At 39.4% G+C, this 108,658-nt stretch overlaps 6 protein-coding genes across 7 annotated transcripts; 5 read left to right on the forward strand and 1 right to left on the reverse strand.

Annotated features, from left to right (window-relative positions):
- Positions 1–1,225: 1,225 nt before the first annotated feature.
- Positions 1,226–34,495, forward strand: LOC119737349 (clusterin-associated protein 1-like). The gene is made up of 11 exons (XM_038211640.1): positions 1,226–1,337; positions 3,055–3,166; positions 3,621–3,705; positions 4,219–4,401; positions 22,567–22,662; positions 23,922–24,005; positions 29,384–29,517; positions 31,486–31,627; positions 32,397–32,625; positions 33,299–33,360; positions 33,864–34,495. The coding sequence occupies exons 1-11, from the start codon at positions 1,316–1,318 to the stop codon at positions 34,023–34,025; spliced, it is 1,311 nt and encodes a 436-aa protein (XP_038067568.1). The 5' UTR covers positions 1,226–1,315; the 3' UTR covers positions 34,026–34,495.
- A 499-nt stretch (positions 34,496–34,994) lies between these two features.
- LOC119737348 (WD repeat-containing protein on Y chromosome-like) lies at positions 34,995–63,197 on the reverse strand. Of its 2 annotated transcripts, XM_038211639.1 has the most exons (22): positions 62,532–63,197; positions 61,306–61,714; positions 56,481–56,724; positions 55,655–55,795; positions 55,123–55,185; positions 54,602–54,833; positions 54,181–54,227; positions 53,439–53,576; positions 52,765–52,953; positions 51,920–52,111; positions 50,944–51,198; positions 49,976–50,140; positions 49,011–49,163; positions 43,353–43,537; positions 42,206–42,379; positions 41,341–41,486; positions 41,061–41,212; positions 40,226–40,443; positions 39,473–39,537; positions 38,157–38,722; positions 37,007–37,153; positions 34,995–36,602 (listed from the first exon to the last, which is right to left on the reverse strand). In XM_038211639.1, the coding sequence occupies exons 2-22, from the start codon at positions 61,317–61,319 to the stop codon at positions 36,390–36,392; spliced, it is 3,699 nt and encodes a 1,232-aa protein (XP_038067567.1). In that variant the 5' UTR covers positions 61,320–61,714; positions 62,532–63,197; the 3' UTR covers positions 34,995–36,389. The 2 variants fall into 2 exon arrangements, with proteins under 2 accessions (XP_038067567.1, XP_038067566.1); XM_038211638.1 differs by lacking the exons at positions 61,306–61,714; positions 62,532–63,197 and adding an exon at positions 59,837–60,444.
- Positions 63,198–65,596: 2,399 nt separating this feature from the next.
- LOC119738878 (histamine N-methyltransferase A-like) lies at positions 65,597–68,909 on the forward strand. The gene is made up of 3 exons (XM_038213853.1): positions 65,597–66,009; positions 66,999–67,322; positions 67,912–68,909. The coding sequence occupies exons 1-3, from the start codon at positions 65,796–65,798 to the stop codon at positions 68,277–68,279; spliced, it is 906 nt and encodes a 301-aa protein (XP_038069781.1). The 5' UTR covers positions 65,597–65,795; the 3' UTR covers positions 68,280–68,909.
- A 13,395-nt stretch (positions 68,910–82,304) lies between these two features.
- Positions 82,305–82,859, forward strand: LOC119736843 (C-type lectin domain family 4 member M-like). The gene has a single exon (XM_038210853.1). The coding sequence runs from the start codon at positions 82,305–82,307 to the stop codon at positions 82,857–82,859; it is 555 nt and encodes a 184-aa protein (XP_038066781.1).
- Positions 82,860–94,777: 11,918 nt separating this feature from the next.
- LOC119736844 (perlucin-like protein) lies at positions 94,778–95,332 on the forward strand. Its single transcript, XM_038210854.1, has one exon. It carries the CDS (start codon positions 94,778–94,780, stop codon positions 95,330–95,332), a length of 555 nt encoding a protein of 184 aa, XP_038066782.1.
- Positions 95,333–97,044: 1,712 nt separating this feature from the next.
- LOC119736845 (C-type lectin mannose-binding isoform-like) lies at positions 97,045–101,326 on the forward strand. The gene is made up of 2 exons (XM_038210855.1): positions 97,045–97,405; positions 100,842–101,326. The coding sequence occupies exons 1-2, from the start codon at positions 97,045–97,047 to the stop codon at positions 101,324–101,326; spliced, it is 846 nt and encodes a 281-aa protein (XP_038066783.1).
- Positions 101,327–108,658: the final 7,332 nt, after the last annotated feature.

The following is a 108,658-nucleotide window of genomic DNA, read 5'->3' on the forward strand; positions in this document are numbered from 1 at the left end:
TCAAAACCGCCAAACTCACTGGTTTGACTGGAATCCTGCTGCTGCACAATTTTAACGTGTTTTTAGATTGGGTTATGGTCGAGAATAAGCTTTATGTGGCCTCTCTGGACTCCCATATATTTGCACTAAGTTTAGTCGGGGACCATTTGCAGTCATCAACTTACATTTGAAGCAAAAAAATCAGGTAAAAAAAAAAAGAAAAGAGCCGCGTCGCCGCACCACTTTTTGGGCAAGCTCCATACCAGAAACCGGAGACTTTTTTTTGTTGGGGGGGGGGGGGGGGGGGGCCCTAACTTGAATACGGCTGGAAATTTGCGGTACTATGGAAGCGGCTACAGCCAGTTCCATAGACCAGTGTTTCAAGCAGTCGTATCTATTAAAGTAACGGATGCGGCCTTACTGGTCGCTTCACTGACTGATTGACTGACTGACTGCCACTTGTGAGCTTGATGCATGGAAAGCCATATGTGTTGTCTGGTCTTTTTATACACACCCCTCCTCCTAAAAAAGTCTTAACGCGTAGCGACCGAAATTTTTTTTCCCCTTCAGTTTACTGGAAGAGATTTGCCATTAAAATGATGGTCATCTTTTAATATGAAATGAATATGTTTACTTTGAGAAGCGAATTTCGGTTAGACGGTGTTTAAACCTATGTTTAAAGATAATTATATAAAAAGAACCAAGCACAAATAAAGCGCAGAATTCGAACAACTGTCCGATAGGTATCTTGACCTTAAAAAAAAAAAATCGATTCTGAGAGACGGTTGTTCATATCTTCCTTGGATCTTTAACTTAGCCCTTGCCCCCGGTCCCCATCTCGACCCGGTTATCTAGGCCTATGGGGTTGCCAGGCAGCACATTTCCCAAGACGTGCACGCACGTACTACTGTCTTCACTGATGATATCTACTTGAGTTAATTAAGAGGATGCTTTCTTTCTGAGACGTGTGGGAGTTTATCACGTATGGACAACTAAAAAAAATGGCCTCTATGAAAATAATAATAATAATAATAATAATATCGATCGTTTGCAAAGAGCACATGTCTCAGGCTCAAATTAGTTTTTAGAGTACATCATTATCGGCACCGTGCACGTATTATCTGACCCTCATCTCCATGTAATGACACTACAACCAGTCTCTTGATAATTGATTATGAGAGGCGCGTGTTCCGCGAACAGACTATTTTCGTTGATCTGAATTAGACGGAAGAAGAGGCGGGGAACAGATCTGATCAGTGCAACAGCGAAATCTCTCGAGATTGTGCGAGAGTTGGCTGTTAATGACAACATTCTTGCGGTAGAAACAAAAATCAAAATGTCGTACAGGGATCTAAGAAGTAAGTAGTTGTTATTTTTTAGTTTTTGGACAGTTAATGCTCAAAGAATTACACAGTCGAATCTTTTACCGTTAAAGTAAAACCTTAGATCGATGTCAAAAAACAACAACATCTTTAAAATGTTTCATTTTATGACACCAAGCAGTGAAGCACCGTCGCGTTTCCACTCACATTCGTTTGCACATAAACTTACCTTAACCAGTTGAGCTATTACAAATTCTATTTCCGTTTTTATGTTTTTTTTGTAAACAGCTTCAGCCTTTTTTCCAGGTTTATCTGTACTGTTATAAGCCATCTAGTATAAGAAAAAGTTAATCATGTTTATGGCTAAAATAAATTACATGTATTTTTTTTTGAACGGGAAATTTCACTTTTCATCCAGATCGTAAGAAAACTTCAGTCATGTCAGTACAACTACAATCATCTTAATTATCGATGTCTACTTGTACCTCAGGTGGCGTATCTAGTAATTTGGAGGCTGTTTTGAGGGTGAAATCTGATTTTTTTTTTCGAAGTGGCTATCGTTACGGCAGTCGTTTTTTAGCGCCCTCTACGATACTTTTTTTGATACGCACACAGGTATATAATTATTTGTTTCCACACGTTTTAGCGAGCAGTGCGACAGCTCAGTCGATAGAGGGTAGGATTTTGCACAGCGAGGTTGCGGGTTCGAATCTCAGTTTTGCACTCGAATTTTTTTCCTTTTCTAACCTGAGGCTTTGGAGGATTTTTTTTAAAAGGGAAATAAAGTCCGAATTTCATAACGTTCAAATTCACTTTTTCCTTCTTATTTTATATTTTCTTGTCATGTTTTTATAAAAGTTGCAGTCTACCGTAACGATAGAAAATGGGAAATGCGTTACGGCTGCCGTAACAATAGCCACTGCGTTTTTTTTTGGGGGGGGGGGGGGGCAATGTTGGGTTTTTGGATCAATGACAGAATTGTGTTGCTTGGCATATAAGGATTAGCTTGGACCTAGCTTGAGTAACTCCAGCTGACATGCTCCATATTCATTCACATGTAACGCTGGAGGAAGGCCTGTGCATTTCCATGTGGTAGCAAGAGACCCTAAAAAAATGGCCTCTCCCAAAAATTGTTCATTTTCACCTCTAATATTCCACCCCAGAGTTCACCCACATACCTCATACATTCAGCAGTCATTTACGAAGCATAATGATCGACTTGAAACAAGACCACAAAAAAAACGTGAAAAATCTTGACGATTTCGGTGGCTTGTCCGTAAAAATATGCCAGTTCCAACGGCTGTCTTCCATTTTGTTTTGCTAATTATATTAATGTATGCATCACGTGATGACATCAAAAAATCTGCGCGCGCGATGTATGTGGGTACCACACTGCTTTCAGGCGCCGCAAATGAGTTCAATTTTCGTCTGGTGCGTTGTCGCGGAAAGCAAGACAACGAGAATGCTCGAAAAGGCGATAAGTTGGGTCCAAGATACTCGGACTAGCTCTACTGAGTGGAGCGCTGGAACTTCGGTAGGGCTTACCCTCAGTACAAGCACTCAATCGAATCGGCATACTTTGACTACGCATTTACATGTAACGGGTAAATCACTGACACTGGGGAAGCATTTTTGTGCATACCCTTGGGGAGAAAAGGCCCCAAAAATGGTAAAGAGAGTAGGCTACAAATGAGAAAAACAGTTACCCTGGACAGATCTACACATTTATGACATGCCATGATTTTTCTGCTAGATTTCACTGAGATGATGCGGGCGTTGGGCTACCCGCGCCTCATCTCCATGGAGAACTTCCGAACACCCAACTTTCCTCTGGTGGCTGAAGTCCTGATATGGCTGGTCAAACGGTAGGCCCTCATGTCAACCAGTTCCTCCCTTTGTTATCTCAACTCACATACCTCCTGGCTCCTAAAAAAAGGTGAAAAATGGAGGGGGAAGGAGGGGGGAGGGGGAGGGGAGACTGCGTCCCCCTCTGGCTCTGCTACTGTCACTGATGTTACTCTTAGGTAGCATATCCCCACTGGTCTTTTTCGCTAGAAAGCTTCATGACTCCATCAACATCCAACAGTTTTCAGTAAACCTGTGTTACATTCTTCGTATTTCACCACATCTTGAACGTCAATCCTCGTATTTTGTTGTGTGAAGTTTTTTTTTATCAAGTTTATGCTTCGCAAAACTTTACAGTACGTGTATGTATGTTATTCTCAATGTCTTGTTTGACATATAATTCTGACAAATGATTATTCAATCTAAATTTAGTACAGAAATAAATATTGTGATTTATTTTATTTTACTGTTCAGATATGACCCCAATGCTGACATACCAACAGACACGGATACTGAGCAGGACAGGGTTATATTCATCAAGTCCGTGGCCCAGTTCATGGTAAGTAGTCCACATTTTAAAATTTATTTATTTATTTATGTTTTAGGTTCTGCCATCTCAGTGTTGTGGTCTCATACTTTTTTGAGTACCAATTTTTCTTCCAGGTACGTGTATTGAGCTAGTGTGATGTAATTAAAGCTTTAGAAATCATTTTTTTTGTTAAATTTCTTAATTTCCCCCAAACTCGGCCCTGAAAAGACCGGTTTAGCAGGAATCAAGTCCTATTACATGTATCAAGAGAGTTTTGATAAGTGTTTTCAACGAGAATGAAGGTGAGTGTTTGGACACACAACCTAACACATGCAAGAATACTAATAATAATCACCCAAGTGATTTTTTTCTCACAATCACTCGGGACAACACTGAGTCTACAGTGTTTATAAAAATACGTCGGTGAATGACAAAACCCAATGTTGAATACATTTCTAAAATGCATGGGAGCCTTTGTGCAAATGCTATTAAAAAAATACATTTTTGGTATTGCTTTCATTTTTTTTGTCTGTGTATCTGCAGGCCACCAAAGCCCACATCAAGCTGAACACCAAGAAGCTCTATCAGGCGGATGGTTACGCTGTCAAGGAGCTACTGAAGGTGACCTCTGTGCTCTATGGAGCAATGAGAACAAACACAGGAGACGGGGATGAAGATGGAGAAAACAATGGAGCATCCTCGTTATCGTTTGACATCTCCTCAAAGGTAAGGACAGAAATCTCCTGAGATGCTGTTCTCCAGATTTGACTATTAGAGTTCTATTGATATTGCATTTCAAAAACATCGTTTCCATTTGTTTCAACCATAAAACTGATATATATGTTTCCTGATGTATCATGTGTTTTGTGTTGTGGATGTTCACTGAATAACGACAACAATGTTCTCTGTCAATTTAGGCCAAAAAAAAAATAGTTCTGCTTCCGATTACATGGCATTCGAAAATATGGTAGGTAGGTAGATAATTTGGGTTTTTTTGGCCAATTTTTTTTGTGTACGATCATATGAAGGCGTCTGTGTGTAGTCAAGGGTAAAAGGTAGAAATTGATGGTTTTGGTGTTTTTTTTCTCATTTTTCCCATAAAAATATTAGGGTAGGGGCTGTCAGAATAGGGAAGGTAGGGAAACCGGAAGCAGAACTAATAATTTTTTTGGCCTTAGCTACAGAATTTTAATGCACCAAACCTGCCCAAATGCCAAAGCTGTTCCGGTACATTATGCTTGAAATTGAAAATGTTTACAGAAATTATTTAATTTCCAACATTCAAGTTTTTCTTTTGTGCTCACACTATAGTGTTCTCCCAAACAGACAAATTGCATTCCAAAAACTAAATTCTGTTCATTCTGTTCCAGTTTCAGTGAAGTAGAAAATAGGTGACCATCAATTTCTTTAGGCCAAAAAAAAGTCTCCGGTTTCTGGTCTGGGCGTGCGTCGCCGTAGCCATGCGCGTCGGCACATAATTACCTTTTTTTTTTCAATGTACATGTAAAATGATGTTTCAAAACCACCAAACTCATTGGTTTGACTGGAATCCTGCTGCTGCACAATTTTAAGGTGTTTTAAGATTTGGTTAAGATCCAGTATAAGCTTTACGCGGCCTCTCTGGGCTCCCATATATTTTGCCCTAAATAGTCGGGTATCATTTGCAGACGGTGTTGTAAATTTGTAATTGTGCGTCTGGAAGCCAGACTGACAGAGAGATGGTCAGGTATCTGGAACCTGTAAACACTTTGTAATTAGCGCAATATGTAAAGGAGCAGACTAATGACCAGCTTGGCAGCTCATGTACGATGTTGATGCCGCTGTATGGTCTGACATTACTGTTTTCCCTGATTTTTTTCTTTACTCTCCAATTTCCCGAAGAATATTCGTGTTGATCGAGATTGTAAGTGGGTGCGGACTTGTCAGGCCTTATGGCCTAACTGAGGTCACCTCAAGCTGCACTCTGAAGGATACTTTTGAGAGTTTTTAGGGGTAACGAAGCGATGTTGATGTCGCTGTATGGTCTGACATTACTGTTTTCCCTGATTTTTTTCTTGACTATCCAATTTCCCGAAGAATGTTCGCGTTGATCGCGATTGTAAGTGGGTGCGGACTTGTCAGGCCTTATGGCCTAACCGAGGTCACCTCAAGCTGCACTCTGAAGGATAGTTTTGAGGGTTTTTAGGGGTAACGAAGCGTCATCTGCAACATCAGCTGACATTTGAGAAAAAAAAAGAAGTAGGGTAAATAAAAAAAACCGCATTGAGGCACCACTTTTGGCGCAAGCTCCATACCCGAAACTGGAGACTTTTTTGGGGGCCTGAGTTTAGTAGGATTTTCTGTGTATTTTCACCTTGCCTTGTCCACTCACTTCAAAAGTTTGCTATGTAACGTGTGTTCAATATGTTTTGACTGAGAAGATTATATTACATCGTGGTGCTATAAAACGCTCCATGATTACATGTTGGATTAGTTGCTGCGTCAAACTTATACAATTCGAGGAATGTGGTTAGAAATATTTATTCCATCAATTCCTGTAAAAATGCTGATGAAATCTTCAAAATGTGCCACTTCAAATCATAATATTTTGACTTGTGGTCAAAATGTTTGACAGAAAAGTTTGTGCATTTTCAGTTCGCATGCAATTCATGACTTTTATCATGTTTAATAAAAGATTAATCTTTGATTGTATTGTGATGATAGTGAATTTTTACATTAAAAAACCCTGTTTTTGAAGATTTTATTTCATCGGCTCAAGTGAACAGAAATGCTGCTTGGTTATCCAGTAACAGGCTTCATAATGCCTTTGCCAGATTGTTTGTTTTCATATGGTGTTAGGTCAACAGCACGCTTGAAAGAGAGAAACCGACTAGGAGCAAAATACCTTTGTAAAATTAGGAAATTCATTTCAGAGTAGTGATTACTTTTACTGAGCTACATAAAGGGCACATGTTATCTCAGATTTTATTGACAATTGGCTGATAAGTGAAGTGCATACACAACAGTATAATACGTCAGAGCTGGTTTTTCCTCCCATTTTTGACAATGTTTGAAGAGACAACTTTCAGCCCCAGGCGATAATGGAAAGTGACCCGCACTTGAAAATATTTGCACTTAAGCGTCAATGTCATTGCTGGTTCGTAGTAGCTGCCTGGTTGCATTGGCATTTTTGTCTCCGTTGTAAACATGTACTTGTAGTTGCCCACAAATTGCCAAATGGATGATGCACAACAAATACATCATCCAACTTTGCCGTGAGATCCACTGTTTGCATTTTGGTGACGCAGTTGTGTGCATTGAGTGTTTTGCAGACAAGACATGTGATATCGATTAGGTTGACGCCTGGTGTCATTAAAACACGCATCATGTACAAATGTACCGGTACTGTTGTGTGGTGTGCCGCATTTCAGAGCAAATATACTTATTTGAATGTACACATACATACAGTTGAACATGACTAATGACTGTTAGGCTGTGGGCCAAAGCCTGTAACGTGCAGTTTTGTCTTATCTTTTTAGTGGCAACTTAATTTCTCGGTTATACATGTTATAAGTAGTTTGGAACATGTTAATTGATATTTTACAATGTGCACATCACATCGTTGGCACAAATTAAAAAATACAAGGGGACTGTTTCCCAATGTAACTGTACCACATGAGGGGGATCGCGATGCATCGCTGCCATGGCATACCAGCCTCGCCTCCATGGGCGCGCGTGCGTTTCTCCATCAACCCCTGGCCGTGGGGAATATGTAAGCGGCGACACTGACTGGCTAAAACAGAGCGTACTGCGTGCGTACTTCGAAGTGTGCGCGCCCCCATATCTCCTACACGCCAAGTAACGTACACATTTTTTTCAAGACTGCGCGATGCCTGTTCCAGAAGCCCAGTTTTACACCCCCAAAAACATGTATTTTGGGTAAAGAAATGGAGAAAATAATAGTGTTTCACTTATTTACTTGAAACTGAATGACTTGTGATTTACTTGTGATTGATTTGTGTTGTAAAGGGACAACAGATGTACTTAAATTTAATATAAATCCTTATATCGCCACGTCGAAATCTCATCATGCTCATGTTTGAAGGATTGATTCTACACCAAAAAACCTTTAAGCACCGTGTGGAGTGTTCAATAATGACGTATATTATTCATGCCGACTTCCTATTCATCTGTTGTGTCAAATTTGAAAGCATTTAAATTTAAAACATAAAAGTTATGGCAAAAATACTGTTTTTGACCAAAAATGGGCAAAATAATGAGGAAAAAATGTCATCATAACTTTAATGTGCAATTTTGGCCAATGTGAACAGCCAGATTCAGATTCAGCACTATCGAATTAGTAAAGTTGACCTTATTGCAAGCTGACACCAAAAAGTTAAGACGAACCTCAACTTCTAGACCTGATACAGATTTTGGCCCGTGGCCTATAAGTTATTGAAGCACATTTACAAATTATGTACCTTATTACTACACTGTACCTCACTGAAGACATGCACATGGGGTTGGTTAGCTCAAACTTCTATTAAAAATGTGTGTAATTTGTTGCCAGTATAAAGGGCCATGGTATGCATTCAGTGTTGAAATTGAAATGAAATCATTTGAAACCAGAGGCCAAGACAGACATAACACGACTGTTTGCATGAGAATATCATGGGGGGCGCATATCGCAAACGTTTTATTTTAGTTTTTCCCAGTTGGGCCCCATAATGCCTCGCTATATCCATTGACATAAGAAATTGTATAAACGGTAAGCTTTTGGCTAAAAATACAACTTACAAAAACCTTCTTTAGGGGAAGGAAAAGGGGCATTAGCAGTATTTTGGTGTGGGGGGGGGGGCACCTGGGGGGGCACGGAAAATTAGGGGGGGGGGGAAGTGCCCTCCAGAACCCCCCCCCCCCCCCAAGTCTATACTGCTGTTCGTACCTGTGCCATCATATTCTCCAAATTCTCTAATCTGAAGTTCACATTTAGCGATGTTAAGTTTTAACACATACCGGTATGAAGGTATACAAATTATTTTTGTAATTGGGGGAAGCTGAATTCATAATTTTCTCATCGGAGGTCGTTCCACACATTTGAGGAGAAAAAATAAATCTACTCAAAATGCAATGACATTTTCCAACCCGGGTGTGTGCATATATATTCAGATAATTGCACAAAACCTGGACTGATATTTAACACCTTAGCGTTGCCACAAGATACCTTAGTACAAATTCATGAGCAAGGAATCCATAATTCCATAACTCAGATTGGCAGACTTATTTACTGTCAAAGCCCAAGTCCTGCAGCGTTTCTTTTAAAGCTGCCTGCTTCAAGCAAATGTACTTCCTGGGTTTCCTATAAAACTGTGATATTGTAGTACAACATGTAACTTGTCGAAAATACATTTATCAGTTCCATATCAATAAATCCTTTCCGAAGGCAATTTTGTAGAATTTGTAATCTTAGCTTAAAGCCTTGATGCTGGCAAGAACAAAGGCCAAACCAAAAATATGTTCATGGTATTAAACCCAACCATCCTGGATATTTTTGTGGGCAAATTTCCAACTAAGTTGTTTTTATATTCATATTTAGTCAAAAAAAAGTTAAATAATGAACAGTTTGAAAAAGAAAAAAATCTTCCCTATAAGCCGTTTTGCGGATACCACCATCTTTGAAATGGGGGGGGGGGGGGGGGGGGGGAGGAGGGGGATACAATGAAAAGACATCCCATCATGCTCAGCTACAGTTGCATGATGGGACGTATTTTTATTGCAATGGCCCCCCCAAAATTTCAAAGATGGGGGTAGACGCGAAACGGCTTATGCAGTTTTTTGTTTAATAACCTAAACTTAGGTATCCTAAAGTAAATGAAAGACTATAAACATTTCTAAATAAAATCATTTTCTTACCTACCATGCCTACCTACCTAATTTTTAGGACGTTACTATAAACACACAATTCCTTTTTGCGGCCTAAGCCTGTCCACCTATAAACCCATTAAAGGTTCATGTACATGTAGTGTCAGGGTTTTGACAATGGCAACTAGCTAACGATTAGAATCTAGACTTGGGATATTTCCTCCAGATCCAAGGTGAGACTGATATTCTTGTTCTGTGCTACGATCATAATCAAATGATGAATGCTTCCGTGATTTTATTTCTCTTGTGCCGACTGAAAACAGATCTAAGCCTCTGTTTAAGTCCTTACATCCTGGTTTATCTTTGTTTTCCAAAGCGTAAAATTTCTACCATTGTGACTGTGTTAATGTGTCTTCCCATCCATTAGTATCTTACAAATTATCCCAAAAGACAGTGCTGTGCAAAGGGACATTTTATCCCGTACTATACAATGATACATCATGGAATGACATTGAACTCCAAATTACAGGACTAGTTTCTTTGATAAAAGGTTAAAACCTTTAGAAATCATTCAGGAAACTGTTGTTAAGTTCTTGTAAAAGAAGAAGGATAGAATCTTAATCTTACCTCCTCTGAAATATAAAAAACAAGAAACACAAAACTAATGTAGCTCAATGTCATGAATTGTGAATCTGAGTGAGAATTTGCTATTGAAAAATACATGTAGATCAGTGTTGTAGGTCTCAAGACCGGTCTCGGTCTCGGTCTCGAGACCACTTTTTGCCGGTCTCGGTCTCGGTCTCGGGAGCTGTGGTCTCGGTCTTGGTCTCGGTCTCGGTCCCCTGTGGTCTCGATATTTTGGCTGGTCTCGAGTCTGTGGGCCAAAGCCTGTAACGTGCAGTTTTGTCTTATCTTTTTAGTGGCAACTTAATTTCTCGGTTATACATGTTATAAGTAGTTTGGAACATGTTAATTGATATTTTACAATGTGCACATCACATCGTTGGCACAAATTAAAAAATACAAGGGGACTGTTTCCCAATGTAACTGTACCACATGAGGGGGATCGCGATGCATCGCTGCCATGGCATACCAGCCTCGCCTCCATGGGCGCGCGTGCGTTTCTCCATCAACCCCTGGCCGTGGGGAATATGTAAGCGGCGACACTGACTGGCTAAAACAGAGCGTACTGCGTGCGTACTTCGAAGTGTGCGCGCCCCCATATCTCCTACACGCCAAGTAACGTACACATTTTTTTCAAGACTGCGCGATGCCTGTTCCAGAAGCCCAGTTTTACACCCCCAAAAACATGTATTTTGGGTAAAGAAATGGAGAAAATAATAGTGTTTCACTTATTTACTTGAAACTGAATGACTTGTGATTTACTTGTGATTGATTTGTGTTGTAAAGGGACAACAGATGTACTTAAATTTAATATAAATCCTTATATCGCCACGTCGAAATCTCATCATGCTCATGTTTGAAGGATTGATTCTACACCAAAAAACCTTTAAGCACCGTGTGGAGTGTTCAATAATGACGTATATTATTCATGCCGACTTCCTATTCATCTGTTGTGTCAAATTTGAAAGCATTTAAATTTAAAACATAAAAGTTATGGCAAAAATACTGTTTTTGACCAAAAATGGGCAAAATAATGAGGAAAAAATGTCATCATAACTTTAATGTGCAATTTTGGCCAATGTGAACAGCCAGATTCAGATTCAGCACTATCGAATTAGTAAAGTTGACCTTATTGCAAGCTGACACCAAAAAGTTAAGACGAACCTCAACTTCTAGACCTGATACAGATTTTGGCCCGTGGCCTATAAGTTATTGAAGCACATTTACAAATTATGTACCTTATTACTACACTGTACCTCACTGAAGACATGCACATGGGGTTGGTTAGCTCAAACTTCTATTAAAAATGTGTGTAATTTGTTGCCAGTATAAAGGGCCATTTTATTTCTCTTGTGCCGACTGAAAACAGATCTAAGCCTCTGTTTAAGTCCTTACATCCTGGTTTATCTTTGTTTTCCAAAGCGTAAAATTTCTACCATTGTGACTGTGTTAATGTGTCTTCCCATCCATTAGTATCTTACAAATTATCCCAAAAGACAGTGCTGTGCAAAGGGACATTTTATCCCGTACTATACAATGATACATCATGGAATGACATTGAACTCCAAATTACAGGACTAGTTTCTTTGATAAAAGGTTAAAACCTTTAGAAATCATTCAGGAAACTGTTGTTAAGTTCTTGTAAAAGAAGAAGGATAGAATCTTAATCTTACCTCCTCTGAAATATAAAAAACAAGAAACACAAAACTAATGTAGCTCAATGTCATGAATTGTGAATCTGAGTGAGAATTTGCTATTGAAAAATACATGTAGATCAGTGTTGTAGGTCTCAAGACCGGTCTCGGTCTCGGTCTCGAGACCACTTTTTGCCGGTCTCGGTCTCGGTCTCGGGAGCTGTGGTCTCGGTCTTGGTCTCGGTCTCGGTCCCCTGTGGTCTCGATATTTTGGCTGGTCTCGAGTCTGTGGGCCAAAGCCTGTAACGTGCAGTTTTGTCTTATCTTTTTAGTGGCAACTTAATTTCTCGGTTATACATGTTATAAGTAGTTTGGAACATGTTAATTGATATTTTACAATGTGCACATCACATCGTTGGCACAAATTAAAAAATACAAGGGGACTGTTTCCCAATGTAACTGTACCACATGAGGGGGATCGCGATGCATCGCTGCCATGGCATACCAGCCTCGCCTCCATGGGCGCGCGTGCGTTTCTCCATCAACCCCTGGCCGTGGGGAATATGTAAGCGGCGACACTGACTGGCTAAAACAGAGCGTACTGCGTGCGTACTTCGAAGTGTGCGCGCCCCCATATCTCCTACACGCCAAGTAACGTACACATTTTTTTCAAGACTGCGCGATGCCTGTTCCAGAAGCCCAGTTTTACACCCCCAAAAACATGTATTTTGGGTAAAGAAATGGAGAAAATAATAGTGTTTCACTTATTTACTTGAAACTGAATGACTTGTGATTTACTTGTGATTGATTTGTGTTGTAAAGGGACAACAGATGTACTTAAATTTAATATAAATCCTTATATCGCCACGTCGAAATCTCATCATGCTCATGTTTGAAGGATTGATTCTACACCAAAAAACCTTTAAGCACCGTGTGGAGTGTTCAATAATGACGTATATTATTCATGCCGACTTCCTATTCATCTGTTGTGTCAAATTTGAAAGCATTTAAATTTAAAACATAAAAGTTATGGCAAAAATACTGTTTTTGACCAAAAATGGGCAAAATAATGAGGAAAAAATGTCATCATAACTTTAATGTGCAATTTTGGCCAATGTGAACAGCCAGATTCAGATTCAGCACTATCGAATTAGTAAAGTTGACCTTATTGCAAGCTGACACCAAAAAGTTAAGACGAACCTCAACTTCTAGACCTGATACAGATTTTGGCCCGTGGCCTATAAGTTATTGAAGCACATTTACAAATTATGTACCTTATTACTACACTGTACCTCACTGAAGACATGCACATGGGGTTGGTTAGCTCAAACTTCTATTAAAAATGTGTGTAATTTGTTGCCAGTATAAAGGGCCATGGTATGCATTCAGTGTTGAAATTGAAATGAAATCATTTGAAACCAGAGGCCAAGACAGACATAACACGACTGTTTGCATGAGAATATCATGGGGGGCGCATATCGCAAACGTTTTATTTTAGTTTTTCCCAGTTGGGCCCCATAATGCCTCGCTATATCCATTGACATAAGAAATTGTATAAACGGTAAGCTTTTGGCTAAAAATACAACTTACAAAAACCTTCTTTAGGGGAAGGAAAAGGGGCATTAGCAGTATTTTGGTGTGGGGGGGGGGGGGGCACCTGGGGGGGCACGGAAAATTAGGGGGGGGGAAGTGCCCTCCAGAACCCCCCCCCCCCAAGTCTATACTGCTGTTCGTACCTGTGCCATCATATTCTCCAAATTCTCTAATCTGAAGTTCACATTTAGCGATGTTAAGTTTTAACACATACCGGTATGAAGGTATACAAATTATTTTTGTAATTGGGGGAAGCTGAATTCATAATTTTCTCATCGGAGGTCGTTCCACACATTTGAGGAGAAAAAATAAATCTACTCAAAATGCAATGACATTTTCCAACCCGGGTGTGTGCATATATATTCAGATAATTGCACAAAACCTGGACTGATATTTAACACCTTAGCGTTGCCACAAGATACCTTAGTACAAATTCATGAGCAAGGAATCCATAATTCCATAACTCAGATTGGCAGACTTATTTACTGTCAAAGCCCAGGTCCTGCAGCGTTTCTTTTAAAGCTGCCTGCTTCAAGCAAATGTACTTCCTGGGTTTCCTATAAAACTGTGATATTGTAGTACAACATGTAACTTGTCGAAAATACATTTATCAGTTCCATATCAATAAATCCTTTCCGAAGGCAATTTTGTAGAATTTGTAATCTTAGCTTAAAGCCTTGATGCTGGCAAGAACAAAGGCCAAACCAAAAATATGTTCATGGTATTAAACCCAACCATCCTGGATATTTTTGTGGGCAAATTTCCAACTAAGTTGTTTTTATATTCATATTTAGTCAAAAAAAAGTTAAATAATGAACAGTTTGAAAAAGAAAAAAATCTTCCCTATAAGCCGTTTTGCGGATACCACCATCTTTGAAATGGGGGGGGGGGGGGGGGGGGGGAGGAGGGGGATACAATGAAAAGACATCCCATCATGCTCAGCTACAGTTGCATGATGGGACGTATTTTTATTGCAATGGCCCCCCCAAAATTTCAAAGATGGGGGTAGACGCGAAACGGCTTATGCAGTTTTTTGTTTAATAACCTAAACTTAGGTATCCTAAAGTAAATGAAAGACTATAAACATTTCTAAATAAAATCATTTTCTTACCTACCATGCCTACCTACCTAATTTTTAGGACGTTACTATAAACACACAATTCCTTTTTGCGGCCTAAGCCTGTCCACCTATAAACCCATTAAAGGTTCATGTACATGTAGTGTCAGGGTTTTGACAATGGCAACTAGCTAACGATTAGAATCTAGACTTGGGATATTTCCTCCAGATCCAAGGTGAGACTGATATTCTTGTTCTGTGCTACGATCATAATCAAATGATGAATGCTTCCGTGATTTTATTTCTCTTGTGCCGACTGAAAACAGATCTAAGCCTCTGTTTAAGTCCTTACATCCTGGTTTATCTTTGTTTTCCAAAGCGTAAAATTTCTACCATTGTGACTGTGTTAATGTGTCTTCCCATCCATTAGTATCTTACAAATTATCCCAAAAGACAGTGCTGTGCAAAGGGACATTTTATCCCGTACTATACAATGATACATCATGGAATGACATTGAACTCCAAATTACAGGACTAGTTTCTTTGATAAAAGGTTAAAACCTTTAGAAATCATTCAGGAAACTGTTGTTAAGTTCTTGTAAAAGAAGAAGGATAGAATCTTAATCTTACCTCCTCTGAAATATAAAAAACAAGAAACACAAAACTAATGTAGCTCAATGTCATGAATTGTGAATCTGAGTGAGAATTTGCTATTGAAAAATACATGTAGATCAGTGTTGTAGGTCTCAAGACCGGTCTCGGTCTCGGTCTCGAGACCACTTTTTGCCGGTCTCGGTCTCGGTCTCGGGAGCTGTGGTCTCGGTCTTGGTCTCGGTCTCGGTCCCCTGTGGTCTCGATATTTTGGCTGGTCTCGAGTCTGTGGGCCAAAGCCTGTAACGTGCAGTTTTGTCTTATCTTTTTAGTGGCAACTTAATTTCTCGGTTATACATGTTATAAGTAGTTTGGAACATGTTAATTGATATTTTACAATGTGCACATCACATCGTTGGCACAAATTAAAAAATACAAGGGGACTGTTTCCCAATGTAACTGTACCACATGAGGGGGATCGCGATGCATCGCTGCCATGGCATACCAGCCTCGCCTCCATGGGCGCGCGTGCGTTTCTCCATCAACCCCTGGCCGTGGGGAATATGTAAGCGGCGACACTGACTGGCTAAAACAGAGCGTACTGCGTGCGTACTTCGAAGTGTGCGCGCCCCCATATCTCCTACACGCCAAGTAACGTACACATTTTTTTCAAGACTGCGCGATGCCTGTTCCAGAAGCCCAGTTTTACACCCCCAAAAACATGTATTTTGGGTAAAGAAATGGAGAAAATAATAGTGTTTCACTTATTTACTTGAAACTGAATGACTTGTGATTTACTTGTGATTGATTTGTGTTGTAAAGGGACAACAGATGTACTTAAATTTAATATAAATCCTTATATCGCCACGTCGAAATCTCATCATGCTCATGTTTGAAGGATTGATTCTACACCAAAAAACCTTTAAGCACCGTGTGGAGTGTTCAATAATGACGTATATTATTCATGCCGACTTCCTATTCATCTGTTGTGTCAAATTTGAAAGCATTTAAATTTAAAACATAAAAGTTATGGCAAAAATACTGTTTTTGACCAAAAATGGGCAAAATAATGAGGAAAAAATGTCATCATAACTTTAATGTGCAATTTTGGCCAATGTGAACAGCCAGATTCAGATTCAGCACTATCGAATTAGTAAAGTTGACCTTATTGCAAGCTGACACCAAAAAGTTAAGACGAACCTCAACTTCTAGACCTGATACAGATTTTGGCCCGTGGCCTATAAGTTATTGAAGCACATTTACAAATTATGTACCTTATTACTACACTGTACCTCACTGAAGACATGCACATGGGGTTGGTTAGCTCAAACTTCTATTAAAAATGTGTGTAATTTGTTGCCAGTATAAAGGGCCATGGTATGCATTCAGTGTTGAAATTGAAATGAAATCATTTGAAACCAGAGGCCAAGACAGACATAACACGACTGTTTGCATGAGAATATCATGGGGGGCGCATATCGCAAACGTTTTATTTTAGTTTTTCCCAGTTGGGCCCCATAATGCCTCGCTATATCCATTGACATAAGAAATTGTATAAACGGTAAGCTTTTGGCTAAAAATACAACTTACAAAAACCTTCTTTAGGGGAAGGAAAAGGGGCATTAGCAGTATTTTGGTGTGGGGGGGGGGGGCACCTGGGGGGGCACGGAAAATTAGGGGGGGGGGGAAGTGCCCTCCAGAACCCCCCCCCCCCCAAGTCTATACTGCTGTTCGTACCTGTGCCATCATATTCTCCAAATTCTCTAATCTGAAGTTCACATTTAGCGATGTTAAGTTTTAACACATACCGGTATGAAGGTATACAAATTATTTTTGTAATTGGGGGAAGCTGAATTCATAATTTTCTCATCGGAGGTCGTTCCACACATTTGAGGAGAAAAAATAAATCTACTCAAAATGCAATGACATTTTCCAACCCGGGTGTGTGCATATATATTCAGATAATTGCACAAAACCTGGACTGATATTTAACACCTTAGCGTTGCCACAAGATACCTTAGTACAAATTCATGAGCAAGGAATCCATAATTCCATAACTCAGATTGGCAGACTTATTTACTGTCAAAGCCCAGGTCCTGCAGCGTTTCTTTTAAAGCTGCCTGCTTCAAGCAAATGTACTTCCTGGGTTTCCTATAAAACTGTGATATTGTAGTACAACATGTAACTTGTCGAAAATACATTTATCAGTTCCATATCAATAAATCCTTTCCGAAGGCAATTTTGTAGAATTTGTAATCTTAGCTTAAAGCCTTGATGCTGGCAAGAACAAAGGCCAAACCAAAAATATGTTCATGGTATTAAACCCAACCATCCTGGATATTTTTGTGGGCAAATTTCCAACTAAGTTGTTTTTATATTCATATTTAGTCAAAAAAAAGTTAAATAATGAACAGTTTGAAAAAGAAAAAAATCTTCCCTATAAGCCGTTTTGCGGATACCACCATCTTTGAAATGGGGGGGGGGGGGGGGGGGGGGGGAGGAGGGGGATACAATGAAAAGACATCCCATCATGCTCAGCTACAGTTGCATGATGGGACGTATTTTTATTGCAATGGCCCCCCCAAAATTTCAAAGATGGGGGTAGACGCGAAACGGCTTATGCAGTTTTTTGTTTAATAACCTAAACTTAGGTATCCTAAAGTAAATGAAAGACTATAAACATTTCTAAATAAAATCATTTTCTTACCTACCATGCCTACCTACCTAATTTTTAGGACGTTACTATAAACACACAATTCCTTTTTGCGGCCTAAGCCTGTCCACCTATAAACCCATTAAAGGTTCATGTACATGTAGTGTCAGGGTTTTGACAATGGCAACTAGCTAACGATTAGAATCTAGACTTGGGATATTTCCTCCAGATCCAAGGTGAGACTGATATTCTTGTTCTGTGCTACGATCATAATCAAATGATGAATGCTTCCGTGATTTTATTTCTCTTGTGCCGACTGAAAACAGATCTAAGCCTCTGTTTAAGTCCTTACATCCTGGTTTATCTTTGTTTTCCAAAGCGTAAAATTTCTACCATTGTGACTGTGTTAATGTGTCTTCCCATCCATTAGTATCTTACAAATTATCCCAAAAGACAGTGCTGTGCAAAGGGACATTTTATCCCGTACTATACAATGATACATCATGGAATGACATTGAACTCCAAATTACAGGACTAGTTTCTTTGATAAAAGGTTAAAACCTTTAGAAATCATTCAGGAAACTGTTGTTAAGTTCTTGTAAAAGAAGAAGGATAGAATCTTAATCTTACCTCCTCTGAAATATAAAAAACAAGAAACACAAAACTAATGTAGCTCAATGTCATGAATTGTGAATCTGAGTGAGAATTTGCTATTGAAAAATACATGTAGATCAGTGTTGTAGGTCTCAAGACCGGTCTCGGTCTCGGTCTCGAGACCACTTTTTGCCGGTCTCGGTCTCGGTCTCGGGAGCTGTGGTCTCGGTCTTGGTCTCGGTCTCGGTCCCCTGTGGTCTCGATATTTTGGCTGGTCTCGAGTCGAGACCAGCCAAAAAGTGAGGGGCGCGGATTCCACCCCCGGCCCTTTTAGGGTTAAGTAAAGAATCAGTTTAGGGCAAATGTGACTGCAGTGTGATGCTAATAGACATGTCTCTCTTCACTTTCTAGTGAGTGAGGCATAGTCCAATAACCATTGCTCCTCTTCTTATTTCTCGTTTTTATTGTGGGATGATCCGTTGAAACAAGCACTTTATAGCCATCCTCATTGATTCCAAATACAACTGAGATTTAAATCTTATGAATCAAGACTGAAACATTATTTTTACCGTCAGATTTTGTGTTTTGAATATGGGGAACAATTCAACTCTTTTTCCCTAGAAATATTGGTGATTTCTTTTCTATTTTCCTTTTCAATTTTTCCTTTATTCGTGGAGGCGGGAAAACGTTTTTTTTCTCCATTATATTTATTAATGGATATTCATCAATTCGTAGACCGTCAAATTGGTATTAGTGGTGGACAGCTGAATTTTGTGATCTCTTTATTAAAATAGACAAGACTTGGGAATAGAGTATGCAAATTACGTGAAATGTTCACAGTTACTACTCAATAACATGTTCTTTATCCCAATTACATTTTTTACAAAATGGAGCGTGCCATTTTTTTTTTATCATACGGTCACTTTCTTTTTGACTCGCCATGTATTCATCTTTTCATCTGTGACACAAATTGAGCTACTGCCATAGTCACACAAAATAGAGTCTAATTGCCTGCATCGTCTCCTTCCTAAATGTCAATTGCATTTGCATGAGTCGAGAAGAATTGTGTTCCATTAATCGCTATATGCTGTTTACGGCCATCACAATAAACGATTAATATATTGGCAATATGTCATACTTGTTAATCACTAAAATATTCAAGTAAATCGCCCAGCAAAGTAGCCGATACGGGCGAAATGATGGCACGGTACAAAACACAGAGAGGCGTGGGCACTGAGCCATGAATCCTAAAAGTGCATCTCACCCACCACATTCAGTTTGTGACAGCGCCCTTCTATTGTGTCGGCCATATTCTCAAATAGGCTAATGATTTATTTATTTTACATCTTTAGACATTATATAAAATTGAATTAAAAGGAAATGTAAAACCACATGAACAGGGGCTGTCAAGGACAAACAAAAGCATAAAACACTGTCATCAAACGATGTGTTTGACCAGACAATGATGATGATGACAGCGGGCAGATTAACAGAAGATAGATCACGCAAATATGGTTCATCAATCTTCTATAGTATATATAACGTTATTGGCATTAAACAAAAATAAAGTGGCATTACATTTCAGCCTTAGCCAGGCCTTCTTCAGAGGTAAATGACAGAGGAACAACAAACAAACATGTAGGGGACACACAAACATGCAGGGTTGGAAGGAGAATCACACAGAGGGATGGGGGGGGGGGGGCAGACCAATCCATATCTGGCTACCATCTCTCATTTTTTTGGTCTACATGTACAAATCTATATTCCATGACTGAAATTTTAAAAAATAAATCAATATTTTCTTGCTCCAAACTTTTTTCAAATCAGGTTTACAAGGAGGTCCAATGTAAAATTAAAGTTGCATTTAAATATCCGTTAGTGGTCATTGCTGAAACCAAGGGGTGGCTGTGGAGTTTAGGGTCCGATATCGAGTTGCTATAACAGATGAAACATCGACCTTTAACTTTTTACTTTCGTCAAGTCTCAACATGTTCAAGTTTTGCAAAAACTAGTACAGATTGTCGTACTCCTAAGTTAGAGTTTCTTCATCAGATATACACTTTATAGTAGTTAAACAATATTTAAAAAATATATATATTTTTTAAAAAGTGGCAAAAATATATGGAGTTAATCAAATAAGGTTTTCCCCTTCTTTAAATTAGGTTGTTTCCAATTTTTTTAATTGATTGTGACAATAACAAATTCTTTTGCCATGTTGTAATTTATGGCATGAAGCAAACACGAAGAGCACTCGCATGACACAATTAAGCAGGTACAAGTGATTCCTAACTTTCAATCACTTCCTTCACATCCCCATGAACATCAACATATCAAGGACAGACTGTTCAGCTGTAATTAGTGTCTTGTTGTTTATTTAGATTATTGTTATTTATTATCCGCGGTCTCGGTCTCGGTCTCGGTCTTGGTCTCGGACCATTTCGGTATCGGTCTCGGTCCGCCTTGAAGGGGCTGGTCTCGGTCTCGGTCTCGGTTTCGCAACTTCAGGTCTCGGTCTTGGTCTCAGTCTCGGACTATCCGGTCTCGACTACAACACTGATGTAGATAGTGCAAAAATTGATCATGTGTGTTAGATTTCTTGCTGTTTTATCTTGACTGCACTTCGATAAATATTGTTAGTAAAATAAAGAAATTCAAAAGTGTTTAAAATTAGTTTTTTAAATCCAATAAATATTTAAAAAGACTAAGATAAAAGTACTGAATGTCTGCAGAAGTATACCGGTATTGTCCCTATTCTTCATGTACCACACAACGTTTTCCTCCTAGCTTTCGTCACATAAATGACCGGAACAATTCCTGAATTCCTCAGTAAATATCCCTTTATGATTATAACCATATGCTGGCATATTTTCCACTCAAGGTCCAGAACAAACAAACTTTGAATATATACACAGGCATGCCTTAAACATCAGTGAACCCGATTGGCTTGGCTAGTACCGTATTTTTTCATCACGTTATATTTTAAGTACCGGTATAAAAGTTTAGACAATAAAATATCCAGCACACCATGTTATTTAGCTAGTTTTGTTTAAGCTAGATTATGTATGTAAAGATCAAAATAATCCTATCTCAGAATTAATAGTTTTGTTGTTGTTAATAACTTGGCCCATAGAACAAGTAATTCTTTAATACCATGAATACAGTACATGTTGATATTTCCAATGTCCCATGCATTTTTACATTATAACTCTTGAACGATATTTAAGAAGAAGAATGAGCAGTAAAGGGAAGATTCCCAATGATTTCCTAGATTTCTTAAATAAAATTTCATGTGTCTGCAGTGTCATGAATTTTGCAGACAGAGGCAAATTTCTGCATTTTGCCTTTGATAAAGATCCTCTTAGAGTTGAAAGGTCAGGCCATACTGTTTTGCCTAGTATTAACCGTATCATAAATCTACAAGACTGAAAAATAGAATGAAATATCTTTCACATGTCCGGTTTTATTTTTCTTAACCAGACTGGCCTAAAAATATGTAAAGAAGACCTGCTGCCCCTGTAGCAAAACTTAAGCCAGGCAGCTCATAAAATGTCAGATCTCTAATCCCTTTGAACAAACTATAGTACATTAATTATTAAAAGGGATACCAGCTGAACTAGCCTTGCAGCTTGAGGAAAGTAGGTAGGGCCTACATACATGTACACAGCTTGTGTGTCAGTTTGAAGAAATTAGATTGATGAATCCGTGTGTTGTTTGTAAGGCCCCTGAGGAATGACTAGTAATAGCAATTTGTTTGATTAAAATCCCACTTCATAAATCTGTCAAGAAAAGGTCGGAATGATTTTGCTAGTTTTGTTTATTATGCTTTCTTGTGAGTATGCATCCGGTGTTGTGAAACTGTCGTTTGTTTTTCTTGCGGCAATGATCAAGAATGTGCATGTTGTACTTGAATGCAATTTTTAAGTTATTTGTTTCTAAGAGTCGGACTATCAAATTTATCCATGTATATGAAAGGATGACCGATTCAAATTGCTTTTAAAAAGCATTATCTCCTTCCGAATGCTTAATGTAATTCTTCTGTTATGAGAATGATATTGAATTTGCTTTTTACATTTTTTGTTTGAAGTTATGAGCTGAAATGAAAACTCAAGTTAAAACACTTTATGCTCAATTTCCTTTGAGAAATATATTTAGGAACCAAAAACTCAGTTGGCATGGTTGGAAGTGTCAATATGCTGTGATGTTTGTACGGAGTAGATGCAATCCTACTTCAAATTTATTTTGAAAGCGATAATGCAAGTTGTATGCATAATTCATAAACGTGTTTGTCTCCGTATTATTTTCAGGTTTCAGACCTGAAGGCCTGTCGTCTCCTAGCATCACAAATAACCACCAAGGGAGCAAGTCTGTATGATCTTCTTGGGAAGGAGGTTGAACTCAGGGTAAGTGATTAAAATCACCAACAACGATTCAGTCAGAAGAGAAAGGGGGAAAAAACTAAACATTTCAAAAGTACAAAACATGACATTTGTATCATAGTAAGGGTTTACATGTACATCGAAATGTAGTTGGTGTCAAGATGTTAACGCGCGATTTATTGAAATCATACAAGTAAACTACGATAGGAATTAAATCTATGTGTACAAGTCACTCTATTTTCTAACAGAAACTTGATTCCAAATTTTTCTGTGAAAAAAAAAATCCACTAATGTGTGTGCAACAACAAAGGAAAGACTCCGTTTTCTTTGGGAATGCTGCACAGACATAGGCCTATATGTTGAGTCAATATCTTATTTAACAGAAAAAAATACCTCTTAGACATGTTAGAGCAGAAATTACTGAAATCGCTGAAAACAAGTCAATGTGAAATGAAATGTTGAAATATATTTGATACAGCCATCAAGCGAAGAGTTATGAATTAGGTTATTGTATGCCATTTTCCACTTTATACCATTTTCTTCATTGACTTTGTACTGACCATTCATTTAGCAATTGCATTGTACAGCGAGTACCACTTAGAATCCAGACAATTAAGACTAAAATTGCCTGTTAATTCTATTAGGATTGAGTAATTTGCAATGCCATTTAGATGATGCAAACATTGTACTGGTATTCTTAGACAGCGGTGATTGAAATAGTAAAAGTGACATGAAAAGGACTACACTTCAGTTTGAAACCTTTTGGCAATTACCCAATTGTGATGGAGTTGTACATGTAGGTTAGAATTAAGGACTTTTTTTAGTGTCTTTGTCTTACAATGTAAAATATTAACTGGTTGAAAGAATGTTGATTTAGGGGAAAACGAAATGGAATTTTACAGTATTTTTACAAGTGCTTTATGCTCAGTTAAAAAAACACAAAACAAAAACAAACATATTCCTTTAGGTTTTAGTCATGCATAACATAACCCTCAGCTGAAGTTACAGTTTTCTACAAAAAAAACCAAGATAATTTTTAATCAAAGAATTTCTTGTTTGCTTTGTTGACAACTTACATGTAGGCATGAGAATGTTCCTGTTTAAACAGGAATTCCTGGGTTTTTTTGTTGCCCAAATTTCCGCGTTTTTATTTATTTTGAGCCTGTTTTGGAGCTTTTTCACCTGATTTCACAATTTCTTCCTGATTTGGCGCAAATTTCCTGTTTTTTTTTCTCATTGGAATTCATACTCATGCTTGTCAGTTGTTTTTCTTCTGTTGACAGGAACTAAGGACGATGGCCATCAACAAACCACTGGAGATAAACGAGATTGAAAAAGGTTTGCGCGCCAGCACCAAGGGAGTTGAGGTACGTCGGTAGACTATATTACAATTTCAGCAAGACGGTCGGAATTGTTAGTTGTTTTCATAAAAATTTATTGAGAAAGCTGTCACTTTCATTCCAAAAGATGCCTTGGATTTTTTATTTTTAAGAAAAACAGTGTTAAAGTCAGCAGACAGGCCTAAATCTTGTGCACTGTCGCCATCTTTTTAGTGGTGTGTGTTCGTGATGATTAGTAATAATAATATTAATAACAATGGGTGTTTATAAAGCGCACGTATCCACCATTATTGGTGCTCAAGGCGCTACATCATCATTACCCTGCTCATTGGGCAGATAGGAAACATTCCAAAGATCATCTCAGCTCCCTGGGGAGTATACAGCTCGATGCTGCTATTTGGGCGCAAAGCAGCTTAAATCAACCACAATGACCAACTCTGCCCTCACAGGTACCCATTTACTCCTGGGTGGGGAGAAGCAATGAGTGACAAAGTGCCTTGCCCAAGGGCACCATAACCGCAGGCTGGACTCACACCCACAACCTGCAGAATTACCCGCAGACCACAAATTCAATGCTCCAGACCACGAGGCCACGGCACTCCGCATAAGCATGAGAAGATACTTGTGTGTTCTTTTTTACTGAATTCAAAATAACAAAACACACCTCAAAGATGGCTGCTTGATGCAAACAGTCTACAAATGGAGAAAAAGAGGGGAAAATACCCCAATGAATAAGGAAACCTCATCATCAGAACCTTTTTAGGAAATGACAAACAATACAAGTCCAACAGCAAAATACTGGATATTATGTCTCAAAATAAAATGTTAAGAAAACTTGTCACTGCAAAGACATCTCCATAGGACTTCTGCTTCTACAAATAGTATTTAAACATTTGCCTTTTCTCCACAATGTAAACAAGTTCTCGCAGACAAAGTAGCTTTGGCAACTTCTAAATGTGTGTGGGTAAACCCTATTCTTTACATATATTTAATTTTTTTTAAATTTAGTTAATGTATCAATTACAAGAATTGTCTAAACAAACTACAAGAATTGTCTAAACATGAAGTTAAATTTATCCAAGTAGCCCAATAGCATCAAATGGCACCAGTTTTGTATCCTAGCTGTCACCGGCACTTGAGAGAGAAATTACTTTCCATTACACCCGAGGGACAAGACTCATTTTTATTAATGGCACAGATGCAGTTCCCAACATTTAATTCTGTACCAAGATAAATCTGAGCTTATGGTACAAATATAAACCATGCAATAAAATGACATGTTATAGCAGCAACCCACGCAACAAATTGACAGGTGACGACATTCTATCACGTTTAAATTTAATTAAAATGTGTGCTCAAAAGTCAAAAGTAAATATCTCGGTGACATCATTGTGCATGTACAGTCGCGACTAGCACAATGATTTCCTGGGAGTTGTTTGGTTAGTACCGGGTACATACGTTGTAGCAGAAGCTTTTTGATAATTGTTTGAGGTGTATGTTTGTACAGAGCGCAGATTCTTCCCTTCAGTATTGTAGAGATTTTGCCATAAAGGCCAAAGGAAATTTCACAAACTGTTGGAAAATCCTGTTTCTATTATATAGGCTACATGTGTGAAACGGCAGCAACGTTACATGAACATTGTATTTTGGCATTCATATTTCCAGCGATTAAATACCGGCTGCAGCCAGATTCATATATATTTGCATACCACCAAGGACGTGACTGTTCACTATGGGAAATAAGGTCTCACAACAATGAAAACATTATGTGCATTATAAAATTCTACATTAAAACAACCTTTCCAAACTGTTATCTTAGTGAAAATGCTTGTAAGAGCCCAAAACATTCCAGGTACTATTTTCATACCAAGGAAGTGACTATTCACTACAGGACTATTCACGATAGGACTATTCACTATAGGACTATTTACTATAGGACTATTCACTAAAGGACTATATAGGACTATTCACTATAGGACTATTCACGATAGGACTATTCACTATAGGACTATTCATAATAGGACTTGTTACTATAGGACTATTCACGATAGGACTATTCACTATAGGACTATTCATAATAGGACTTGTTACTATAGGACTATTCACGATAGGACTATTCACTATAGGACTATTCACAATAGGACTATTCACTATAGGACTATTCACCAGTGTTGTAGTCGAGACCGGATAGACCGAGACCGAGACCAAGACCGAGACCTGAAGTTGCGAGACCGAGACCGAGACCAACCCCTTCAAGGCAGACAGAGACCGAGACCGAAATGGTCCGAGACCGAGACCGAGACCGCGGATAATAAATAACAATAATCTAAATAAAAAACAAGACACTTATTACAGCTGAACAGTCTGTCCTTGAGATGATGATGTTGATGGGGATGTAAAGGAAGTGATCGAAAGCTAGGAATCCCTTGTACCTGCTTAATTGTGTCATTCGAGTGCTCTTCATGTTTGCTTCATACCATAAATTACAACATGGCAACAGAATTTGTTATTGTCACAATCAATTAAAAAAAATGGAAACAACCTAATTTAAAGAAGGGGAAAACCTAATTTGATGAACTCCATATGTTGCCACTTTTTTAAAACATATTTTTTTAAAATATAATATTGTTTAACTACTATAAAGTGTCAATCTGATGAAGAAACTCTAACTTAGGAGTACGACAATTTGAACTAGTTTTTTGCAATGTTGAAACTTGACAAAAGTAAAAAGTTAAAGGTGGATGTTTCATCTGTTATAGGAACTCGGACCCTAAACCCCACAGCCACCCCTTGGTTTCAGCAATGACTACTAACGGATATTTAAAAGCAGCTTTAATTTTACATTGGACCTCCTTGTAAACCTGATTCCAAAAAAAATTTGGAGCAAGAAAATATTGATTTATTTTTTAAAATTTCAGTCATGGAATATAACTTGTACATGTAGACCCACAAATTGAGAGGTGGTAGCCAGAGAGGCCTGGCTTAGGCTGAAATGTAATGCCACTTTATTTGTGTATAATGTCAATACCATTACAGATACAATGTACTATAGAAGATTGATGAACCATATTTGCCTGATCTATCTTCTGTTAATCTGCCCGCCGTCATCATCGTCATTAGCCTATTTGAGAATGAGGCCGACAAAATAGAAGGGCGCTGTCACAAACTGAATGTGATGGGCGAGATGCACTTTTAGGATTCATGGCTGCGTGCGCACGCATCGCCCGCATCGGCTACTTTGCCGGGCAATTTGATTGAATATTTTAGCAATTTACAAGTACAACATATTGCCAATATTTCAATCGCTTATTGTGATGGCCTTAAACAGCATTTAGCGATTAATGGAACAAAAGTCTTCTCGACTCATGCAAACGCAATTGACATTTAGAAAGGAGACAAGGCAGGCAATTAGACTCTATTTTTGTGTGACTATGGCAGTAGCTCAATTTGTGTTTATCACAGATGAAAATATGAATACATGGCAAGTCAAAAATAAAGTGACAGTATGATAAAAAAGAAAGAAATGGCACCCTCCATTTTGTAAAAAAAAAATATAATTGGGATAAAGAACATGTTATTGAGTAGTAACTCTGAAAATTTCACGTAATTTGCATTCTCTATTCCCAAGTCGTGTCTATTTTAATAAAGAGATCACAAAATTCAGCTGTCCACCACTAATAGCAATTTAACAGTCTACGAATTGATGAATATCCATTAATAAATATATAAGAAAAAAAAAAGTTTTCCCGCCTCCACAAATAAAGTAAAAATTGAAAAGAAAAATAGAAAAAAAATCACCAGTATTTCTGGGGAAAAAGAGTTGAATTGTTTCCCATATTCAAAACAAAAAATCTGACAGTACATTGTAAAAATAATGTTTCAATCTTGATTCATAAGATTTTAATCTCAGTTGTATTTGGAATCAATGAGGATGGCTATAAAGTGCTTGTTTCAACAAACCATCCCACAATAAAAACAAGAAATAAGAAGAGGAGCAATGGTTGTTGGACTATGCCTCACTCACTAGAAAGTGAAGAGAGACATGTCTATCAGCATCACACTGCAGTCACATTTGCCCTCAACTGATTCTTTACTTAATCCTAAACTGGAATCCGCCCCCCCCCCCTCACTTTTTGGCTGGTCTCAACTCGAGACCAGCCAAAATATCGAGACCAAAGGGGACCGAGACCGAGACCGAGACCGAGACCACAGCTCCCGAGACCGAGACCAGCAAAAAGTGGTCTCGAGACCGAGACCGAGACCGGTCTCGAGACCTACAACACTGCTATTCACTATAAGACTATTCACTATAGGACTATTCACTATAGGACTACTCTGTGCGTACATCAAGATTTGGCAATTTACCGCACAGGATGAACAATTCATTGACTACCGGTACATGCAAAATCGAAGCAGGGACCAAGATAAAAAAGGAAGAGAAAGAGGTGTTGTTCTTGAAGTACGTCACATAACATTAAAAACAAAATTGGACAGCACCATGTCATGTTATGTGTCAGATGTTTTTTATGTGCAACATTTTTGCAAAAGAGTTAACATCATTTCGATTTCATAAAAAATTGCAGAATTTGGATTAAGGTACATCGCCCATCTGTACCAGTGTTTTCGTATCTGCCGTGTTTATTCCAAAGTACTCAGAAATCATCAACTGAGTTGATGAATCCACAGTGTGAATACTGAGTTGACCCCTCAACTGATTTTGTGCATATTCTTTTCAATATTAAAGGTCAGCCAAATAAGAAACCTTAAAGTATTGCAGGCGTGAAGTTGAATCTCAGAGACATTTTTGCTGGTCGCAGAGGGGCTAGCCTATATTCCTGACTGACTCACCAACTCACTCATTCACTGGCTGACTACCGCTTGTGAATTGGACTTACTTAAGTCTTGCCTTGGCCCAAAATTTTGAAATAGGATTACACCACAATGCCAATGTATGGGATAAATCTGGCTCATTGTGTACATGTAGGCCACATACATGAAAAGACTTCCAGTGAATAGCCACTCTGAATCGATTGGATAGAATGTGTGTTTTCTTGGACCAGCAGTGGTTGCTTTCCTCGCCTTCCACTTCTACGGCCCGGATTCGATTCTTGCCCGGACCACATGTGGATTGGGTTTTTAGTCCCTACCTGATTCCGTGGGTTTTCCCCAGACTATGCTTCTGGGGTTTTCCTCCCACCTGTAAAACTGTATTTTCTTCTCGTGTTCTCCTGACAAGTGTCTTCACTCTTCAGGCCTGCAAGCTACAGTGCCTCGGGTGCTTTTGAGAAATCCTTGGTTTCATTACCAGAAATAAACAGAATAATAATAATACTAGGCTTGCCTTGTATTGTTATTGAAAATTCTTAAACTGCAAAGGTTTCTCTTTTCATTTTTTGTGTGTGCAGCAACAAATCAAGAAGACCCAGCAGATGCTGGAGAACGTAGCGTCGGATGAGGCCAACCTAGAGGCCAAGATTGACAAGAAGAAGTCGGAGCTTGAGAGGAACCACAAGCGATTGCAGACGCTGCAGTCTGTCAGGTATGGAAAGAGAGCATCCTAGTACCCAAGATGCTTCAGATATTACCCCAAGCTACACTGTGGTTGCATCTGCCATAGGATTTCAAAGCTTAGTAACATCTATCTTTCAATGCAGTTGTAGTTGCCGAGACCAAGACAGTGGCTCTAGACGAGTGTTCCGACATGGTCTTCGGGCTGTGCATTTTCAAATAAATAAGTATTCGATTATTCCAACTTGGATTTGATTGAATACAGTGAAATCTCGTTATTAAGTCAAACCTCACGGGAATGGCTCAAATTGGAGTGAAGCAGAGTTTTGAGTTATCCCAGTGGGTTTTCTTTTCAACAACAATTGATGGGAATAAGTTTTTACGTTAGAAGGGTTTTTGAGTTAACAGGTTTGGACTTATCCAGATTTCACATATTGAATAGTTGATTTTAAAATGCACTGATCAAGTTAAAAATGCGCCAGCATAACCTGGCTTTCAATCAGGATGTGCATGCACCTGCGATTGTCGAAAACTTGACAGATCTTATGAAGACAGTATGAAGAACAGTGGCGTAGACTGATATTTTATCGCTTTTTAACAAAAAAATTGAGCTAATTTTGCTCATGGAAGCTCTCAAATCATATGCGATAATGACTTTTAATAAAAGTGTAGCACTTTCATCATTTTCTCACATTTTGTATCGAACAAATTCTATTCAGATATTTGGTTGATGATCAAATGTTTGAATATTCGGTGTATGCTGTTTCATCATGGAACATGTGTTCTTTCTGGAGAGACTGTTTCATATTGTGTCTTTATCTGGCCTTACATTTAATACGTCATAGCGTGACTAATTATTGAACTTGAAGACAATGGTGCATAGTTATTAGGGCCTTGCCTCCATCACTGGCTGGGTGCCGGTCCCTTTGAACATATTTTTGCCCTGGTACAAGGGCCTTACTCCAGTGTTTCGTCGGCACTTCAAAGTCACTCAAGCGAACAACTTAATGGATGCAGCCTGCCAGCATCCAGAGTTCAACAAAGGGTTATAAGCGGATTGGTGTCTATTGTGTAAACATGGCATAAACAAGATTCCAGACTCTATCTTTCCATAGATGGATGGCTGGCATTTATTAATTGATTACGTTTCTTAATACCTAGCATATTCCCGAACAGGCTTCTTTTTCCATGGAGCACTGCACACATTACCAATTTCACTATTAAATAAAGTTATGCAAAGTAAAATCTACAAGAAAAAGTGCAGATGTGAAACCGACAACTGACACTAACACAAGTAGGTCTAGTTTACCAGTATTTACACAAATAATGCTATATATACAAACGTTCAGTTTAAACATTCCATTTAAACTTTGGTTGTAGAACCATGGTGCCAAGGTACTGCACTACTGTATCCCTGGCCCTTGGACCCAACTAGTGACTGCAAAAAAATTGCGACACCATGAAGTCCAACACCGTTAATGAGAAATTAATCTGATGGCGAAAACCATATTTTATTTTATTTTTACGGCAGAACTGGTAGCCAACTTTACGTTAGTTGCAATTGTATCTTTTTGCCACCCATTAAAGAAAAACACGCCACTCAATTTGTGAGTCAAATGGCGGGCACATCAAAAAGCTTCTGTCAAAGCTCAAAATTCACTATACGCCATGAAAAATTCACTCTTAAGAGCTTGCAGTTGCAATCCAACATGTCTGGTTCATCATAAACTTAAGAATGAGAGGTTAATATAATTAAATTGGAAGAAAACTTGAATGAAAAGATGGAAATTCATATGTATACTGACCCTGTATCAATCGACTCCCACACGTAGTTCCTGTGTCACTTTCTCGTATCACGTATGAGAAGAACACTTGAAGTGATGACGTCATACATAATAATCCATAGGGATATGTGATATCGGTGTGAGTTTCAAACCTGCCAAAACTCTAGTATCAACTCAAAACTACATCAGTTTTCGGACCTGTTTGTCTCTCTCAGGCCAGCCTTCATGGATGAATATGAGAAACTAGAGGTGGATCTGGAGAAACAATACGAGACGTATCTGGAGAGGTTCCGCAATCTGACCTACCTGGAGCACCAACTGGAGGAGTTTGCCAGGGCAGAGCAAGACAGATTTGAGGTAAGGTAACATTATTTTTGGCAAAATCCCAAATATATGATCAGAAAACGTCTCAAATTCATTTTCCCCTCTAACAGTTTGACAAAGCACCAGCAACTTTCTCTGTACAAATTGGCAGTTGAGAAGGTCTTAATAGGAGTCAAGAAGTCCCAGGCAAGCGCTCTATTAAATCTTTAGTCAGAACAAATTTACATTTTTCAGACAAACGCATTTTGTAAAATAACTTTCCGAAGCATTTTACCAAAGGAGTACCGAAGTGAATATGTCACGCTCACAAAATGAGTGTAAAAGACATTAAGCGCGCGATTCAGCCCGTGAACCAACAGGCGCGCGAACTCCATTCGTTTGCACTTCACTTTCTGGTTCTAAATGACGTCGCACTTCGGTACTCCATAGGTTTTGCTATATTTTGATGCTAATTTTGACCAAATTCAACCAACTTACCGGTATGTGTAAATATGGACCTTTTGTCTGAAGTTTTCAGTAGGGACCTTATAGCTGTTAGACAGTGAAATACAGTAAATTGCCAGAAAAAAGTCTGATGTTCGACCATATTTTACACTGGATGAGCTCAGGGTTATATATTTGTCATAAAAGAACAGGCATGAAACTTTTTCTTGGATCTGCTGATTTCCTTCCCGTTTTGTATCAAGAATGCCTTACAAATCGGATTACACTGTACAGAGTCTTATGTGGTTTGGAATTTCCTCGTTTTTTTCCAATTACGTGTCTGAAGAAGCAAGCAATATTTCTCTTTTCCCTTAACCAGGAGACAGAGAGCACCTTGAAACGGATGCAGAACAGACTAAAGGAGGAAGACGCCCGCATCCGCATCTCAGACGACATCTTAGGAGGAGACGACATACCAGGATTGGATGTTGTCGATGACGACGGTGATGATGATGATGACGATGATGATGATGAGGACGGAAGCGATAGCGAGAGTGAGGAGGTGCAACAACAGGCCCCGCCCCCAAGGCGGGAACGACCCAAACCAGGTACACACTACACTACAGTATGTCCCAAACAAAGTATCCATTTAAATATTATTGAAATAACAACAAGACCGCAGAGTAAATTTTTCAAATTTTTCAGTTGAGCAGATACTCCTAATCCCTGGCCTAAACCCCTATGAGTTTTATGTAATTTCACTCATGCCTCATTGCACAATGGTCAATTGATCACAACATTTTTGGACACTGTGACCAAGTTCCCTGCCTTAATCAATTTCAGTGCTGTGTTATGTAAGCTGTGTAAAATCCTTCTGCTGTTGGGGATTTGAATCATTTGCCTCAAGCTATCAGTCAATCATTTGCCCTTGAGCATTAAACTGAGGTCTTGCCTTGATGACTGATAGCCAAGGAAATATGTCCAAGTTCGCACATGGGCAACATCACATGCATCTCTGCAGTGCCTGCATGTTACAGTCGTGTGCATCTTGAAGGGCAAGCATGCTGGACTTTAGGCTGCGCAGTCACTACTGCTACTGGACAAACATCATTGGCCAGGGCTTAACGGATTGGCCTTTTAGAAGATGTAAGGGAGGTGGTAGCACCCTGGCCAACATGGTTCTTCAATTTAGGCATACATACATTTTGTAATCTATTTGTCAAACTGGCATTTGTATATATGACTATTGTTTTATATTTATTGTTTCATTTTTTGATACAGGAGGGATTCGAAACAACAACCCCAAAGTCTTTGGAAATATGGGAGCAGAAATCAGTGATGATGTAAGTTTTGGGAAGTTGTGAAAGGATACTTGAAAAAATGTGGATCTGTTCTGCTTTTTTTATTTGGGGGGGGGGGGGGATGCACAGACATCCATGCGCATCCCCCGCACCCCAGATTGGTAGAGGCCAGGGGACGAGATTTAAAATAGCCCTCTTATAGGCCAACCAAACTGACTAAAAATAGTACAGTTGGCAAGGCAGCCATCTCCAAACAAAATACTAACTTGTTTGTTTTGCTTTTTTGTATGGAAAAAGCCGGACAAGATTTTTTGAAAAGCAGTTTCCTGTTTGAAGCAACTAACTGGAAAAGTTCTGGTGATAGTGGTTTGGAGACAAAGGAACAATTTTAAATTATGTGGTCTTTATTATATACACAGAGAAACAAAAGTTTTTCCTATGTTATTGAATTTCCACACGAGAGAAAAAAGGGAAAGAACTTGTTTTGTGGAATTTGAATTTTTGTGTGCTCATCTTGTTTGTTTATAATGTGACCTTTGACCCAGGATGGTAGTGGTTCCTCCATCAATGATGACAGCATCAGTGTGGATGACGACGATCTCCTTGATGACGATGATGGCGAAAGCGATGAGTTGGAGGTCGAGGGTCCGTCAACGAGGAAAGGACGACGGAGAGAGGAAGCTGAGGATAGTGACAATGACTTCTAGACCTGGTTGTCGCGGAAACAAGATGAGTTTTTGCCTTACAGTGCTCCTGATGATTATTCTTGTCTCTTGGGATGAGGGTTGAGATAGATGTGACTTTCAAGACAAGTGTACGGATTCAAACCCCAATGAGAATCAAGATGAAATGCTTCTACCATGCATTTCATTTTCCTGTTAATAGTTAGACTAATGCTAGTGTAATAGGAAATGTAGACTTTATGAAAAACTGACTGTTTTTTGCCCCAGTGGATACAATTAAAGCAGTGACCAATCATGTGCGAGGGTTGTTGTCTGTATTAGGTAAAAGAGACCTAACTTAATAGGAGGCAAAATTTCATACAACACCTTGTCCAAATTACTAGGTGCACTTTCCAATGACCAATGTGCTTATGGAATTGGCTGAAGCCGAATAACTTAATGAGACATATGTTATTTCTGGTTATAGCCAAGACATTTTGACAGGCTAAGTTTTCAACAGAAGTGATTGTGTTCAAAATCAAGGTATTATAACAAGGTACAGTCGAGTCTCGTTAATACAAACTCGTTCGGACCTAGCCAAATTGTTGGTTATATCAGAATTTTGTATTAAGAGGAACATCAGTCCCATTCATTGTGTACATAAATGCACAGTCGGAACCAAGGCTTTATGTTTGTTATAACCAAAATTTGTATTAATAGAGTTTGTACTAACGAGAGTCAACTGTATAATTATGTATTTACATAGGACCATTATGGTCTTGTTCCAATGAAGGTCAGAGCATGCTAGACAAAACATCCAAGTTAACACCTCTAGTTCTTCTCATAACCACTTCTCTTTGCTATTACATCTCCCAAGCTGTATTCTCAACAGTGCAAAGTCTCTGATTTCATGTGTTTCAGTTTTTGAAGAATTGTTGGTAATTTTAGATATCATTTCCATTTTGAAATGAAGAACACCTTGCTTTGTTTGGCAGAAATGGGGTGAATGATCCATTCACTAGCACCAGAGTAACTTGAGCACTTATTAAAGTGAGCTCCACTTTTGTCCAACATTTCCTGAAAGATCTTATCACTTACGATGGTACTTTTCTCAAAACCCATTATTGAAGACATTCCAAAATGTTAATGTACTTTTCCTTTTTTGTTGTTGAATTTCATGGATGTGTTTATATGTATATAGCTTTTTTGTGCGAGACATAATTCATTTTGTTTTTGTTAAACTCCGTCCAACTTTAGCATAGACAAATATAGGCCCATTTTTCCAAACAGATATAATACCTGAACTTTCCCCTCTGATTCAAAATAAGTTGCTGTTAGTTTTTGTTTTGTTTTTGGTAGTTCTGTCCAGGTGATGATTACCCTAGTTCAAGCTCTATGTTCAACCATGACTGGTTTTGCTTTGGCTTAAATTTGTGGGTAACCTTTCACATACTTTTTCTGAAACCTCAGCAATTTAAACTTGATTTATACACATTCTGCAAAAAGAACAGTTAAAGTAACATACACTTGCTGTACAGATCCCTTCAGTTGTACAATAAAAGAATTGATTTATTAAAACCAAACTGTGAAAACCGGAAATATATTTCTTTGTTCTATTTTCATATAAATCTTACCCTGAGAAAGATCTCTGAAATTGTGACTTGCAAAAACAATATTTTGGGTTTAATATCAGAATATGCAATATGTTAAAGATATTTTTAACCGACTATCCAGGTATCTTGATTTTCCTCAGTAATAAAAATCAAATCAGCAGGTTTTTCAATCATTTTACAAATTCAAAATCAAACCAGCATAACCTCTGGCAGTTTCTGTCCAACACACACAATTGACTTCAAAGACAACATTCGGTTATGTGAACAAATTTGGCAATTGACATTTGTCTACATCAATGTGAATTTTGAGAAATACTTCTATTTTTGCTGTTCCACTAACTTTAACGAACCTTGAATACGAAAAAATTCAAACATAGGAAAAGGAGTTGTTAAAAGTTTAAATATATGTACATGAATACTTTAGAAAATACTACAGAAAAGCAGAAGACATTGCACTCACGTTTGGCCAAAAATTGTGATTGTCTTGCGCAGAATTCGAAGAGATGTACTTTTTTCCCGGGGAAGGGGGTGTGTTAGATTTGCTCTACCATGGTAGGGACTGTTTTCCCTAGGGTGGGACTGATTGTCATATGGCTACTCTATACATCTATACAAATTTCTAGTAATTACAGTTCCCTTTATACAAATATTTTAGAGGGGGCTTATCCTCTGGTGGTTGGCCTCATCCCCATGGGGTGGGGCTGATGTCATCTCTTTTGGCCTGTCCTTTAGGGCCAGCATTCCCTTGTAGAACTCATCCCCTGGGTGGGGCAGATCCCCTGGGGTGGGGCTGATATCACCTGTTCCAGCTCGTCCTTGACATCCGCCTGATTGCAGGCAAGGGTGACGTTGACGTGCCTTGGTCTACAAACCCGGAACGACAGTATTCCCCTGGGGTGGGGCTGAGTGTCATATTACGTAGTTCGGCTTCATTAGTGCACGTCAAGCCTCGGGTCAACATGCCTGGGGTCATTGGCAGGCTGGAGGGGAAAAGAACTTCATCGGTCTTCTGCATTGGAAAAAAATAGAATTGTAAGTTTTTATTTGCAAATATTTGCAAAATTGTATTTTTCAGAAGAAGATATAAAAGTACTTATTCCTTAACTTATACTCTTTTTATGAAGGTAATTTCTTTCACAGATCTAAATTATGATATATCTTGACGAAAAAATTTGGACTGATCCTCAGTTTTTTTGCTTTTAAACTTGAGTTCATAGAGCTTACATCTTTTTTATAAGTGTTCATTTACCATTTTTTTGACAGATATAACAATTTTTTTTCCTTCACGTTTTGAACGCAGAAATATCACGAAATCCCACTGTTATGAAAGGCATTTGCTTTTTTGATGCCTTGACACTGCAATTTCAGTCTAACTTCCGGTAAAAGTCTAACTCCCTGTTTTTCTAGACATACCAGGGTTGTAAGTGCTTGGAACGGGGAGCATAGTTTGCCAAATCTCTGGGTAGCCTTCACGTCTACCCCTCCGCATCGCTGCCGACGCTCCTGTCTGCTGTGAGAGATCCTGGCAAAGTCCTCATCCACCTGACGACCAAGTAAGCTCTGAAATCAAGACCGTACAGACACAAGACGTCTTCGTTGGAAATTAAGATACTCATGTCCCCTTGTTGCTTTCCTAAAGAAAAAGTGAGAGTATATACCAAGGCCCTGACGAAAAACTATAGTCTTGCTGTTGAAGGCTTTACCCGACTACTGTTTCAAAATCTCAAGATGAACCAAAATGGGGAATTGAGGAAGTATAGTTTTAAAACAAATGTTTGTTTGAATAAAAAAACTGAAAGATATGAATATGCAAACTTCGGGATACCATAATTTTGAAAAAAAAAACCCACCTAACCTCTTTGTGGTTCTCTCTTCATAAATCACACGTAGCCTACTCCAAGTGCTTCCTTATATTCTCAAAAATCATTTGCTCTATTTTTTTTCAGAGTTGTACCCAAGTCCCCACAAGTCATAACAAGTGTTGCAGTCAAAAGTCAGACTGTTCAAATACAAACTGACATTTAATACATTCCTCTGTCATTGTTTGTTGCCTGTTGTTTCTTGTGACTGGACTTGTGATTGAGTGATAGTAGGCTTGACTGCAACTGCAATTATTTACAACCAACTTTCACTGTATTTGGTAAACCACTGTTGATAATGCCTTGTCCTTTTTGAAAAGGGGAGTTTAATGATAAAGCAACACTTGTAAAAGTAAAGTCTGTCACGAGCCAACATGGCCCATCAGGCCATCATTTATCTCCTGTTTTTCTTGACATGAAGCGATCGACGGAATATTTCTATTCCCTCTGGATGCGATGCCAATCCATCGCAGGTTACTCCCCAGCCAATGCCAATACCCATGTATACTCCTGGGTGGAGAGTTGGGTTAAGTGGCTTGCCCAAGGACACAGCATATGACCAAGCAGCTGGATTCGAACCCCTGACCTGATGATCATGAGTCAGAAACCCTAACCACTGGGCCACACACCCCGAAAACTTACGGTGAACATTTCTCATAAGTCAAGCATTTATTACGATTTTCCACAAATTTCATTGAACTCACAGGTGCTGACTTGGACTGTTTCCTGCCGGTGCTGTACGATCCAAAACTCGACAAGGTCATTGACCTGCTTGACCTCCGGCCAAGGTCATCCTCCCACGTGGTAACAGATCGCAGACTCCTTGTCTGAGCATCAAGCATAAATCCATATTCAGATTCTCCGGCATTGCTTGATCTGAGACGAAACTTGTCCGAAGCAAGCAACGGGTACTCTGACTCTCGTCTGGACTTGGACATATGCGGACTATCGTCATTCGTCAGGGGTGGAGGAGATTTAATGGAGACCTTAGGCCGACCTTTGCTGGCTGGTTCCCTGGAAGCTGTCGGTGTGTGTATGGAAGGCAGGGTTACCAGCTGAGCTTTGTTATCCTTGTCTGCCTCTTCACTGAAAGTGTCCGTATCTGAAGGAAGAGAAGTTGCAATGCTAGGCATGATCTCTGACTCAGTGTTTACATTTTTGTCTGCTCCTTCTTTCGTTGATTGCAGAGTTGGGCTGATGATATTATTGTTGTTGAGTTCTGCCGCTTTATCCAAGCTATCGACAAATACATCATCATCAGGCGTGTCATCTGCATTAAAACAAATGAATGAAAAAAATAACATTGCAATTTATGTGACATATGTTATGGAAGACAGGACACAATAACACAAAGACAGCATGCTACGGGCAACAGCCTGGGGGATAAACATAACAAAAACTGAACAAGTACATAAAATACCACTCAAAAAATCATTAATCCCAATCATGACATGAAGTACAGAAAATGATCTGTATCATCTTCAGCAAAGTATCTTTCAGAAAACAAACTTACTATTGGGTTTTGTCTACAAAATTGGCAATTAAAATGTCTTTTTCCCACAAGAATAAATGAAAGCTCTTTAAAAACCAATTTGTAGCAACATTTGTTCTTTTAAGTTGCCACTTTTTAAAGTGTTTTTATCTTTTACATTTTTTCATGAGGCATATGTAGCTAATCTTAATGCAGGCTCATGCCATATTTTCAATGGGGAGCGCAAATAAAATCCTAAAATCATTCACACTATATTAACTAATGCACCCTTGTCACGACTATTTTTCTTTAGGGGGAGACCGTTCGCATGTACATCACAATCCTTTTTGCTAATGCAATTTTTTTTACGGAATTTATTTTGGGGGGGCTACACAAAATTTTTTGGGGGCTACAGCCACCCCTAGCCCCCCCGTAGAACCGCGCCTGTCTTAATGTCATGTTTTTTTTTTAATGCCAATCCTTTTTGTGGGGTATTGATTTTATCGTGCTGATTAATCTCATGGGGCCAAGGATACTGCCTGATCCTACCTTGGTCTTGCGATAAAATCTCATCTAGGAGTGTGCGTCTCTCCTCCAGGTGACTCCATGGTGTCCTGATGAGTGAGAGAAAATATGATATTTCCATCACACATGGAAACCTGTGCTTGATTTAGATGCAAGTTTTCCAAGCGTTAAAAAGAACAAATTAGTAATCACTTTTGTTTAGGCAGTTGCTCTATACAAAAATCGACTTTATACAATGAAGATTGAGTTTTCCAAATGAATTTAATTTGAGTCTAGCAATGCCTTACGTTGTGAAATAACACAATTTTTTTTTAAAATTTATAATTATTATAATTAATTATCGAGTATCGTATTATTGATAAAAATCTAAGAAAAAATGTTTTATTTAGGGGCAAATAGAGTGCAGGTCTACTGTCTTTTTCCATTAAGAAATTTGTTGTTAAATAAATCATTACCAGTAAAAAAAACCGTTGAATATATATTTCTTTCAGGATAATGTATTTTTTTAAAATAAAAAAATTATATAAGGCACCATTTTTGTCCAGTCGGAATTCAGATCTATTGGATTGTACTGATGGAAATAAGGATTCAGAAACACCCTTGAGAAATTTGCTCTTATGATTTTCTCATATACATGTAACGGTTTTGAGGAAGACTTTTTTCCTATAACAGTACGAACGATATCATTTTACAGTGTGAATGATGGATTTCATATTTTGTCACAAACAGGGAATTGAAGACACTTTTGGCTTTCAAGTTCTTAGCCGCGTCTTTTACCTCGGATGTTCATAAGTGTCTGGATTCCGTAGATTCCATTTCTTGGACTGTCCGAAGGTCCCGACGTAGTGACCCTCCATTGTCCACAGCCTTGCCGTCCAGTCTGTAGAAGCGGTCAGCACAAAGTAGCTGTATGCCTCCCGTATAAACTCCACACTGACTACTGCTAAGTCATGGGCACGCCATGTGTGGATAAGGGGAGGCCGGCGTGTTTCTTCCTGGAATGATGATATTACAAAAAAAGTGGGGCTTCATTCTACCCTTTTTCTTATTTAAATTTGCTAAACAAGATTTCAAAATGAAATTTGCTGTAACTTCCTTGGGTTCCCAGCACATTATGAAAACTAAATTCCCGGAGTTTTCCCTGGTAATTCCCTGAGAAATTTGTAAAATTCCATGAAAAATATTTTCACCATAATGAGGATGCTGGGAAGTCCAGAGATGATTTAGCACAGCCAATTGTCATTTTCCCTGACCGGAAAAAATGGAAACACATTTTCAAGGTTTTCCCTGCTTTGCAGAGTGGCTGGGACCCCAACTTCTATGAACTCAGTTCAAGCCAAAAACAAAACAAACTGTATGCAAGAAATGTATAAAAAAGTTAAATTTTAATCCTTTTTTGTGTGAAATGTTTTGAGCTGAATCTGTCCTTATGAACAGGTACCCTTTTTCATGTATATGCTTACCTTTGCTTCAGAATTTGTACAAAATAAGTGAGCCATGGGGTATCTGCAGGGTCTGGATTTCAACCGGTCACTTGTTAATCCAGACGCCTCAAGTTCAAATCCAGCTTTGGTCGATGTTCTTTCTTCATTTAAAGAGAAGTAAAACTAACCTTTCCTGTTGGATCCAGACAGTACTTGCCGACATCCCATACATACACATGGCCCATGGTATCTCCCGTTATCAGCATCGAATCATCATGATTGGTTGTCATAGCGAGAACCGACTCCTCCTTAGTAACAGAGTTACTGGCATAAAAGAAACCTGTCAATCCAGAAAACATAAAAGGACTATAAGGAAAATCAGCTCTGATGCATGAAAAGCTCTAAATAAAATAAAAACTGGTGAATTTGTGAATTTTGAAATTACAGTGAAGATCTTACACACTGTACCTTTGTGGTTGTTTGAGAATCCATAAATTGACCAGAAGTGAAGAAACCCCGCCTCACTGGAGATGAGAACGGCGCCCTCTGTCAGACCCTTGTTGATGATGCGACTCTTCAGGAAGAGGATCTTGTCTACAGGAGCCTGCGTGAAACTGCAGGACCAGAGAACCAAATGAAATTGGTTAGCTGCTGTTTCCCGATCTTTGTATTCTTGGAATATTAGTAATATCTGATGTTCTTCATGGTTTGCACCATGAAGATGCATCCTGCATAATGCCCATTCAGCACAAGTAAAAAATAGTAAAACCTAACAAAATATGGGAAAAGTACTGATGACTGAATTTTGTGCATAGTCTTAAGAATTATGCCAACCATGTCCAGAAAAGCCCGTTTCCTTTGTGCATTTTAGTGTGACCAGATAGACTTGGATGTATGCAGTAAGGTTCATATACGTGTCTTTTGGGGGTAATTTGTGTGTGTACAAGTTTTCATAGTTTTTCACTATAATAACTGTAGAGCTACTAGACAGTGTGCATTTTTCTTAACTACAGTTTACCTAACTAGAAAGTCTAAATAAAATCTTGTTTCTTTTTCTTGACACTGTGAACTTTAGACATTTATGTCAAGTGACCCAACAGAAATTCATATTTGTTCAGGATACAGGCACCTCATTTTGGTTCTAATTTCAAGAGAATTATAATAAACAAGAGTAATCTTGCTTAAAAACACAAATACAAAAACTTTAGTAAAATGATAAAACAGGCACTCATTGATATTTTGACAGGAATATAAACGGGAGAGGAAATATAAAAATATATATAACAGGAAATATAAAACGATATACCAAAAATATATAAAAATATATATATACCCTGCTGGTTGCTTGTGGTTTGCTTGATGTCTGGTATTTGGTCGGGAGTTTCTAGACGAGTGACTGGAATGCCCTGAGGAAAAGTGGCTGCGGGATGAATTGGTCCCTTTTCCAGATGATGGTTTGTCCTTTGTTTGCTCCAGTGAGGAGAGAGCCTGCTTTAGCCGCTTGCTCCTGCAGATTGAGACAAAGGAAAGTGGGTTTCGAATTTCTGATTTAGTTTAGTTTTCAAATTTGATAAAATACAAGTTTAATTTATGTCTTTTTGGGGGATCATCTTAATTATTATAATTAATCATTATTTCTGGTAATGAAACCAAGGACTCCTCAAAAGCACCCTAGGCATGTAGCATGCAAGCCTGAAGAAACCTGTAGAGAGAAGACAATGAGAAGAAATCACAGTTTTAGAGATGGGAGGAAAACTCCAGAATCATATTCTAAGGAAAACCCACAGAATCAGGTAGGGACTGAAAACCCGATCCACATATTGGCCATGCGGGAATCGAACCCGGGTCACAGCGGTGGAAGGCAAGGAAAGTAATGTTCACCCACCTGACTCCCTAATCTATAAAACCACGGGCTTGAAATGACCCCAATAATTGCCAAACGAAACAAATGTCAGCAACTTGTCATACATTTAATTACATATTAAACTTTCAATGCCAGAACAATTGATTATCTGTCAGTCTTGTCAATGGGGGTCCAAAGGTTCAGGGATAAATAAAGACAGATTCCAAATTGAAACTAGACTTTACAATCAAGTGCAATTTGCATTGTCAGTTCAACAGAATTGAAAAAAGGAAATGTCAGTACATGTACATATGTAGGCCTACAAGTTACTTTGTAAGACAATTTGTTTGACATAAATAAGCTAAGGCCTATGCACTTTTCTGTATTACCTTTGTGTTCACTTCTAAGTAATTGTTTTCGTTTCAATGTTTATTTCATTCATCACTTTCACAATAAATTTAAAGTTATGTTATTGACATCCCAATAACTGTTTACATATCACTCAGAGTGTATTTAGTGTCTTCGATGTCATATTTATAATTCAAATATATTAAATTATGGTACATAATATCATGATTAGATCTAGGCCTAGTATATTGAATATCATTTTATTTAAATACCAATAGATCAAACGTACACCTGGCAAGATTGGCCTTTCCTTAGCCGGATGAATATCGTCTCTGTCTCCACGCTCCACACGATGATTTCCCCATCGAAGCAGGCCGTAGCTAGCAGGTTGGGAGGGCAGTAATCGACGGCCAAGATGTCATCTTGATGGACCTGGCCACCCTTCCAACTGGTGTCTGCTTTCACCAATAATGTCTGCAAAAGAACCAAGTGAGGGAGATAGAAATTCAAGTTATTCATTTTTCATAGACCGTATAAAATGGGATGTTTTGGTCGCGCGATGCCAACTTTCATCTCTGTTCTCCGCTGCATACAGGGCAGAAGATTGTATTCGACTTTTTCTTGAAAAATTATTACTGTAAGTGTGGTGACATAAATCGTCACCGACACCACGAAGTAACACCCAAGTACAGATAAGTGCTACTTCGAGAAAACCGCTAAATTGCAAATTTTACTTTCACGAAGTAACACTCAAGTGTTCGCGCGCACATCGGACATTGGGCGCGAACACTTTTACGGAAAACTATTTGAACAAAAACGTGATGTTTGACAGGCATGTAATTAATCCGTATTCTTGTAGAATTGCAGAAAACTTTAATTAAAAACCTTTTAACTGTGAAATAAAGATGAATGTTACTTTGTGAAAATGAAAAATACCGATGGGGCTTTGGTGCCACTGTGATTACTTGCAGAAAAACAGTATAGCAAAATACATGCATCCATCCGCATATTCAACATACATTCTAGAGTCACATGATATGTTCCCCTGTAATTATCGTTCTCAGCTTTGCGATGATCAGTTTCCGTGATTAAAAATTTGTGGTCACACAGGAAAGAAAACCCGAACGGAGGTGTTTTTCTTCGATAAAAACGAAGAATTCTTTCAAATGTTTTTTTTCTGGTCAATCTATATTCCTGTATAAAAAGTAAGAATTTAGAGTACAGCTTTGCGTTTGTATCACAAACATGTCAATTTGATGACGTCAAAGAGTTTTACAATAATACCTGTTATCTCTATTACTAATTTAAGTGCTAAGTAACTCAGAAATCTTGGATTCTTAACCGAGATCGCACAAAACCCCTCAAATTCCAGAAACTGGAACGGCAGGTTTTTGTGGAAAAGTACACTGACATTAAAGTACGGATTCAAAGCCGCCTCATTTCATTCACATGTAAAAAGGTAAACCTCATTGTTGGCCTTCGCGCGCAATGTGTTGTGCAATTGTGTTTTTGAAAATGTCATGTACATATCGGTATGCATACTTGGGTCCAACTCCACTCACTGAAACGGCAGGTTTTTGTGGAAAAGTGACACGTGACAATGAAGTACGGATTCAAAGCCGCCATTCTTCATTGACATGTAGGAACAGGTAAACGTAGCTCATTGTTGGTCTTCGCACGCAATGTGTTGATCTAGGTTATATTATCGGTGTATATAGAACATACACCGAATGGCCGTCGAGTTACTACTATTTTTACCTATCACTGGCTATCGTACCTGCTTTCAATTTCATCGGATTTGTAGTCTACAGATAATGGCCTCTAAAGATTGCACCTATAAGCCGGTGTCACGTGACCGATGATGACGTCATCGTCTCGAAACCAAAAATCTTCTATAACATTTCCTTGACTGACAGCATGTACACTTTGACCTAAATTGGACATGCAGTTGCACTTTAGTGTCATGAAGAAAATAATATGCATTCAAAAATTAATAATAAATGGCGTTATGACGTCATCTTGACGTCATTTCATTTGTTAGCATTCACTATACCTCTAGTACCCAACTACCAATTGCGGTAATGATCGAATGTCTAATATGCAAATCAGAAAATCGCACTTGGACTGGCTTGTCTATCTAGTGTAATTTTATAGTACAACAAGATTACAAAGTTAATAAATAGTAAAATGCTGATTCATGTAGTTTTCCAACTGCCGTGGTGACGATGATCTGTAAAAGGAATGTGCATTGCCAAACATCACTGCACTTAATGCATTAAAAGTGTGGCACATAGCAAATTAAAATCATTCATTATTGGTATAATGATTCCCTTTTTTTCTTACATAATTCGAGAATTTACATGCCTTCTATCAAACTGTTTACATGTTATGGCTGTAAAATTCCATCGACCCCAAACTGTGGCTTATGATGTATGCACTTTGTTTCCTCATCGGTAGCTTGTGGCACAAACTCCAAACACTGAAACAGTTTTTTTGTGTGTGACAAAGTACACCGACAACGAAGTACCTGCACATGTAACTGACTCAAAGCCGCCTCGCTTCATTGACATGAAAATGGATAAACCTCATTGTTAGCTAAGCTTCCCACAAAATATGTTGTGCAATGTGTTGCGTACATGGGTCCAACTCCACTCACTGAAACGGCAGGTTTTTGTGGAAAAGTGACACTGACAATGAAGTACGCATTCAAGGCCGCCATACTTCATAGACATGTAGAAACAGGTAACCCCCCTGTTGGTCTTCGCACGGAATGTGTTGTGCTATGTTATACTAATCGGTATATATAGAACATAAGCCGAATTACCTTCGAGTCTCTGCGAAATGAAGAAATGATATGTGGGGTTTTTTTTCGAATTTAATTTCTGCACAACGTGGACGCCATTTTTAGGCCCTACCTATATCATGATAAAGATCTATCGTCAAAATTGTTAATGTTGTCATTGGAAAATCTTGCTGCTGCCGTCGTTTATGCGGCCAGTTTCGTCTCTGTTGTGTATCTAAATGAAGTAGTTTATTCAAGTGGAAAATTGGTCATCTCCCAATTCTTCCCACAATAACTGTGTTAAACCAGAATGTTGCCCAAGGTTTCGTCTACCAGAACGCAAAATACCCAAAAAATACATCCGATCGGACGTGTCTAGTTCTGTAGGCCTTTGAAGATTGCACCTTTAAGGTCATGTCACATGACACATGCTGAACATAAACGTTACTACTATTTTTACATCTAAATTTCACTGCATGGCTACAATCGTTCTTGCTTTCAATTTCATCGGACATATGGAGAACTAGGGAGCATTTGCTCACTCGCCACTAGTGGAGCTATGTTTACGTGGGAAGACTGGCTCATGTCTAGGCGCTCTGAGCAAATTTTCGTTAATATGCGGAAAGTGTGTTGGTTTATCTTACTTCCTTGCATCGCATCACAAAATACAGATTTTCCTCTTTCACATAAATATAATTTCTTCATGATCAAAAGCGAACAACTATGTGCACTTTTTCATTGAAAAACGGGCAACTCAGTGAAAATTTCGCGTTTCCTATGGAGGTCATGGCACATTTCCCCGATTTTTGAGGGTGCGGGTTTACTTCTTCGAACCGTTGCACCGTTGTGTGTGACCGCAGAGCATGCAGGGCTTTGATTTTCTGCACATATGGGTGGCAAAGTTCTCCATATGTTGCACCTTTAAGCTAGTGTCACGTGACCGATGATGACGTCATCGTCTCGAAACCACAATGTCTTCTATAAGATTTCCTTGACTGAAATCATGTAAACTTTGACCTAAATTGGACATGCAGTTGCAGCGATATAGTGTCATGAAGAAAATAAAATTATTCAAACAAAAATGGCGTGATGACGTCATCTTTACGTCATTTCATTTGTTAGCATTCTCTGTACCTCTAGTACCCAACCATTAATTGTGGTATTGATCAAATGTCTAATATGCAAATCAGAAAATCGTAGTTGGACTGGCTTGCCTATCTAGTGTAATTTTATAGTACAAGATTGCTAAGTTAATAAATTGATCTAAAATGCTGATTCATGTAGTTTTCCAACGGCCTGAATAGACCATTATTACGTTGCAGCCATTTGATTTTTTCCCATTCAGATCAATGTAACCAAAGCGAGGCTGGAAGGAAAAATAGTCTGGTTCCTTTTTGCACAAAAACAATATCATTCAGTACTGTTATTGGATAAAGGTAACATGAATAAAATGGTGGAAACATGATACAGGTCTATACCAACAACTGCCGTGGTGACGATTATCTGTAAAAGAAAGCAAATGTGCATTGCAAAACATCACTGCACTTAACGCATTAAAAGTGTTGCACATAACAAGAATTAAAATCATCCAGTGTTGGTGTAATGACTCTCCTTTTTTTCTTACATAATTCAGGAATTTACATGCCTTCTGTATCAAACTGTTTACATGTTATGGCTGTAAAATTCCATTGACCCCATATTGTGGCTTATGTTGTATGCACTTTTTTTCCTCCTCAGGAGCTCGTGGTACGAACTGTAGGTTTTTGTGACAAAAGTACACTGACAGCGAAGTACATGTACCTGTATTAAACCGTGCTGTAACTGACTCAAAGCCGCCTCGCTTCATTGACACGAACAATGGCTAAAACTCATTGTTAGCTAAGCTTCCCACAAAATGTGTTTTTGAAAATGTCATGTACATATCGGTATGCATACATGGATTTAACTCCACTCACTGAAACGGCAGGTTTTTGTGGAAAAGTACACTGACAGTGAAGTCGCCACACTTCATTGACTAGTAAAAAGGGTATACCTCATTGTTGGCATTCGCACGCAATGTGTTGATCTAGGTTATGCGTATCGGTATATTTAGAACATAAACCAAATGGCCTTCGAGTCTCTGCGAAATGAAGAAATCATATGTGGTCTTTTTTCGAATTTAATTTCTGCACAACGTGGACGCCATTTTTGGGCCCTACCTTTTTCATTGAGAGGATCTGCTAAATCATGATAAAGATGTATCGTCAATTGTCATTGGAAAATCTAGCTGCTGCCGTCGTTTATGCGGCACAGTTTCGTCTCTGTTGTGTATTTAAATGAAGTAGTTTATTCAAGTGGAAAATTGGTCATCTCCAAATTCTTCCCACAATAACTGTGTTAAACCAGAATGTTGCCCAAAGTTTCGTCTACCAGATCGCAAAATACCCCAAAATTCATCCGATTGGACGTGTAGTTCTGTAGGCCTCTGAAGATTGCACCTTTAAGGTCATGTCACGTGACATATGAATGCCGAAAAGTCAGAATCGATACCGGACCTAGATTGCAGCTAGTGTCGGACAAAAATAATCGAGACCCAATCACAAACATACAGCAGCTGGCAGTCAAACCTTTTTCGAGGAAAATACTTCATGGTTTAACAATAATGTTTAAGGAACTAAAGCTCCATGACAACTACACCAAAACATGGATACGCCTTTTAGCCTACATGAACAGAAAATGTCATTCAATGATTTCAATCGTCATTCCAAATGCCAAAGGTTTTATGCATGACATTTCAAAATGTGCTAAAGATGATATAAAAAGCGAATGGAACTTTGCACAAGCAACGGAATGTGTTTTGCAACTACGGATCGTGCCACAATTGGTAATAAATTCTGGAACATAAGCAAAATCAAAATAACACTCTCGCATGTAACAACTAAATTTCATATATTTTAATAACCAATAAACGTCACGCGACCCTTGTCCAATAGGCGGGCAATCTTACGATTCGTTTCTTTATTTTGTAATCATAATTTCTTTGTTTAATTTTATTTCCATGTAATTCTATGTGAGGGCTCCTTTTAAAGCAGTTTTTTAAAACTGAAATGGACTATACCCTCGTTAAAGATTACAATCAAATTAAAATAAAATGTAGCAAATTGCAACAACGGGTGATTCTCTAACCTCTGCATCCTTGTCATTGTAGAACACGATCTGTCGACTCCAACCCACGGCCAACACGCCTTTCCTCTTGCCTAACGAGACTAGGCCGGTGATCTCCGCCTCGGCAATCGGCTCAAACTGGTTGATGTTGTGACCATTCTGAAAATTCCACACCTGGCCAAAAGACAAAATCATATTTGTAGATATGATTTATGAAAGGAATATTATTTAAGGTAAATGGTGCTTATAGGGAGATCTAACTTACGTATGTGTAGGTATCGAAAAGTGCTCATTATATTTCTAAATGTCATGCTACTTAAAGTACGTGTGGTCTAGCGGTGAACACAGGATTCATGATCGTGAGGTTGTGGGTTCGAGCCCCGCCGTGGCCATGCGTGTTGTGCCCTTGAGTAAGGCGCTTTACCTCAATTACTCCTCTCAACCCAGTGTTAAATGGGTACCGGCATTATTCAATGCTGGGAAGGTAACAGACTCGCTGTGGAGGAGGTGTGGCGATCCCCCCACAGCAGCATATGAGTCTGGCCCAATCGCTAACGAAAGAGAGATGGGCACTCCGTTCCTGTTATTAACACTTTTTAAAGTATTGATTAAATTTACTGATAAAGGCTTCTTTAATTGGTTCACATTAAAGACGCTATATGAATAAAAGATTCGCTTTCGTGCTTTAGAAATGATATTATGTGGAGGAAAGACGTCTATAGGTAAAAGAAAGATAGTTGAATAGTATTAAGGTGAACTGCAATATTCTTGGAGTGGAGGAAAATGAGACCACTCACGATTCGGTTTTAAAAATTTTCAGTTAGTTGTTTTTTTAGTGTTTTGGTATAACTTTCGCCAAAGAAGAAAGTGGAGAAACGTATAGGCCTATTGTAGACGGCGTTTTCCAAAAACCCGCATTTTAAATATTACACAAAAAATCCACAAGAGTATGATTCCAAAGTGTCAAGTGTCAATTCTTTAATCACCTTGATTGTGCCATTTCGTGCCCCCGTGATCATCTTTCGTCCCGTCGTGTTGAACACCATGCTAGTGATATCCTCCTTACTATGTGCTTCTAAGATGGAGAAGGATTTGACACCCGAGTTGAGATCCCAGACAGTGATGGTCGAATCATCTGCAGCTGTCGCTACCTGCCAACAAAAAATATTAAAATTAAGGGATAGAATTCTCTCAAAATTTCTTTGTTCTATTTCTTCTTACTTGTGTTGACAAAACAAGGATTAACACAATCGCAAGTACGTCACTGTGGTTTTAAAGCCTGAAGAAACTTCCTATAGAGCGAGGATGATACCAAAATGTTCAATTTTTTAAAGGTGGGAGGAAAATGCCAGATGATGTACAAGAAAACTTTTAGACTCGGGTCGGGACTAAAACCAGTGTGTCAGGCTGGGTGGGATATCATCTGTTTCAAACCAGCGTTCCAGGTGAGTTAAGCTGCACCAATTGATATAGGTAGTGACTCAGGTCGAGCGAAATATAGATTTTGATTTCAGACAGGTGAACTTTATGTATAAACTGTTGACTAGACTTTGGGGTTATTTCGAATGACTTCAACAGTCGATCTTTCAACGAAATCTCTCCTTACTGTTTCGAACGCCGAACTTTCCATGTATAAAATTCAAATCTTTGGAATAGTTTAGTGCGGCACGACTCTAGTTCGAGTCTGGAACGGGTGTTGGCGTTTCATAAGCAGAATGTTTATAAAAAGTTTGTATATTTGAGCAAACTTTTTTTCGAAAAGGATTACATTATAATAATATTAACACATATTTTAATTTGCAGTCTTAAGACAGAATCGTCTCAATATTGTTATTCATTTGATATCTGATAAACAAAATCACATGCAACATATATTTCTCGTTTTCAAACACAGTCATCAAGATCATATTCTGGATTTTTTTCCTATATTGAACTCCAGACTGCTTTTCCTTACTTGCTTGAAGAACGAGTTGTATATTGCACAGCACAGCTTTGTCTTATGCGTCACAGGCATTCGGCGACTTGCCATCTCTGTCTTGCCAAGGTTCAACGTGCCTATGTAATCCCCACAGCACGCTACCAGCGATCGGTGATGGAGTACCAGGCAGGATGAACCATACTCCGGCGAGCGGAGATGCTGGAGGCATGGGAACCGCATCGGGTACGTCTGGAGACACGAGTACTCCTTCAAGTCCCAAACTTTGATAACCTGTTGATGAATAAATTAATTGTTTGGGAAATCAAGCTTTCCACGTCATGTATACAATTCAATAATTTGTTGGCCGTACCCTATTTAATAAAAATTATTACTTTTAATATAAGTGCACGGTCTGAAAAGAATGTTAATAAACAACACAATGGAAAGTAGATGTAATTGGAAAGTGAATAGATCAATCACTCAATTCAGTTTGTCAGACAATCAATCAATCGGTTGATCAATTAATTTATTTTCAATTAATCAATAATTATTTTTCTTAAAGTTTTTTAGCTGCTTGTAAAGACATAGAACACTCCTGACCGAATACCTGATGATTTAACAAGTCACCAAATCAAAACTAGTAAAAAAAAACCCCTTATAATCGCATGATTAGTCTTTTGGCAAGATAGTTTAATCATTCAAAAATTTCCTTGTAAAGTGTGTATTAAATTCCTTTATAAAAGTATACCAAGCAAGTTTCCCGCGAGTTGCCTGTTGATTGCGTGATAAGCTACACAGGGCAATTTGCGAGCAATCTGATCGCCGGCAACGTTTGTTGCCCGTAAACTGCCCGTAAAAGTGTCCCGTGTGACATGGCCTTACAGTATAAAACTTTCTTTATATTCATAATAATAATGAACGGAATTCAATTCAATACATATGTTCCGGATTATGATTTCCGCTTCCCAAATATTTTTTTTTCAAAGAAAAATCAAACGATCTTAAGTCTTACCCCATCTTTGGCGTAAGTGTAGACATGCGCAGTAATCTCGTTAATGGCCACGCCCACGACGGACATCATGTGACCTTTAAGGCACGCAGTGGGTCTGTCCTGAACAAAAGGATTCCACAGAAGGACATTGTGGTCGATACCACCTGTTGCTATGACATTCAGAGTCTTGTTGAAGTCAAAACATTCAACACCCTGAAAGCCAAAAAAATAAAATAAATAAATATGATTATATCGTGATAATCCGTTCAACTAATGTTGTTACCAAACTTATAAAGAATTTGTTAATTTATATACGCATATTTTAATATACACAACCTTCGTCTTGAAACTTTTCAATAAGACATTATTTTGGACCTTACTTTCGGGATTTTGTTAATTTCTTGAGCTCTAAAAAGCTACTGAATCAAGCTCTGTCTCTTCAGCCAAAAATCAAATGCTCTGAGAAATTTGGTTATATCAGCTCCAAATTTGTCTTTAATCAACTTCTCTAAGACTTCCCTTTTGAACAAAAAGTCCACGGAGTTTAGATACTGAGATCTGTCCTATTATTTGGTAGTTTCCTTTACCTGTATTTAATATCAGTTCTTACAAAAAGGATGAAATACAGTTGCGCAATTTAAACCTATTTAACAAAGTGGATTAGAGAATTGAAGACGTTATCATACCACAAGATTTTGTCTGGAGGAGCTGCCAGAGCCTGTCACAGCAGAACCTTATCCGGTTAATAAAGATCAATCTGACAAAAAGTAGTTAAGTAGCAATCCATTCTTATGGAAGCTTACACGATATGGTCTTTGTCCAGGCAAATTGAATGTTCTACAAAAGGCCAATTTTGTCTTAATTACCTTGCTCATCCTGAACGTGTACGTCTTCTTCTTGCCCTGTGTATCCCTCAGGACCAGTGATGAGGTCTTACTGCCACTGGATGAGATGATGTAGTCATTGTCCGGGAGATAACGCACCTTGCGAATCATCTCCGTGTGAATACCAGGCAGCTTAGTGTGTCGGACGTAACGCTGGTGATTGGGCAGATCCTGAACAGAGGAGACAATCATTGGATGATCGGAGAACTTTCTTAAAGGTTCACATTCGGCCAGATTTCCCAAATATTTTACGTTTTGCTTCCTATTTCAACGGTTTCGGTCACAGGAAATTCAAATAATGTCTCGCAGTAAACGAAAAAAGTTTGAAAACCCCGTAATTGAATACATATTTTTGTTTGAGGTCCCATGCTAATTTCAAAATTATACGCATAACGATCTTAGCACACACGCGTTGAAGGATGTTTTGAAAAGACATATGTATGACTGATAGGCTGATGTCTTATCTTAAGGGAGACAAAAATTCCCGAGGAAATTTTATTTACTTCTGTAAACACTTTCCATTACGTAAGAAACCCCAAATTTCCATTATTAAAATGCTAAATGATATATTTATATCATACTTCCTTGTCAAATAGCGATTTCTTTAAATGTGTTGAAAATCGTTGATGATCAAATCGATCTATTGTCGAAGTTACCTGAGCCCATATCTTCTTGACTCCCTCCTTGTCCGTGAAGGGTGTCTCAAAGAGCCTGTCCAAGGGTTTAATGAAATGATAAAGATGAATGGAGCCTTGATCATCACCTACGATAAGAAGAGACTCGCTGGACGGTTTCTGCAAAGGAGTGCGAGGAAGAGATTTTAGGTTTTTTTACACTGGAAACTGCAATGTTAATTTAACGCATATTGATAGAGTATGGTAGTTGAGTCATACACACAATGTATCTGCCACGTCGTGCTATAGTAACCACACGGTAAAATTGAGGATAATTACACCCATGTCATTGCTAATTACACGAAACACAAACTGGGTCCATCCACGGCAGATTTGCTGCACACATATGCAGCTGAACACAAGTTTAATGTGCGCTTGGCGATTCTCTCTCCCACCACCATTATTGACAAAATAACCCAGAGAAAGTATTCACACTACCTCAATCTTGGCTTTGGATTCTGAGGTTCTGCTGAATTTCATTTAACACAGCCCTTCTGTTCAAGCAATGATTGCTGTGACAGCACTTGGAATTAATTTGAGTATGGAAGGGTTTTACAAAGTCTTACTTCCCATCGGTTCTTTTCAAAACCAACTTAGGCGGCCTTCTAAAGGTCAGTCCCGTATTTAAATCGGTCCAAAAAGGGTAGCTTCCATGATTGACAATTCTTTCACCGACAAACTTCAGATTTCGGTGCAACAAGGAATACGAACGGACGTGTCCTACCTGTGGGTCATACCAGTAGTCGAGGCACTCGGGAACATCGGGCAAGGCTGTCAGAAACAAGAAAGGTAAAGTGATTTCTACACAAGATAATCGAGCATAATCATCATAAACCAAAACGTAACTTTAACTACCGTGTAGGCCGGTGCAAAAAGGTCACTGTTAAGCGAAGCCATATCTTTAGCCAAATGTCCTGATGTACATTACTTTAGTTAGCCATATTATGCTCAGCACAAGCAATTGCGATGTAGTTCTGCTGCATGCTTCGAAGGTCCTTAATTGGGATCATGACCCAAATGTCATCGGGCTACCTGGCAGAACTAGTGCTAAGCAATTTTTGTTTTGCTCAGTTTTTTTCTATGCTAAGTACATTTTGTGAGCTTAACAGCTCCTCATATGAAATTCAGCCATTTTCCCAGCTTACCATAAAGGTGAAAGTCTTCAAAGAAGCTGGTGGGGCAAGAGATGTCCCAGAACCTGAGATCTCTGCCCGTAGAACTGATCACTATCTTATTGGCATTGCACATGGTGGTGATGTCGGTGTACCAAGTCTTGCAGCGCCTCTTAGAGGCGCGAGGGTCCTCGTTCTCATTCTTGAGCTCATAGCTGCGCTCCACGTGGAGGAAGTTGGCATCCAGGACGCATAACATTCCCTCCTGGGGTCGAGGTTGGGAGTTCAAGTGAGTTAAACATTTTTTGAGTGAATTCAGGAAGCAAAATGGCGATGCAGATTCTGTTCATGAAGTTTCAGTAGTAAGTAAACACCACTCATATTTGTACTCCTCGTGCATTTCACCTTTTGTTTGGTTTAACCGTTGTGTTGATGTATTTAATCATTTTAAATGACGCCTGCAATTAAATGGCACTTGTTGTTTGACAGGTTGTTAAGATTCTTTGATATATGAATGAAGGTGTATGGCACCATCTGTTTCTCTACTCTATTACCTTGCTGAGAGTGACGTATCTCGGCGGGTTATCAAGGGCGATGACACACTGTATAATCTCTTGCTGTGAATTAAACAAAAAAAATCACCGAAACAAACAAAAAGTTAAATGATGCAGTGTGGGAAATTGGTTTTGCACTATGCAACTTCTTACTGAAAACGGAATTCGTACATGAAGCTATTTCAAAAATACGTTAATTTTTATTAATTTACCTTAATTTACAAAACTGCTAGTAACTGCCATCTGCTTGGTACATAACATGTAACACGCATGCACAATTGACAGTATATGTAATTTCCAATTAGATTTGAATAATGAGAAAGGCAGGTGGCAGCGAAGTGGTTAAGTTGGTTACTGGCGTAAAATATGACTGACAATAATTATCTGTTAAGAATAACAGATTGAAAAAGTTCGAACTTGATGGCAACATTTTCAGTATGATTTTTTTCAGCATGGTGATTTATCGAAGTTTCGTGCCATAATAGACTGAGATACAGGTTTATTAATAATTTTTAAATGAAAAGTTGCCCACCTTATTTTGCGTAATGTGTCTAAAGTGAGGCTCGTATTTCAAAGGTAAATCCTTCTTGACGTTATCATTCTCACGATAGTGAAGCAACATGTACGTGCAGAACTCATTCCAATCCACCATCCCGTCAGCTGATGTGTCGACCTGTAATGGAGTAGTGGATATAGCAACGTACGTATCAATACAGATCAGTGGACAGAACAGGGAATAGGTTAGCAATACTGACCAACTAGTGTATTGGGAATGTGTGTGTTGAATAGTTTAGTGCATGAGATAATCCTAATTATTCTTACTAGGCATAAATTAGGTTCTCTTTACCATTATCATCATCCATTACTGTAACTTCTTTTTTTGTGACAAATATCATCATCTTTACTCTGGTTATAACTGTCAGCTTATCCACCACTACTAACGAATGTCAACAGCAATGTCATACTAAACACCATCGTCTTATATTGTTACATATTGTTATTTGTATCACCATGTCAGTCACGTCGCTATCGCCACCGATTGATATTGACAATAATTATGGTCATTGTCATCCGCACGGTTATGACGCTGGTCGTTGAAATCGTCACGGTCGTCATCATTGATGTTGTCTCCTTAAAGACATCAGTTCTACACATATATTGCCACTCATTGTCATTGTCCTCGTGACCATCATTATTGTTTTTATTGTCATCAAAGTCATTGTCGCACTGGTCATTCGTGTTGTCGTTGTCACTTTCATAATTTGTCGTCATCTTTGCCATCACCATTATTTTTCATACTCATCATCATCCTCAATTATGGCATCATCTTCCTTCAAGTCATCCTCCCTGTCATTTACCTTAGCGAACAGGTTCTCCATCTGCACATCCCACGCCGTGGTCTTGAAGAGACTGTGTATCATCTCCTTGAATTCCTTCACGGTCACGTTCCCTGACTCTCTCTTAACGATCCTACCCGGTGTTACGAAGCCATCTGGTGGCATGTCATCTGTGGGCTCGTGGCGAGCAAACTTCTGCATCAACGCCTTGAGGTGATGCAGTTTGATCTGATCTTCGAATCGGACCGTGTCATCTTTCTCAATGCTAGCAAAATAACATTTTTCAATGTATCTTATTTCTTGATGGTAATGAGTGAGTCAACCAACTTGGCAATAAATTCCGTCTTATGCCTTCTTTGAGAAAGGACAGTGAACGATTATCATCTAAATCAAGGGCCTCGGCATGCAATTAAATATGCATGTACGATTGATTTCAACATAGAAAATTGAAAATTGACTATTTTAATTTCGAACTATACAGGCATGGTTTCTCTACCGTATTTCTGAAACAAATTATGTATAAATGTTTAATAGGAGTGGGACAAAAAGAAAATTCCAAACAGAATAGGGGTGTGCATTTACGGGTAGTACGGGTAATCGTAGTACGGATACCCGATAGGAAAAAAAACCCACACGGGGACCTGGGTATCCGGTAAGAAACCCAACCCCAAATTTAAATCTAGGAAGTTGCTGTGCAGATTGTTCATAAAGGTCCACTTGTCTGAGAAGTTACTTAAAGTAAAGTTTGTTATGGGTACAGGTACTCGATTCCATAATGGAACCGGTTGCTAGTGGAACCGGATCCTGACATCAGTGGTCGGGTACTCGGGTACCCAGTTCCGATGCACAACCCTAAATCAGAAAGATAGACAGCCTAAAACATTATGAACTCTCTTATTACTGTTGTTTATTTCTTATTTTTTTAAGTATTTCTGTTGAAAAACTGTTAGGCCTATTCAATGGATTTTCTCCTGCTGACAAATAATGAAAACAAAGAAACTAGTGACCAAAGGAAGCGCTCACTTTGTTAGCTCCTCCAAAACAAAAAAATGTCGTATCAAAAAAGAAGTAGATCTAAAAGGCGGCCTTTAAGGTGGCCTCACGTTCCGATATCGGAATTGGATTGATCAAAAAATACATTGGTTAGGAATTAACGGTTCCGGACCATTTTGAATTCACGGGTTGATTTTGAAGTGACGCGCAAGCATGTTATAGTTTTTGTTCATTTCGCGTCAGATTTTCAGCTCGTAAATTTATATTTGCACCATAAAATCAGCGTCATGTCCTTGATGATTCAACACTTACTGAATGGAAACTGCATGTGATACACTATCTGCGGTTCAGTGTAGCAGAACTCTATAGTGTGCGTTAAGACCTATACTGCTGCACAAACACAACTAATTGATCGCGTCCCTCAAATTATTTACCCAACACTTAACATAATTACTTTCGTCAACACATTAGGCAACCGCGATTTCTTTTAGAAATCTTTAACAGGTGTGATAATTGAACGGTTGCGGACAGTAATGAATAAATAATGAGAAAAGTCCAGCTTATTGTTAGCTAACCGGGCAGATAAGGTGAGTGACTCTTTGCCAAATTGGCAAGATTAAATTTATCATGATAAATCTGGTGAACGATGGCTTGCCTATGGGATACACAAATATTTATTACATGAGGTTTTGCCTGTTGTCGATGTTTCAGCTAGCTTAAGCAAATGGCAGGGTAATCTGGTGTTGAGGTTACATGGTGCAATACATACGGCTGATGAACAGTATTCTAGTCCAGTATATTCCAAGCATGATTGCGAGTATGAGTGCGATTAATTTGTCATGAGTGCAAATACGAGTACGATTACGAATACGATTAGGCCAAAAAAAAAAAGTCTCCGGTTTCTGGTATGCGCGCGCGTCGCCGTAGCCATGCGCGTCGGCAAAATGAAAAAGTTTTTTTTTCAATACAAGAGTTTGTTTCAAAACCGCCAAACTCACTGGTTTGACTGGAATTTTGCTGCTGCACAATTTTAACGTGTTTTTAGATGGGGTTATGATCGAGAATAAGATTTATGTGGCCTCTCTGGACTCCCATATATTTGCACTAAGTTTAGTCGGGCACCATTTGCAGTCATCAGCCGACATTTGAAGCCAAAAAAAAAAAACCCAGGTAAAAAAAAAAAAAGCCGCGTCGCCGCACCACTTTTGGGGCAAGCTCCATACCAGAAACCGGAGACTTTTTGGGGGGCCTTACTAAGCATTTTTTTTAAATTTTTTTATACACAAGTATGATCCAGTATGAGCACCAAACATTTACCGGAATAGGAGTACGAGTACAGTCTTGTTTTTTTTTTTTTTGCACGAGAAGGAGCAAATTTCAATAATTATGTCACAGGTTTCACGTTTGTTGTTGTAGTTGCTGTCTAGGCATTTAACAAATTAACACAGAACCCCCCCAATAAAAAAAAAGTAGCAGCTAATTCTTTTCCTGAATGTATATCTTAAAATAAATAATAAATATTCCTGCGGGATAACATTTGTAAGATTAGGAATAAACGGATACTTTGTCATGAGTACGAGAACGAGTACACGGGTATTTTTTTCTTGCGAGTTCGAGTACGAGTAGTTTATTTTCATGAGTACGAGTACTCGAGTACTAAACTGCTGCTGAGCACACAGGCAAAATGCTAAGCACAGAAATATTTGATAAGAAAAACACGTTACCGGCTCAAATATGAAATGCAATTTTTCTTTGTGAATGGTTCTCGATTAGTTGATGCTCATTAGGCCTACACGGGATTTGCATTTTTTTCCCGCTATGATTTGCTCATGATAAAAATTGAGGCCGCGTCCCATGCATGAAAGTTGACCCATTTGGAGACACAGTCTGTCACTGCATATCTCTGCAACTATCATCGTTGGTTTAAATGTCACTCATAAAGTTGTACTAACTCATCAAACTCGATACAAGGACTTGACACACCTATAGTAACCTAGTGGACGGTCAAGTGATCACAAATAACAGGCCATTCATGCCGTATTTGGGGATAGAATAAAATCTAAAGTCTGGACTGGTTTCATAATAATTGCTCGCCGCTAAAACTCTCAAGTAGATACGTTTATACCGGGTTGAAATGTGCGTTTTTTCCAGCTTTTTTTTCCAGCTAGCTCAACTGCATAATAATAGCACAGCAGATAACATATAATTTTGCTTGCAGTGTGCATCTTTACAAAGTGTTAGTTCAATGTTTCTTACATGATTATAGTCATGATTATAATGAAGCTTTTCGGTACAAATTTTGAGGGCTTCAACTTCTCTCGTGAATAACCTTCAAACAACATCCCAAAATAATGTCAAGATTTCTCAACTGCCTCATTTCTTACCTGTCCTCCTCAAGACTTTCGTCGCTATCCGTGTCCGAGAAATAATCCATTCTAAGAGGTTGAAGTCAAAGAAGTATCTAATGCCGTATTTCGAGCAAGGAAATAAAAACTCCCTTCGACTTATCCAATGTTCCGTTTTATGTTCTGTTTCCTTTTATCCTGCCTGCAGTCTAAAAACCCTGGTATGCCATGCAGTAAGGTAATTTTGACGCCGTCCGCTAAAAATCAACAAAAAAACTTGCATCGTATGAAGCACAGTTGTGTGCTCAGCATTTAGTTAGGCCTAAGTCCCAAACAGAGAAGAACATCAAAGTTGTTGATGAGTCGAACACGGTTACTTCTCCTCCTCTTCTAAGCTCAGTTGCAGAGTCAGTTGCAGATGTGTTTAGTTTGTCGATGCATTCTTCACTGTCACATTCGCTTCGAAACATTTTACAAAATGCATGCGCACAATGTTGATGTCCTGCGAGTTTTAGTCACAACACGTGTGTAAACCTACACTGTTAGCCGAACACCTTCACTAAAATGAAATTTTACAGCACCATTGAAGTTGGACCGACTTCTAGATGCAATCCTATCGAACTCAAGGTGGCCGAAGCGCCACTCGATCGTGTATCATGACAGAGTAAGGCCTAGCATGCTCCGCACTCTGTTGCGCAGAGCTGAGTAATTTCCGCCTCAATAATAGCTGAAGTGGCGGCGCGGCGACTGTGTTATATCCTTTTTGGATAGCGACACAGTAACAATACACCAGCCATCCAGGCAAACAGTTTGCCCACAATGAATAGGAATTTAATAGCTTTGTGAGGCTAATCAAGTCCACGATCAATAATCTGTTATATTACGGTTCACGACGCGAGCCAAACATCGAGAGATCAAGTTCTACATTTTTGTAACAGCAGCTGGTACCGTATGTAGGTTTAGAGTCACGTTATGGGGCCGTTACTTGATACTAAATCAACACAGTCGATTGTGTATTGAAGTGGGAATGAAACATGCATGCATTTGACCTGAATGTCGTGGTTGGGTTGCTACGTTTTAATTAAAAAGTCGGTAAATGTTTGGTTTTGTCATTCTGTCACGATACGGGGAGTTGGAAATACACAGAAGAGTAACAGATGTTTATCTTTCGTGTATTTTGGATAGTCTAGACTTTACCGTCCGCCATATTCTGTTTGTTGGCTTAATGGTTTCATTTTTTTCTGTTTGTCTATAATTTATAATCCTTGTCATGCACGGCGAGTAACTTATAAGTAATCTATTATAAGACGGAATTTGCGTCGGGTTGATGCAAATTTAATATTAGGTTTTGCCCTTCACCGACGTATAAACACTGTATACTCGAACCCACGATCTCCTAGCTGTCTAGTGCAGACGTCTTACCACTCGACCACCGAGCTTGCGGGATTTGATAATAGTAGATCCCATTTCCCGAAGGACAACCTGACTCCCCATGCTTGATATCTTACCTGTTTGCCTCCATTATGTTGCTGTCTTTGAACTTGAGCAGAGTCTAGTATCCGTTCATAATATCCTCATTTATGGAGTCAGCACTGTCGACCAGTCCCGTGGTTCTTGTCTAGAGAGTTGTGTCTCTGAGCCTCCTTTCGGAACATCTTTTTTGGGGTAACAAGTAGACCTATTTAAATGCAACACACAACCACGTCAGTCAGAACATTGTAAACCTCATTTTCACAGTGAAGTAGTTCGGCAGAAATCGTTCATTGATATTCCGATGAGACTCGGAGTTGCTTTTCACAAGGTGTGACAACAAATTTCTTCAGAAAGCTTCGACATCAAGTTGACCCTTCTTCTCTTGGATTGGAAGTTGGTGTAGATATTCAATCTGATCCAATTGGGTTACGGTTTCTTGTTCGCCTGTAAACAGAAAATAATATTTTAGAAAGAAACAAGATATCTTTCTTATGCCTCGGTAGCTAGGCTTGGCCAGCTTGTTCACATGTCTAGCCCCTTTTTAAACATGGGAAAGATAGATAACAATTTAATTAACTTCTTTTAGAACAGAGTATATTACAAAAAAATATTTGATGTACATCAAAGATAATGATGCCGAATCAATATGGAAATCAACATGCACGTAAAAACGTAGACATAACCCTTTTGTGGAAATAAAACAAACAACAAGGAAAAACTAAAGTTTCAATAGCGATATATTTTCAGAGGTTGCATTTTCACATGTCAAGGAATCCCCAAATCCTAAACACAACATATTTGAGATGAAACTAAATCTTTAGGCCTTTAACCGTTGCAGCTGTGCAGCTATAGCCTGTAGTTGTGAAAACCCAATTCTCAACAGGTAAACAATTTCTGGCGATATATCCCATAGAAAATTTCTTCAGGAAAATATGAAGTATACCGATGCCAATGTTGGTGGTAGTGTTATGTTGCGTCTGCACTTTCCGACAAAAATCGGAAATGTTTCTCAGTTCCCAAATCCATGCTTTCCCCACATACATACATTTTTTTGGTGCTTGGGTTTTTGCCCATCGACGAGGAGTTAAAAGCGCTGTACCCTCAGTGCTGGGGAGAACAGCTTTTATCAACAAAATTACCTGTATACGCAAGAATCCATCAAGGTACTTGCAATGACCATCATTGAGTTCATAAGGTGTAAAACGTGGTGTCAATTTACTGCATTTGATTCCTCTTCAGTTAACAATGAAGAACAACTTACCTCTTTTCGTATGGTCAACCTGTTGATCTCACTCCAAGAGTCATCAGGAATTGTGTTTTATCTGAACAAGGACAGGGTGGCTGTAGCTAGCTGTGCCAGATTTAGCGGGCTTAGTACAGCGCCGGGTTTAATCCTTTACAGTGCGGCTTTTCCTCATGTTAATCCCTCGGGTTTATCAGGGATAAGTATTAAGGAAAAGCTGTCGCAAGTGCAGCAAGTGGCCAGTTTGCGTTTACACCCTTTAATGGGCGTTCCAAGAAATTTAAATTGGCTAGCCTATGGTATAACTTAAGACCACCGCTTTCGAGCGACACAAATTGTCCTTGCTGCCAAGCCTAGATACTTATATGAACAAAGTCTCCAAGCACTGTTGCTATTTATGTCACTGTTGACACATCATTACGCGTCCCGTCCCCCTACTAGTCAACATAATTAAATCAGTTGCATGTAAATAATAGACTCTATTGACGCCCACCAAAAAAAGACGAGCTGTTGCCAATTGGGGTGCTTTCAAGTGGTCTTTGTGGTCCAATGGTGCTATAGAAAGGAGCCAAATGTATTTGAAGATGCATAAACAATACCTCACCCGGTGGTGTGTTCAGTTCGCCGTTATATTCACGTTGTATTTACTCGGGACACCAAGGAAAATAAAGAGAGGCTTGGCACAAGTGGAGTGGGGAACTTCTACAGGTTTGGAAATTATTCTCTGAGCCTGTTTGACAGTGTTTGGTTAGACAGCTCAAGGATAGTACGGTATTGTCAGAAGGCAGCTCTGCTAGTTTACTTATCCGGAGGGCAAACTTTCTCATGTGTTTAGCCCGGGGTATATATAGGCCTATATGCCTAATAACGCACGACCGAGGAATATCGTGTGTGATATGTCTGCATTTTGAGGTTGTTATAGTGTTCTTGTTCATGTATTGTGTTGTGCTCGCGTTTTATTGTGACCGAAAATTACTAGTTTATCTGAAAGGAATTTCGATCAGGAAATGAAAATGGCAAATAGTCTTGAACCACTGTCTCATTCTAAACTGGAGTTCCTGTTCGAAAGTTAAACAAGGAACGCTTGCAGTGACAGACCATAGAGCAAGGAATAGACGGACCGATTGAACGTCTTTGTTACGAGTCAAACGGAATGAGATCTTGTAAATTGAAATCCATGTTTCTAAATTGTATACTTTTTGTTTGCTTGTTTGTGTAAGTCGAGTATTGGGAATTGAAAATTGGGAATGTAGTTTCTTAAAATAATTTAATTATTTTTTACATTTCTTTTAAAACAAAGAGCATGCCCAAATAGTTTAAAACTGGTTTCCATTGGGGCCATGCATGCATTACAAATGATTACATCGTCGTCGTCGGCATCTTGGCAAATGATGGTTCAGCACATTCACCTGCATGTCCCTTGAAGAGCTTGCACTTTCTAGAGTGGCTGAAAAACCCAGACTGGCAGTCCCTTCCACAGTGGCTGCAGGTGAAGGATGATGGGGCTCGAGCTAAGGCTACCCTCTCCTTGCGTCTGGCTCTCTTGTCTGCCAGCTTGACGTCTCCGCCCTCTGTACATCCTCTCACTGCAAGTCGCAAGCCTGCCCTGGTCAGCTGGTGTGCTTTCCCAGTTGTCAACTCTTATGGGTGCAGGCCAGTAAATATAAGCCCGAAATTGCCTACGCCGGTCAAATCACGATTTGGTCCGGTATTAGAGCAGAGCCATGAGCTTGAGGGGTTGTAAAAAGGAAAAGTGGAAGTCGAGTAGAGGATTAATAGCTCGTATTTCTGTGAAATTCGGCCATGAAAGTATATAGGCTAGGCACAACAACGGCCCAATTTTGCTAGGCTCTACAATGGCCCAATTTTGCAACGGAGCGTAGGCATGCTTTTTAAATTGGCGATGGGATTCTTTAGATGGAATTAAAGTTTCTCCAAAATGTTAGGCGTTATACTCGGAAACAATTGAACAGAAACTGAAACGAAACATTTGCTTTAATATCGTGTGTTTCTCAGACACCTTGGAGAGTTGTGAGTATTAATTTTTTTGCAAGTGCAAGTGCACTTAATTATTACTGAGGTCTATGGAATTCTATTTACTGGTCTGCAACCTCACGCGGCCGGACGGCTTCATGTCTCATACAAATATAATGCAATAACAAACACAATCGTTTTTCAGTATAACCAGCACATATTGAAATGACTTTCGAGTTAATCTTGTAATATATTGTAAGTTTTATTTTACCCCACCCCCAAATTATGAAAGGTGTCCCCGCCCCTAAAGACAAAGTTTTTTTCCAAAATTGGTTCAACATGTGTTACAGTTTCTTAATTCTAATTTGTCATCTGCTGCAACAAATTTTGATAAAGGATTCTCCTTTGAGTTTATTTTGACAATTTTCCAAATGGACGCCGAGCCCGCAAAATGGTCAGGAAAATTGGTATTCAGTTGTGCAAAAAATACCCGGAAAAAACACTCTTTTGGTGTATGAAAAAATGGCATTAACTGGACATGGGTTTTTATAGTGTTTCATTATTAATCCCTGAAATGTGACCAAAAATTTAAAATGGGAGATGATTTTTTTACTATACAACTGGTTAGAAAAGTTCCACGATAATTCAATATGGCAGGGGACAGGGCTTTTCGATTTCAGTTCTCGGATTCCTTATCACACAACATCCGCAACGTCAGTTCTCTTGACAACTTTAAGGGTAGATTGAAAACTGATCTGTTCTCTCTACGTATTCTGTAACTTTGAGAGCTTGAGTTGTCCTTAGTATCGTAGTCGATACAAATCGTAGTCGAATAAAACCGTGCCTGTGACAATGGCGTGTAAAGGCACAAGACGGGTAACACTCCCAAATAGAGCTGCTCCCTCGTCTGCACTTTGGAGCCTTGGTTGCTTTTCTTGGTCGGTTTGTTGTTCAGTGGGTTGGTAAATATGCAAATAATGGCCAAACTTTGCCCCTTTTATCTCTTTGTTATGGATATTTTATTCAGTGACAGCAAGCTTTGCAGGCTGGAAAGTTATAGGACTGTAATGCTAGATTTACCGTAGCACGATGTGTAGTCGAATCTCTTTTGTGACTTTGTGAGGTTATGAAAAGACGTTGTTCGTCCTTCAATAGTATGCCCTGTCCGCACTCTGCAAGTGCTCCAATTTGGGAAACTACTTAAGAAGCTGGAGAATTTCTTGCGAAAATACTGCATACGCATTGCAGTTAAAGCTCAGCCCTATTTCAACCGTTTAGGAAACAATTATTTGCCCCAAATTGTACAATATGACTGCACGTCAAGTTGCTGTGGATTTGCAGGCTCTGTCAGAGAGTGGCGACTACTATAATACTGCTCTTGATCTGTATGATCGCGGGAGTAGAAGAATTCAGAGGTTAAGTGAATGGGTGGATGAGAATCTACCTGCGCTGGCTGAGTCAATCAGTTCTGGTTTACGAGAGGATGAAGAGTTGACGGTGCTTAGTGTGGGACCCGGAGAAGGTAGGCGCAACGTTCAGATGAATCCGATCACGTGATCAATGTACACTCATCGAGGCCCCCTTCAATGGCTATTCTACGGCAGTTACCCTGAAAAAGCTTCGCCATTTAAGGGGGCCTCCGTGGTAGAAGTGATGGCTTGTCCGGTCTATTATTGTCACGTCAGTTTTAAAGACACATTGTCACTGTATACCACGTCACGCGGAGACCCCTGCAATGGGTCTATACGTGTCACCTCAGACAAACACTTCGGGCAAAATCCGTCCAACAATAGGATTCACGTCCTTGGCTACAAAATGTATAAGTATGAGTGCTACTGTTGTCGTAAATGAGAAGTGATGCTCGGAGTGCTGCCCGCACACCGTTCCGATGACATTGGATCCGGTGAGATCGGATGCAGAATAAAACGTGTGATTTCATCGGATCGCCCGGTGTATTCGTGTGCGGTCAGATCGGTCCGAATTTTCAGCGCGTACCTCTCTCTACGATGGCCGCATGATCCTATGAGAATCGGCAAGGTGTGCGCAGGGCCGCGATTTTTTCCCCAAACGACATCCGCATGGGGTGTACGCTATGGGGTTTTGGACTTTACTTCTCTGAAACATGAGAAGCAAATATAAAATTAGATAAGAAAGAAATGAATTCGAACGTAATGAAAATTTGATTTTATTTCTCTTTAAAAAAAAATCCTCCAAAGCCTCAGATTCGAAAAAAAAAAAAAATCGGGTACAAAATGGTAACTCGAGCCCACACCGCGATGATTCCCAGTTTGGGAAAAGAAATTCGCCGCTGGGCCTAAGTGAAAAGGGGACTCCCTACTCATCCTACTAATAAGTCCTTGTTTCTTTCGAAGTTCGGGACGAATAAATAACCAATTTTAAGAACAAGCAAAACAGTTGAAGATGTGTGAAAAAATCTATGGATAAATAACACCTTTGTTAGGTATATCCCGCATTGTTTGGATAATCTTTTAATTCCAATGCTATTTCTAGGGGACAGTGACCGTAGAATCTTGAGCCATCTTCGAGGCAGGGCTCATCCCAAGATTCGCGCTGTCATAATGGAACCTGACTCCCACATGATGCGGCAGTACCAAGACCTGGTCAGCAAGGAGTCTGCCAAACTTCAAGACGTAGACTTTGACTGGAGACAGCAGACATTTCAGGAGTATCAAGCCACCGCCAAGGAAGAGGACAAGTTTCATTTCATCAGCAGCTTCAGCTCCATCTATTACTGTGGAGACTTGGAGAAGTCTCTCAAGTATCTCTACGAGAAACTGCACTGCGGGGGAATTCTAGTCGTGGCGTTGATGGCAGGTAATGACAGCATTGAAAGGATAAATGTCTCCTATAATATTGTGCACATACATGTATAAATGGATATGGGTTTTAAGTAAACTCTCAAAGACGCTCTGTCAATGATTAGTAATTATACATGTGTGTTTTGACGTATTCGTTTATAAGGTAAAGGTCCATGTTTGTATTTTCTAGCTTCATCATCTAACATCCCATATACATTTCAATGTTACACTGAATATTGTTTTTGTTGTTGTAAAATCTTTGCATGACCCCATCGGCGAGCTACGTTTGGAACATTTGTGTGGAAGGTATACCCAATCTTTAAATTTTTATTTGAGGAACGCTTGAATTTTAAAGCTTTTTATCAATTGGCCTATTGGGTAATTCTGTAAATCACGTACATGTCAGACAGGTCAATGAACTTCTGTTGGTAGTGTGAATGGGATGCATTACTAATATGTTACATCTAATGAAGAAAAAACAATAACACAGTCCAAACAAATGTACTTCCACGTGATCTATATGACCCTGTAAAATCATGTGGTCAGAGGAACCAAAAGAACCGGTATCCAGTTATCTTTTCTACATTCATGAACATTTCATCCAGGTGAAGGGGGCTTTGGAAGATTATGGCAGCACCTCCGCCAAACCTTAGGCATGACTATAGACTTCTTCACGTCCACCGACGTCGAGCATGCCTGTAGGAACCAGAACATACCCATAGCGGAGATACAGACCATCAGCATCCAGTGCGATATCTCGTCCTGTTTCGATCCTCCTCAGCAACTCACTCAAGACGGCAACATCCTTCTTGATTTCCTGACTCATACGGTCAACTTTGCCCAGAACGCCCCGGCTGAGTATCGAGATGATGTGCTTCGGTTCTTGGGGAGTGAGGCTTGCTCCAAGACGGGACCGGCAGGGGAAGCAATCTTTAATGGTTTTGATGCCGCTGTCATCATACGAAAACAGTAATACCTCAATAATATTTACTACTTTGCCCCTGCAGTATTGGCTGAAGCGGATCCAGAGCCTATATAGGAAGGAGGACTTTTGGCTTGCTTAACGAGTGGGGGATAACTGTGAAACGCATCGAATGCACAACTGTGCTCGGGTGTAATTTTCGTTTGTTTATTTTTTTTTCAAGAGGGAGATGTTTAGAATACGATTGGCTCAGGCAAAAATGATAACAACTGTTCATGGAGGTGTGAGGGTGAACGATAATTTATTTACAATTCCAAAAATCAGTTTTAACAATGTCTATTCAATCTACAAATCGAGTGTGTGATAACCCGGTACATTACCTCACCAATTTCCATTAAATGAATGCTATATGTTTGTGGAAAAATAATTTTTTGAAGAAAATCTTTTAAAAATTTGAAGAAATATGATACTAAAGAAAAAAATAATTAATCATCAAAAATGTAAATTTTTAAAATTGGAGCAGAATATTGAAATATTTACAGGTACAACCGACAATTACTTCTTGGTGATAAATCACACGCATAACATAAAGAAGCCGAATGTGCAGAACTTGATTTACATTTCAGATTTGATATTTTTAAATATACAGGGTGAGTAAAGAAAAACCAGACCCAAATGTCGGGACCATTGTTTTAGTGAAATTCTGCTTGTAGCACTTTCAAAATCTAGGATATGAATGCTCAATTCATGAGCTTTCTTTTAGTACAAGAATCATTCAAATCACTCATGTACCTTTTAAGTTATGGACTTTTAAACACAACCACCGTTGTAAAGTTCTGTCCACGTATCACAAAAAAGTAAGTGTTCTTTCAGCAAAACGAAAACAAATCACGTAGGTTTGCTGAAAAGAACGCACACCTTTTGTGTGATCCGTGGACAGAACTTTAAAACGGTGGTTGTGTTTAATAGTCCGTGACTTGGAAAGTATGTAAGTGATTTAAATGATTCTTGTACTAAAAGAAAGCTTATGAATTGGGCTTTTATATGTTAGATGTTGAAAGTGCTACATGCAGAACTTCAATAAAATAATAGTCCCGACATTTGGGTTTCGTGTTTTTTGACTCACCCTATATACATACAACCATCATCTTTTCATGTATCCTGTGTTAATTTACATAGTAATTTGACAAATTTTGCAAATGAGAAAAATTGATGTTTTTTTTATTATACAAAACCCAAACTGCTCACAATCGAAACTCATTGAATAGTCACGCGGCGCATTTTATTCCTCCATATTTTATTTAGTTACTTATGGTCGTATTTTCAGGCTGCATTTCTTAACATTCAGAGGTCTCTTCCAAGTCATCCACCTTATGCTTTCAACCTTTGTAGAACGTGCATAGTACTTGCCATTAAGATTCGACTGGTAACACCAGTAATACCACCATGCACCTTTGAAGTCTTTGGCACAGCTACTGGTTGGGTGATTGTCATTGTCCCTGTCTTTGGTTGAGAACAACTTGCCATTGTGCTTGCTTGTCAGTGAGTCTCCTGCCGTGCTGCTGTCGTTATATGAGCCGACCGTCAGCTGATAGTTGTCTCCAGAGATTTGAAATTCTCCATATTCTGCGTAGACTCTCTCATTGCCCCAGTCCTCTAAATCGACCCGTAGTTGCCAAGTTCTCTTCTCTGTCAGATGGCGCAAGATGTCATTCCCGATCCAAGTTGCCGAAGCCTACCTGGTAGTCCAGTTGCGGTAGTAGTCAACGCTGCCATCTTAACACCTCTGAATGACGATCCATCCTCCGCCGTCAGTCTCCATATCGCAGTAGACCCGGAGACCACGGCTGAATCCAGCAGGATAGATTGTGTAGATACCACTCACAACATGGCCTGCCTCCAGTAACTCCTTGCAACTATTGTGACGAAACAAAACCGAGTATATAGTGTAAGCCCATGAGATAGACGGCAAAACAATTTACAAACTGTTTGGAAAAAATCTGTGAAGCTCTTATATGCCCGTAAAAGGTTTTACTATTGTAAAATTGCATCATCAGTATTAACGTGATGGGCAGAAATTAATCTGCACGGTTTGTGTATAACCTTTTAGTTGATGAAACCATACATTCTGGGAATTGTAAACATTCAAAATCAGATGTTAGTAAAATAATTTAGATAACTTTCCCACATCACAACGTGGCCCAACATACAAACATAGCATGCCTACCTCGGTTTGTTGAGTGCACGGCTGACGCCAATGTTTGTTTGTATTGCTGATGTAGTAATGCTGCAGTCAACCTAAATGGAGTATAAGAACAAGTTCTCCTGGATAAATTAAAGACATTACCATGTAGATAACGAATAGACGAAAATAATGATACCATTTCTGAGTTATTGCAAATAGGACAGTTCAAGAAAGAAGGACGTATCCACCGACGTGTATGCGTTTTTTCCCCCCGCTGACCCATATAGCGCAGCGTGATTTTCCGCATGGCGCAAGCTGGGCTTGTGCCCTAGTGGACGACCCAACATTGGCGGTCCGCGCACGGTGACATCGTTTTTGACAGGGCGCGGTTCGTACATGTAAACGTACGGTCGAAAACTACCAAAATCTATGGCGATCCAAAGTAACATTTATATAACACTAGCGAAGTCTCAAAACAATTTAAAGATATCTCTGAATGAATTAGAGATATCTCTAAAATTTAGAGATATTATCTCCAAATACTTCAAGTTTTCTCTTAATCGTTTAAAAGACCAATTATTTTGATAAAAAAGTGACACACTTTGTCATTGATTACAGATATCTTTAAATTATTTAGAGATATCACTAATTCATTTAGAGATATCTCTAAACTTTTTAGAAATATCTATAAACGTTGGCATCAACGATTGATTTAAACACACCGTTTTATTGGTCACAACAATGTTTTTAAATAACGCTTCTATTGCCATCCTTTTGTAGTTCAAATGCAAAGTTTTGTTGGCATCAACGTGGACTTACAGTGCATTATTTGCCAACGTGAATGACATGAAAGTCTTTCATTTTGCAACTTCGATTTTACATGAAATGCATTGTTTTATTAACATCATTTGCCTGCATGTGCGGCGCTTCTTAATTTGTGAACCTCGATGGAACCGTGACTGTTTTAGGGATATATCTCTAAATATTTACAGATATTTTAAGATATATCCAAAACGTTTAGAGATATCTCTAACTGAATTAGAAATATCTCTAAATCATTTAGAGATATCTCCAAATCGTTTCCGGTAACCTGAATTGTGGACATGTTACGGGGGTTAGGAAAGGACACTGTCGGCAACTGTGATTTGTGCCGTACAGTTGGTTGCTTCCCGTAAGCCCATGGCCTGATTTTTGGCTTTTCGTGGCCACCGTCATTGTGTTTACCAGTGCGCAAGATTTAGAGTTATTTCTTGAATGATTTAGAGTTATCTTTAAAAAAAAATAGAAATATCTCAAAATATTTAGAGATATCTCTCAATCATTTAGATGTATCTTTAAATTGTTTAAAGACTTTGCTAATGCTATATAAACGTTACTTTGGCTCGCCATAAAAAAACAATACCCACCTAAGCAACGCAAACCTATTTGCAATAACTCGTACATCCTGTAATAATATTTCTTAATATCTCATTCAAATGATGTGATCAGTTTCATGAATGGGCAAACTGGAGAACATTAAAAAAATCCCAACTTAACTTGACTCTTTTTGCCGACGATTGCATGGAAATGGAAGCAAACAACGATCTATTTAAAACGACATGTTCTTGAAAATGTCGAATTTTTATCACAAAAATATGGTGTGTCTTCAAGATGTAGTTAGTAGACTTGCAGTTGGGATGATCAAGACACAGACTGAAGAAGAGTTTCTGCGTCTTCGCGATGGATTGATTGAAACTTGGAGTAGCCAAAGCATAGTCGACAAACCCACACATCTGTTGACTACCGAAACTTGGGTGAGCATACGCCAACATCCTCATGAATGCAATGGGAACAATTATTGTTAAAAGCGAATACCGTAATATTTTACCACTAATTGTGGCCATTTTGGCTGCTAATAAAAGCTTTCACATTGATGAGGCGCGAATTTCTTTCAATTTCAGAGAGAAAATCGTTTTAGAGTTTCTCCATCGACTGTAACACAAGGAGTGATATCTGAACGCACAGGCCTATATCTCTATCCCAATCATCACTGGCGTCGTACAAGCTGTGCACCGTTTCGTCCATCATTATCACAGACATTCAATGTAATCACGAAATGTTTGTTACGCACCAAAAATACAACAGTATGCCCCAATCAAAATTGCGAAGGACGTTGAAAAAATGTTACTATAGCAACAATATCATTATCTCCTGAAAGCAAATGTAAATGTACATGTACAGGGAACACATCTGATCCTCTTCAAACTTTGCTACCGACGGAATAACAATCCATCATGTACCTGTTCAAAGTTTTTAGCTTTGTAGCAATCACTTCGGCAGTGAGTGCTCAATTTAGGTCAGGTTCCTGCCACTCTCGGCTGACTGCCCAATGCTCTTGCCCGCCAGAGTGGCAATTGTGGGGAAACGAGTGTTATCGCCTCACTCCTTCACCGCATACTTGGGATGACGCCAAGACAGCTTGCCATGACATGGGAGACAAGATGGCCGCTCCTCGCTCGCTCGAGGAAATGAATTTCATGGTTGAATTGGCACGAAATGTGGACTGCGACTACTACGCCTGGATTGCTTGCAGTGACAAAGAAGAAGAAGGGATATGGGTGTGTGATGGTCAGGAAGGAAGCGATCCCTTCTTGGTATGGGATGATGGAGAACCAAACAATACTAACGGCCAGTGTTGTAGGTCTCGAGACCGGTCTCGGTCTCGGTCTCGGTCTCGAGACCACTTTTTGCCGGTCTCGGTCTCGGTCTCGGTCTCGGGAGCTGTGGTCTCGGTCTTGGTCTCGGTCTCGGTCCCCTTTGGTCTCGATATTTTGGCTGGTCTCGAATCGAGACCAGCCAAAAAGTGAGGGGGGCGGATTCCGCCCCCGGCCCTTTTAGGGTTAAGTGAAGAATCAGTTTAGGGCAAATGTGACTGCAGTGTGATGCTAATGGACATGTCTCTCTTCACTTTCTAGTGAGTGAGGCATAGTCCAATAACCATTGCTCCCTTCTTATTTCTCGTTTTTATTGTGGGATGATCTGTTGAAACAAGCACTTTATAGCCATCCTCATTGATTCCAAATACAACTGAGATTTAAATCTTATGAATCAAGACTGAAACATTATTTTTACCGTCAGATTTTGTATTTTGAATATGGGAACAATTCAACTCTTTTTCCCTAGAAATATTGGTGATTTTTTTCTATTTTCCTTTTCAAGTTTTCCTTTATTCGTGGAGGCGGGAAAACGTTTTTTTTTTCATTATATTTATCAATGGATATTTATCAATTCGTAGACTGTTAAATTGGTATTAGTGGTGGACAGCTGAATTTTGTGATCTCTTTATTAAAATAGACACGACTTTGGAATAGAGTATGCAAATTACGTGAAATGTTCACAGTTACTACTCAATAACATGTTTTTTATCCCAATTATATTTTTTACGAAATGCCATTTTTTTATCATACGGTCACTTTCTTTTTGACTCGCCATGTATTCACCTTTTCATCTGTGATAAACACAAATTGAGCTACTGCCATAGTCACACAAAAATAGAGTCTAATTGCCTGCCTCGTCTCCCGAATGTCAATTGCATTTGCACGAGTCGAAAAGAATTGTGTTCCATTAATCGCTATATGGGTGCAGACCAGTAAATCGGTCCGAAATTGCCTACGCCGGCCAAATCACGATTTGCATGCCCTCAAAATCTTCAGTATTTGAGCATGCTGTGGGCCATGAACTTGAAAGTTTGTAAAAAATATGGGTGGAAGCCGTGCACAGGACTGAGAGCTTGCAGTTCTGTGTAATTTGGATGTAATTTGGACCCTAAAAGCGCTCTATTTTGCAATGGAGTGTAGGCATCGTTTTTTCAAAATGGCGATGGGCTTCAGGACTATTTTCAGGGGTGACCATCTTCAGAAGGAAATTTCTCCTGAAAGTCATCAGTTGACCCCCGGAAATTGAAAAGAATATGAAAGATGTTTGATGTGTGTCTCGAACACCTTGGAGAGTTGTGAGTATTTTTCCCGAATTTCTGAAGTGGGAGCATTTACCATTGGGGTCTATGGAAGTGTATTTACTGGTCTGCTACCACATGCTGTTTACGGCCATCACAATAAACTATTAATATATTGGCAATATGTCGTACTTGTTAATCACGAAAATACTCAAGTAAATTGCCCAGCAAAGTAGCTGATGCGGGCGATACGATGGCACGGTACAAAACACAGAGAGGCGTGCGCACTGAGCCATGAATCCTAACAGTACATCTCGCCCACTACATTCAGTTTGTGACTGCGCCCTTCTATTGTGTCGGCCATATTCTCAATTAGCTTAATGACGATGATGACGGCGGGCAGATTAACAGAAGATAGATCAGGCAAATAGGGTTCATCAATCTCCTATAGTATATGTAACGTTATTGACATTAAACAAAAATAAAGTGGCATTACATTTCAGCCTTAGCCAGGCCTTCTTCAGAGGTAAATGACAGAGGAACAAGAAACAAACATGTAGGGGACACACAAACATGCAGGGTTGGAAGGAGAATCACAAAGAGGGATGGGGGGGGGGGGCAGACCAATCCATATCTGGCTACCATCTCTCAATTTTTTGGTCTACATGTACAAATCTATATTCCATGACTGAAATTTTAAAAAATTAATCAATATTTTCTTGCTCCAAATTTTTTTCGAATCAGGTTTACAAGGAGGTCCAATGTAAAATTAAAGTTGCATTTAAATATCCGTTAGTGGTCATTGCTGAAACCAAGGGGTGGCTGTTGAGTTTAGGGTCCGAGTTCCTATAACAGATGAAACATCCACCTTTAACTTTTTACTTTTGTCAAGTTTCGACATGTTCAAGTTTTGCAAAAACTAGTACAAATTGTCGTACTCCTAAGTTAGAGTTTCTTCATCAGATTTACACTTTATAGTAGTTAAACAATTCAAAAAAAAAAAAAAATTTAAAAGTGGCAAAAATATATGGAGTTCATCAAATAAGGTTTTCCCCTTCTTTAAATTAGGTTGTTTCCTTTTTTTTTAATTGATTGTGACAATTACAAATTCTGTTGCCATGTTGTAGTTTATGGCGTGGGGCAAACACGACAAGCTGTTTCGGTGTACACACCGAAACAGCTCTTGTTTTCGTTAAGATTTGTTTTTTTCTTTTTTAAGCTGTTTCGGTGACACACCGAAACAGCTCTTGTTTTCGTTAAGATTTTTTTTTTCTTTTTTTTCCTTTTTTTTTTAGCTGTTTCGGTGACACACCGAAACAGCTCTTGTTTTCGTTAAGATTTTTTTTTTTTTTTTAGCTGTTTCGGTGACACACCGAAACAGCTCTTGTTTTCGTTAAGATTTTTTTAGCTGTTTCGGTGTACACACCGAAACAGCTCTTGTTTTCGTTAAGATTTTTTTTTTAGCTGTTTCGGTGTACACACCGAAACAGCTCTTGTTTTCGTTAAGATTTTTTTTTTCTTTTTTTCTTTTTTCTTATTTGTCCACTTTTTGTCATATGTTTTGTACACGTTTTTCTTCTACCCATACACTTTGGCATTTTCGTAAATGCCATCGACTTCAGACTTGGCACACACTTAGACCACCACCCACTGATGGTCCTAGAAGAAATTCGTGATCGTGACGTCATCGGGTGTCGGGTTACGTCACATTAAAGATGCATTTTTCCCCATATGTTTTGTACACGTTTTAAAACACTCCAGTTTGGCATCTTCGTAAATATGATCGACTTTAGACTTAATTCATACTTTGACCACCACCCATAGATGGTCCTAGACGAAATTCGTGACCGTGACGTCATCAGATGTTAGATTACGTCACATTAAAGATACATTTTTGCCCATAGGGTTTGTACACATTTTAAAACGCTCCATTTCGGCACTTTCGTACATCCAATCGACGTTACACTTAATACACACTTAGACCATCACCCACAGATGGTCCTAGAAGAAACTTGTGATCGTGACGTCATCAGGTGTCACGTTACTTCACATTAAAGATGCACATTATCCCCTCTGGTTTAGTACATGTTTTAAAACGCTCCACTTTGGCACTTTCGTAAATTCGATCGACTTTATACTTGGTACACACTTAGACCACTACCCATAGATGGCCATAGAAGAAAGTCGTCATCGTGATGTCATCAGGTTTCAGGTTACGTCACATTAAAGATGTATTTTCCCCATAGGGTTAATTGTACACGTTTTAAAACACTCTACTTTGGCCCTTTCGTAAATGCCATCCATGTTAGACTTGGAACCCACTTAGACTACCACTCACAGATGGTCTTAGAAGAAAGTCGTCATCGTGGCGTCATGAGGTGTCAGGTTAAATCACATTAAAGATGCATTGTTTCCCTATTGGTTTTGTATACATTTTTCTTCAAACTGATACACTTTTTTACTTCTATGCATGTATGTCTGATTGACTTTACACTTGTCAAACACTAGTAAGAGCAGCAGCCTGAGGTGGTCCCCGGTGAGTTCATAACGATGACTTCATCATGTGTCACGTGCCGTGACATTAAATGAGCATTTTTTCGAATCGCTTTAACTTCGAAAGTACAAGTCCGATTGGATTAAAACTTGGTATGCACGTTCACAGGGATGGTTTATAGATGAAAATTGAAGTGACGTCATCATCAAATGTCATATGACGTCGCTTAAAGAGGCATTTTATTCTTTTATAGGCCTATATCTACAGAACTATAATGTTGGATTTGGTTTAACTTGACATGTACGTATTATAATGTGCTGTTATATAGATGACATTTACAGTGACGTCACTGATTGTTCGTCACGTGCACAGAGTATTTCAAATATCCGAAACAGCTTGTGTTTGTACACAAACACATTTCTAGTTAGCTGTTTCGGTGACACACCGAAACAGCTCTTGTTTTCGTTAAGATTTTTTTTTTTTTTTTTTTTTTTTTTTTTTTTTTCCCTCCTTTTTCAGACTTTTTCTCCATAGGTTTAACACACGTTTCTTCCACCAGTCCACTTTGCCACTTTTCAAATCCGATTGATTCGAGACTTGATACATACTTAGACCACCACCCACAGATGGTCCTAGAAGAAATTTGTGACGGTGACGTCATCAGGTGTCGGGTTACGTCACATTAAAGATGCATTTTTCCCCATATGTTTTGTACACGTTTTAAAACACTCCAGTTTGGCATCTTCGTAAATCCGATCGACTTTAAACTTGATTCATACTTAGAAAACCACCCACAGATGGTTCTAGACGAAATTCGTGATCGTGACGTCATCAAGTGTCAGGTTACGTCACATTAAAGATGCATTTTTCCCCATAGGGTTTGTACATGTGTTAAAACGCTTCATTTCGGCACTATTGTAAATTCGATCGACGTTACACTTGGTACACACTTAGACCATTACCCACAAATGGTCCTTGAAGAAATTCGTGATCGTGACGTCATCAGGTGTCACGTTACTTCACATTAAAGATGCACATTTTCCCCATATGTTTTGTTCACGTTTTAAAACACTCCACCTTGGCACCTTCATAAATGCGATCGACCTCAGACTTAATACATACTTAGACCACCACCCAAAGATGGTCCTAGAAGAAATGTGTGATCGTGACGTCATCAGGTGTTGGGTTACGTCACATTAAAGATGCATTTTTCCCCATAGGGTTTGTACACGTTTTAAAACATTCTACTTTGGCACTTTTGTAAATCCGATCCACGTTAGACTTGGTACACACTTAGACTACCACCCACAGATGGTCCTAGAAGAAATTCGTGATTGTGACATCATCAGGTGTAAGGTTACTTCACATTAAAGATGCATTTTTCCCCGTAGGTTTTGTACACTTTTTTCTTCAAATCATACTTTGGCACTATATGTCTGATTGATTTTTCACTTGGCAGATGACATTCGAAGTGACTTCATCAAGTGTTCATCATGTGCACAGAGTATTTTAAATATCCGAAACAGCTTGTGTTTGTCCACAAACACATTTCTAGTTTCTTCTTTTTTTTCTTCTCCTTTTTCAGACTTTTTCTCCATAGGTTTAACACACGTTTCTTCCACCAGTCCACTTTGCCACTTTTTCAAATCCGATTGATTTCAGACTTGATACAGACTTAGACCACCACCCACAGATGGTCCTAGAAGAAATTCGTGATCGTGACATCATCATGTGTAAGGTTACTTCACATTAAAGACGCATTTTTCCCCATAGGTTTTATGTACTCGTTTTTCTTCAAATCAAACTTTGGCACTATATGTCTGATTGACTTTTCACTTGGCAGATGACATTCGAAGTGACTTCATCAAGTATTCATCACGTGCACAGAGTATTTAAAATATCCGAAACAGCTTGTGTTTGTCCACAATCACATTTCTAGTTGTTATTTATTATCCGCGGTCTCGGTCTCGGTCTCGGTCTCGGACCATTTCGGTCTCGGTCTCGGTCCGCCTTGAAGGGGCTGGTCTCGGTCTCGGTCTCGGTCTCGCAACTTCAGGTCTCGGTCTTGGTCTCAGTCTCGGACTATCCGGTCTCGACTACAACACTGGTAGTGCCGCCAACAAAGCAATTAAGTTAATCTCACAGGGTCGTGGCCAACCACGTATGACGGTTGCTCAGTCGGCCAGAAGTCAATATCAGTTACCGTACTTCGTTTAATAACGAGTACGCGCCTTTATTAAAGGTGTAGTCCATCATTTGTAATTTGTGCATTTTGTTCGTTTGAAGCAACAAAAGAGTTCAAAATCTAATGAAGGATACTGAGCAACTAACCTGATGAAGTTTCAGCTAAGCTTCAGCTGTACATTCCGAGAAAAACAGCATTCTAAGATCTCAATTTCAAATCAAAAGTTGCTGAATCATGTTTTGAATTGCAACTATACGCGACGTCGCGCACTGATCCGACGAATTATAACAACCGCGCGCGCGTGTGCGTCGTTCGAATACTTGTGCGCGCTGCGCTGAATAACAAAACGAACTACTAATTTAAATTTTCCTACAGTGCTTCTTAAGAATCACCGTTGGAACTGCCTTCTTTCGTTGATTACTTCAAAATGACAGCTTCCCAGAAAGAATAATTTCACAGGGAGTTCAGTCTCCTTACTATCTTTCAACCAAGTTAGTTTTTCAACAATAATTACGCCAGTTACTTTTCGGATGGCTGCAAATGATGGACTCTACCTTTAAAATCTTCATTATGCCCGATACCGTTGTTATTTTCGAAGGACGCTGAAATAATGTGACCATAGCAACAAGTCATTTGTCTCCCATCTTATGATAGCAATATTCTGCGTCAGAGAAAACTCGCGTATAAATAGAGCCTACCGAAACATCCAATTTTTATTGTGTTCGATTCAATGATGAGACACTACAAGGGTGTACATGTACAGAGAACACATCTGATCCTCTCTACAGCTGATCTGCTACAAACGACCAACGAATCATCATGTATTTGTTCAAAGTATGTATCACTGTAGCAATCACTTCAGCGATCAATGCTCAATTTAGGTCAGGTTCCTGCCACTCTCGACTCACTGTCCAATGTTTTTGCCCGCCAGAATGGAAATTGTGGGGAAACGAGTGTTATCGCCTCACTCCTTCAAAGCATACTTGGGAAGACGCCAAGACAGCTTGCCAAGACATGGGAGGCAAGATGGCCGCTCCTCGCTCGCTCGAGGAAATGACCTTCATGGTGGAATTGGCACGAAAGGTGGACAACAACTACTTCGCCTGGATTGCTTGCAATGACAAAGAAGTTGAAGGGATATGGGAGTGCGACGGTCAGGAAGGAAGCGAGCCCTTCTTGGTATGGGATGAGGACCAACCCGATAATTTCAAAAACAATCAAGATTGCGTGGTAATAACGTCAAAATTTAATGACAGAATGGATGACGATTCTTGCTACCCCTCTTACATCGCTTTCTGTGTTCGTCGAGCTGCCTGCACTCACAGCCTAATTCAATACCGTCACTAATGCCTTTTTACCGACACCCACGGCCAAAGTCTCACTCAACCTGCCTCCTCAACCATATTATCCGGGAGTTTATCACCGAGAGCGTGGTCGCCTATGGCTCAGCCTGCGACGAGGATCCCGGACGTCGCTCCTTTTAAATCGAGAAAACGACAAGATTGCGCTCAAATAGGCCAGGGTGGAATGGATGATTTTGAACATTTTTGAATGTGATTTGTCAGACAGGGCGTTTTGTGTTCGTCAAGCTGCCTGCACTCACAGCCTAATCCAACTCCGTCATAAATGCCTCTCTACCGACACCCACGGCCGCAGCATCATGAACCCAACCTGCCTCCTCGACCTCAACATCTGGGAGTTTATCACCGAGGGCGTGGTCGGCCGTGTCGATCGGCTTGCATCTGCTTGTAAATTCGCATGAAATAACTCAAGAGTTTGTATAGACCCAATGCGTTAAGGCACAGTTAGATGGCAAAGGTTTTGTATCGCACAGATCATCCAGGTGGACATGAGTTAACCGTCAGTGCATTCACTATTCATATAATAAAGAACGGGTTTGTATTCTCAGATATCCCAAAATGACATCACAACAGTCCAATCGTGTTGGACAAGAGTGTTTATAGACTTGGTCAAGGCGCTAGTTGTTATTCATCCAGCCGTAGCGCGGTAAACGATATCTTCGCTAGCGCTATGCATTCAGTTATAATTATGTCTATGCATGCAGTGCATTAAAAATACAGCGCGAACAGCGACCGCACGCGGCCACTATTTTTATGCAAATCAGTTGGACCCAATCTAGCGCCTTGGTTCAATCGTCCATTTGAGGTTTTGGGGGTGGTGCTCATTATGTTAATAGCCTTAGCTGACCTTAAATGTCGTTTTCTTATTGGTCGATCGTTGCGTGGAAACTTGCATAGTGAAACGTGGCACCGTACACAATCCATACACGTACACGTTGTGTGTCTCTGCACACGGCGCCAATGCACAAAAACTGTGGTTCCTGTCACGTCCGCAAAAGGCGAATAGCTGCAAATAATTTGATGACGTCCGGATTTACCAAGGTGTGATTGGACACTCCACATATTAGCCCCGCCTACACTTATCTGTATTCGCATACGAGGTCGAGCGCTAGAAATCCAGCGCAAAATAAAGAAAAATATAAGCTTTTGTCGACGATTGAACCAAGGCGCTGGTGATTGGTTGATTGGGTCCAACTAATTTGCATAGAAATGGTGGCCGCGTGAGGTCGCTGTTCGCACTGTATTTTTGATGCACCGCATGCATAGCGCTAGCGAGGATATCGTTTACTGCGCTACGGCCGGGATGAATAACAACTAGCGCCTTGACCAAGGCTAGAGTGTTTATGGATAACTTCACAATGTAAATTGAAATGTAAGAGAAAGAGTCACTGATCATACACTGTTAATTAATCATGTAATTATTTTATCATTTTGTACATCCTAAAAGGATGGTGTAAAACTCCGCTAACACTGCTACTAGGGAAACATTTTTTGGAAGGTAATTTTGTGCACGAGAGAGACGCATTTCCCTGCCAATTCATCACAGTCTGCAGTGAAATTAAATTTCAGGTGCCGTAGATAGAGTGCTTCGTTCACCTGCCAACTTAATTACCCTTGAGCCTCATTATTTTCAGCGGAAGTACATTTGTTGTGCAATAATAATGCTGAATGGTGATCCGAGATGAATATTGAGTTCTCTGAGCTCTTACTATATGACAATAGAGCACTGTTACTATGGTAACCTTGTGTATGAAGTTGTTTACCACAGTCGAAGCATCGCTCTTATTACTTTGCCGCTGCTCAGAGTCGTCATTTCGAGCGTTTGGTTGACCTTATGCATAGCCTTTAATAGTCCTGCTTTCAGAGACACAAAAACCTTCAATAGTTCTGAGCAACTTCTTCAGTTCTCAGTTCATCATGGCGTTTTGGTCCAAATTTATCGTCGTCGTTGCTATCATTTCATCTATCAAGGCTGTATTTGGATCAGGGTTCTGCCCATCTCGGCTCTCTGTCAAATGCCACTCTCGGCTCATTGTTGAATGCTCTTGCCCGCCTGAGTGGCAATTGTGGGGGAACGTGTGTTATCGCCTCACCCCTTCACCGCATACTTGGGATGACGCCAAGTCTGCTTGCCAAGACATGGGAGGCAAGATGGCCGCCCCTTGCTCGTTCGAGGAAATGAATTTCATGGTGGAGTTGGCGCGAAACGTGGAGAGCAACTTCTACGCCTGGATTGCTTGTAATGACAAAGAAGTTGAAGGAACTTGGGAGTGTGACGGTCAGGAAGAAAACGAGCCCTTCTTGGTATGGAATACAGATCAACCCGATAATTACGCAAACGATCAAGATTGTGTGGCAATATCTTCTGACCATAATAACAGAATGGATGACGATTACTGTCGTCTCTATTACTTGGCTATGTGTGTTCGTCGAGCGGCCTGCACTCACGGCCTGACCCAACTCCGTGACTAATGCCTCTCTACCGACACCCACGGCCGCAGTCTCACCCAACCTGCCCCCTTGAACTTAACATCTGGCAGTTTATCACCGGGTTGACTCCGCCTGCGTCAGCTTGCAAATTCGAATGAAATAACTGAAGAGTTTGTATAGACCTTAAGGTGGAAATAGAAGGCAATGGTTTTGCATTGTCAAGATCATCGGGAGGACATGAGTGGACATTCTGTGCCTCCACGATTCATATATTTAACAACACTCTCAGACGTTACTTCAACGAATACGGTCTATATAGGTTGTGTGTGTGTAAAAAAAATGTAAGAATTGATTCAGTTGTAGAAAACTAATAGTTGTCCGATCGGTGTGGCATTGAAGCTCAGCATAGTGTTATCTATCGTTTTTGATCGGAAGTGCATTGTACATTCGCAATTAAATGCCGGAGTAGTATGAGTTTGTTTTCGCAGATTTCTCAAAATGAAACCACAACCCAATCGTGTTGGACAAAAACTAGTGTTTATGGAAAACTGTCTATAAACAAAACAGAAAGAGTCACTGATAATTAATACACTGTTAATTTATCATGATTTTTTTAACAGTTTGTTTAGTTTGTTTATCCAATAGGGATGGTGTAAAACTCCGCTAACACTGCCAGTTGGGAAACATTTTTTTTAAAGATAATTGTGTGCACGAGAGAGACGTATTTCCCTGCAAATTCATAACAGTCTCCAGTAAAATTAAATTCCAGGTGTCGTAGAGCGCGTCGTTCACCTGCCAACTTAATTACCCTTGAACATTCTAATTTTGCAAAATTAATGTTAATGGCGTTCCGAGTTGAATTATTGAGTTCTCTGGGCTCCACTAAACCACGATAGAGAACTGTTACTATGGTAACCTACTGTATGAAGCTGTTTACAACACAAAGCATATCGCTCTTATTACTTTGCCGCAGCTCAGAGTCGTAATTCTGAGCCTTTGGTAGACCCTACGCATTACCTATATAGAGGTTTTCAGGGATACAGCAATCTTCAATGGTTCTTCGCAAACTCTTCAGTTCTCCGTTCATCATGGCGTTTTGGTCCGAATTTACTTTCATCGTTGCTGTCATTTTACCTATCAAGGCTGCATTTAACTCAGGGTTTTGCCCATCTAAGCTCTTTGTCCAATGCCATTCACGACTCATTGTCCAATGCTCTTGCCTGCCAGAGTGGCAATTGTGGGAGAACAAGTGTTATCGCCTCAGTTCTTCAACGCACACTTGGGATGGCGCCAAGACAGCTTGCCAAGACATGGGAGGCAGGATGGCCGCTCCTCGCTCGCTGGAGGAAATGAACTTCATGTCAACATTGGCACGACAGGTGGACAGTGATTACTCTGTATATATTGCTTGCAATGACAAAGAAGTTGAAGGAACTTGGGAGTGTGATGGTCAGGAAGGAAGCGAGCCCTTCTTGATATGGGACGATGGGCAACCCAATGATTTCCAAAACAATCAAGATTGTGTGGCTATAAAGTCAAGTTATAATAACAGAATGGATGACGTTTTCTGTTATCGCTCACTCTTGGCTTGTTGTGTTCGTCAAGCTGCCTGCACTCACGGCCTAATCCAACTCCGTCACTAATGCCTCTCTACCGACACCCACGGCAGTAGTTTTAAATCGACCTGCCTCCTACACCACAACATCCTTGTGTTTATCACAGAAGGTGTGGCCGTCCTAGGTTCGACCTGCGTCATACCGGTTGTCGCTCCTTCTCTCAAAGTACATTAAAACATTTACATAAGAGAATCAGCTGAATCAAGGGTACACATTTCAAAACACTCTTTTTTTATGCTCTACTCCTAGTAGAGCTACGGCTAGTCGTAAATATTGGAACTGTTTTGGAAATGCAAGTCCACAAACTTGATCTTAACACTTACTTTTACGTACTAATACACGACTTGTATTCGGAAAGTTTGAGACGATTGAATTAATTCGCTTTTCCGGAAAATAAGAATTAAAAGGGGCAACCGAGATTTTGTTCAAGTAAGCAAGATTGAATCGTTTAAATTACAAACGAGATGAGATTTGAATTTAATTATATAGGAAACTATATTTGCATAATTTAAGTCAGTCAGTTAGAATTTTTAAATTCTAAGTGTCTGTGTCATTCAATGCCAAATATCGATACCAATTCTGAAGATGTCGAAACTGCGTAATCGCAACATTCAAACCATCACTTCACTTTTAATGTTCTTAGTTTTGTAAATGTACATCAGTTACTTTTGCAGATGTGACTGAGAATGAATTGTACTTGTATTTCCGCGTCTGCTTGTAAATTTGCATGAAATAACTCAAGAGCATATATTGGTTGTATGTGTTAAAATCTAAAATGGAAGATTTAGTCTTAACAACAAAATATATAAACGAGTACTCAGTTGTCAGATCGATGTTGTGTTACATGAAGTGTATTTTAACACGTGGGAGAACTATAATGAACATTACTTAAAACTTAGAAATGAGCCAACAGGTCGGATATTTATTGAACATTTAATTACAAATGTATGTGAAACTGTCTGAATACCCTTTTTTTTTACTTTCTAGTCTGTTTCAATTGAAATCGCGAATTATTGATAATAGGTAACATATTTCGTGGTACATGTAGTTGAAAATAAGTATTGAAATTAATTGTATCTTTCTTAAAGCGGAAGTTCTATGTATAAGCACTGCCGCTAAAAGAAAGATACAATCAGTTTCAATACTTATTTTCATCTTCATGTACCACGAAATATGTTTACAGTCATCAATATTTCGCGATTTAAATTGAAACAGACTTAGACTTTAAAATATACATTTGCACGCTCATGTTTTAGTGCATGCTCAAAGTGCCTGACTTATCATCAATGTATTCACAAATCAAGAATGTTATGAATTCCTTTGATTCGATTTCGTGTGTTTCTGTTTTAAACTAATCAGTGTTAGGCCCATAATTCGCTTTTATCGTCAATTTTGAACTCCAATTTTAAACATTGCATTCTTTTAAGACCCCACACCATGTACTTTACTTGTTTCCATCTTCTAGATTGTGTTTTAAAGTAAAGGGAAACATTCAGTGTATTTTTGGTCGCATCAGCCAGTACTTTAAATTCACGTACTAATTTTAAAAGAAAAATGTCACGGTTTATATTTATAAAAAGAACATTAACCTTACATCTATTACCCGACTGTTATCTAAGGCATTGCCGCTACACATTTCAATCATCTCTATATTGTTAAATTTGTTACTGCCCCCTTAGTTAAAGATTTAAAGATTTACTTTTGAAGCAATCGTTGTCTCAACATATTCGAAAAATTCGGACAATATCAATACTATTTAGAATCATGACATTTCAGCACGATTACACTGTTAGACGTTTGCGTAGCCTAACCATTGATTCACTTGTTGCAATGTTTTTGAATAAAATAATATTTTATGTTAGAGTTACATGGCAAAAGTTTCACACTTTTTGCACTTTCTTTGTTTAATAGGATTATTGTAACGTTATAGCAATTCAATGAAACCATGACGACCTGTTATGTGGAAATGGGAAATGGCGTAGTCAGGTGACCTGTCGGGTGTTTATGATGGGATTTAGCATCATGAACGGAGTTGGAATATTAATGAAAGATGGAAACCATTAATTCAAAAATTAACTTTAATCCAGGAGCGTGGAGAACTGGGGGGGGGGCGGATACGTCACACACGGTGATCCTTTTTTAAAGTCAACATTTAAAGCAGGTATTCCCCTTATATTATGTAATATACTGCCATGAATAGCCCCACCTGGTGTCAGATGTTGGCCAGTAAAATATGAAGAGCGTCCCATACGTCACATGTCCTGCCCCCTTCCGCTCCCCTACAAACCATGAGTATTAATTCTAGTCCAATTCAAGTGCAATTTTAATCAAACGGGAGAGGGGTTGGTTCGATCACATGTTAAATAATATAATTTGCTTTTAACTCACTACATGATAAATATAGGCCTTAACTCTCGATTAAATATCAGTAAATCTCAGTAAGTTTGTTTCAGGGGTCAAAGATTTTTGTCTGTATATAGGCACATCTCCAGCACCCTTCGCACCTTCCGCCAAACTTTACCCACAAGGGTAAAGATAGATGGCGGTTGACGACCGGACCACAATCGCGTAAGCTAGTTGAACGACAACGCGAAATTAGCATTCTGCCACCGAAAGGGGGCGGCAGATATCGGAGCCGAAGTCAGCCTTAAGCAATTTATAGCAGACAGATAAGAAAGCAGAAGATTGCCATAAACGTATGCAAAGACCAATCGGTTAAAAAGGGTAAAAGTGCCGGTATTAAATGCAACATGCAAGTTCTAGGGTCAAAGATAGATGGCGGTTGACGACCGGACCACAATCGCGTAAGCTAGTTGAACGACAACGCGAAATTAGCATTCTGCCACCGAAAGGGGGCGGCAGATATCGGAGCCGAAGTCAGCCTTAAGCAATTTATAGCAGACAGATAAGAAAGCAGAAGATTGCCATAAACGTATGCAAAGACCAATCGGTTAAAAAGGGTAAAAGTGCCGGTATTAAATGCAACATGCAAGTTCTAGGGTCAAAGACTTTCTTTCTGATATCTTGCAATTTGTCTGCAAGTCATCTCATGGCATTCTTCCATGCTGGATACAACGGGAAGGCTGCTTATTTTGCAAGAAGCTGTCAGTTTTGAAGAAGCATGTTCCGGTAACGCTTCTATTATGACCTACATCGTTCATTTCTTATCTTTTACCTTCTGAGGGGGAGAAGTGCTGAAGGTTCCTACAAGGAAAAAAACGGGGGAAGGAACAATAGGCGATGATATTCCAAACGGGTTTCAAATTATTTGTGCTTAACTGCATTGTAAATTTCGCTAACAAAGCAGTGCAATCAATTTCACAAGGCTGTGGCCAAACACGTATTTGTGTTGCTAAGGTAGCCAGCGGTCAATATCAATTACCTCACTTAAAGGCCAGTCTGGGCCCCAATCAAAATTGCGAAGGACGTTGAAATAATGTTACCATAGCAACAATATCGTTATCGCCTGATAGCAATATTTGCGTCAGAGAAGGATGTAAATGTACAGGGAACACATCTGATCCTCCTCAAATGTCGCTACCGACTGACTATCGAACCATCATGTACTTGTTCAAAGTTTTTAGCTTTGTAGCAATAACTTCAGCGATCAATGCTCAATTTAGGTCAGGTTCCTGCCACTCTCGACTCACTGTCCAATGCTCTTGCCTGCCAGAGTGGCAATTGTGGGGAAACGAGTGTTATCGCCTCACTCCTTCACCGCACACTTGGGATGACGCCAAGACAGCTTGCCAAGACATGGGAGGCAAGATGGCCGCTCCTCGCTCGCTCGAGGAAATGAACTTCATGTCAACATTGGCACGACAGGTGGACAGTGATTACTCTGTATATATTGCTTGCAATGACAAAGAAGTTGAAGGAACTTGGGAGTGTGATGGTCAGGAAGGAAGCGAGCCCTTCTTGGTATGGGACGATGGGCAACCCAGTGATTTCCAAAACAATCAAGATTGTGTGGCTATAAAGTCAAGTTATAATAACAGAATGGATGACGTTTTCTGTTATCGCTATTTCTTGGCTTATTGTGTTCATCAAGCTGCCTGCACTCACGGCCTAATCCAACTCCGTCACTAATGCCTCTCTACCGACACCCACGGCAGTAGTTTTAAATCGACCTGCCTCCTACACCACAACATCCTTGAGTTTATCACAGAAGGTGTGGCCGTCCTAGGTTCGACCTGCGTCATACCGGATGTCGCTCCTTCTCTCAAAGTACATTAAAACAGCTACATAAGAGAATCAGCTGAATCAAGGGTACACATTTCAAAACACTCTTTATTTTATGCTCTACTCTTAGTAGAGCTACGGCTAGTCGTAAATATTGGAACTGTTTTGGAAATGCAAGTCCACAAACTTGATCTTAACACTTTCTTTTACGTACTAATACACGACTTGTATTCGGGAAGTTTGAGATGATTGAATTAATTCGCTGTTCCGGAAAATATGAAAAGGGGCAACGGAGATTTTGTTCAAGTAAGCAAGATTGAATCGTTTAAATTACAAACAAGATGAGATTTAAATTTAATTATATAGGATATTATATTTGCATGATTTAAGTCTGTCAGGTTGTTTTCTCCAAAAAATGTTTTTTTTAAATTCTAAGTGTCTGTGTAATTCAATGCCGAATATCGATACTAATTCTGAAGATGTCGAAACTGCGTAATCGCAACATTCACACCATCACTTCACTTTTAATGTTCTTAGTGTCGTAAATGTAAATCAGTTACTTTTGCAGATGTGACTGAGAATGAATTGTACTTGTATTTCCGCGTCTGCTTGTAAATTTGCATGAAATAACTCAAGAGCTTATATTGGTTTTATGTGTTAAAATCTAAAATGGAAGATTTAACCTTAACAACAAAATGTATAAACTAGTACTTAGTTGTCAGATCGGTGTTGTGTTACATGAAGTGCATTTTAACACGTGGGAGAACTATAATGAAAATTACCTAAAACTTAGAAATGAGCCAACAGGTCGGATATAATTGAACATTTAATTACAAATGTATGTGAAACTGTCTGAACACCCCTTTTTTACTTTCAAGTCTGTTTCAATTTAAATCGTGAATAATTGATAATAGGTAACATATCTCGTGGTACATGTAGTTGAAAATAAGTATTGAAATTAATTGTATCATTCTTAAAGCGGCAGTTCTTTGTATAAGCACTGCCGCTAAAAGAAAGATACAATCAGTTTCAATACTGATTTTCATCTACATGTAGCACGAAATATGTTTACAGTCATCAATATTTCGCGGTTTAAATTGAAACAGACTTGGACATTAAAATATACATTTGCAACGCTCATGTTTTAGTGCATGCTCAAAGTGCCTGACTTATCATCAATGTATTATTGAAAAGAAAAAAAAATAGCTTTGGCAGCTTCCCCCCAAAAGGAGAACTAAATAGCCCAATTGATTGCTTGAACGGTAACATCCAATTGGATAATATAGACTCGCATGCACGTTTACTTTCTATCGATGATTACACTAGTTCAAAGTGGTAAAGTTTAACAATTTCAACGGCGTAACTTTTTTTTACTTGAATTATTAAAAGCCTTTCTGCAGTTACAAACAAATTCAAGATTTTAAAACCCTGCCCAATTGTTATTGCACCGTTTGAGTTGTACATAGTAAGACCAAAAAATATACCACGTTTGACGTCATTTGAAAAAGAAGTTCAGCATGAAGCGCTTTCTAGATCGAGGATATGAACGCCCAATTAATAAGCATTCGTTTAGTAAAACAGTTATTCAAATCACCGAATATTCCATTTACGGAATTTTGAACACAGACATCCTGTCCCAGGCATCACATTTAAGGCACGTGATATTTCAGTAAAATGAAACCATGTCGTGTCGTGATAACGGTATCCGAACAATCCCATAAGTCTCCGGTGTAGCCAATTAGAAGGCATGGCAAGACTGTAAACTCTTGACATTATAAAGCATGTTGTTTTAACATTGGAAGCGGAAGGTGTTAAATAAAGGTTATAATAAGTGCCAGTTATTATGGTTATGATTGTGTTCCGAATTTTTTTGGGATATGTACTTTTTTGGGGAGGGGGCTGGAATAGCACTTAGTATACCTTTATTGTGATCCGTGGACATAATAAAACTGCATGTGTTTGTGTTTACAATTCCAGAACTGGAAAAATACAAGAGCGATATGAATATTCTTTTGATAAATAGAGCTTATTAACTTTCGCATCCTAGATCTCGATTGCGCCATTAACGCAGAGCTTCCTAACAAATATTGGCACTCGACCACCGAGTTTGCGGGATCTAAGTTGGCTAGTTCGAATCTGGTGTACATGTAGCAGCTCGTACCGCAATTAAACTATTCATAAATCGGAGTGATGTAAATCAGTATAACGTTTTGCCCTTCACCGATGTATAAACACTGTATGCTCAGTGTGTTATCTCTTTCCACTTGATCCACCAATTGGGGGATCTGATCCACCTTTTGCCAAATTGCCGGATCAGATCCCCCAATTGGTGGATCAGATCCGGCAATTGGTGGATCACGATCAGATGGGAACGCAAAAGGTGGATCTGATCCGGCAATTTGACCTGTCATCATCCGCCCGTGCACGAGTGGCGCGAAAATGTTGCGGTCTTATGAACACAGAAACACGTTTTCAGGCGTGTAGATCGTGTGAAATTTCCAGCGTATACAACATGCACAATAAACAACCGCTGAACTACGGGCTAGCACCGCGCATGCACCAGCGCACGTGGTATATCCTAAAACTACACTAGGCCTTTTACAATTTTTGTTGAATGTTCTTCCATTTCTAAACCTTTTTCATTCGTGAAATTGTACTTATTTTTCCATCCATAAATGACTCTGAGTCCGCACTCACCAAAACACTTCACTTTGGCACAGAATCATGGAAAAGCTTACGAGTATGCGATGGGAATAGTGCCGATAACGCGGTAAGTACGGCTGTGACAAATCTGTAGTATTGATTATAGAAAATTGGAAAATGATGTCGTAGTACATCATGTGACCATTTCTAACCAATGAGAAGCTTCAGAACCAGGGAATCCTTTATCGATGCATTGGTTTCTGCCGTGATGTCACTCAATGAGCGGCGCTGGGCTGTTCGATTTCACCAGTTAATTTATGCACGCACGGATCCTCTACGGATCCGTGATTTATGTTGGTGAATTCGCCGCGTAATTTTTGTCGGTGAATTCTGATAGCGCTGCTAGCATGCAACACTGGCACAGAACGCGCGTAATTCTGAACTCAGTGACCCTTCGGACTCGACATTTCCGTTCGAAAAGGTGGATCAAGCATAAGTGGGAACGCGACTTGCAGTTTCGTTGCGGTAAGATAACGATCACACCAAAACGCAGGATCTTGATCCACCTTTTTTCCAATTCAAGTGGGAACGCGGTAGTTGGGGAACCTTTTTTCAAAAGTGGCGAAGAAAAAATAGGCAATAATATATTTCAAATTAATTCTGCTTCACTGTGTAATGCCGCCAACAAAGCAATTAAGTTAATTTCACAGGGTCGTGGCCAACCACATATTACGGTTGCTCAGTCGGCCAGAAGTCAATATCAGTTACCGTACTTCGTTTAATAACTAGTACGCGCCTTTATTAAAATCTTCATTATTCCAGATACCGTTGTTATTTTCGAAGGACGCTCAAATAATGTGACCATAGCAACAAGTCCTTTGTCTCCCATCTTATGATAGCAATATTCTGCGTCAGAGAAAACTCGCGTATAAATAGAGCCTACCGAAACATCCAATTTTCATTGTGTTCGATTCAATGCTGAGACACTACAAGGGTGTACATGTACAGAGAACACATCTGATCCTCTCCACACCTGATCTGCTACAAACGACCAACGAATCATCATGTATTTGTTCAAAGTATGTATCACTGTAGCAATCACTTCAGCGATCAATGCTCAATTCAGGTCAGGTTCCTGCCACTCTCGACTCACTGTCCAATGCTCTTGCCCGCCAGAATGGAAATTGTGGGGAAACGAGTGTTATCGCCTCACTCCTTCAAAGCATACTTGGGATGACGCCAAGACAGCTTGCCAAGACATGGGAGGCAAGATGGCCGCTCCTCGCTCGCTCGAGGAAATGACCTTCATGGTGGAATTGGCACGAAAGGTGGACAACAACTACTTCGCCTGGATTGCTTGCAATGACAAAGAAGTTGAAGGGATATGGGAGTGCGACGGTCAGGAAGGAAGCGAGCCCTTCTTGGTATGGGATGAGGACCAACCCGATAATCTCAAAAACAATCAAGATTGCGTGGTAATAACGTCAAAATTTAATGACAGAATGGATGACGATTTTTGCTACCCCTCTTACATCGCTTTCTGTGTTCGTCGAGCTGCCTGCACTCACAGCCTAATTCAATACCGTCACTAATGCCTCTCTACCGACACCCACGGCCAAAGTCTCAGTCAACCTGCCTCCTCAACCATAACATCCGGGAGTTTATCACCGAGAGCGTGGTCGCCTATGGCTCAGCCTGCGACGAGGATCCCGGACGTCGCTCCTTTTAAATCGAGAAAACGACAAGATTGCGCTCAAATAGGCCAGGGTGGAATGGATGATTTTTAACATTTTTGAATGTGATTTGTCAGACAGGGCGTTTTGTGTTCGTCAAGCTGCCTGCACTCACAGCCTAATCCAACTCCGTCATTAATGCCTCTCTACCGACATCCACGGCCGCAGCATCATGAACCCAACCTGCCTCCTCGACCTCAACATCTGGGAGTTTATCACCGAGGGCGTGGTCGGCCGTGTCGATCGGCTTGCATCTGCTTGTAAATTCGCATGAAATTACTCAAGAGTTTGTATAGACCCAATGCGTTAAGGCACAGTTAGATGGCAAAGGTTTTGTATCGCCCAAATCATCCAGGTGGACATGAGTTAACCGTCAGTGCATTCACTATTCATATAATAAAGAACGGGTTTGTATTCTCAGATATCCCAACATGACACCACAACCGTCCAATCGTGTTGGACAAGAGTGTTTATAGACTTGGTCAAGGCGCTAGTTGTTATTCATCCAGCCGTAGCGCGGTAAACGATATCTTCGCTAGCGCTATGCATGCAGTTATAATTATGTCTATGCATGCAGTGCATTAAAAATACAGCGCGAACAGCGACCGCACGCGGCCACTATTTTTATGCAAATCAGTTGGACCCAATCTAGCGCCTTGGTTCAATCGTCCATTTGAGGTTTTGGGGGTGGTGCTCATTATGTTAATAGCCTTAGCTGACCTTAAATGTCGTTTTCTTATTGGTCGATCGTTGCGTGGAAACTTGCATAGTGAAACGTGGCACCGTACACAACCATACACGTACACGTTGTGTGTCTCTGCACACGGCGCCAATGCACAAAAACTGTGGTTCCTGTCACGTCCGCAAAAGGTGAATAGCTGCAAATAATTTGATGACGTCCGGATTTACCAAGGTGTGATTGGACACTCCACATATTAGCCCCGCCTACACTTATCTGTATTCGCATACGAGGTCGAGTGCTAGAAATCCAGCGCAAAATAAAGAAAAACATAAGCTTTTGTCGACGATTGAACCAAGGCGCTGGTGATTGGTTGATTGGGTCCAACTAATTTGCATAGAAATGGTGGCCGCTTGAGGTCGCTGTTCGCACTGTATTTTTGATGCACCGCATGCATAGCGCTAGCGAGGATATCGTTTACCGCGCTACGGCCGGGATGAATAACAACTAGCGCCTTGACCAAGGCTAGAGTGTTTATGGATAACTTCACAATGTAAATTGAAATGTGAGAGAAAGAGTCACTGATCACACACTGTTAATTAATCATGTAATTTTAACATTTTGTACCTCCTGAAAGGATGGTGTAAAACTCCGCTAATACTGCTACTAGGGAATTTTTTTTTGGAAGGTAATTTTGTGCACGAGAGAGACGCATTTCCCTGCCAATTCAACACAGTCTGAAGTGAAATTAAATTTCAGGTGCCGTAGATAGAGTGCTTCGTTCACCTGCCAACTGAATTACCCTTGAGCCTCATTATTTTCAGCGGAAGTACATTGGTTGTGCAATAATAATGCTGAATGGTGATCCAAGATGAATATTGAGTTCTCTGAGCTCTTACTATATGACAATAGAGCACTGTTACTATGGTCACCTTTTGTATGAAGTTGTTTACCACAGTCGAAGCATCGCTCTTATTACTTTGCCGCAGCCCAGAGTCGTCATTTCGAGCGTTTGGTTGACCTTATGCATAGCCTATAATAGTCCTGCTTTCAGAGACACAAAAACCTTCAATAGTTCTGAGCAACTTCTTCAGTTCTCAGTTCATCATGGCGTTTTGGTCCAAATTTATCGTCGTCGTTGCTATCATTTCATCTATCAAGGCTGTATTGGGATCAGGGTTCTGCCCATCTCGGCTCTCTGTCAAATGCCACTCTCGGCTCATTGTTGAATGCTCTTGCCCGCCTGAGTGGCAATTGTGGGGGAACGTGTGTTATCGCCTCACCCCTTCACCGCATACTTGGGATGACGCCAAGTCTGCTTGCCAAGACATGGGAGGCAAGATGGCCGCTCCTTGCTCGTTCGAGGAAATGAATTTCATGGTGGAGTTGGCGCGAAACGTGGAGAGCAACTTCTACGCCTGGATTGCTTGTAATGACAAAGAAGTTGAAGGAACTTGGGAGTGTGACGGTCAGGAAGAAAACGAGCCCTTCTTGGTATGGAATAGAGATCAACCCGATAATTACGCAAACAATCAAGATTGTGTGGCAATATCTTCAGACCATAATAACAGAATGGATGACGATTACTGTCGTCTCTATTACTTGGCTATGTGTGTTCGTCGAGCGGCCTGCACTCACGGCCTGACCCAACTCCGTGACTAATGCCTCTCTACCGACACCCACGGCCGCAGTCTCACCCAACCTGCCTCTTTGAACTTAACATCTGGCAGTTTATCACCGGGTTGGCTCCGCCTGCGTCAGCTTGCAAATTCGAATGAAATAACTGAAGAGTTTGTATAGACCTTAAGGTGGAGATAGAAGGCAACGGTTTTGCATATCAAGATCATCCAGGTGGACATGAGTGGACATTCTGTGCCTCCACGATTCATATATTTAACAACACTCTCAGACGTTACTTCAACGAATACGGTTTACATAGGTTGTGTGTGTGTTAAAAAAATGTAAGAATTGATTCAGTTGTAGAAAACTAATAGTTGTCCGATCGGTGTGGCATTGAAGCTCAGCATAGTGTTATCTATCATTTTTGATCGGAAGTGCATTGTACATTCGCAATTAAATGCCGGAGTAGTATGGGTTTGTTTTCGCAGATTTCTCAAAATGAAACCACAACCCAATCGTGTTGGACAAAAACTAGTGTTCATGGAAAACTGTCTATAAACAAAACAGAAAGAGTCACTGATAATTAAACCATTGCTATGACGTCACACTATTGTTAAAAGTGTGGATTCGGAACTACGAATCTTTAGAAAAGTGTGGATTCGGAATTACACTTTTGAACACGTCGGACAATAATTGTTCTCCCATAATGATCCTGAATAGGACCGTCTGCGTGAAAAGTTGCTTTCCGAAAATTACTAATGCATCTTCACTGTCACATTCGCTGCCGTCACTGCAAAAACTACTTTAGTCAGAAAAAAATCGTCGTCTGAACTATCCATTTTGTCGTAAGGAGCCTATACACACAAAATGGCTTGGTTGTACGGGTGTGGCGATACGCATTGCTAAACACGCCAGGGACAAATGTTGCAACCTGACGCCACTTCCGCGCTTGTGTACGAAGTCTATGGAGAGTCATTTCAAGTATTTCCTAACAAAATTTGAAACATTTCTCAGTCCCAGATTCATGTCTTATCATCATTTTTGCAACGAATGACCTTCATTGAGACGATATATGAAGAAAACAGTGGCGTCAGGTTGCAACATTCTTTCCACAATACTTCTGTTGACGCAATGGTTTAAGTCGAAGAATACACTCGCAAGTGTGGCTTCTTAATTTACGAATTCACTCGGCGCTTCGCGCCTCGTGAATTCTTAAATTACGAATCCACACTTTCTCCTGTATTCTCCTTAACTTAATACACTGTTAATTTATCATGATTTTTTTTAACAGTTTGTTTATCCAATAGGGATGGTGTAAAACTCCGCTAACACTGCCAGTTGGGAAACATTTTTTTTTAAAGATAATTGTGTGCACGAGAGAGACGTATTTCCCTGCAAATTTATAACAGTCTCCAGTAAAATTAAATTCCAGGTGTCGTAGAGCGCGTCGTTCACCTGCCAACTTAATTACCCTTGAAAATTCTAATTTTGCAAAATTAATGTTAATGGCGTTCCAAGTTGAATTATTGAGTTCTCTGGGCTCCAATAAACCACGATAGAGCACTGTTACTATGGTAACCTACTGTATGAAGCTGTTTACAACACAAAGCATATCGCTCTTATTACTTTGCCGCAGCTCAAGAGTCGTAATTTTGAGCCTTTGGTAGACCCTACGCATTACCTATATAGTCCTGTTTTCAGAGATACAGCAATCTTCAATGGTTCTTCGCAAACTCTTCAGTTCTCCGTTCATCATGGCGTTTTGGTCCGAATTTACTTTCATCGTTGCTGTCATTTTACCTATCAAGGCTGCATTTAACTCAGGGTTTTGCCCATCTAAGCTCTTTGTCCAATGCCATTCACGACTCATTGTCCAATGCTCTTGCCCGCCAGAGTGGCAATTGTGGGAGAACAAGTGTTATCGCCTCAGTTCTTCAACGCACACCTGGGATGGCGCCAAGACAGCTTGCCAAGACATGGGAGGCAGGATGGCCGCTCCTCGCTCGCTGGAGGAAATGAACTTCATGTCAACATTGGCACGACAGGTGGACAGTGATTACTCTGTATATATTGCTTGCAATGACAAAGAAGTTGAAGGAACTTGGGAGTGTGATGGTCAGGAAGGAAGCGAGCCCTTCTTGGTATGGGACGATGGGCAACCCAATGATTTCCAAAACAATCAAGATTGTGTGGCTATAAAGTCAAGTTATAATAACAGAATGGATGACGGTATCTGTTATCGCTCACTCTTGGCTTGTTGTGTTCGTCAAGCTGCCTGCACTCACGGCCTAATCCAACTCCGTCACTAATGCCTCTCTACCAACACCCACGGCAGTAGTTTTAAATCGACCTGCCTCCTACACCACAACATCCTTGAGTTTATCACAGAAGGTGTGGCCGTCCTAGGTTCGACCTGCGTCATACTGGATGTCGCTCCTTCTACATTAAAACATCTACATAAGAGAATCATCTGAATCAAGGGTACACATTTCAAAACACTCTTTATTTTATGCTCTACTCTTAGTACAGCTACGGCTAGTCGTAAATATTGGAACTGTTTTGGAAATGCAAGTCCACAAACTTGATCTTAACACTTACTTTTACGTACTAATACATGACTTGTATTCGGGAAGTTTGAGACGATTGAATTAATTTGCTGTTCCGGAAAATAAGAAAAGGGGCAACCGAGATTTTGTTCAAGTAAGCAAGATTGAATCGTTTAAATTACAAACGAGATGAGATTTAAATTTAATTATATAGGATATTATATTTGCATGATTTAAGTCTGTCAGGTTGCTTTCTCCAAAAAATATTTTTTTTAATTCTAAGTGTCTGTGTAATTCAATGCCGAATATCGATACTAATTCTGAAGATGTCGAAACTGCGTAATCGCAACATTCAAACCATCACTTCACTTTTAATGTTCTTAGTTTCGTAAATGTAAATCAGTTACTTTTGCAGATGTGACTGTGAATGAATTGTACTTGTATTTCCGCGTCTGCTTGTAAATTTGCATGAAATAACTCAAGAGCTTATATTGGTTGTATGTGTTAAAATCTAAAATGGAAGATTTAGTCTTAACAACAAAATATATAAACGAGTACTCAGTTGTCAGATCGGTGTTGTGTTACATGAAGTGCATTTTAACACGTGGGAGAACTATAATGAACATTACTTAAAAACTTAGAAAAGAGCCAACAGGTCGGATATTTATTGAACATTTAATTACAAATGTATGTGAAACTGTCTGAATACCCTTTTTTTACTTTCTAGTCTGTTTCAATTTAAATCGCGAATTATTTATAATAGGTAACATATTTCGTGGTACATGTAGTTGAAAATAAGTATTGAAATTAATTGTATCTTTCTCAAAGCGGCAGTTCTTTGTATAAGCACTGCCGCTAAAAGAAAGATACAATCAGTTTCGATACTTATTTTCATTTACATGTACCACGAAATATGTTTACAGTCATCAATATTTCGCGATTTAAATTGAAACAGACTTGGACATTAAAATATACATTTGCAACGCTTATGTTTTAGTGCATGCTCAAAGTGCCTGACTTATCATCAATGTATTAACAAATCAAGAATGTTATGAATTCCTTTGATTCGATTTCGTCTGTTTCTGGTTGAATATAATCAGTGTTAGGCCTATAATTCGCTTTTATCGTCAATTTTGAACCCCGTTTGTTAAACATTGCATTCTTTTAAGACCCCACACCATTTACTTTACTTGTTTCCATCGTCTAGATTGTGTTTTAAAATAAAGGGAAACATTCAGTGTATTGTTGATCGCATCATCCAATATTTTAAAATCGCATACTAATTAAAAAAAAAATGTCACGGTTCACATTAACCTTACATCTATTACCCGACTGTTATCTAGGGCATTGCCGCTACACATTTCAATCATCTCTATATTGTTAAATTTGTTACTGCCCCCTTAGTTAAAGATTTAAAGATTTACTTTTGAAGCAATCGATTGTCTCAACATATTCGAAAATTTCGGACAATATCAGTACTATTTAGAATCATGACATTTCAGCACGATTACACTGTTATACGTTTGCGTAGCCTAACCATTGATTCACTTGTTGCAATGTTTTTGAATAAAATAATATTTTGTGTTAGAATTACATGGCAAAAGGTTCACATTTTTGCACGTTCTTTGTTTAATAGGATTATTGTAACGTTATAGCAATTCAATGAAACCATGACGACCTGCTATGTGGAAATGGGAAATGGCGTAGACAGGTGACCTGTCAGGTGTTTATGATGGGATTTAGCATCATGAACGGAGTTGGAATATTGATGAAAGATGGAAACCATTAATTCAAAAATTAACTTTAATCCAGGGGCGTGGAGAACTGGGGGGGGGGGCGGATACGTCACACACGGTGATCCTTTTTTTAAAGTCAACATGTAAAGCAGGTATTCCCTTATATTATGTAATATACTGCCATGAATAGCCCCACCTGGTGTCAGATGTTGGCCAGTAAAATATGAAGAGCGTCCCATACGTCACATGTCCTGCCCCCTTCCGCTCTCCTACAAAAGATGAGTATTAATTCTAGTCCAACTCAAGTGTTATTTTTATCAAACGGGAGAGGGGTTGGTTTGATCACATGTTTAATAATATAAGTTGCTTTTAACTCAATACATGATAAATATAGGCCTTAACTCTCGATTAAATATCATTAAATCTCAGTAAGTTTGTTTCAGGGGTCAAAGATTTTTGTCTGTTTATAGGCACATCCCTAGCACCCTTCGCACCTTCCGCCAAACTTTAGCCACAAGGGTTCTGTCAAAGATAGAGGGCGGTTGACGACCGGACCACAATCGCGTAAGTTGAACGACAACGCGAAATTAGCATTCTGCCACCGAAAGGGGGCGGCAGATATCGGAGCCGAAGTCAGCCTTAAGCAATTTCAGCAGACAGATAAGAAAGCAGAAGATTGCCATAAACGTATGCAAAGACGAATCGGTTAAAAAGGGTAAAAGTGCCGGTATTAAATGCAACATGCAAGTTCTAGGGTCATAGACTTTCTTTCTGATATCTTGCAATTTGTCTGCAAGTCATCTCATAACATTCTTCTATGCTGAATACAACGGGAAAGCTGCTTATTTTGCAAGATGCTGTCAGTTTTGAAGAAGCATGTTCCGGTAACGCTTCTATTATGACCTACATCGTTCATTACTTATTTTTCGCCTTCTGAATTATTTGTGCTTCAGTGCGTGGTAGTAAATTTCGCCATCAAAGCAGTGCAATCAATTTAACAAGGCTGTGGCCAAACACGTATTTGTGTTGCTAAGGTAGCCAGCGGTCAATATCAATTACCTCACTTAAAGGCCAGTCTGGGGCCCAATCAAAATTGCGAAGGACGTTGAAATAATATTACCATAGCAACAATATCGTTATCTCCTGATAGCAAATGTAACTGTACATGTACAGGGAACACATCTGATCCTCTTCAAACTTTGCTACCGACGGACTAACGAATCATCATGTACTTGTTCAAAGTATTTGGTATTGTGGCAATCACTTCAGCGATTACTGCTCAATTGAGGTCAGGTTCCTGCCACTCTCGGCTCACTGTCCAATGCTCTTGCCCGCCAGAGTGGTCATTGTGGGGAAACGAGTGTTATCGCCTCACTCCTTCACTGCATAATTGGGATGACGCCAAGACAGCTTGCCAAGACATGGGAGGCAAGATGGCCGCTCCTTGCTCGCTCGAGGAAATGAATTTCATGGTGGAATTGGCGCGAAATGTGGACAGCGACTACTACGCCTGGATTGCTTGCAATGACAAAGAAGAAGAAGGGATATGGGAGTGTGACGGTCAGGAAGGAAGCGAGCCCTTCTTGGTATGGGATGATGGAGAACCAAACAATAATAAAGGCAATCAAGATTGTGTTCGGATGGCTTCATATCTCCAGGAGAGAATGGATGACGGATTTTGCTATGCCTCTTACTTGGCTTTTTGCGTTCGTCGAGCTGCCTGCACTCACAGCCTAATCCAACTCCGTCACTAATGCCTCTCTACCGACACCCATGACCGCAATCTCATCTCAACCTGCCGCCTGAGGACATGTTTCCCAAGACAAGGACACATATGAAAACAGTGGTTATTTCTGTCTGTACTCTGACAGGGCATAGGCTAGTCGTGAACATTACGACAATCTCAAAAATCATAGTCTACAAGCTTGATCATTTTTGTGACGATTAACTCGATATTCCGGCAATAAAGAAGAAAAGCTACCATGTTTTTTCAATGCAATGTAAGTCTTAATCGTTTAAATTAACAATGAGACGAGATTGAATTTAAATAGGCAATTTTATTTAATTGACTTCAGTCTGACTTTGTTTCTCGAAAAGAAATGAGTTATTTAAAATTATAAGTTTCTCCGTCATTCCAATTTTATACTGAATGTCATTACTTTTTCTTAAAGTTGGTATATACGTGCTTTTTGGGTGTGGCACCCTGAAAAATAGATTTTCAAATTGAATTGGTAATTTTTTAGCATTACATTAGTAATGAGCTTTCCATTGAGATATCACAGGAAATAATCTGACGACAATATGTAACCAATAAATTCGAATCTGAGGCCAGCAGGACCTAGCTACGCATGCGCTTTTGCGACAGCGCAGTTATGAATTTCAAAAGCTGTTCAGATTGTCCGTACTTAAAGCTACAGTCCATCATTTGCAGCTATCCAAAAAGTAATTGCCGTAATTATTGTTGAAAAACATACTTGGTTGAAAGATAGTAAGGGAACTAAACTCCCTGTGAAATGTTTCTTTCTGGCATGCTGTCATTTCGAAGAAATCAACGATAGAAGGCCTTTCTGTAGCTGCATTCGGCTCAGTGGTGAGAACGTGTCTCGGACGCTGAATTCAGGCCCAATTCAAAAAATGATTCAGCAACTTTTGATTTGATCGAGATCCTAGAATGTTATTAGTTTTCTCGAAATATTCAGCTGAAGCTGAGCTGAAACTTCATCGGGTTAGTTCAGCACCCTTGACCCTTCTTTAGATTTAGAACACTTTTGTTGCTTCAAACGACCAAAATGCATAAATTACAAATGATGGACTGTACCTTTAAATGTGCGTGTGCACCGGATACGTGTATACACGGTATACAACTAGTGTCCCACAACCGTCGCGATAAGGCAAAACAAAAACATTGTCAAATTTCTGGTTTGCGCGCGCGTCGCCGTAGCCATGCGCGTCTGCACAATTAAAACCTTTTTTTTTCAATGTAAGATGATGTCTCAAAACCGCCAAACTCACTGGTTTGACTGGAATCCTGCTGCTGCTCAATTTCAACGTGTTTTAGATAGGGTTACGATCGAGTATAAGCTTTGTCTGGCCTCTCTCTGCTCCCACATATTTTGCACTAAATTTAGTCGGGCACCATATGCAGTCATCAGCCGACATTTGAAGAAATAAAAGGGGAAAAAATGCCGCGTGCCGCACCACTTATATTTTGGGGCAAGCTCCATACTAGAAACCGAAGACTTATTTTGGCCTTAGGTAATCATGAATGACACGTGACACAAGACTGTGAAAACCACGGGCTTTGCGATCCACTGAGAGGAACAGACACAGAATGGCAGAGATAATGATAGAACATGAACTGCAGTGTAGCCAGACCAGTCTGGTTGCATGTATGCACTTAAGTTTTCTTGATTTGGAATATTAAAAGACCAACTCACTTTGAATTTTCTTGTTTTCGAATGTAAATAATTCACCTTCGTAGATTCGACGGTGAACGGATCGTATTTGTATTTCCTTGTCTGCTTGTAAATTCGTGTGAAATTACTCAAGAGCTTGTATTGGTTGTATTTGTTGATCATTAAAATGAAAGATTCAGTCTTAAAAACAAAATATCAAAACTAGTACTAAGTTGTCAGATCAGTGCAGTGTTAAATGACGTGCATTTCAACACTTGGGAGCCTAATGAAAATTAGGGCCTACTTTTCACAAATATTTTCAAAAAATGATCCAACAACTTGTTTTTTATTAAAAATTTGATTATGTGTAACTGTCTGAACACCTTTTTATTTCTTATTCTGTTTCGATTTCATTCGTAATATATATTTAGGATTGTAAACATATTTCGCTGTTACCGTAGATGAAAATAAGTATTGAAGCTAAAATTTACCTTTTTTAGCAGCAGTGTCTTGTACATTTGCACGCTCATGTGTGGGTGAATGCTTGTTAAACAAGCCAAATTAACACCAAAATGTGCCTGACTTACCATTTTTAACAAGTGTTAATTAATGTTAACTTTTGTGAATTCCTTCGATTCGATTTCGTGCATTTCGGGTTTAATTTAATAAGTGTTATTATTCGCTATTATCGTCAATTTTGAATCACATTTGTTAACAAAACAAATGATTTTACTTTTGAAGCAAATTAGATTGTCTCCACTTAGACAAATTTGGACAATTTGTAAAATTTCAAATCATGACATAGCGATACAAAATCTGTTGATTCACTCTGTTGCAATCTGTTGAGTCGCTTTTTTGCAATGTTTTCGAATAAATAATGTTAGGTGTAATAATTACATCTCAAAAGATTCACACATTTTTTGCATTTTCTTTGTTAGGACTATTGTAACTATATAGCAATATAAGGAACACAAGTCGATGTATGGAAATTTGGAAATGGCATAGTCAGGTGACCTGTCAGGTGACTTTGAGGGGATGTACCTTCGGAACAGAGGTGGAATAGAATATAGACGAAAGACGGAAACCCAGTGATACAAAAATACCTTTAATACAGGGGCGTGGCGAACTGGGAGGGGGCGGAGTCGAGACACACCAAATATTTTAATTTAAGTCAAAATTTTGAGCATCAGTCGGCAAACGGTCCGGCAAATTTATCAAGTTGTAGATTCCCTCTTTTGTGCAATTTGCTGCCAGAATGGCGCCACCCTGTTGTCCAGTGTTGTCCAGTATTTATGCGTCATGTAGGCCTCACACGTCACACAATATCCATTGCCCTAGCCCGGTGGAGAATTCTTTTTCAAACGACATCCGTTTCCCATCTTCTGATTGGTCCATTTCATGTACATGTATATCTAATGCTTGTTTTCCACAACACAAAACCCAAGATTTTCGTCTTGTGAGAAATATCCCTTCCTCACTTTAGTTAAATACTCAAAAGGTAAAATGAGAAAGTGAAAAACGCTCACTGGGGTTCGGTCTCGGATCATCTGATTAGAAGTCAGGAATACTAGGCCATCAGCCTCGGTCCAAAATTTTGGCCACCGGTATCAAATGAAGGGAATAATCGTCATAGCGATTTTTGGCAAGGTATACACCTCCAGAGTTGGAAAATATGTGGTGGAAATATATGTGCATTGCAGCGGTGGCAGCTTTTTGGGTGTAATCACCCTTTTTTTTCAAATTGTCCATCAAAATGCTTGTTACCACTCAAGGGGCGGTATACCTTGCACAAGCGCACTATAATCATTTATGCCCTGATTTGATACTGACCAAACCCAGGCTGATGGCCTATACTTCCAACCAGTCCAAGAATCAGCTGCCAATCGTCGGTGATTTAAATACCATTATTCCTTCTTATAATAACCTATTCTCCAAAGCCCGGGACATCATGAATATGCATAACGCAGTGAGAGGGCGCCCTCTTTTGATATTGTCGGATCTCGTTTGGGAAAAAAATCATTCGCATCCCGGCGATTCGAGTAGGCAATTCTTGGCGCATCAACGATTAAGAACGAAATAAAAGAATCGACGATATTTCCCGTTTCCCTTTTCCTTTTGTTTATCTTTGAACATTTTAAGGAGTAAGGGGGTCGCAGGAGGTATAAGTAACCGGCTGTAGGCACACTTCCCCGACTCTCTGCCCATGAGTGTTCTTTTGACGATAGGGGGCGGTAGACGACTAAACCATAATCGCGTAATCTTGCTGCTTCGGCCGGCAATAACACATAAGTATATGCACGTTCACTTAGGTATAGTGACAATTAATTTGTTGTTTCCGAGAAAAAAAAACCGCGATCGATATTTTTTATCTCAAGAAATCAAGGTAAGCGAAACTCGTTCTGATTGCAAAACAAAAAGAAATTTGATTTAAAAGGGAAAAATAACTAAATGAAATGTTAAAACAGACATATAGACAGTTGCTGTACAATTTAAAACCAATTAAAAATATTGTGTGGAAACTACATTTCCGAAAATTTAGAAACATTATAAAATTCCAATTTTCTTGATTTCGTGAATGTATTTATTCACCGTTGAGGATGTGACTGAACGCGATTGTTTGCTCACATTTGCTTGTAACTTCGCATGAAATTACTCAAAGAGTTTGTACAGACCTTATGATGGAGATAAAGGGCAGATGTTTTGTATTCCCTGGATAGGCACTACTAAACCTTTATTACATTCATTGTAATAACAAAGAACGTCCTTCGAAGTACATGCAATGCATAGGGTTTACAGGCTGTGTGAGTAAAACAAAACGGATTGAATCAGTCCTAATAACTAATTGTTTATTGTAAGATCGGTGTATACATGTATTATAACATAAAGTTAATAAGATGTAATATTATTATCAGGATGGCCCGTTGTAAATTTGTTGCTGTTTTGACAAATGACAAATGTTACGTTTTCTGAACACCTTCTCTTCAAATGAGTGTTAATTTGTCGATATTTTCACACATTTTAAAAAAATTGTAAGCACCATTTCGTGATAATCGAAAATGAGAATTGGAGATTAATGTATACATTCTTTTGAGCGCAATCGTCGGTTTTGAACAGCGCCCCCATCGACAGATAGCAACCCCCCACCCCCGCTTTTTGATTTAACAGAGGCCAAGTGTCCTGGGAAATAGTGTCAACATTTTCACCACGGATATGCAAGTGCCCCCAATACAATATGCATCCCCCAGTAAAAATGACATTGCTACGCCAATGCAATAACTGAACGACGGTGGATTTTTTTTAAAGCTCGATTCTCATTCAAAATTTGAAAAGTCTATTGCCAGGAAATAGCAATTGAAAATAGAATTGTTTTTCTTGGTGAAACTCTGAGCTGGTTCTGAGGAATAAAATCCTGACATTAGTCAAAATACTAAACGTGTTGAAGATCGACTCAAGCACAAATGTTACTCTTTGACTGTTTTCATTTTGATCCAATTTCTGGTTCAATTATTTGAAATCATTTTGCGTAATGATTGTTAGTTTTACATCGATCAAACTTATTGGACAAGACATAGTCCAATCCACATTTTTGAAAATTTAACATCGTAATATATCAATACGATTACACTGAATTTAGTAGATTGTACATAATTTTTTGACCATGGAATTACATGGATTTACTATTATTTAATGTGTGATATTTGTTGACGGAATTAACATTGAGGTGTTAAACTTTTATATTTGCTTTGTAACTTCACAGCAAATCAAGTAACCAATATTGATGTATGATGAAAACGGGGAAGTGTGTGGTCAGGTGACCTGTCAGGCGACTGAGGATTTCATGCGCGGATATAAACAAAATAGAACTTTGGCGATTTTTTCTTTGAGAAAGATTTTGTTGGTATCGAAACATTAGGCCGTCTAATTTTATTGATTACAATCACAATATATAAACTTGAAGCGATTTTGCATTACAGTTTTCCTTTTTTGAGCTTGGAAATGTTTGATGGTAAGTGGGTTCCAGAGGTGTGAGATATACCAGCTGTGGACGCACCCCGAGGGCCCCCCCCCCCTTAAACTGGAGGGACGCATTAGGTTCAGTAAACGATAGAGGGCGGTCGACGACATGACCCTTATTACATTACACGGGCGGCCTCGATGCTTTCGGTCATTTTAAGTTTGTACACACTTCTATGAGGCCATTGCTTTGTGCACAAACAGTAGCAGTGATCACTGACCAATCACCTCGCCGGTCGTGGTTTACGACTGCGGTTTGTAGTACGGCAGCCCAGAGCATTTTGGTCAAACGAACAAGGTACCAATATCTGAGCACAGAAACATGTATTGTGTAGCCTAACATATTCAGATATAGATGTCTGCCGGGAACCCCCTGCTGCATGTGGCCCCTGGGGCCCAAAAGAAGGTGGCAAATAATGGGCTGGATCAAACATTAGAGGTTCCACATAAAGCCAAGTTTAAATGAACAATTACACCCTACAAGGTATAAAATATCCATTGCCAGACATACCGTTTGCTGCATAAGGCCCGCCAGACACACCCAAAGTGGATGGAGGAGGGGCGTGGCCGTCACCCCCTCCTTTTCTTTTTCGCTGATACGGTTGCAACGTGATGATTAAGAAGAAAATAAAACTAGTTTATATTGATGCTTTAGCACTTGTTAAAAAATGAAAATGCAGCTTAAGAGTGATTTCAGGTCAGACTAATTAACTTAAGAGTGGGGCAAAAGCGCGAAGGGGGCGTGGCCGCCACCCTCTCCGTGTTCATTTTTGCTTATATCGTCGCAATGCAATTTTTAAATCATGCCAAATTTCTCTGACAGGTGTGCTAATGTCTTGCAGTTATTTTGACACCAGTTGTATGAAATTGGGGCAAACCTTCGTCAACAAATGTCCATTTGCCAGAACATGTAGGCACGTATCATGCACATGTGCATGGAAGTGCCCATGAGAGTGGCTACTAACAGATCAAATTGAAACTTCTCAGATGCATTACAAATTTAAGAGTATGAAAATAAAACCAGGTTTTGTTGATGCCTTGGTAGTTTCAGGAAATTGCATCTTAATGATTTTAGACAAGGTTAGACAAATTAAAAATATTGACATTCGCTGTACAAACCTATTGGACTGTCCAATGTCCAATATCCAAGTAAAACATGGACATTCGCCACACAAAAGCCATGGGCGTTTCCAATGGGCATTTCCATTCCAACAGAGCAGGGCGTCTGGTGGGATCCGACGGTGCGATTCACGGCAGGGAGGCATCTCAATTACGCCTCCTCCCGGAGTTAAAAAAATGGACATTCGCTGTACAAACCTATGTGAATGTCCAATGTCCAATATCCAAATAAAATTCGGACATTCATTTTACTTACCAATGAGCATATCCAATGTCCAATATCCAAACAGCAATATGGACAATCCCTGAACAAACGAATGTGAATGACCAATGTCCAATATCAAACTAACTATATTTTCTACTAACGTGCATTTCTCAACATGACGCCACAAAGGACAAAGAACTTTCTTTTACTTTAATTAATGCAACATACGGTTCATAAAATGGTTCATAAAACCTCGCATAATACCTGTAGTCATTAAAATTTCAAATTTAAGTAGCCAGTCCCATCATTTTGGTATTTGACATCCTGCCAAAATGACTTGGCAATTGTGTGCA

Source organism: Patiria miniata, unplaced genomic scaffold, assembly GCF_015706575.1.
Source record: "Patiria miniata isolate m_02_andy unplaced genomic scaffold, ASM1570657v1 HiC_scaffold_3, whole genome shotgun sequence".
NCBI lineage: Eukaryota > Metazoa > Echinodermata > Asteroidea > Valvatida > Asterinidae > Patiria > Patiria miniata.

What these genes read in the sequence shown, in the direction of transcription:
- LOC119737349 (XM_038211640.1), top strand. Translation starts at nt 1,316, where the DNA reads ATGTCGTACAGGGATCTAAGAA. An exon ending in CCAGCACCAAGGGAGTTGAG is followed by an intron (nt 24,006 to 29,383) that starts GTACGTCGGTAG and finishes TTGTGTGTGCAG; the next exon opens with CAACAAATCAAGAAGACCCA. An exon ending in GCGGGAACGACCCAAACCAG is followed by an intron (nt 32,626 to 33,298) that starts GTACACACTACA and finishes TTTTTGATACAG; the next exon opens with GAGGGATTCGAAACAACAAC.
- LOC119737348 (XM_038211638.1), bottom strand. Translation starts at nt 59,886, where the DNA reads ATGGATTATTTCTCGGACACGGATAGCGACGAAAGTCTTGAGGAGGAC. An exon ending in TGAAGACTTTCACCTTTATG is followed by an intron (nt 54,228 to 54,601) that starts GTAAGCTGGGAA and finishes TGTTTCTGACAG; the next exon opens with CCTTGCCCGATGTTCCCGAG. An exon ending in ACTACTGGTATGACCCACAG is followed by an intron (nt 53,577 to 54,180) that starts GTAGGACACGTC and finishes ACTCCTTTGCAG; the next exon opens with AAACCGTCCAGCGAGTCTCT.
- LOC119738878 (XM_038213853.1), top strand. Translation starts at nt 65,796, where the DNA reads ATGACTGCACGTCAAGTTGCTGTGGATTTGCAGGCTCTGTCAGAGAGT. An exon ending in TAGTGTGGGACCCGGAGAAG is followed by an intron (nt 66,010 to 66,998) that starts GTAGGCGCAACG and finishes TGCTATTTCTAG; the next exon opens with GGGACAGTGACCGTAGAATC. An exon ending in AGTCGTGGCGTTGATGGCAG is followed by an intron (nt 67,323 to 67,911) that starts GTAATGACAGCA and finishes CATTTCATCCAG; the next exon opens with GTGAAGGGGGCTTTGGAAGA.
- LOC119736843 (XM_038210853.1), top strand. Translation starts at nt 82,305, where the DNA reads ATGGCGTTTTGGTCCAAATTTATCGTCGTCGTTGCTATCATTTCATCT.
- LOC119736844 (XM_038210854.1), top strand. Translation starts at nt 94,778, where the DNA reads ATGGCGTTTTGGTCCAAATTTATCGTCGTCGTTGCTATCATTTCATCT.
- LOC119736845 (XM_038210855.1), top strand. Translation starts at nt 97,045, where the DNA reads ATGGCGTTTTGGTCCGAATTTACTTTCATCGTTGCTGTCATTTTACCT. An exon ending in AGGAACTTGGGAGTGTGATG is followed by an intron (nt 97,406 to 100,841) that starts GTCAGGAAGGAA and finishes CAATCACTTCAG; the next exon opens with CGATTACTGCTCAATTGAGG.